The sequence below is a fragment of the Chenopodium album genome, chromosome 10 (genome assembly GCF_948465745.1).
Source record: "Chenopodium album chromosome 10, dcCheAlbu1.1, whole genome shotgun sequence".
Taxonomy (NCBI): Eukaryota; Viridiplantae; Streptophyta; class Magnoliopsida; order Caryophyllales; family Amaranthaceae; genus Chenopodium; species Chenopodium album.
This window is the reverse complement of record NC_137843.1, coordinates 7,692,267-7,834,462: the sequence shown is the minus strand read 5'-3', so window position 1 is coordinate 7,834,462 and position 142,196 is coordinate 7,692,267. Positions and strand designations below refer to the sequence as shown.

The following is a 142,196-nucleotide window of genomic DNA, read 5'->3' as shown; positions in this document are numbered from 1 at the left end:
TTGATTTATTTTTCCCTTGTGATCTTTCTTTTATTTTCAAGTGGTTTACTTTTTCTGTCTTTGATTTATTTTTCCCTTGTAATCAATACGGTAAGGTGAAGAGCTTTGCCGACCAAAACCTCTCGCGGGTTTTTCCGACATAAGGTAACGGGTTAGACACTTTAAAAGTAGGGATAGACACTTTGAATCTCACCATAAAGTGTCTCTAGTCGAATTTAATGTCACAACTGCTTTGTTGTAAGGTGTAAACTTTTTTACTAAACCTCAACAAAATACTAATATATTTGTTTAATAACGATTATGCACAATTATTTACCCATGCAAATCACATACCCATTTAGAATCTTCTTCTTGTTCTTCGCCTTGAATGCCTTAATCCCATTAGTGGAGTCTGCTACATGGACCAACATGAGGACTTTCCGGGAGGTCACCCATCCTAGTACTATTCTCAATCATTGTCCCTCATGCCAAGCGATGTAACAAAGTTTTATATTGGCTATCACTGGCCTATCGTAACTCTCCTCTTTTATCCAGGCTTGGGACTGACAGCTAAAAACCCATTGGTGGAGTTATACCCATTTAGAATACTCGGCTATAAAAAAAAATTGCGTTCTATAATAACCTGCAAATGAATTAAGGAATCCTGATATGTTTTACAGTTCGAAAATTTGGAAGGATACTGTTCTCGATTAATCAAGGCAAAATATTGTGCTGAGCGTAGAGCATGTAATTCTAAATGAAGCAGCAACAATAAAAAGACCAAAATAAACATTGGAGCCATTCTTTCCTCTCTAGTAGTTGAATAAAGCGTCCATCATTGTGTAATTGGCTATGCAAATAGTAGTACAACCCAACTATGCAAAAATTCATCATCACAACTGACCTTCACAGTTCAAACCATCCAATTAATCGAAACTAAAAATAATTGCCAGAGTCAAGAAGGTACTTTTACTAAGGTCATAATGAAGCAAAATACCAAAAGATTCAACAAATCTACCACTGATTGATGGCATTTCAGATGATATCACGGGGCTAATAAGCCAAGCTAGCAGCACATACATGAAACCCAAGTCTGACTCGTCAACACTTCAGAAGTTTAGAGCTAAACAAGACACAGAAATTGGAATAGATTAAGACTCAAAAGGAACAGCCTAATTCATAAGTCTGCAAGTTAAGAACTAGAAGGACCCTTCTTTGCGGCCTCAGCTGCTGCCTTTTCTTCTTCAATCTCTGCAACTATGGCATCAATCTCAGATTCCTCAAGCTGATGCAAACCTATTTTCGTCATCACAGCAACTTCCAAGTTCTTTCCTCCACTTTCAACCACCTGAGAAATTTTTTGAACAAAGTCAGTCGCTAATATGGTAGCAATGATACAGACCTCCAGACTCAAAAGCATTTATTCGCTATTATCACATCCACCTTCAAAACTTAAAACAGATTGTACAAGATGATAGCAAAGTAGCAATGTCGAAACAATGTACAACATCAAGGCCAGGCTTCAGAACTACCAATTTCAAAGTATGAGTATGTATTACAGTATTAACTAATTGATTCAAAACATGCTCTAAAGATTAAGAATGTAGTGATCAAACTGTAATAATCACACGTCAGTTCCCCAAATTGTAAGTCAAACCATGACATTTTGGGTAGCTTTACCAAATATTTGACAGATATATTCAAAGGGATACCTCTAAATGATGGGACACATAAATATATAGATTTTACAGCTAAAATGAAGCAAGATCTAACCGGTTGAAGTTCATAATAATGTCACTACTTCCATATAAACATAAAAATTTCAAGACAACTTACTTCAAGCAGTGCACGAATAGCCAGCTTGACAGTTTCTTGCCCAGAAGTTTCTTTATAATTCTTCTCTAGAAATTCTCTTATTGAGTTAGAGTTTCTTCCAGTTGCATTAGCCTTCCAAGCTGAAAAGGTGCCAGATGGATCTGTCTGGTACAGTGCTGGTACATTAGTGTGTGGGTCGAATCCCACAATCAAAGTTGACAGCCCAAATGGTCTAACACCACCACTTTGGGTATACTTCTGCTGAAGTCCAGCAATGTAACGAGTTATATACTCAACTGTTACTGGATCTTCCAAGGTCAGCTTGTGGCTTTGACACTCAATACGTGCCCTGTTTATTAGAACACGAGCATCTGCTTTGAGCCCAGCACAAGCTAGAGCAATATGATCATCGAGGTTTACAATTTTTCTAACCGACCTGCAAATGAGAGGAACACAGTGTTTTATATATAACACAGAAGGCGTAAATTCATGCCTCTGCACTTTCAAAACGAATAAAGAAGAAACAGAGGCCTGATGTATGATGCCAGAGCAATTACAGTAGTAAAGAAATCTAAAACACTGAAGAAGGCCAGACATGATGACATTATGAGCATGTTTGGTAAGAGTTTTTTTATAAGTTGGAAACTAATTCAATTTAACTATTACTGTAAGTCTGTTACCAAGTGTTTGGTTAGAAGGTTTGGGTACCAATTACCATGGTTTCCACATATTTGTTAACTCCGTAAAACCTAAGGTAACTATTACCCTTACCCTCCTCAAACAAAAAGAAAGGGAGTTAGGTTTAACGTTTAAGTGATACTTTTCCGTGGTTAAACCAAACAAATGAAAAGGTAAGAGTTAAATGATTCTTTTCCTCCCTCTTATTTGTTCATTTCCACTCTGTTTTCTAAATTTCATACCAAACACCCCCTAAGAGGCAATACTCTGATAAACTATTACTTTATTGCCTTTGAGGCTTTGATCACACAACAAAGAGGCAAAATGCACAAGAAAATGAAGTGAATCGGACAATATATTCAATTGAAGAGCAAGAAAGCCAATAGCTGGAGCATATTAGTCCTAATGTACGTAGTATACAAGATTAAATATTTCATGGTTCAAACTTTTTAGCCTTCTATGAGAGCCTCATTGCACGTAATACGACTTTAACCTGCTAGCTACCCCATCAAAACCTATTCAATTTCAAATGTATTCAATTGAATCACTCCACTATGGAACAAAGCTCTATAGTGACCCGATGATATCCAAGATACCAATGATTCAATTATTAGAACAAACGAAGACACAAACATACATGAAATCAAACTCATACACTCGGATCACTCCACATCCATGAAATGAAGCTCTATAATGATCTATATATGCTTGGCACCAGTGATTCCACGTTTAGACACCAATGAAGATACAAGAATACATCAATATCTGTGTCTTACCAAGTTGTTGCCTTTCTCCCTCAAACGATCCAAATTACTTTAACAAAACCCAAGGAAAGATATTCCTTACGAGTAGTTACAGTTTGCAATTGTTCATCAATTCATGTACAATCAATCGAGTTAACCTAATCAGACAGATTTTCATGGTACGATACATAGAAAAAATCCGATAACACAACAATTTTGAAATTAAACATCAAAACATTTCCCCAAAATTAAGCAATCAAAATCACACAACCTAGCAAAAACAGATAAAACTCGTAAATTCCCCAAAATTAGGTCATAAATCTGAAATCATATAAATCATAGCTTAAACCCTAAATCACCCCCTTCCCCCATAAATCTCAAACCCTAAAACAAAAAACAATCAACATAAACAGATTAGAAAAGAGAGAAATCAACGAAAACCTGGAATCTTGAAGTTTAGCAGCAGATTTCTTCTCAACCCCAAGAACAACAGTATCGGTACCACGAACACCGACAGCAGCGTTACCCTTACGGACGGCTTCAAGCGCGTATTCGACTTGAAAGAGATGACCGTCAGGTGAGAAGACTGTAATAGCTCTGTCGTATCTCGCCATTGTTGAGTTTGTTGTTCAACTGTGTTTGGCTCACTTTCTCTCTCCTCTGAAAATGGAAGTTGATCGAGTGAGTGTGTGAATTTTTGGGAGAGATGAAGGTTTTCGTCTCCGTTGTTAATCGAAATGCTTTTTCAGAACTTGGGCAACAAGACACCCTTTTGATACTCTACTTTTGCTTTTTTCCTTTTTTTTTTTTTTCCTCTTTCATTAATCACTAGTTAGTGAAATTTTTTGTTAGAATTTGCAAAAATTTATCAATGCACAACAGCACAAGTGTTAAACGATAGATATAGATATATTTGCAAAAAATTTTTGTTAGAATTTGCAAAAATTTATCAATGCACAAGTGTTAAACGATAGATATAGATATATTTGCAAAAATTTTTTGTTAGAATTTGCAAAAATTTGCAAAAATTTGTTATATATATTTTAAACGATAGATATAGATATATTTAATTGTGCATTATAAGGAAATTTTCACATTTACTACTAGCAAAAGGACTCTGCTTCACATTTACTACCGCTTTAATTTTTTATTTTACTTTGCTACCACCTAAATCAAAGTTTGTTAAAAATCACTACCACTTGTCTTACACCGCTAGTATTTCCGTTACCACCACTCCTTCTCACCCACCAGCTGCCAATCCACCGCCACTGTTCAACATCAAACCCACCGCAACCATCACTCACCGTCCAGGCGTCCAGCCACCAGTCCTTCCCCACCCACTAGCTGCCCAAGCCACCGCCACCATCGCCTGAGCCCACTCCCTGCCCGTGACTCCGACCACCCAGCTTGTCGGCGCCGACGTCGCGTTCCCAACCCCTTCGAAAACCCGATCCCAGCCTCGATCTCAACCCCCTCTCTCCCCTCGAAAACCCCCTTGATCCCAGCCCCTCCTCGTCCCCCGTTCCCTTTTCTGGCAGCGTCGAAGGAGTTCCCTGCCACCCAAAACCACCCAAAGCGATACCCTAAAACTCGTTTAGGGTGGTTTCGGGCAGGGGGTTTAGGGTTAGGGTTGTCGGTTTTGGGTGGGGAAGGGGAGGGGTTCAATTCCAACCCAAATCGCCGGCGCCGGCCGTAGCTTTGGCCGCTGGCCGCCGGCAGGGGGAGGGGGGAGGGTGGCTGACGGGGAGGGGCTAAGGTTTTTTGGGTGGCTTGTTTTTATTTTTGTTTTTAATTTTTTAATTTTTTTTTAATAAAAACGAATTCCGTTAAGTGGTAGTGATTTTTAACAAACTCTGATTTAGGTGGTAGCAAAGTAAAATAAAAAATTAAAGTTGTAGTAAATGTGAAGCAGGGTCCTTTTGCTGGTAGCAAATGTGAAAATTTCCTTATAAAAAACATATGATATTTTAGGTTGCACTAAAATGGATACGGATACGGATACGGATAAAACGGATATAATATGAGTAATGATGAATGGTAGATTATGTAACATATAAAAAAACTGAACATTTACAATCTACTAGTATGGAATACGGAATATTAGGGTTCGTTTGGCACTGTGGTTTTCTGTTTTTTGTTTTTTATTTTTTATTTTTAAAAATCATATAATATTATTTGTCATATAATGAATCAGAAATTAGTTAAACTTATTAAAATCATGATAATTTTGAAAACTGACAACAGAAAAGTGAAAGCTCCTTTTTCTTGTTTCTTGTTTTTTGTTTTCTAAAAAATAGAAAACTGAAAACAAAAAATTAATGCCAAACAAGCTCTTATTTAACAGTTATTTTAGCCTTATAAGCTGTAGCTGTACGAGTAACAAACTAACAACATTTGAATAAGTACATAAAGCTATGCTACACAAATTGAAGGCGATGGTGGCCCTTTCATTGTAAATGCTTAGGGTAGTAGTATGAGACAGAATCAGAGAGAAGTGAGGTTTTGTGGATAAGTTTAGAATCCTATTCAATAAGAAAAGAATGAAAAACAAGGCTGCATCATTTCGATTAGGCCGTATTGTAAATTTTCAATTGATCAAACCAAAATCGTCTATGTTAAAAATGGGCTTTGAAAAAGCACAATCTTGGGCGAATCAAACATTCCAACCCCAAATTACTTTGCATTGAACATTATCAAAGCACAATCTTGGGCGAATCTCTTGTTTCACTCAAAAGTTACTTCTTCTTTCATGTCTACCCTCTAATGGCTCTAATCCTTTACTATTTACTCTAACTATTCTAATAGTGTAAAAGTGTTACCAAGTACGAACATAATTTTCTACAAGACTTTAAAATTAAATTTATATCGTGACAACTGTGACACGGTTTACGATTAACACATCATATCCATTCTTGCGACGAAAATGATATTCAAACCAATAATATGATCATTGAATAACTAGTGTGAAGCCACACATTGAGACAAATAACAAAAATGATTTTTTTTTTCAATGGTTAAAAAAATACCTTTCTTATCTAAGGTACTAAACATTTTCCTTTCCTCTACAACTGGTAAGGCATCAAACAAAACAACAATAGTTCAATTTGCAACTGTAATTCAAATAATAAAATCTTTACCCTTAATAATAAAATGGGCCAATATCTAAAGGGTTGCGACCGGACCCACAACAGGTCCAATCAGGATGTTCCTCAATTAAAGGCCTACACACTTCTCATAAATGCAAACAAGGTATTGAAATGAGATTACATATGTATACAGGTCAAATGCATTATTTACATTTTAAATCAGTTAACATTCAACTGTGCTAGTAATGCATACTTACCAGTATTTCACATTAAAGTTACAAAATTTACAGGATGTATGAAGGATCAATTATGTACACCTTTTGCTTTCTACAGAACATGCTAATAAGCTCAGTCACTACTGTTATTTTACTAGTATGACTGTATAAACCTGTGCTTGCTATAGGCTAACGCGATTCATCAGAATTGATGGGGTACAAAAAAAAAGCTCAAGCCGCTTTGCGGGTTAGTGATAGAATGGTAGATACCATAAGCTTGTAGTCAATTGGCTTTGTTAGATAAGCATCCATGCCCACCTCCAAGCATTTGGCCTCATCAGACGACATTGCGTGGGCTGTCAGTGCAACAATTGGAATGTGAACACTTGTTCCTGATTCCAATCTTCGAATCTCTTTCGTTGCTTCATAGCCATCCATCTGTGGCATCTGCACAGTCACAAGACAGTGTATTGTAGGAAATCAGAAACTTATTAACTATTACTGAATTCATTGGATAACCAGTATAGTTCAATGAAGTGTATTACCTGACAGTCCATCAGAATTAAGTCAAAAGGAGGGAAGTTCCGGCTTAGAGTTGGAGTTATACTTGCTGCTCCTTCGGGTAAGGGAGATGTTGTGCAGCATCCTTCTGCGTTTAGAGAGGATTTGAGAGTGTTTACTGCCTGTAATCCATCTCCAACAGCCATCACTCTAGCTCCTACTTTTTCCAGCATTATTGTAGCCACTCTCTGAAGAACTGGTGTATCTTCTGCTAGGAGGATTTTAATTCCTACTAGTGATTTATGTTCACTCGAATTCTTTGCAAAATGCACATCCTTCCTTTCTTCAGAGCTGCTGCTGATCAAAGTGTTTCTGTTGTCGTCAAAATCTCTCTGTCTGTCACGGCTACCTTCTGGAAAGCCATCTTCATCAAACTCAAGCAGATAGTTGTTTGCTGCTGATAATTGTGAGAATGATGGTTTTACACCCCTCTCCCTCTTCGTTGCCTCATTTTGACTTGCACTTCTAGAGCTCAAATGCCCAATATCTCCTTTATCAGAATCCTCAGAGTTAGAGGCATCATAATGAATTGGATCAACCTCGAGACATTCATGCATTTCCCCTTCTGTTGAATCGGAAGCACTTTCACTTTTTAACTGTACTTCAATATCCCTTTGCTTAATGACAGCTTCCAAAATCTGAATCATTTTTGACTTGTATAACGGTTTATTAACCATCAAAAAGTGCCTCTTTCTTCGAAGCTCTTTCTTGATAGAACTAGGTGTATCATGATTTAATATCCATGCAAACTTTGCTTTGTCTGCATATCTATTGAGGCAATTCAGCTGCTCCTTCCAGATATTGGTACTCAAGTCAAGCAAACCAATATCAACGACTATAATAATCTGTGACCGTTTAACATCCTTAGCAGTGAATAGTTCTATCTGGTTTTGTATGTCAATGAAATTGTCATCAGGTGGACCTTTGTCTTTAAAAATCCTTCTAAGCATCTGTGTTAGTTCATTCCAATCAGACGCTTGCAACGTAGAAACCCCCTTTTCATCTAGCCACTGGGACATAATTAATCTTCCTGTACTGCCACTTAGTGCAAGTAGTACCTACATACAGAAAATTTCAATTGTTCATGGAAAACTACAAACAGTTTATATTAATAAACAACTTATTCGATTAAAAACACTAATGAAGCTCTACGAGTACTGACCATCAAGTTATGGTCAGCAAGTTCTACTTGAATGTGCTGTTCAGGAATATTCGAGGAAGTGCCAAGAAGCAAGGATATCTGCATCAATGTCCCAGGCCCATTCTTCTCAACTATCTTTATATCTCCTCCCATCTTACGAACCTGTCATAAGGTTATAAGTCATCAGGAGGGTGGGTGGGCACAAAAGTATAGCGAGGTTGCATTTTTAATCTTGACAGCATCTCAAAAAGTAAAACACACAGATTTGTAAAAGCCACTAATGTTCTCAGAAAGTCATTTTCTTTCTGTTATGGCTTGGCAAAATTTCGGACAGGGGGGCTGAGGGGGGAGGGGCAGGAGCACTCACCAAGGTTCGTACAATGCAAAGGCCCAAACCAGTGCCACCATGCCTAAATATATAAGAGAACAAAAAAGAAAACCAATGTTCTACGTTAGAGACTTGACCGGTTAAAATGGTGACATTAATGTTATATAGTATCATACAGATAATTACATGTCAAGAGTCAGTAGGACTGTAGGAGGATCAAGTAAAATGCTCACATTCTTGTAGTTGATGGGTCAGCTTGCTCAAAGCTTTCAAATACAGATTCCCATTTATTTGGATTGATACCTGATCAAAGGAGAGTTAAATCAACGCAGTTAGTAAGATAAAGACGAGTAACATATAGTGAAATTAGAATGATCTAAACTTTCAAGTAGATTATTGGGTACACACCGCAGCCAGTGTCCTCTACTTCAAACCAAAGTCTCACTTTGTTTTCTTTTTTGTACGGGTTTTTCATGAAAGATCCCAGTTGCTTTGACTTCATCATTGGAGAAGAGCCTTGATTGAAGCCAAGCCTTCCTGTGTTACTGCTAGTACCAGGTTTTTCGCACCATCCTCTTAAGATTATGTAGCCAGCTGCAAGGGAAATGAAAAACATTTGAGTTATATTACTGTTGCATCTGATCTGTAGAAGTATTCTCTGCTTAAAGAAATACTAATATCATCATAAAACAAAGTTGTACTTACATGTTGTGAACTTGATAGAATTACTGATAAGATTTGCGAATATTTGAACCACTCGAGCAGAATCTCCTCGAAGCAACTTAGGCATGTCATCTGAAAAGCAATAGGTAAAACAAGGTATCCTTTAGAAAAATCAGGGTGTTCTGAGTATACTGACAGTAAAATAACTGTATATGCAAGTACGCAACACATTTTACTTTAATTGCTTACATCACAAAGGGAAGATTAACTAGTTGTACATTCATACCTGAGAGATCTAAAAGAGTTTCTACATGGTGGTTGATACACTGAACTGAAAATATGTCAATAAGTCCTTCAAGTTCTCTGCCCATATTGAATTCTGCTTCTTCGAGCACCAGTTTCCCAGATTCAACCTGTTTTTTACAAAAATTATAAAATTTTCAGAATGTGGGCTCAAGCATCACGGATTATATCCTGAACAAACTTTACAAAAATTCTGTATCTTCAGAATATCTAGGATAGTTCAGTCTCTGAGACTAACACTATACATAATAGATTTCAACCATTAGATAGGCAATCTGCTTGAATGTTAGTTACCTTACTGAGGTCCAAAATGTTGTTAAGAAGACGGAGGAGTGCATTTGAACATTTTCGAATCTGAGAAACAGTTGCATGTTGCTCATTTGTGAGACAATCATCAGAAATTAGAATATCCAGCAACCCAATCACAGCAGCCATAGGGGTTCGCAGCTCATGGCTGTTACACACAGAATCAAACTTTTACTTTTCAAAATATACAATTCAACAACCACAAAGACACTTACATTTTACAGAACACTATACCAATTTAAGTCAAGTAATGGCAGCACATTTGACATTGAAACTTTGCAAGGTTTCATGTATAAGTACTAAAACTTGCCTCATGTTTGCAAGAAACTGGCTTTTGTAATTGCTTGATGCTTCTGCCCGTCTCCTTGCATCTAGTTGGTTTATCAGTTCTTCTCTAAGTTTCATTTCCTTTGATACTCCATTAGTCAATATTAATATGCAAATACATCCGATTACCAGGATACAGACAGAAGCACATATAAGTATCACCAATGTTTTATAAGCTCTGTGATCCACCTTCCCCATTATATATTCCCTAGGGATGAGAATTACACCCACCTGCATACAAAATTTTATGTTGCACTTAAATCATACTGAAACAATCAATGGCTCAAAGTCTCAATAGTTACCGAGTTCTTACCATAGGAAGTCGTTTCAAATTTAAGAAAAACGAGTCAATGTAATATTTCTTGCCTCCAAGCTTGATATCCTCTTCATGAACTCCATAGCTCGGAGGAAACTTGTTTGAATACTCCTTTTGTAACCACTGAGCACCCTGCCGTATGATATCATCTTCTGAATCAACAGCCCTTACGAGCTTAGGGCCTTTTGTTGAATTATTCAAGAGAGGGGCATTAGTAGAAGTGGCAAGCAGAAAACCCTCTTGGGAGGTAAGGTATATGTGACCACTATGAGCCTCTACAAGCTCTTTCATCAACTGTCCGACACTATACAATGCAGTCGTAACACCCACAACAGCAACTATACTCTCATTGGAAGGGTCCCATACAGGCAGTGCAGCAGAAAGCAAAGGTGAACCTGTATGCTTGCTCACTGATACATGCCACGAAGCAACTCCATCAGGTACTTGTGAAGGTCCAGCAACATTTATCAAGTCGTCAGGAGGAATTTGCTCTTGCTTTCCTATCTTCTCACCACTGACAGGATCAAGTAGCTCGCGGTACCAGATTGCAGAAAGGTTTCCTTGTATTGACTGATCATTCCAAAGCTGATGAGAAGAAACCTTGCTCACTTCATAGGAGGCAGCACTGATAGAATAATTTGCAAGATCAGAATAGATGTAGAATGTTTTGTTGTTTCTATGATCTCTATGGAAAGCCTGGATGAACCCGTTTCTATAATTTATTGTCATTGAATTGAGTGCTTTATGACTTGCAAATAGCGCCCACATTACATCCTTCATCATTTGATATAACTGCAGATTACAAGTTATTATTTGCAAAAATTAGTAGCAAGATTTAGTAAACTCAAACTTTACAAAGAGGAAGAAGAGATGAAAGTAAAAAGTTTGACAGTCAACCTCAACTTGGTTTTCTTGAACTACTGGCTTGCTGTTGTACTTTTTGAAGATAAGCTCTGAGAGATTAACCTGTGCTGTTGTTACCTCAACTGTGGAGTTAACTATATTCCACATTCGTAACAAGGGACGTTGAAGAAGCTCATAACGAAGTCCAGAAGCAAGGTTATCCAAGGATTTTGTAGTGTAGACGCGAGTAAAGTGCCATGTTAGTATTGTTAGCATCCCTATCAAAATTGCCAGAAGGGCCTGCAAGAGACAAAAACAAGAAATAAACCAATAATAACAAGATTTAATAAAATGCCTTGCAAAATCTGACAACTTTCATGAATGCGATATAAAGGTGAATATCAAGCTTTTACATACCATAATAGCAAGGCGGACCACAAACACACTATAATATGATGACAAGCAATCAGAGCTAGCATACTGAAACTCCTCCTCGACATCACCTCTAAGACGCCTTCTTAGTCTCAGAGTCGGACTTCCTTTACAAGTGCTACCAAAACATAAGAATCTACTAATGAATGCATTTTTCCTAGGAGATTCAACCGGTGGTGTCTTTGGTGAAGACGGTTCTGATGAAGCTTTGTTTGAATTTTCCGCCATTGAAATTGAAATTCTTGTACACTCACTAAGAAAAACACTCAACTCAGCCCATTAAATGTTTTAGAATTGTACTTAGAACAATTGAGTACAAAAATTTATTTCTTATCCTTTTTTCTCTGCTTGGAAGATGACATAAGCTGTTGCTTCTGAAGTGGAGAGCTAAAAATGGTGGCTATCTTACTCATCCACAATCAGAATTCCTTCCAATATAATATGACCATTGCACCATATTGTACAGAAATTTCAGTAAAACAACAAAATTCATAACACGATATAATTAAATATATAAAAATACTTTCATGATTGAATATTATAGATGAAAAAGGTCCAAAAATAAGTGGCTATAGAACTTTGTCTTAATGAAGAGACCAAACTTTTAGATAGAGACTGATTTTACATTTTTTAGAACAGACTAAAAGTAGTGAAAAGTACCCTATCTGTCAATTATTCTTCTCCAAAGCTGGTAGTAAATCATGTACTATAATATGTACTAAACACTTGGATAACTTGAATTATATATAATGGGTCCCCAAGATCGGGATTCTCTCCAGTAATTGGACGGTCTAGTAAAATTAAAGCGGGTTTTTTTTTAAAAAAATAAAATAAAATAAAATAATTTACTCCGTAGTTATTACTTATTAGATGGTCCAATATCGGGAGAAAATCCTCTTGGATGCCCTGCCCTGCTTTTATTTATTGTGAAGAGATGAAAGTGCACATATGTTTTACAATAAGGTGTAAAAAGAAACGTGCTTTAGTAAAAACAAGACAGGTAAAACTTACGTAAGAAGACCAAATCACCTTTTTCTCATTTCCTAAAGAGATAAAGACATCCCATGAAAGAACACAGAGGTAGGACAGGATTAGATGACATCCATGTTATATAATTAGGATTATAATTTAAGACTAGTGGGGCGGCTTATGGAAATCGACAGGCCAAGGCATGTAAGTGTATGACTCCATAGGCCCTGGGTATGTCACGTAACATTATCGACGCCACGACGATGACAAATCCAGTGAACCTACAGCATGAGAAACTAACCCATCAAATGTATGATTAAGTATTGCAACTGCAGAAATTGTTTACTTGTGAAGCTTCCTAAATGGGGTTCTAATAGATCTCCACAATATTTCTATACTATTACCATCTCATCAAAGAGTCAAACTTATCCTTAATATGACATAGAATATGTTCTACTTCTACAAATATTATCTACATAATAATACTCCATATATTCTAGTGAGCTTTAAACAGTTCATTTCATACTCCTTTAGAACCAATAAACAAGGTAAATCACCTTTTTATCCCAATCAAACTCGCTCAACTCAAAAGAAAAAAAAAAGATACGAAGTACTAGATTTTCTTATAAAATCCAATCATATACCATTATTGCTTTTGATACATGACAAATTTTTCCGAACATTGAAATAGTATACACGAGTATTAATTCCGTACAAGGGCGAATGCATTATTTATAATACAATCTGATTATCCGATTCTGCACTTTGTATACAAGAAAAGAGTTGTTATTGGGTGGCTCAGAAAGAGAGAGTAAAGGATTAAAGGTAGTGATGGGTAGTGGTGCAAACTGCAGAAACAAGAAACAAAATGCATGTATTTAAAATACAAAACTATACAATACGAGCCAAAGTACATACAAGAATAAATGAATAATTGATAGATTACACGTAACAAAGCAAACTTTTATGTGCCTTAGATTAAATTGGAATCTGAAATTTACTACTGTATGACCAACAAATATCATTCCTAGTGCGCCACTACATGAAAAAAAATGTTGCATTAATTATTGTAATTTATTCACTTTTAAGAACAATTATTTAATTATGTGATTATCAGCTAGCTTAACTAGTACATTACTCTGTAATATATTGCGGAGCATTCTAACGATAGAAGGTCAAATCTCGTCTATTATTGCCTTAACGATTCCTAATCACTAGATAACTAGTGTCATTATTCAAACCAATTTATGAAAGCCAAGCAACTGCACAGTAGATGTCCACAACTGAAGGTAACTGGGTGCAGCTGTCTTTGCAAAATCAATCACAGTCGTCCAATTGTCTGGGAGGAAAATGCATGATCAAATTTTATTGGTTTCTAGTAGTTCAAAAAAGAAAATAAAAATTTATTGGTTTCTACCAAACAAATCCTTAAAAGTTCCCAATTGGTTCTATAATACCAATCAAAATACACCATAATAAAAATTAATGTGGTGTGATCTTATCCCATGCTTCATGTTGGTGGGTGACATTTAATACATGTGTATGAAGCAGAGGTGCTCTTCTATGTCTGAGCCCCATATTGCCCTGTCTCTAAAACCTAACAAGAGTCACAAAAAGTTCCCCACGTACAATAAATACGAAATACTAGTACTATTTTTGGTGTAAATTAAAGAGAGCCACAAACATAGACAAGATTCGATCCCAGGCCAAGAATATAACCTCCAAGACATAACCAACTAAGATAGTTTACATCCACACAAATACAACCATATATAATCGAACTGTTGATCTCTGATGCATGTAATACCACTGCAAATATGAACCAGAGAAAATCTTAGGTACCTCATAATTCAGCAACATAAAAAACAAAACAAGTGAAATTCCTCAGTGCAGGACCTCATATACAAGAAAAATAATCAGCAAGTAAAATTTTAATTACAGGAATCACTTGCAAGCACCAATTTAATTCCTCAGCGCAGGACCTCGTATACAAGAAAAATAATCAGCAAGTAAAATTTTAATTACAGTAATCACTTGCAACAACCAATTTCAAGATGATGTTCTGTTATAAAACAAAGAAATCAAGCCATGGATACAAAGCTACAAGAATAAGCTAGTCTATAACAAAAACAGAGCTTCAAAACTCAAGGACTATATTACAGATACAAGTATACAGCTCAGTTCATACATAAGTGGATAAAGGGTCTCCCAGGCAAAGCAAGAATCATTTCGAGCCCTTTTGAGATTTCATTTCACGAGCAGCTTCTTTAACAGCAGTTTTGGCTAGAGTGGTAGGTTTAAGGACACTCTTAGGATTCAAGGCTTTCCGGATCTTGAACACAGTCCAAGCAGTACCAATGGCATGCCCAGCTGCACCGAGCCCTTCATGTGTTGCATTACCAGCTTCCTCTCCATATCTGCTTTGAAACACAAAAGGCATCATTTACAACTATTTCTCCCCCATATATATTCTAACGACCAAGAGGTGGATTATTTTTAGCTTATATAATATTTCATTGAAGTCCATAGACGAAGGACAGCTAAGAAGCTAAACTGACATTTGACCTCCCTACCTTCTTTCTTTCCCTTTAACTTTTTTAGTTGGGACCGCAGGGGGGGGGGGGGGGGGGGAGTGGTCTATGTATGGTTCTTCACAAGCAAAAGCCAAGTATGTAAATTAAATGAGTTCCCTTCTAGTCAGTCTCGCACTTTAACTCAACTCAACCAGCTACAGTTTGCTCCTTATCTCCAGGCTCCAGCAACACAAAAGAATTAGGTGATTAAGGGAAGCATTTTTAATCAGTAAGGAATGACATGCCTCCATCAGAGATGTCTAATTAGATGACACTAAGTGAATGAAACATACATGTGTTCTTTCCAACAATTAGTTCTATCAGGATTCAGCAATTAGCCTTCTCTACTTAGTACATGGCCACTCATATTCTCCGGTTAAAGAGTGTCTTGCTCCTAATAGCATGCATACTTCACAAGCAACCAGTTGTCTTGTGCATCACATTATATAGAATAAGTGAATCCTCAGAGGCTCAGAAAGTATACCAAGGTCAATTCAAACTAAGAAGATGAGAACATGACAAAGGAATCCCGAGATAAAGAGGTTTTGAAAAGCTAAAAACTGTATGAAAATTTCTCCGATTAGTCAGGGGGGAAAAAGTGAGCACTTACTTGTGTGTCACCAGTCCAGTTGTCACAGTAGATGATGTTGACATGACATTTTTTCCAGCTACTTCAACGGCATCACATATTCTATCTGTTAAGAAAACAAAATATACGACTTAATTAAATACACACTACTATCAAAACAAGCCCAAAGTCATTATATTAAGTCATCTTAACACGCAGCAAGAATGGCAAGTTCAATGGAGAAATAGTTTGCATTGACAGCTTAAAGTCTTAAACAGGCCCACCCCTCAAATAAACAAAAAGTATATCATATGTGCCAGTAAACATTCAGACCAGTAAGACTGAACAATGACCTATGTAAATAATTCTATTACTCCAGAAGAAACAGAGAAGAAAACACACCGCAATGATTGATCTAGAATTGGCATAAAACATGAATGCTTCAACTGACATAAAAAGACAACATTGAAAAAAAAAAGTATTATCACCGGAATAAATATTCATCAAGCACATAAGAGATGCAATATCAGCTAACAGAATAGAAATTGTGAGACATATTTTGAGCCATTGATGCTACATTGCTACAATGGTGTCATGGATCTAAGTAACCCACACACCAATCTGGGGTCAGACCTCCACTTCGGTCAAACCCGGCCTGGTCAACCACCTTTAGTGGTGTATACGAGGCACAAAGGGAGGAGCAAGCATGGGCAGCTTGACCATTTTAGTATAAGTATGGTAGTTTGAGTAGTGGGAAGATTAGGCAGAAATTGAGTGAACCTCTTGAGAGACTTGTAGCCTCAAGCTACTAGAGAGATTTGTAGCCTAAAGCTACTGAGAGATTCATAACCTCAATTTATGACTATCCTTAGGTAATCCAACCTTTAATCAATCAAATGTTCAAGCTTTTAGCCTTAAATTAATATTAATTGTGCTTAATTAAATCAGTAGAATCCAGTCTATAACAAATGGCTTTAATAATCATCAGGAGAACCTGCACTGCTGCAAACAGTGGAAAACTATGACTATACTGTGTTTGGATAATTAAAGGGGAAGGAAAAGAAGGGGGGGGGGGGGGGGGGGGGGGGGGGGGGGAGAGAGAGAGAGAGAGAAGAGGAGGGGAAGGAAGAATGGTGAGTTTTCCCTCCAAATCTCTCCCTTGTTGGAGGGATAAATTTCTTGCAATTTAATCCCTTCATTTCTCTCCCCTCCACTTCCCTTCCTTCCTCATTTGTTACCCAAATGAATGATACCTCATCTCTCCATTTCCCTTTCCCTTCCTATCCCTCCATTTCCTTCAATCCAAACACACAGTAAGGCTTTAAAAACAATTTCAAGAAGCACTTTCTACAGAAAAATTCGCATCAAACACAGATCATGATGTTACATTCAGTCAACAAAAATTCTGAAGAATTATACTAGAAATTTACTGAAGGAACAGAGTAATGTCAAAGAATAAAAACAGGCAAAAACTAAAACAGGCAAGGGAACTTACTGAATCCATCCAAAGAGGCCAAGACCATTTCTCCAGGCAATAGACTGAAGAATTTCTTTCCTACTTTTGAGTTTGCAACTGAACTTGTGAAAAATCCAGATACTTTAACAACCCCAGACAGCACTCCAGTTGCCACCTGCTTGGTCATTTTTGTCATCCTCTTCACCCTATAAGACAAGCAAAGCATATTCATTGACTATGTTAGATTGTCAGATACCACTAATGACCTAAAGTTGAAAAATAGGTATCAGAAATCTTCATTTAATAAAACCAAAACTTAGGTATAGCGAACTGAACAGTAACAATTAAAGCTTGCACCTTTAATTCATTTTTTGAAAAATATAACACACACACACACAAACACACAATCCATGCCAGACTTGGGTTGACTATCATGATTGCATGTTTTTCTACATAGCCCTGTTAGGTTCATTGTGGGTTGCATTTTACACATTGTTTTCTTGTGTTGAAAATGTTTTTTTGCCAAACTTCTTCTCATTTTCGGAACATACGTCACATTTCAAACCTCATTTCTTACTTTCCTCCTCTATCCCCCTCCATCTCTCTTCTTCCTTTCATTTTCTAATTTATACACAAGGAAACAAAAGTAAAGTGAAGCTTGAAAGTCAATTTCCACTGATATAATTTCCATGCAAGGTAAAACAGTATATATTATTCCGTACTCATTGTTCCATAGTGCATACACAAAACATACAAAAGTTCTTCAATTAGCAGCATCCTTAATATAAGAGGAAATAGCCCCATCACCCTTCTACATGTTAAGCTACTTTCTTCCACTGACCATCTTATAGTTAAAAAATAATTCAACATTGATAATTTTTTCGATACCTAATCCTGTAATCTAGTAAAGGCACTTTCTAACAAAACAGTTTCAAATGAAGACAATTGAACATGTCATCAACTAAACTAAGAATCAAAGATATAAAGTAATAACAGAAACTTACTTAAGATGCCAACTACAATTGTACATAAACAAATAAACAGTACATAGAACAATTCTTAGAACAGTACAAACAGGTAATATAGACAAAATTGTTAGGCATAAGAAGTTAAAAAAAAAATAGCTTAATTTAAAAAATCAAACCTTTTGATCCTCTTCAAAGTATTCTTATCAACCTCCTTCTTCTCAGCAGGATCAAGCCTCTTCTTCATCACTTCATGCCCCCATTTCAACCGATCAACAGTGATATCCCCACACCACAAAATCCCCTTGATCACATGCCCTGACCCGGCCGCAATAAACTTGGCAGCAGACCCACTATACTCCTCCACATTGGGCGCCAATGTCGTCCAATACGCCCCACAACTCCGCTCCATCGCTGCTTTCTTTTTCTCATCACACTTCAATTCCTGCGGCGAAATCTCACCAGCAACACCCACTCCCGCCAAATCTCCCCTACTCTTCTCCGAAACGCTCTGCACCGTAAAATTCCCGAAACCATCGAAAATAGCATCTAATTCCCTCAGCAAACTCTCTTGCCCCTTTGAAGCAAAACTCAATCCGTAATTCAAAACATCATCTGATTTTTCTTTGGAACCCGAATCCGAATCAGAAAGAGAGAAAAAATAATGCGAATCATCAACTTTGACAATCGCTTCTTCCTTCACCAACGGCCATTGCACCTCCTCCGAAACACAAGCGAAAACAGCGACAGTATTTACCCCTTGACGAATGCGGCGAACCGTGAAATCGCCGATTCCAAGCTCAACACTGTACTTCTTATCAATTAGATGAACAACCGCACCTGGAACAGTTATTAAGGTTTCTTCAACGGGTTCGGGTTCAAGCTCAGGTGGAGCGGATGGAGTACCAGGAACAGAATCAGGGTTAGGGTTAGGGTTAGGGTTAGGATTGGGATTAGGGTTTCGATGATAATCATCGGGAAATAGATTATCGACGAGATCTGACATATGAAGAGTTGGGTAAAGAGAATTAGAAGATTGGGAATTAGGGTTAGGGTTAGGAGTTTGATTGTACAAAAAAGGGGATGAAGAATTGGGGTTAGATTGATCAATATCAGGGTATAATGAAGATCGACGATTGGGGAGTTCTTGAGACGCCATTGTTGTTGTGATGAAGAAGAAAGTGAGAGAAAAGTGAAAGTGGGGGGTATATAAAGGTAGATGAAGGAAGAAGGAAGAAGGAAGAAGGAAGCTTAATGGCGAAGGTGCAGAGGAGAGAGAAAATACAGTTGACGTGGGGAGTCCGCGTAAGGGAGACAGTTTTTTTTGGTTTGATTTATTGTTGGGAATTGTACAGCTCCCGCGCTCGCACCGTTAAGATTTACCGTAAATCCATACCGAGTTGTTTGAGTTACCGAGCTGTCGAAGTGACAATTGGATTGTTCGAGTCGGATCGGGTTGGTAGTTCGGATATTACTACTTTCATTGATTAAAGTAGAATGTGATTGAATTTTAACTAAATTGAATAAGAAGTTCGAATCAATTTTTTTAAATAGGATTGAATTTGATTGAATTTTTATTTTATTTTAGAATTGGAACCAAATAAACTGAATTTATTGCCATTTTAAATTACTTGAATTTAATAATGTACTCCGTAGAAAGCATAATGAAATATTCCCTCCATCCCAAAATATCTAGGACATTGGATGGGCAGTTGGGCACATAGCCTAAGAAAACTTAAATTGAAATGTAAATGATTCCTTTTAAATAATTTTAAGATTCCTTTTAACAAATTGTTTCTCAAAAATCAATGGGTCATGGAAGGAAGAGGAGAGGGAAAATAGTTTTTAATTAGTGGTCCAATATTGTACTCTCTCCATCCCATAATATAATTCATGTTTTTCTATTTGGAGGACCAAAATGTTGTTTCTATTTCTATTTTTGAAAAGTATGTAAAGACCATAATATCCCCACTTTTTTAACTTTATTCATTGTACTTCTAATTTACCCTTGAATTTTGCACATACCTTGTATTTTTTTTCACTTTCTTTCTCTAACTTTTGTCTATGATTGTACTTTTTACTTTTATTAATGTACTTTATCCACTTTCTTTTCCTATTTCTTAAATACCGTGAAAAAACACAAATATGAACTATATTATGGGACGGAGGGAGTAATTAGTAATGTGTCAGTTATTTTGGGATGGACGAAAATAAAAACTATGTCAATTATTATGAGTCGGACGGAGTAACGTATCTAAACTTTTTTTAATCTACTCTAAGATATTTCAGGAATATAGACCAATGTAGGCTAGTCTGCAGATCATTTGGCTCGAAAAAAATGACAGTTCATTATAATTCAGATTTGTAATTGGATCCAGACTATCAAAATCTAGCTTAAGTTGGAACGGGTTAAATTTTGAAAAAAAAAAACAAATCTTATTGATTGTAATCAACTTTTTGAAATCGGATTTAAATTCGGATTGGATTGCATGTGATCCTATATTCAAACTAAATACAGAATAGACACTCCTATAAAAAAAACTTAGTAAATAACATTAAATTAAATAATTAACTAACAAACTTGTATGTATAAACTTTTTCTATACCAAAACATATGACCTTTGGCATTAAACTATGATCGAAAAGGTTTTTACCTGACCCTTAAATTCACCCTCACATCTAATTACGTGTATGTATATCTTTTCTTAATAACTTACACATGTAACTATTAGATCACTTTAATTAAAAGAATTACTTTATTTTCTATTTGACTAAATTGACAATGAGGATTGGAGGGAGATAATTATTTTATTTTATTTATTCTTTGAGTCTTGATATGGATAAAAACTTCCATCTTTGGAAAGACCAACCACATGTTCTGAGCAATTTAAAACTATACTTTTAACTATCCGAGTAATTGTATAAACCAGGGTCGGTGCTTACATGAATTTTGTTTAATAAAACATACAAGTACGAAGTAGTACAAATATACAAGTAATTTCTTGGTGTTAAAACTTAAAAACTTAAAACATTTATTGCTCATAATTTTAAGCCTAGTAACTTTGAAATAAGCAACTAATGAATTAGAACTTCAACAAAAAGGTACGGATTTCCATAGGACCAAGCTCAACCACAAGGGTGGAACCATCAACAGGACTTCCTCTAAGAGGGATGTGCTCTCGTGCTCCCACGTTACTCGTGTCTTCTCCTTCAACTCTCCATTTTAGCCTTTTCATCTCTGACTTCTCCTGGTTTGCTGATAAGCTCATCTCTTTTACTTCTTTTATCTGAAAACATATTGTGTGCAGCAGAATGCAAGTTGCTAAGAGTTACTAAGGTCGATGATAAGGAAGGAAAGAAATATGATTGTAATCCTAAACCATGAAGTCTTGAGTACGTAGCTAATGAATCAAACCTGTTTTCCAGAGAAAATCTTTCTTAGTTCAACGATGGCCATTCTCGAGTATTCAGCATCTTCACCAGCCTAAACACATTAGAACCATAAATAATAAGAATGGAAAGACAAAATATAGTTTACTACAACTGTAATTATAGCATACGAACATTTAGTACAAGTTATTATAGAAAACTATATGATGTAGCACAAGGACACAATAAATTAGATTATCAGCACTTCCAAACTCCTTAAGATGTTTTCTGCACCAAAGTGCAACTTCAAATAATGGTTTTCCGTATATGGTACATAATATACCAAGTTGTTCTGTATCCAATAATCCAAGGGGATCGGATATGTCGACTAGCCCAGAAATTCTATATTAACTTTTAACTCTATTTTGAGGGTGCCCTTTTCTGCAGATAAGAGCTGAATAATATACAGAAAGATTCAGTTCAGTGGGATTTAGGATGTCAATATATAACTGCTGTTTCAAAGGGAAAGTCCCAAAACAATATTGATGTGCACCATATTGCTAGCCAGTTTATGCTCTCTTGTGCAACTGAAATTTAAATTTTTCGCAATAGGTCGATTGTAGATGTCATAGTTTCCCTACCCTCAGGAGTGTATCTAATAATCTCAAGATTTTTGTGTGCAATATCGTTGCAGTAAGTGTCTGCACTTCTCTTTAGATAAGGTCCACACTAGAAGAACTCGGTATGCATTTGAGATACCTATATGTTCAGAGATATTATAGAACTAAAAAAAAAAAAAAACCTCGGTCTGATTCAAATGAAAGTAAATGAAGAATTAAGGGCAAAGGTAAACAAAGGTTTTACCTCATAAAGATGTGCTAAGCGGAGTAGTACATATTTATCTTCCAATTCCTGTAAAGTTGAGCATTGATCAGTTAGACAAGTCTTGAAAGGCAAGCATGAAAATACACATACTTTCATTGGGAGCAGCTTTTGAGAATCATTTGCAAAACAAGAAGTTGCTTAGCCAGAATCATAATGAATTAACAAGTACCTGAAGAGTTATCAAAGCAACATTAAGAGGTAAGCTGTAATTTGAATCCATAGAGGTTGCCCTTGTTGACCGAGAAGCCTTCCAACTGTCCAGGTTCTGTACGTGGTGATTGACCATATTAAAATCATGTAGATAGCAATTTGCTTTAGTTATCTGCTAATATTTAAGCCATACCTCATGCGTGAAAGCCAAAAGTAAAGGAGAGTAAACTTCTTGACCAGTGGTTCTGCGCCACTGAGCACCAGCTCCTAACTTGTGGGTGTTCACATAATAGTGTCCGCGAATCTGGCCAAGAATGACAAGCCCAATGATGCATTCCGCTAATCCGCTATTGATGCAATAAGTTGTCGTATACACATACACATGGTAAATACATGAAACAGTGAAAACATGATATAATTAGTAACAAAATGATTAGAGGAATCACTTCACTTCCCACCTTCCCCAATAGAGCTTTCAGAAGTATACAGAGGTTATGCAGGACAGCAGGAGAAATCAACTTGTTTGCATACCATGAATCCATAATATCTCACAACTAGAGTTAAAGTCACTTGATAAATCATGCACTTTGTTTTCTCAATTCAGATATATGACCTAGAAAATAAACCACTTCAACAGATTTGAGTTGGGTTACCACAGGGTTAAATTGGGTCTATTTCGAATTCTGTTCAGTTTCAAATTTAGATCAGTTCAGTTCAGGCATAATCAGGTATTTTTGTTTAGTAATAGAGTAAACAAATAGTTTAAACAAATGTAAAACATGTACATAGGCACAAGGAGAAGACGGACACAAGACTCTGAAAGACATTGCAATCTTGTAAACATAAGGGAATGAGAAAACACAATTATTAGTGCAAAGCATCATACTGTAAGTCCACTGCATGAGTCTTCGACACAAACTTCTTCATTAAGGGGCTCCTCTACTCCTCTAGAATCATCAGCTAGTAGACGCCTTAACTCACAGAAACAGAGAAGCCATAATAAAGAAGGGGAAAAGCCTCATACTGCACCAGGTTATACCTACGTGATTATAACAACTTCAATTAAGAAAAACAATATATACAAGTCAAAAGATGCCAAACCTATGGAGCATTAGTTCAATTTGACCATCTTTAATGCTGGCTCCTCCAGTGGCACAATCCACCAAAACTGAGAACTCGTAGCTGCTGTCATTAGCATATATCCCAAGATTAATCTGAAAACACATGAAGCACAGTAAGCATGAAGTTAGAGGCTTAAAGTATGGCTATGGCGCCATGGCGGTACACTTGCATTTCCAGAGAAAACAGATAAAAAGCAGCACAAGCATTTATTTTATTTAAGCTTCATCTGCAAATTTTATTCCTATCTATCATGGAACAGTATAAGCAGAATCAGGGTTTACTGCTGATTTGCTTTGCATGAAGTAAAATTCTAGAGACACAGAGGAGTAAATGATAAACACCCCATCTAATATACTGAATTACCATAAGTTCATTCTCTGCAGTAGCCAGATAGGTGAATATACTACTTTCTTGTTAAGAATAAAATTACAGGTGAGTATGTCAAAAACCAGAAAAATGATTCTTCATTTGGAATTAAAAAAGAAAGTATTTTACCGGATAGTAGTTTCCAGCCACAGGTTCATTCACTGAAAGTTTCCAGTCCTCCCTGTAATTCCGAATCTGCAGAATTATGCAACAAAAACTGTTGAATCATTATAGCACAAAGGATAGATTATCACAAGTAAGAAAATGAAAAAGCACTTTAGATGATTGCTGCCACAGGGACAATTATTGCAGTTCACTCTTTGCTGCTTGAGATTTGAGACCCGAGATTTGAAGAACATATGAAGGCTACCTAACAGAAACTGAACTTTCAAGGAGAAAGATTTGAGGACAATACTGCCACCAGGTATGGAAAACAGAAAATTAAAATGAAATAACTAGTTAAGGGGTTCCACTCTAAGGAGGAATAAGGTCATGGATATAAAAGACAACAAATAGAAAAAGACTTGCCCGTTTCAGAAAATCCCTTCCATTGGAGTCAGTGTAGAACTCTTTATTTGTGGCCAATTTTGTTTCCATCCGTGTGATCACCTCTTTGCCAATGAAATCAACAGGGATGGGACCAATCTTCAATCAAAAGCTTGTCAGAAATCACATATACAAACATGTAAAGCAGTTTCATAGTATTGTAGTTATTCATGGAAAAGTATTGCTTACAAAAAGTGTAGATATTTCTACTTTTCAATAGTTTTGTTATTTGCCATTGATGTGAAAAACTATCGTATAGTAACTCACGTAGTACTTCATTGATTGGTGTATAAATGAGAGGAAAAATGGAAATGTATAGCTGAAACTGCCTTTCATAACACATTTCTTTAGTTTTCCGCAGTTTTTTTATTAGTTTTGAAGAAAAGAAAATACAGAAAACTATATAAACCATACAAAACTAGAGAATTTACACATATTGTATTTCTACAGACTAACAGTTTCCTTAGTTTGTAGAGTTCTGCTGAGTTTTCCTCATTTAATCCAAGTTCCCAAATAAACTGTTTATTACTCTATTCCATAAAAAGTTTACAAGGAGCAGCAAAGATGAAGAGATTACCGTAAATTCAACCTCAGCATGATCCTTGTCCCTGTATAGGCGAGTCACCTAGGAGAGACATAAAATTGTGATCAAATTTTAACTGGAAGAGGAGCAATATATCATACCAAACTGCCCCAATTGATATTCTGATTGTAAAGGGTCAACATCCTTTATACTAAAGAAAATCTTTCATCATGCAAGATTCATAGAGAATGCATGATCCAATAGTTTTCTCAAGAGAGGATTTAAAAAACCAAATGCATTGTTTATTGCACATCATCACTATTTTCTCTCAATGAGACATAGTATGGGATCAGAACCTGGTAAATCCACGAGTCAAACTGTTGGTGAATTTCATCCACAAGTACTCCACGAACAACTACCATCCGCTCCTATAAGAAAAAAGGATAGAAACAAGTCAGGCATATAGCTCTCGAACAATGTCCAAATTTTAATCACCAGTGAGTAAATAAACAAACTTAGACAGCCCTATATCTTACCAACACATGCATGGTACATTTTTTACTAAGAGGATTTTAAAATATTCCAACTGTGAATATATTCTTCTTTTACAACAGGGTTATAGCAGTGCTTGCTGAAACAAGTAAAACTTGACAACAAATAACATAGAAGAACGCATAATACTTTATATCCAGAAATCAGAAGTGACATTATATCCAGATAGTAATAATAGGGATCTTTCTATATGCACATACGCAAAGCTTTTGTCTGGCCTCCACTAGTATATTGGAATTTGGAAACATAATGAAGTAAATACTTGGGCCGTGTTTTGTTTACTTTATTTCCACTCATTTCATGAAAAATAAATTGAAGTGAGGTTAATGAGTTCAAATAAGATAAGTTTGGGATAAATAAATTCTAGTAAGGGTAAATAAGGGCTACCCAAGCTCAATTTACAGCTAATATAAGTTCTGTCTAATAAGTTCAGATAAATGAAAATCAAGTGAATAGAATACACCCTCACATCAAAACATTCTCAATAAAAAACACAAATATTGCTCAAATTATAGCTCCAAAGAATCAGCAGAGCTTTGGACTGATTTTAAATAGATAAACTAAGGAAAGAAGACAATGCTCAATCTGACATCGTATCTGGAAATCAGCAATAAAATAGGATAGTTAGCCTTACAGGCATTTGAGAGGCTTGCTATCTCCCATTAGCAAAAACAAAATTATCATTACTCTCATCAATATTCAACATGAATTCCCTCTCTCTAATATGCTCTATTTATAGAGCTTTTCCTTTAAGTAACTATCTCATTTTCCAAGACACCAATAACTGAATCATAACACTACTACCTAATGTGCCCTTCCCTCTTGTATTGAATCCAATTAATAACTTTGTGGATGCCAAAGAAAAGAGAAGCGTAAAAAAATCTCAGCAAAGTTAACTTAATCAACTGTGTAGGCTTGTTGCTATACCCACTCAGGCTTATAAGATAGTAAGATACTAACAAAAGAAATGAGCATACTTTATTGTGGATGACAGTTGGATCACCAGAAGGTCGAAAAATATATGCACCAGATGCCTGCCAATAAGAATGAAACAGTGTACCTATCAGTTAATTCAGTAGTTCTAATCACTTAATTCAGTAATGAGATTCATACCTGACCATCCTCGCCACCCATACTTGTATAATAAAGAAAGCTTTGCTGTAATGGTACATCAACCTGGAAAAAATATGACAAAATCCACAATTACTTATTACTGATGGTTTGAACTAAAATGTAGATAGATGAAAGAAACTAAGCAAATGTTGATGTGGTGATGCCCAGAAACAGAATTTATTTGATGAACCTTCATAAAGTTTGGACTTCATTTCCAGTTTTAAGCGACACCATGAATGGTTATAAAACCCAATAAAATCTCAAAAATATTAATTTTCATGAGATATTAGGCAGGCTCGATCATCACGGTGACATTTCTTTAGATGTGTAAGGTTTTGATACAATGATAAATTTTAGTAACTACTCCTGAGTAGTAATTAGATTGACTTTCAGTTCATGATAGCTAAACTCAAAGCTCCCTATACTTAAAAGCCTCCATAGTCAAGAAATCAAGTCGGCTAACAATTATTCCAGTCTGCAATATAATGTACTACAGTTTAAATTTCTGATGCCTCACCCCACTTTCAGAATTGGACATCTTTAGTAGTTGACCAGATGAAGAAAATGACATCTTCACATTTCCTGGACCAATATCAACTATCTGGTCCTTTTTTCTGTCCACAACAGTTACACTGCTTCTATTGATCCGTCCTAAGATGCATACAAAACAAAAAGAGATGATTAAAAAAAAAAAAAAAAACACAGATACTGTGAGCTAAGAACCTGCTCCAAAATTTTAAAAAAACAAAAAGATGTTTACCCTTTCCTTTTCTCTCCGTAATAAAATATGTATTCCAACCCAACGGTGGCAAAGAGACTCCAAAAGCAAGCCAGAACTTGGGGACCTTTTTTGATGAATTTCCCAGGTAGGCCTTGGTATATAAGTTCCTCAAGTTTATGGTCACATTATCCATATCAAGATACTGGGATTCAATCACACTGCCCAAGGAATCTTGGACAACAAGATTAGCATTATCAACCTAGCCAAAAGACGGAAAAGATACATTTACAATTCATCAAAAGCAAAGTCATTTTTGAATACCAATGTGGGAAAGCAAGTTTGTATCAAATAATTTATGAAGCTTCATAATCATCCCTACTCCCTAGTAGTGCCTCGCATTAGCAATATCAGGCCAATGAATGTATCAGGAAAATAAAATTACCACCACTTGCTTACAACTTCCAAAAAACCCATTATGTCCTCTCATAATTAGCTGAGATAAAGTACTTCATGAAATAACCTAGTTGAGAAATTTCTCCAATTGCCAGTCACATGAATTTCAATCATCCATTGAAATATTTTGGCAAATTATATTAGTATGTAATCCATGATAAGACAAAGTTTTTTTTTTTTATTCACCAGGTTTCCTAGAAAAAAAATTACATTCCGAGTGCATCTTCTTGTTGACCCTTCCCCAGAACAGTCCTTTAGAAAGACTATTGCACCTTGACTATCAGCCAAAAACTTTTTAGAGGCTGCACAGATATAATTCTACCCTGTTCTGCAGCCTCAAACAGGCAATGTTGATGCTTGTTGTCCCTAAGTTAGGCTTTTAAATAGACAATCTATCTTATTAAGTAGCTGTTCTGCCTCTACATTCTGTTTCATTGACATGACCATATCAACTACAAAACTTTGTGTTATTTACACAAATGATAATCACCTGACAAGATTCACATTAACAAGAGCAAAACATTTTCTCCCAAAATTATCAGACCAATAAAAAACATCAGGAGGAAAATAAGGGGTCTCACTGGGATTCTGACGACATCAGTTCGATTCCATCCAAGTGGATTATATGCAACCACAACCTGAAGCAAACAGAAATAAATTAAATCTTTTTAGCAAGCAGCTACTTAATAACAGTAAGTAGAGCTAAATGATGAATTACCAAACTTTTCCCATTTGGAATCTCTTGCTCAGTTGAGGGACAATAGCTTATGTTGAGAAGTTGACACTGTTAAGAGGTTTCAGTAGAAATATAAGGGAGAAAAGACAATTAACCAATACATGCATAATCTGCATGTCAGTTAACAATGAATTAATCAGTCAGGTTTGTTAGTGGCATTTCAATTCTTCAAGTCACACCTCCTGCCGCCAAAGATAAAGTACACGAAAAGCCTAAATATTATGATGTATGAACATTGCTATCATCAAACTTTACCTGGTCAAAAGTAAATGTGGATGTATTGCAATGACCTTTTGATTTCTTATCCAGTAGGCAATCTAGTGCTGAGTTTGTAACAGCTTCTGCCTAAAATACAAATCACTATATATTAGAAGTTACATAAGGAGGTAACATGAGATGGCCCAATCTTAAAGCTTCCTTATTAGTAGAAAAGTAAAAATAAAAAGGTAAGAATCATAAGATATATATTTACCCACCTCAGAAACTCCTGCTGCTAGGCGCTTCATGTAGTCATCTGTAGTGTGTTGCTTAGCAGTACCAGTAATTGCATCATGATGCTGTGCAATTCCTAATGCTTCCCCTAAATTATATGTGTTTGGGCCAGCAGTTCTCCTTCCAGAAAGATATTCAAGTTGCCGTGCTGCCTATTACAGACACAAAGGTAGCACATTTAAACATATCACCAAAGGCTGCATGTCCAAGCAATATAAAGGAAGTCTAATTCAGACAGAAAAAAACAAATATGGAACAAAGGAAAACTTATATGTTGACTAGCTCACATTCAATAGGTTTCATAAAGCTAATTATTTCAAGAGAGAATTGTAAGAAGAAGACCCTCTTAACTTTGAATCTAGAAAGGTCTATACAACAGAAAAATCAAATGCACTACCAGATAATACCCACTGAGAGCCCGAACATATCGCTTGAAGGATGGTCGACTAGTGAAATATCCAGTCCAGTAAGCATGATCACCATCCGCATAACTGTAAGAAAATACGAAAATCAGAAATAGCACCATTGAAGAAAGTACATATTACCGCAAATTTGAGATCCAATAGCATTTGAACAGCGTGTGTGCATGCTTGTGTGACAATGTGGTTACAATGCACAGACAAAAGCAAAGGTTAAGGTGGAGATAGAGATTACAGTAGGTCAGCTATCACTTACGGGAAATAGTCATGAGATTTGAGAGGCCAAGACTCATTGGCAGCATGTTTAGCATCCGTATAGATAGAAGGAGTTGAATAGAGAGCATTCACTCGTCCATCCTACAATATGAATCAATGAGATCATAACACCCATAAAATTGTAGAAAACACCAACTCCAATAGATTGAGTACAGAAACAGGACAACCAGCGAGCATTTATAGGTATCAATCATTTGGTCTTTGACTTGTGAAACCTCCATTAACAGGAGTTAAGCAGAAGTCATTGGGACACTACCTTGTTAACATAATGGATTAATTTGTCCATTTGCTTGAACCAAGTCTCAGCATCCTGATACTGAAAGTCATCGCCCATTGTCCACATAATGTGATTTGCTTGAGTCACATTGGCCTATAGGGTAACAAGTTATCAGCTATAATTTAATTATTATGTGACTGATTAGCAGTAATCAACTTCTTCAGAAACAGAATTATCAAAGAGGGTAAAAAGTTAAAAACTTTACCTGAGTAATGGCAGCATGAACAAAATCATTGACTCGGTCAGCAACATTATAATCATAAAAATGGGGATTATCCTACAATTGCATCACGAAACAAATAAATGGAAAGAGAATAAGCAGAACAATGATTTCATGCCACATCACTCTATGGTGGAAAAAAAAAACCTGGACAGGGATGGAACGGTCATCTAGCACTTCAAAATGAAATGAATCTGGTGGACTATAGTGAACAGGAAATGCATTTGAAAATATCTGGAAGATTCAAGTGAGTAAAAAAAATAGATGCAATGAGTCAATTTTTTTTTTTTTTACAATAGTGTAGAATTCTAGATATAAAATTCAAGTCAACCTGAGATGAGCTACCAAACGTCTTTGATCCACGCCATAAAGTTTCTAGAGATTTATGATCTTTGCGTATAACCCTGTCCTGATAATCAATCCTTGCAAAATGCACTGAGTCGAAACCAAGCTACATAAATTTAATATATCACTGAGTACCATGCGAAGTTATAGTCAAATAGGAAATGTATATTCCATATACAAAGATCATGAAATATCATAGGCCGAAAAAAAGAGGATTCAGCCAGAGTAATGTCATACCTCAGCTCCAAGGAGGTAAGCCTGTACAGCAGAATGTCCAAAAGGATCAATCTGCCATCCAGCACGAGGTATGCAGTTAAACTGTTTCTTTATAGCGTAATGACCCAGTGTGGTTTGATCAATCATGTCTATATAATGGCTTGCTGCTTCATCATGCATGACCCAGCCACCATTACTATATAACAGAATGAGATGTGCCTTGATCACATAGTTTTTTTAGCACCAAAATCACAAAATAAAAGCCACAATGCTGCCACTTACTGACTTACATGAATTCCAACTGTCCAGCATCCACCAACTTTCTCACTTCCTCTTGTATTTCCCTCTCTTGGGTCACCCACCATCGCTGAAAGAAAGCCTGATACAAATATAAAGTACGTGCTTCCATTATGTTACAGAGATTCTTCCTATTACGACTGGTCTCAACTTATAGCAAAAGCTCTACTTCAGTCAACAATAGCATTGAACATATTGGCACCAAACTTAGCCACTTCCATTCATGTGAACAACTTTCAATAGGCAGCAGCAGTCAAACCCAATGTGTTAATTATGTCAGGTTACTACTGAAAAGTTCGTAAGTAGTTATTCTTACATTTATACATCATCTAGGTCCAATCATTTGCTATATTACTGAAAATTACTAGTTTTACTACATTATTTTCAATCCATTAGCTGAAAGAATTTTACAATAAATTCACACGCTTTAACACTGAGGTAGCTACACCTAACAGTCCTCTCTACATTTTGTTAATAAATGCCCCAAAACAGTGCAGATCTCTAGAAATCTTGAGCATTTAAATGAATAATTTTCTTCAATTTTTACTAAGTAACACTAGGACAATTATCACCCCAATATTGAAGGTAATAATTACACATCACGAGCCTAGTTTATCGTACAAAACCATAGAGCAGATACCCTGCAGGTAGCTTAATTAAACTGGATAAAAGTTGACAAAGCTCATTAAGGACTACAGGAGCCTAAAACCATCAGCACCTGAGTTTGTAACTGCGCGTTGCAAAGCAATTGGAATAATATGACAATAATCAAACATTCAAGCAATCTATCATCCTATACAAACATTATACCAGTAACAACTAACTAAATATTCCAAAGAATCAATTGTTCAAAACACTAACCTGTTCAGCAAAAATAAACTTCCGATTAGGATCACGCCGCAATGCTTCCACAACCGAGTCCAAAACATTTTCAACACAAGCACCCTACATAGTGAAAAACAATGTCAATTGTACTGCGACAATCCAGCAGCCAAAACAAGCTACTACACAACCCCTTCTGACCACAGTAAACAAGAAAACTAAAATCACTTTATAACCTGAATGCTATTATTTGATCCAACATAGTATTGATCAACTGTCTTTAACCACCCAACATCATCATGTGAATGTGCAACCAAATGAACATTCAATTTACCATTAACAACACCAGCACCGGTTTTGTACTTGATGCAACAGATTAACTCGAATGACCCGAAAACAGTTAATACAAAAAGAACAACAGATATACTCATAGCAGATTTCCCCATATCCAGTACACCAAAAGATTGATCAAAATTTTAGCAATCTTTTATCTGAATTGGGACATTTGACATTAGTCACTAACTCACAGACTCACAATACACTATTAGAACTAGAACTAGGACCACCTAGCCACCACTCATTTGTCTAATTTATACACATTTTTCGCCCCGCCCGCCATTAAAAGAGCTAGGCCCCTCAAAGAGACTACTTAGTTCAACCATCTAATTATAGCACTAGACAACATTGCTTTTATTTCTTCCGTGACATTAGTGGGACCAAATGTAGTGACTGTGAGAGTAAAGTGGTGGTGCTTTATAGTAATACATAGTATGGAGTGAACTCAAATGGCCGAACAGATAGGAAAGTGAGGCAAACAAAAAGGGAACATAACACATTCACAGTTCATACTCCACTTTAACATTCCAAATCAAATCTATGTCATAATTATCACATTATAAGGACCAGAATAATGATTCAAATCCTATAATTATCTTTTTTCCGAAATTGATCAATCGCGTACATGAACAACAAAACTATTAAATCAACCCCCACAGCCAAAAAAAATTTCATTATTATTTACTCTGACTCAATTATTACTTCTTGTCAGTTTAAAGATAACACTAAAAAAAAAATATTTAAAGTAAAAAAAGAAAATCAAAATATCATCCGAAACAAAGAGACAGGGCCATTCAATTATATACGAAGTACTATTCTGATTAATATTTGTTTGTATTTATATGCATCAAAATGTGCCCACTTTTGTTTCAAAATTGACTAATTCATTATCTTCCCTAATAAAAAAAATAAATCAAATGCGTTAGAATTTACACTCATGTATCGTGAATTATGCAGCAAACAGTAAAGAATCAATTGAACATTCCCATGTGATTAAAAATAGTAGCAAAAAACAAAAACAAACAAACATTTACATTTTTAGGTGAACCATCTTAAATAGATAATGTACTCCGTAATGCTTTTCGGTCTTTAAAAATTCTTGTTTTGATTAGTATTATAGTCTTTATAGACTAAGACAGTACATACATCATTTTGATTTTTGATTTCTGCTGAATTTCTCCACCGTAATTTTCTTTGCCGTTGAATCAAACGAAAACCCTAAGAAAAAAAAGGGAGAAATGAAGGATGTGGTAAGGGTAGGGGTGACGGTGACGGTGACGGGCTCCTCCATTGATGCAACCCTTGACCTCGAATTCTCCATTAAAGTTGCTGAAGCCTCCAAATTCACCGACACCTCCATTAACGCCGTTAGTCTAAGCTTAATTGTGTTAACTTTTTTTTATACTACGTACATGAAATCACATTATTGCTCATACTTAATTATGTAAATCGACTATAATACCTTTATGATAAACTTGTATTTTCTCGTTTTATTTTATTTATAACTGAAAAAATAAAACTAATGTAGATTTTAAAACTTTACATTAAACCTAAGTAATTAGGCGCCCGTGACCTCATAAGGCGTCTTACTTCTAAAGTTCTAAACAGACGATTGTGTTCGAGTTGTAATTTGACTAATTTATTCATATTTTTGCATAAATAAAATTAGAATTTGGTATTAATTTATTTTTGAAGGTACATGAATTTGCATCAGTTCATTCATTTGTAATCAGCATTGTAAAGTAACTTTTAAAATTTTGATGTTAACCTCACTTAGTCGCTTTCAAAATTAAAGAAGAAAATGGATTATCGTGGAATGCCCTCAACTCTTAACTGCCCTAACTGGGGGAAATTTTTGAACCCTTCATCTAAATTTACTCAACTAAACATACTTTTAATGATTTAGCCTTTTTTTTTTTTATGATTTTAACTAAAACTACCGAAATTGTTTAGTTCTGAATTGTTAACCATTGACATGAACTTGACATTTACAAAACAATGTATCGTTGATTACAACTATTCCAATGGAACACAAAATCATCTACTCCGTAATAAGAATATGAAAAAAAATATATATATATATTCCATAACCCTTATCATTATAGAATGATATCCATTTGGAACTAGAAGAAAAGTCTTGGAGACAACTGCATCAATTTGTGTAAAAAATGTGAAACTAAATCAACGCAATAGTAAAACAAAATAACTAACCCAAAGTTCTATTCATTTAACAATAATTTGAACAATGAAGAAATGCACATTGTCTCAGTGCTTCACAAACTTAGCATGGGACTAAAAACATTGTTGAAACTCTTCATGCTATAAGCAACTTTTGGATCATAACATGACCTTCCCTTTTTAAGTGAATAATACAAAGCCATATTACAAGCTACCAAAGCCCCTCTGATTAATTCGACTTGACAAAGAGATTGCATCATTTCTTCCCCTCTTCACTTGGTGGCTTATCCTCATCCTTCTTCTGCAAATTAACATACCAGTCACAAATATGACATTTAAATCAACATTGAAACAGCCAACATTTTTGTTTCACATCCAATGTGGCAATGATAATAAAATATTTACTATAGTAAATTAGCTCACCTCAGACTGATTGTGCATAGAAGCCAGCAAATCCTTCACCGAGGGATCATTTGGGTCAACTCCAGGAAGCTGTCAGCAAAATACATGAGATTTTTAGTCATATCTGTCTGGTGCTTCATAAAAAGAGGGAGGGGGGGAGAACGCAAACAAATTTCAGACTTGTGATTAAACAAAAAAGTGGGAGACCGAGTTACGTACCGAAGCAAGAATGGATGAAACAAAAGACTGGTCTGCCAGCAATTTAGTCATATCTGTCTGACTTGACTGACTTGTTGACTCTTTGGCACCCTCCTCTACCGAGAGCTGAAGAGCTGCATGCATAACACAAAGAGTTAACTCATAGCTCAAACATATACATATATGATGTCTCATAAGAGGGAAATCAGCTTGATAATGCTTCTGAGCAAATATATTATGCGCTAGAAAAAGGCAACACTAGATATTGCTATGGAAAGAACTTTCCAAGGGCCTCTTTGGGTAAAGGTTTCTAGAAAAAAAAAAAACCATAAAAAAGGAAAGGAATGGTAATCCCAATTCTTTGGTTAATCTGTTAGTGCTTGTTTATCTTTTTCAGTCCTTTCACTTTCCCTGAATAAGATCACTCCAAAAGCAGTCCTCTTCATCACCAACTCCCCTAGGGTTTCAATTCCCTACTTAGAACTATTGACACCTCAGCCAGCCAGCCCCAAATCACTAAAAACCCTTGTCATCTCCCATCATCCCACCATCACATCGCGCTGCTTTCAATACAAACCACCATGACACGGCCTATACTCCACTCCCCATTGGCATCGACTATCCCACCCCCTCCATGCTCAGCAACCAAATAACAGTGTCACCAAGCAGATAGACAGCTACCACAACCTCAGTGACCCAAATCCACCACTTCCATAACCTCCAACAGCCTAGCTAACCCAAAGCATTTGCATAAAAACAAATCTAAGCCAAGCATATGCATGAGGGAAATAAAAAAAGATAGGTGAGCAGCAGCAACAGCAAGGGTTATGGACAAAATTCCTCTAATAGTGGTCCATGAGTTTGCTAGAGTTTCTAAAAGTGGAAAGTCTGCTATCTGGATAAATATTGGAGATTAATAGACTCCCACAAACATGTTAGAGTTGGTTAGTAATTACTAATGTCCTGCAGTGTATCAGAAGTTAACTGTAATGGACTAACCTAAGGAGGGTAGTATGGGTATTATAGTAATATTAGTTTACTAGGTTAATAGTCCTTACTCCTTAGTATAAATAGAGAGGGAGGGGAATGAAAGAGGTAGGCAGAAATTTATTAGGGAAACCTAGAGAGACTCATGGCCTAAAGCCATTTTGGAGAGTTGTGAGCTAAACTCACTATAGAGCTTGATAGGCTAAACCACTAAACCTATCGACTGTGTAAACCGTTGGTTGTTGTTAATCAAAGCCTCAATCTTCCTCCTCTATTTTACTGTTCTATTGCTTTCTTCGCCGTAATTTGGTTGTGCTTGGTCGGTTCATAACATTAACAAACAAATTTATAAAAAAAAGGAACATTTGTCTGGAATAACAAAAACTTAGGACAGCCTACAACTAGTGACAAAGTTATAATATTCCTTAAATCTAACTGCACAACAACAATCACATACCAACTTACAAAAGATGCTTACATAGAAATATCATCTTGCATAAGAATATACTTCCTCTGTTCCTTTCGGAAGTTCCACATATATTGTGGAATACCCATTTTACATTAAAAAAAAAATGATAATTTTAAGAAAAAAAATAAGAAAATTAATAAATATATATATATGTATATGTATATATATTTAATAAAAATCTTTTAATACTTGCAAGTTTGTAATTTTAACTCTCCCCCTTTTCCCCCACCTAAAATTTGGTGCACTCCATATTGCAATACTAAAGGAGCAATGGAAATAATTCTGATAAGCATTTCCTTAAATGCCACAACCTTGACCCCACCCCCCACCCCAGTCTTCACACACAAAAAAACAACCAAAAAGAGGATGATGCTCTTCCTCACCATCCTCTCACCGCAAGAGGTGGCTAAGATGGTATCTTCTCTTACTCTCTTAGAGTTCTTCTGTTTCTTGGTTGCAAACTTGAAACTAATCAAGTGATAAAGAGCCCTAAATAATAATGAAAATTTGGATAAGAATTGTGAAGGTTAAAAAGAGGATTTAGGATGTACGATTGGGGGGGGGGGGGGTAGATGAAGAAATAGAGTTTCTATTCTTAGAAATATTGATACTTAACATACTTAACATGCTCTTTGATGTTTAAAAAAAAAAATATGAACATCCCTACAACATAGAAATCCCCATGAAATTAACAAGTCTCCTAAAAATGACATGCTATCAAAAGATTGCTTGATAGTTGCTATTGAGAAGTTTGATTCATACAGCTTTAAGATTTAGTTATTTAAAGTAACTTTCCCCAAAATAATATATCAAAGACAGGATAGTCTCTTTAAGAGAGACTATACAACATTCATGTCTCCCAAGCAAAATATAATAACAAGATAGTTATTTAATACATTAACCATTCTAAAAAGCCTAATCCTTCCAAGCAAATACCCAGCTTTTTCAGTTCATTAACTTTTTTGATTTACACCCAATTGACAAATTAGGCCTTAGTTTCATTAAGCCCTAGATATGAGAAAGATTCAAGATTTCTACCTTAGCAGAGGAATACTTAATACTGTACTTATATTCATGAAATGTGGAGCGAATTGGGTATGATGTTGCGGGCAATTTGACATGTGAACCGTGTCAAACTCGCTGATACACAAGCTGCCCAGCATTTCTATCCTTTGACTATTTTATGTGCCAGAAAAAGAATGAAACTCTAATTCTCTAGCCTGACAAAGGGTGTGTCAATTTATTTCCAATCTCATGAAACTGCTTATGTTAAAGTGTAATTCAGTAGAGTTACCAAAGACACTGAATGAATATATTTACACATTAATCATGGAAGATCTTTTTCCATGCTGGGTTATAAAAAAGATATTACCCTCAATAAGTGCAATTTATTAGAGAAAGCATAAGAAACAAACCAAGTTGCAAGTCCTGGTCATCAGCTGCATCTGACATATCAGTATCTCGCACAGCTGTAGTGGAGGCAGGGTCATCCATTGACATTGCCAGTGCCTGCTGTAGTAGGGCATTCTCATCATCCTGTAGATGTCATGGGTTAGCCATATACAAAAGCAAATGAAAAAGAAGTTTAACATTCAATGAAAATGAACATAACGAAGAAAGACATGCTAGAGACGTAGTTTCCAAAAAAAAAAAAAAAAGCCAAGAATATTCCATGATATCTCGCATTTAAAATTATCCCTCTACAATTTCTGCTGCATTCATCGAAGTTAAGTCTCAAACTTTGCAGGTGTTCTGCAATGGTTCAATCAACCAATTTGCAACCAAGTATAAGAAACCAAGAATATGAAATTTTCCTTTTAGATTTAGTTATAATATAGCTTGAAACAGAAGGAAAACAACAACAACAACAACAACAACAAAACCAAAAATTAAAAAAAAAAATAAAAATAAAATCCTTAGGCAATGCCACCACATCAACATACCTCAGTCATGTCATTTTTCTTATCAGCTTCGGAATTTGCAGCATTGCTACTTTCCCCCATAGTAGTGTCTTGGGAGCTTTGTTCCCCTCCTTTTTCTTGTCTAGTTGCTTCTTCTGCTGCCCTTTTTGCAGCTGCTTCTTGCCTTGCCCTCTCTTCTTCCATTGAAACTCTAAGGGCAAGAGCCAGCTCAGGATCCAAATTAGGATCTACACCGAAATCAAATCCAGAAACACCACCAGCTGCAGCTGCAGCTGCAGCTGCAGCAGCAGCAAAACCGCTTCCTCCTTCCCCATCTCCAGTAAATATGGGAGTACTGTCACAAGATAATTCGTGAACAAGAGAATATTCAATAACCTACAAAAGTAAGTGACATAGAGTTTTATTAATCACTAACCTTATCAGCACATCGGACAGGGCACTAGCACCTGGAGGCACGTGGACAATATGGCTGGTTTCGTTGTTATTTACTGCAGAAACTAAGGCCTCAAGTTTCTCTGACTTCCCTTCCTCATCTTCACCAAAATCAACAACATCAAGGGCCACGCTGTTCTTTTTCAACTTCCTCCCAATCATCTCCAATACTTTTTTGTCATATTTGACAGGACTGCCAGCAGATAATTAGATTAATAATATGTAAACCACTACATCAAAAGACAACAAAATATTGAAGACAAATACCAACCTTCCAGCAAAAACTATGATCCTTTGTTGCTGTTTTTTATTTTGTCTATGTTTAAGAGCCAATTGGGCCACCTGAATGCCAGCAGCCAAGTTCATTTCACCACCAACTTCCAGTCCTGTGACCAGAGAGTAGCACATAAGCAATTCAATCAGAAAGCTTCCACAAAAAGAGAATGGAAGATTACAAAATAAAAAAAAAACCCTGAGTTCACCCCATTATTGTATTAACAATCAAACTGATCAAAAGGTGATTGGAAGCTCAATTCTCCTACCCATATGGAGGCAAAGGAACAAGACATGTCCAAGAATCATGTAGCTTTTTTGGAAGTTAACATAACATCATGAACGGAAAGATTATGACACAATTGAATAAACAATATCAAAAGGTGATTGGAAGCTCAATTCAAGAAATGTCTCTCTATTCCTCTACCTCAACCAAAAGATAACATAGTCATTCACCTTGTACCAATTTCGTCGATCAACATACATTCCCTCCTCTCCACGTTGTCCAACAAGATTTGACAATACATTTAGCAGTATTCTTTCCAAAAATTAGGATCAAGTGATACATTGCATTACACTCTACTGATTCTATTCAATAGCACTGACTTTACCTAACCACCAGGCATTTTCATATTCTAATACGATCAGAAAACCAAATGCCATCCAACCCATCAATTTCTTCTAGCCCTAAAATCAACCTAACTAGACGTAATGCGATAATCCTCAAGTCAGCTAAGTTACATGCTACAAAAGTTAAAAAAAAAATCCATGCTTTCTAATCATGCATTCACAACAACATATTCAATAACATGCATAATCAAGATTTATGTTGATCAATTCACGAGATATCGATCGAAAACTAACCGTGCATACAAGCCAATATCTTTCCAAGATCACTGGTGGGAGTGACCAAAACACGAACACCTTTTCCAGCCATAGTCAGAATTCCGACAGTGTTCTCCGGATTAGACTACACGAATCAATCAATAACATCAAAACCCATCAAGTAATATCCACAATTAACTACCAAATTCATGAAACAAACACCATTGATAACAAATTCAACCCCCAAATTGTAAATTAGGGTTTAAAAGAAGTGAAGAGAGAGAAAGAAAACCTGAGTTTTAGCGCCGCAGATGAGATTAACAGCATCCGAAAGAGCTTGAAATCTGGTGGGCGAGTAATCACCATTACGCATCCACTCCGAATTATCGATGCAGATCATAGTCGCCTGAAAATTCCAATCAAAAAAAAGGGGGAAAAAAAGAATGTTAGTAAAATTGAAAACCCTAATTTGGAAATCGTTTTAGGAAATAATACAATATAAGATTGAGTAGAAGGCAAACCTCGAGCACCATGATTGAGAAGAGGAGAGAAAATCCAGGAATTGAGAGATCGAAGAAGAGGATTTCAGTGACGGAGGAGTTTTATAGATGAACAAGAACGAACATAAAATTGGGTGTTTTACTTGTGCAGGGGGCAAGGACTTATACTACGTATTATAGCTCCTCCTAAACTTAAAAAAGGGAAATTAAAATTTTACTTCCCACAATCTATAAAAAATGTTTATAACAAGACTTGACTCAAAACCAACAAGTTTAAGTTAAAGTCTTATCATCTTAGTCATTTTTTAATTGCGTTTTTTTTATCCAACTAAATTATAGTTAATTTTGATAAGTTAATTTACGCCTTATTATACTATTTGTTTCCATTATGTAATGATTGAGTTTGATGACTAAAAAATGTTTATATCTAAACTTAAACTCGAAACCAACAAGTCTTACTATCTAAACAGTCGAATTTGATCGGCAAATTAAACAAGTACAAACTAGCGACCCGGTGCATCGCCCGGGCCACACACTAATTTTAGTTTTAGAACTCGTGTAATGCCGGTTGTTATTGAATTGATTATTCGAATTACTATCATTAAATACACAATCAGAGCATCTATAATGGCTAGCAATAGCTAGCAATTGCCACATCATTATTTTCTTAGTTAAAATAAGCTACAACATCTAAGATATTACTTCACAATGGTTAGCTATTTATCTTTGTAATTGAGAATAATAATAATAACAAACCAAAAATTAAAAAAAAATAAACATAAATCAAATACATACAAATATTAAACAAATCAATATAAGTGCATTGGGTAAAGTAAAACCTTGTAGTACAAGGTTTGGCCTTAACTACAACCTTTGTAGCTCCACAATGGTGAGCATGTAGCTCCAACTATTTATAAATTGCAAGCAAGTCCTTTTATACTACCACGTGGATGCTTTCACACAAATATTTGTTCAAATTGTTTGGCTATTAAAAAATAGTTTAATGTGATTTTGGTTACAATTATATAAACGGTTGTGGGTCACGGGAGTAGACATGATGCGTTGATTGCAGGGTTGTTTTACAGTTTTTACGATGCAAATTTGATTAATTTAAGTCTAGTTAGAATCTTATAGTAGTTGACTTGTTGTACAAAATTATAATAGTTAGCGTTAATAGTATAAGATTGTAGCCATAAGTGGGGAGACTTTTCGACTCGGTTTTGAATTGGTTGTTATACTTCAAAATAAAGTGGAATTCATTTACAATAAATTCAATTTTATAAAATCTCCAAGGGCTTATCTCCAAAAATTCAGTCCATTTCAGTTTCGACTTGATTTTGAATTGGTTGTTATACATTCTAGTTCAAAATAAAGTGGAATTCATATACAGTAAATTCAATTTTATAAAATCTCCAAGGGCTTATCTTCAAAAATTGATCAATGATTCACCCAATTACATGTTTTAGTTGAAATTTTCTCCTCCATAAACTTGTTTAAATCAAGAATTGTACATACTCCACCCAACTAAGAGAGGTTGCATCAAGAAGAACAAAACAAAACAAACCCAAATAGGAAATACAAATGAACATAACCCTTGTGATCTCTTCAAAAATCTAAAAAAATTGTCTTAACAATATGCATATATTCAGCCATGTCCATACATACATGCAAGGTGATGAACATCATGGAATGCGAGAATAACGAGCACCATCTCTCACATTATAGTCCTCCTCATTATAAGAACTGTCACTACCAGTATCACTATCACAGTTGATCCCTCCTCTGTCTTCATAGCTTGGTTGTTGCGAGGTAAATATCGCTCCTACATCTCCATAATCCATCAATGACCACCTTCTAGACCCTTCATTTCTCCAGGATCTTCTGCCACTGCTAGTACTAATATCAGTGCTGCTTCTATTGCTGCTGGAACCGCATCTGTCCATATCACGAATCAAGGGCATTGATGATGAAGAGCTTAGTCGCGCACTATTAGAATTACTGTTGCTTTGTTGCCTTGCCCTCACTCTTTTCCTCCAACCATGTAGAGATTTTCTCACCCCCTCAGAGATCACTGCTCTTTTGAACCTGGATCCCATCTGTCACACCATACAAATGAAGACACCGAGTTAACAAGAGAAAAACCAATGTGCAAACTGTACAATAGCAATAGATGATGACATTTAGGCTTCGTTCTTTTCACCAGAAAAGAAACAAAACCTTATTAACAGTATGTACCTGTGTGATTATCACATATAGTGGAAATGTAATGAAGCTACACCAAACTTTGGGAAACTATCCTGCATCGATCAATATATAGTAACTTGAAATTAGTTTTTTTTTTTTGAGGTAGAAAAGGAACTTAGTTAATAATTAAGGAGGTAGTTAAGTTTACAAAAGGCGATCTCTCACTGTGAGAGAACAAAAGTACAGTCTGATCAGAAGCACGATCATCTAGAGAGATACAGTCAGAATCTAGGTAGTTTATACAATAAGGAGGGGGACTTTGTAAAACAAAAAGCTGGTTCCGTTCAGTTGCCTCCTTCCGTGCCTCCTTTGCCATGATGTCAGCAACTCTGTTCTTCCCTCTTTCTCCATAGTATAGTTGGACCTCAGGCAGTTGAAGAAGCTGCGCCCTGCATTCAAGCAATGGTGGGGTTAGGACACTATTGCTTGTGTCATTTAGATCAAGCACTATGTTCCTGCAGTCTGTTTCAATTTGGCATCTATCCCATCCATTGTTCCTGATCCATTTTAATGCAAGGGAGATTGCCTGTAGTTCTGCATCTTGTGCTGAAGGTGAGAAACCTTTCCATTTGAAACCTTCTATCCATATACCCTTGTCATCTCTAGCAACACCTGCACAGCCCACTTGTTTGGAGTGGTTGATGTATGATGCATCCACATTTATTTTAATGAAGTTTTGGGGGGGGGGGGATCCCAGGCAATAGGCTTAGGCTCTGTTCTGGCTGAACTAACACTGGAAAAGTACCATTCAGCAGCAGCCCAAGTGCATTGGGATGTAGATTTTTGAACAGGGGAATTTGAGTGTGAGAATATCCAGGAGTTTCTCCTCTTCCAGATGAACCACAAAGCAAAGGTGAAGGTGATGTGCCAAGGGATATTGTGGTGGCTTAGAAGTTTGTCTTTCAGGTTCCTAGATAGCCAATTTGGGAAGGTATCTAGCTGTGAGTCAAATGTAGAGGGAGGTGGCTTAAGCTCAGTCCAGAATTCCATAGCTCTTGGGCAGTCAATGAACAAATGGGTAAGGGTTTCAATGTTTGCAGGGCAAAAAGCACAATATGGTGTGGGTTTGCAGTGTCTATTATACAAGTTCCTTGCAGTGGGAAGTCTATCCCATAACAGTTGCCATAGGAACAGTTTGATTTTAGGCAGGGTATGCACCTCCCATACACATCTCCAATGGTACTCAATGCAAGGGGTGGTAAGATCTGAGTTTATTATCCAAGCCTTTGCAGCAGCACTATCAAACTTCCCTCTTTTTGTCCAACTTGTGAAATTAAAATCTTCACAGTCAGATAATTGAACACTGTTAATTCGAGCCCTGATATCCTCTGGAAATACAAAGCCTAGCTCACCTTCTAACTGTTCTCTATCACTAAGTATTGCACTGAGGGATTTATATTGTGAAGAGAGTGTTAAAGGTCCCACAATCAAAGTTCTTGGAGTCTCATGATGTAGCCACTTATCTTCCCAAAAAGTGATTTTCTCTCCATTCCCAGGTTCCCACATCAAACTATGTTTGAAGAGCTCCCATCCTTTTCCTATGGCAGACCAAATGTGGGAGCCTTTGTTAAAAGGGGTTGGGTTGGGTTTGTTTTTTACATACTTCTCAAAAAGGAGTTTTCCAGCCCAATTTGATCTGGTATCCACCATCCAGCACAGTCTAGCAAGGCTAATGAGATTAAGGTCTGAAAATTTCAGGAATCCCAGCCCACCCCTCTCCTTAGGTTGACAGACAAAATTCCAAGCTATCCAAGTTATCCTCTTTCTAGTGATATCCCCCCCCCAGAGAAAGTTTGAGCATATGGAGTCAAGCTTATTTAGGATGCACTTTGGTAATTTTACACAGTTCATTTGGTACCTGGGGATAGAGAACAAAGTGGACTGGAGAAGAGTGAGTCTTCCCCCCCTTGACAGTGTCTTTGCTTTCCAGGAGGCTAACTTCTTCCCAATTTTTTCAATAAGGCCATTTAGTTGCCTCCTAGTTGGCTTTTTCTCAGACAGGGGGTAACCTAGGTAAATGCCTAAGTCTGCAGATCTAGTAACATTTAGGGTTTGTTCAAAATCATCAATCATGTGGATGGGGGTGTTAGTAGAAAAATAAATTTGGCTCTTCTGTTCATTTATCTTCTGACCAGAGATGGAACAAAAATGTTTGAGGGTGTCACTCAGGGATTTTAGTGAAATTAGTTTAATCAGGTCAATTTTCTCAGTTTATAATAGTCATATGACATTTTGGTTGATGATTCGATATATTGGCCATTAGTTACCCAAATGTTAAGCGAATCACTATATAACTTGGGTTGTCCACAAAGCAAGAAGTTCCATTGATTTCCCACTGCAAAAGAAATTACTGTCAGAATTCACTAACTAGCTAGCTAGTGTAATGTTTTCATACGAATTTCTGGATCAACTTCTTACCAATGACCATAGGAACATTGCCATCTCAAATGCATTCTGTTGAAAAAATACAGTAGGTATTAGAATGTTTGAGGTAAAAAGCTTAGAAACTACTCTAATAGCATCGGCTCAATTTCTTGGATTTGCTTACTTGGAAAGATATGAATTGTATGAACCTAAGTAAAAGCCTTGGCTTCCCAAACCAGAAAAGCTCATCTCTCAGTTTAAACTCTTGGGCACATTGATATATGATTGTGAATCAATTATCTCTACTGCGAGCTTAACCACAACGTGGTGCAGCTTTGTACCAATTATAACAATTATCTTCCACAAGCAAAAACATAAAACAAGTAACTCAACCGGACCAAAAAAAACGGGTTTTATCTTAGACAAACATAGAATGAACCAAATAATTGAACAGCTTACAATAGCCGGAAGAAAGGAAAGCCAAAAGTAGACATTAGTTCCTGATAAAGAATCACATTGGTTAGTAATTTGGAGAGCACAAGCAAAACTAGCTTACAGCAAATGTCAGAGTTAATCCCAATAGAATGGGGTTGTCTGCATGAACCAAAGAAAGAACTGATGTTTAGAAAATTACCATGAAAATCAAGGAAAATGCAAACTATGGCATAGCCCCAAAGAGGCAAGCTGTAAAAGAAGAAACAAAAGTCAGTTGCATATTGCATACATAAGTTCTGTAAAATTAGTAAGCAGTGAAATATGACAGCAGATTTAAAGAAAGGATGATCAGAAATTTCAACTCCAAATAACGCAAGCTATGAAAAAGATTGACCTGATACCAACAATATCCCGGAATTCTTCGTCCATATTTCTGACCATGTAATTGAAAAAATCATAGGATAATGGAAGTTGATGAGTCTGTTGTAAAGATAATTTAGTGTCAGTAAAAATGATTTATTCTGAAAAGATATAAGATGATCTCTCTTGGAAAAACTGGAGAAACTTACAGTAAGAAACCCAAATCTGAGAGTAATATAATCAGACTTGCTAATTGAACTCCAAAATTGGCGGCTGAAACAAAGCTATACACAGATAATTCTAGCCATTGCTAGCAATAAAATGACTGCACAACAGGTGTTCAAAATAGTCAACCATGTACTTCACAATTCTAAACAATGCTCCTCTTTTACTTGGTATATTCATCAATGTAATTTTTTTTGCTAGAAAATCAGTATGCACATCAAGCAGAGTATATCGGCAGAAAAGAAAATTAAAAAGCATGAAAGGCCAATGAAAAAGAAAATAGCTACAGAATTCTTCTTACCAGCCAAACGAAAACTTTGTGTTGGCTCCATGGGTGATATGCATGGTTGACAACAAAGGAACACAGACGCTTTAGCTTTGTATCGCCTAGTTCAAAAAGTTCAATCAAACCCAAGTTATCAAATTGTTTTAAGAACAAGGTACAAAATCAAATGACAGCATGTAGTCCTGTTCAAGAGAGATAGGAAGAGATTTAGACCTTGTGAGGTTTGTGAAGCCATGGCTTTCGCTTCATCTTCCCATGCCCTCCAGCTATAGATCTTCAAACAAGTAAGATGAATACAGTTAGCCTTGTTTAAACTACTAGTAAATTACACCTAAATTTACCAATGTATAAGGAAATGAGATTATTGATCCAACCTTAATTACAGCTAGTGCAATGGCCAGAGAGCTGTAAGTAACATGAGTCATACCAAGAACAAACAACAGACGATGAAGCTGCTCCAGGCTTTCATATGAAGCAAAAGACTCATACCCCTGACGTTAATAAAAACAACTCGCACTTTATTGTTGAAAGATCATCAATTGAGTATATGACATGGGATTAATTAGTAAGTGAAGCAGTTACCTCGTCACAATATTGCCTAGCATGAATTATAGCATGATCACGGTGTTCAAGAGGAGCATACATGGAATCATTCGAATTAGTGATGTGTTTAATGATCACCACTGGTTGAGTTGATGCAGTTTCCGGTATACATGGGTAGAACCTAGTGCTAAACACCGATGATTTTACACAAATGTTGGCCACAAAAATACTGAAGTGCCCCATCAGAAGGGACAGTACCCCAAATACTACAAGCTCTACATGCATAAACCAAGTGTAAAATGCAATGCATTAGTATATAAGAATTTCATTATAGGCAATACATTGGTGCATATGCTAAAAATGTCATGAAAATGATGACACAAAGTTACAAAACATTTTATTAAGAAATGAATTACATCCCAATTGCTAAATGAAATGCATCAAATTTTCCAAGTCGGGTTTATCAAAGACGTTTATATAAGCCAAGCACAACCAGTGACAGAAATTATGTTAGGCTCCCTTAACATAACACGTTTTAGATTGTATGTACTCCGTAATACATATCAGTTTTATATAAGTTTGTTACAATTCTTTTCCTCTCCATATTCTTGATAGATAGTCACGTTGATATATATGGTACGAAACATTAATACGTGTGACAACTAAATGAAATCGAATAAAGGAAACATGACATTATAAAACATTGCAACACATTAACTAAGAAATAAATCAAAATAAGAAACGAACAAATGCATGGATCATACCTTCCTTGATTTTGTTAAGGGCAGCCAACAGAGGTTTCCTTTTTCTCTTGTCTAACCACTAACAAACATTGATAATAATAAAACATAAAGAAAAATTAAAAAAAAAAAATGTGACAAGAATATAGAGAAATAAATAAATAAACACACATTATTTTTTTTATAAATTGAAAATTACCCGGCCAAAGAATTCAATAGATTTGGTGAAGCATGTTGGAGTTTCAGTTAATGATCGTTCTTCCTCCATTGTTGTAAATTGTAATTATATCTCAAAATGTTTAGATCATAATTTCAGATTTATTGTGTATAAGGTGGAATTGAATTAAGGTGCTTAAGAATGTGTGAATTGGTACAGGGTAGTTTTGTTGCATCAATAGGAAAGAAATTAAAATTTTGCTACTTTTGATGCATTTATTTCTGTATTTTCGGTCGGGTTGTTATCAATATTTGGCACATTTTAGATGTAGGTGTACTAAATACTGAATAATCCATATGTTATATTTTTCAGGACAAGAGAATAATATAAGACGTGTAAATGTGTAATGAGATCGAATTGAGATGTATTCATGGCGCCATTAAACCATACTGTGTTCATCTTTTATGTCAGGGTGGCAATTTAAGTCAATGGGCCGGCTATGGGTTTGGGTTTAAGTTCAGGTCTGGGTTATATTGAAAATAGCATGAAATATTAAGGAGTAAAAATTAATATATGTACAAAATTTGATAAATAGGTCAAATGAAAATACTATGGAGTGAAAGTTTACTTCTGTACAAAATTTGATAAATTGGTGAAATCGAGTTGTTTTAGTTTTGTTTCAGTTTAGTTATCTCAATAACTTTAGATCGAGTTATAGGTTCAGATCCATAAATTGTCAGCTTTTAAATACTCCGTACTATGGTACCATGTATACCTACATTTTACTTATGGAGATAATATTTGAAGCCCTCTTATTTTAATTTATTTTCAGTTCAGTTCGTCATTATTATTAGTATTTTTAACTTAAATGTATAAATGCAATTTACTTCAATTCAGCTCCAAAGAACATGGCATATTAACTATACTTATACAAACAGAATACCATATTGTCACATATATTTCGTTCGATTTTTGAGTTGGTAGTGACGTAGTGTTCAAAGTGTATAGACATGGTAAATTCCGAAGCAAATAGAATATACTTTCTTGATTTCATATTACTTGCAATGTAACATTTTGACACGCGTTTTAAGGAAGAAACTGAGGATGCAATAAGTGAACAAAACAATCGAAATGTTTAAAATACGAGCAAGATGGAAATTATATGCTATCGATATTAAAACTATTTTGATTAATCTGATCGTTTACACCCTCAAAATTCTTCCTTAAAATATGTGCTATAGTGATATGTTTATATGTTTCAAGTAACATGAAATAGAGAAAATATTAGTAAATAGTTATACACTAATACTATTCTATCAATGAATATACGAAGGAAAAAAAAAACTCATGTAGTCGTATGGATCTTGTTTGATTTTGCTCGACGTGTGGTTTTTAAATTTCTATTGTGTTTTACTCTCTTCTCTTGTTACTTGATTTAAATGAAAAATCCACCTCACTCAATCTATTCAATTAATGTGATATGGTCTTCAGCTGTTCATATTAACTATTGTTCTTTAGAGCATGTGTAGATGTGTTGGTCTAGTGTTTTTAAGTGGTGGAAATGAAATCAGTTATCCATTTTATTAACAATTGTTTGAAATGAGAGCTAAGGTATGCATATAATTTCCTAAGGATTACCATTGCCATCCATTTATCACCATTCCCAAACTCGAGGTTCTGATCTCAATTTTTATTTTGATGATTCCTTAGATATATCATATACCAGTACTACTAATAATACTCCGTCCGGGTAGTAACATGTAACACTACCTTTTCCCTTCTTATTTATTTCCATTTCATTTTATTTTTTTTTTTACATAAATTCATACTTGCTATCATTCTTTACTCATGTCTCATGTGATGTGGGTCGTTTAAAGTATACTGATTAATTTGTTTTGGGTGCTTTTGATCTTCTACTAATTCTTCCATTTTTGATACGTGTGGCCTTGTCTAAGAGGTCAATAATGTAAAGGCAAAGACAATATTTTATTTTATTTTATTTTATATTAATTTTTATTTTATTTTATTTTATATTAATTACATATGCATATTTAAATGTACTAATGCTTAATGTGCTTATTATTACATATGCATATACTAATGCTTCATGTGCTTATTAGAGACAGAGAAATTGAACCATGTAAAACACTAAGAAACATAGAGAATAAAATATAATATGATATGGAGTAACTAAATTTAGATAAATAAAAAGAGAAAAAGTGATTACAAAACACAATTTTAATTTGATTTTGGCGATTTAAACACAATTACTGAAAATTTACAACTCTGCATCCGATTTCTTCACAGACAACTCATTCTCCACCCAGGAAGCATATCCACCTTCCATATTGCTTACATGTTTGTAACCCTGCATCATTTCTTTTCATCAGTTTCATTATCTCATATGAAGGTTAATAAGACATGATATTGTCAGATTTATGTTAATAAGTATTCACTAATTATCATAAAGATTAGTAATGCAAATGGAATTGAACCTAGTGTTTTACTGATGAATAAAAAACACTTAAAAAGGAAAGAGATTAGAAAATAGGATAAAAAGAAACTCACGGCCTTAAGAAGATCAGTGGTAGCATAGCCGGATCTGACTCCACTTTGACAACCCTTCAAATATAAATAACGGAACATGTTATTTACCAAAATGACAAAATAAAAATAATGCGCAAGTTAAGCAACATATCTATGGTACGCTAAAATGTCACATGTATCAAAATTATGGTCATGTGGTTAATGAAAGATGCATCATGACTCATGAGTGAAGGGGGCGGGCTCACGAACGTTAAGGAAGAAGCTAGTATACCTATACTCCTATAGTAACTTTTGTCTTTGTTTAATTAATTAATGACTAATCTCCGTTGGTACTAAATTATGTATAAACAGTGGTGAATTTAAGAATTTGCAATTGTAAATTTTAAGCTGAATTTTAGTAATAAGTATGGCGATAAAATGTACCACAACGATATGATCATCCTTGCTACAAACAGCTGAAACTTGCTCCAAAAACTTGGTGTTTTTTACTCGTCCTGGAAAATTAAAATATTCAAAATAATCGTGTCACCCATTCAATTTTCACTGATTTAATGAGATAGTAAGAGGGAAATTAAATTTGCCAACCTGCAGGGTTAAAGAAGAAGTAAGGAATGTTCACACAATTTTCTACATCAACATGTCCTCTGTTAAATTCTTCATGTGTCCTGTTACACCATATTCCCTCATAATTAAGCTACCAAAAACAAAATTACTCGTAACTTTTTTATCCAATCACATTTAAAAATCTTAATGGGAAGAAAAAAAAATAAAGGGAGTATACAAGAAGTTAATAATACGTAGTAAATAGAAATATTAATCACATACATCAACGCGTAGTTTTGATTGTAATAAGTTTCAAAATTAATATTTTTGCACTCTGTATCGAAATTGATATATTCCGTATCTAATGTTTATGTGTAACTATTAAAGCTATCTATAGCGAAAATATTAAAGGGGCCGAGATTTGAATCTTTTGCCTCTTGCTTTAAACTAGTCACTATGTTCCAATATTTTATAAGTAAAACAAGGTTATTTAAGTTTATTAACTAATTAATTACAATAATTTACCAGGGACAGGGCCCCAATGACTCCTGTAAAAGGTCCCCTCTGAGCATAACACCATAACCCATTACTCTTTTTTTTTTTTTTTTTTTTTCACCTTCAAAAATATACTCCCTAAGATTGTTCTAAATCTATACCCTTCAAATTATTTTATAAGCTTCAATTAATTTGAAAATAAACTCAGTGGGATAGAGAGAGTAATCACCTGACATCGAGATAGCGATGACCTGAACGAATGAGATCATTAGCAGCATGGACATCAACGGTGACCAATTGCAGATTATCCGATCTACAAACAGGATAGAAAAACAAAACCCAGAAAACAAATACAGATGAAATATACAATGAACTTCCCATATTGAAATTACAAAATTAGTTGTAATGAATAGTGATTTAAGAGGAAACAGATGATAAGTGTTACATAAATTAACCTTGGAAATATAGAAGCAACAGCGCCCATAATATTAATTATACCTGTTGTTCAACTCAAATCTGTGAGTATTTTTTTTAATTTTTTGGTGGGCATGTATCTAACTGATAAAAGGTCATAAACCTTGGGTTTTGAGAAGACATTGTAATTCTAATTAAACACTTGTAGCTATAAATAGCTTATAAAATATGCATAATAAAATCATATAATCACTATAAAATAGGAATTAAATTAAGCTAGAGAAAGGGGTGAATATAATTTTAAAAGTCATGATTTGCTTCTAAAAATGGGTTTTCTTATCGAGAAGAGTGGATATATGTCAACTTTTCAACAAGAACCACAACTAATCTAACAATTACTGTTATTTTGTACAACCATTATTGTATTGTTTTAAGGGGAAAAGAGATGCAAGCAACACAAAAATGAATAAAGAATATTTGCCCAAACCAATAATGTTATTATCCAAAAGATCTGGTGTCATTGACAAGAGATGTCAATTAGAACAAACACGATATTTGTGATTTGGTCATAGATTTAATATTATTATCCCACCCACCTACCTCTTATATCAGTTATAAGTCCAAATACATGTTCAAATACATAGTCTAATCTCACTCCACAATTACATGCAATATAGATGATAAAGCACAACTCTTTTTTAGAGGAAATACAAGTTTATACTCTATATAAATAAAACTTGTTTATATTAAGGGTTAGTTTGTAAATTCAGCCGTTAATGGATTAACTCGTCTCAATTTATGGGGACATCATTCGTCAAATTCTATCCAAAATACTTGGTAGCAAACCCATTAGAGAGGATTGAAAATATTTTTATAGCATGGTGGTTCATTTGGTACATTAGAAATTCATTAATATTAAATTAGCCAATCAATAATATCGATATAAGCAACGAAGATAACCCCATAAATCTTCAAAGACTAGGACAAATCAAAATTGTAATACAACTCAAACAATTTGGTCCCCTTCAATAAATTTCCACAAGTTAAACTTTAATGGTTCAAGAATAGGTGAAAATAGCTTTACTTTTGCTTTTGTAACTGGAGATCGTATTTTTGTAGGGGCAAAGGCTCTCCACCCAAACACATCAATTATCTAAGCATAAGCGATGGGCCTAAGAGAAGGCTTAAAAGGAGCTAAATTCTTAGATATTCATAATCTAATAATAGAAGGCAATCATCTTGCATTAGTAAATGCCATTAAGAGGACGTGGCAAATCCCATGGGAAACCATGAGCATCATGTGTGACATTGAAGTGGATTTGAATACTTTCGATTCTTACTCCATTTACCATAGTTGCAGGGAGACGGATATGGCGACGCACTATATGACAAAGCAAGGACACCACCATGACACTCTATTTTAGTCCTTTTATAATTTTGCGTCTCCCTTCTTCTTCATCATCCAAAAGGATGCTTTAGGTATCCCAATCAAAGGGGCTAACCGCTAACCTAGCTTTTTCTCACCCAATTAAAAAAAACCCACAATTTTAGGGCCTAATTCGATTCACTGAAAACAATTGAACTGATTGGGACTGAACTGAATTGAACTGTTTATGAGAAAAGAAAATCAAGAACTGATTGAACTTGAACTGAACTAAAATTAAGTTGTACAGAACATGCCCTTAGTCAAAGAGTTCATTGACTTTCTTCCCATATAAAACCCTAACCTTGAAGTTTAGGAATTCTGGAAAATTACTGGTTCAATCTTCCCGCTAAAAATGTTGTGAAACCCTAGTTTTCTCACCATCTCTCTTCAATTCAAACGATGAATTCAACTTCGAATTTACCACTTCCAGATGCATTCATCAAATTCCTCAATGATAATGGATTAGACCCTTCAATTTACACTTCCACCGATTCTCTCCCTCGCTACATTAGGTATTCTTCATCCAAAATTTCCCCTCTTTTGATTTTCTCTAAATTTCATTTCAATTCTGAATGATTGATCATATAATCATCGGATACTTAAATTATGATATGATTTTATCTGATCGTAACAGGTTGAAGCCAGGATGCGAGGCGAAAATTGGAGAGATTGAAGATGAGCTTCAATGCAAATTGAATGAAGTGGGTTGGTTGCCAAGCTTTTATTCTCTCCCACCTGATGTTCAGATTGCCAATTCAAAGGCTTACCAAGAAGGCAAGGTAAAATGAAGAACACCTTTTTTTTTTTTTTTTTTTTTTTTTTTTTTTAATTTTGAGCATTATGGTTGATTTATAATAGCAATTTATGTTATTTCTTAATATATTCAGCCTTTACTTGTTAGGAAATCATTTTAGTTTATAGTTTAGGGGAACTTGAATTGGATATATGGGTACTGTAGCTGTACATTTTGAGCACTTGTAGAATTATTTACTAATTGGCATCTTTGTTTGTTGTGAAGTAGTTTATTGTGGGCTTTCTGTTAACCGTTGATCATTGGAATTTGGAAACGAACAATTGTTAGCAATAAAAGTATAAGAATGGCAGCATTTGGTGTTTTCTGTATTATGCTTTGGTGTGTCCCTATTGCCTTGTCTCCTTGAGTGTTAATTGAGTGGATTATGTATTAATTGTTCCTGGCTATATACCATGTTGCCTCATTCTATCACTCATATACCAAATTGAATCTCCTATTAGATTAGGTTACAATTAGAGATATGTTCTTTTAACTTGGTACACCATGTGAAGGTAAAGAGGTTGTTTCAAAAGACAAGTTGTTTTTACTTGATTTATTTGTAAGTGAGGTACAAATATCTTACTAGTTGCTTCTCATGAGTCATGATATTTTATTCATTAAACAAATTTGTATGAAGTATATCTTATCCACCAAAGGAAGAATGGCTGTGTAAATTTGCTGGATGAGTAAAAATCAGGGCATTAACAGTGTGTAAAGCTTACGCAGAAAACTTTTTGTGCTTCTGTGGGTAGGTGAGAGAGTGAGGAAGAAATGGTTGCTATAAATCTCACTTTTGTTTATGACAATTATTGAGGTTTTGAGAAAATTTTAACGGGCAATCAATCAATGGCATTTGGCAAGTGATAATGCGATGGTTTGAATTCTGTAGAGTGTAGACGGTAAGTGACTATGTTTAGTTCGTCTCCCTCCTCTCTTCTATTATATAAAGACATTTACTTTCTTGTTCCATATATTGCACATTTCCAGACTGTGTTTCATATAACCAGCCTTTAATGCACTAGATTATACTTCCTCCGTTTTTTTTTTTTTTTCAAAATCGCACCATTTGTTATGGGCACAAGATTTTAGAAAAAAGGGTAATAAATGGAGAATGTCAAATTTGCCCGTATGATGATACAAACAGATGAGAGAGAGAAGAGGTGGGATAGTAATGGTTGTTAACTTGTTATCACATGTGAACAAGGATAATTAGGGTATTTTGTGCAAGCAAAAGGTGAATAAAGCATGCATTTAATAGACAACTTCCCAAAAATTGTACATATTTTTTTTTTTCAAAATGGAGGAATTACTCTGTACAAGTATTATTGCTACTGCAATAAATTTTCTGGTATTCTTCTCTCCTTTCATCATAGCACCAGATTGTCCTTAATTTTTAATTTGGCTATTTGTTTGTCTTGTTTATCTATGTTCAATGTGAGGCTCTATAACTTCGATTGCCCTTTATTGGCTGCTTGCACAAGCGTTTGAAAACATGATTTTGTTTGTATTTAAGGTTTATGGAATCGATGCTGCTTCAGGAGCTGCTGTCCAGGCTTTGAACATAGCTCCTGGAGACCATGTTCTTGATCTTTGTGCTGCTCCAGGTACTTACATTTTCCCTTCATAATTACAATAGTGTATCTTGTCATGTATTGTTTCAAGTTGCTAGCAGACAATGGCTTATCATCTAGTAGCACCATAGCCATAAAAATGTTCTGCTTCTAATATAAGTATCAATTATTTACAGATTTATCTAAGATAGGAGATAATATTGTATTAGTAACATAAACTGCTTCATCCTTCTAGAGTTTTAGATAAACTTTTGGGTAGTTTTGTGATGTAAGGTTTAGTATTTATTTGAAAGCACTTGTTTTTGTTTGTGTTAAATTATCAGGATTGTTTAGCTATATCATGCTAGAGTAACTTGGATGGTGATGGTTAATTTCTTTGATGTATATGGAATTACAATTTCTTGAATCTTATATTATACTTCGGTGTATGTTAGAGAGGGAAATATTGGCATTCAAAGTTGTTGATATCTTAAGAAGCCACTATTTGATATATCTCCATCTGATAGTATATCATAATCTGAGAGATACATATTTATCGTACATCTGTCAGAGTCCTGAGAGTTGCTCAAACCTGTCTATATATGACTCTTGTTGGCAGGTGCAAAACTTTGTATGATATTAGATATTCTTGGTGATTCTGGTTCTGCTACTGGTGTCGATGTTGCTAGACATCGTCTGGCAGCTTGCAGAACTATGGTGCAGAAATATGCTCTGGGTGATCGTTGTCGGCTCTTGGTTGCTGATGGCACATCATTCTCTTTGATTCCCTTCCGAGACTCTGCTGCTTCTAAATTATGTAAGTGTAGGAATATGGTGCTTGCATTCCTTGTTTAGTTGGTATTACTAGTGGAAGTTGTGTTTGAATTAGCTCTTTCTCGTGTACTCAGCTAATGGTTCTACTTTGGAAAAGAAAGTAGATGTATTTAAGGAGTGGACTTCTAAGCGGCCTTGGAAGGAAAGGAAACGTGCAGCAAAAGCAAGGGAAGTTAGCCCATTACATATCTTAGAACCAGAACTTATATTCTATGGGAAGCATTCAGGAGTCATTGGCTGTACAAGAGATGAATTATACCAGACTGTAAATGATGATGAGCTATATGCTTGCGGTTATGACAAGGTATTCTTATTTTCTTGTCTCATTCCGAGTCCCATTTGTGGTTTGTCTGGCATTTTTAACTGCTGATAAATGTTCTGTGTAAGCTTTTTAATTCTTTTTGCTAATCTCATTGCTGGTAAAATGTGATTACATCACCATTGTGGATAAAAGTTTATTTCAAGTGTTTTTGTTTTGGGTGTGCTTCATTTTTCCCATAGAACTTTGATGTTTGATGAATGTTCTTATTAGTTATTAGGGTTTAAAACTATGATCTACTGTAGTTGTCTAGACATGTTAGGAACTGTTTTGATTAGATCATAGTTTATTGTTACCATAAAATATTCTGGCTGGGATATCTTTTTACCTGTATCATTGGTCAGGTCTACAAATTGTATTTGCCTTATTCATGGTTCCTTTCTCAGTGAGTGTTCAGCATAATAGTATAGGATTCAAGAATTTCCTTAATGCCTAGAGACCAATAGTGATCACAATGCCACTCATTCAGCTTTCCCTCTCCCCTGTCTGTGTCCATATTTTCCTAATATATTTGGCTCGGTCTCCTCTGTTGCTTTATAAATTATACTCATTTTTTTGGTTTTGATGTCATTTTGTACCATATCATTATGGAATTCCTATGTTTCTAATGAGGCTTCCTCCTTGGATGGGGTAAGGGAGCAGATATATACAAGTAATACAACCATACCGCACAATTTGGATGATCAATTGATAAGACTACTTAGTATTGACTCATTTGACTGGCCTACTACTACATACTTCTATCTTAAAGTTTCTTCCCATTTGGAATCTAGACACTATTCACAACTTAAGCGAAATTTCTAAATTCTTCCAATGTATAAGGAAAAAATGGTCAAGTGGGGGTCTTGTTTGATCTGTCTTGATGAGTACTTCTAGATATTAAACTATAAATTTTTGCTAACATGTAATTAGAGATATTAACGATTTAAAATGTACATCGGCAAACGTGTTAGAGTGAAATGGGAACTACTTAAAGGATTAGAGTCTTAGAGAGAATAGCAAATTAGAGATGAAGAATAGTTAATATGAAATTTTATCTGCTGGAAACCCTGAGCTGGAAACTTGCCCATTTGAAACAATTTCAACTTTGACTCCTTTTGTTTTAAGGAAGTGTTACCTACATCAGAGACCAGATATCTATTCTTGAGGTTTTGTGCGTGTGTACGCGCGTGCGCACAGTTACGCTATTCAATCTCTATGTCGTATTTCTTGATTTTTGCTTATTTTTTAGATTTCATGAAGATTTTTTCCTTCTGGATTTCCGTTGCTTGTGTTCAACACCATCAAAATCTGTTCTGTTTTTGCCCATGCCTTGATTTTTCTTACATGTCTGATATCATCATGATTCTTATGTGTTTGGTCTTTTGGATTTGCATATTTTCCCAGATGCACGTGAAGCCACTGTTAGCTCTACTTATTTTATTATTAACGTTTTCATAATCTTCTTGGTTCTTGGCTGTACTGGTTCTTCATGCTTGCTTAAAATGTTTTAATTCTACGATACCAGGTCCTAGTAGATGCTGAATGCACTCATGATGGATCAATTAGGCATGTTCAGAAATTTGAAAATTGGGGCTGGCAAACACTTCAACGCCGTGTGCTAGATGCAGAGAGAACCGATGACCTTACAAATCTCCAGGTAATCACCATACAATTTATGCTATTATTTGCAGTTTGATATTTTTGGATGTCAGCTTATTGAAAGTTGTGTGTATTGTTGTATGTGTCAAATATGCTGATTATTGTGCTCAATATAATGGCTTTAGATTCTCATACAGTCATATACCCATATTTGCTATTTTGTAGTTTGTTTGATGAAGTATTCATGTATGTCTTTTTATTATGGCCAGGACTCGGGGCAAAAAATTATATCTATAGGTTTTTAATTTCTGTAAAAATGTTGATTTGGCCATCATGACTCTTAAAAAAGAGCTTCCTATGAAATTCAGATTCAAACCAATATTTTGGAGAATCTTTAGAGCAGTAGATAATGCTTGAACCCCAGGCCCAAGTCCCACTACGCCCAGTTGCTCACCTGCTAAAGTTTTGGTAAGAGTGGATCTAGGCCTTGTTCCTGAGTAAACTTCTTCATGGAGAGAAATTTTGTATTCCTGCCCTGAATCTGAGTGGTCTTGATGAACCTTTGGTTATTGAATTTGGGAAGTTTTATTGAGATCCCTTGATTATGGTGCTATATACAATTGTAATAGAATCTTGGCGGATTATTATTATTTTTCTTTCCTGTCTCGTGCCTCTCCTCTTGTCAGTGGATTCACGGATTGCCTCTGCTGATCTGATTAGTTATTGGCTAGGATACATAAAGTGAAGTTTTGAGTCCTGTTTTATGAAGTAGAAAACACTAGCATCCATCCGTCTTGGAGTAGTTTGATGCTATGTTGTATTGAAATAAAATTGTACTCAAGCCATGTCTTGTACTTCATAGCTTGTTCTGCAATTTTTAGCTCTCCCTTAATTTGCTGACAGCAGTTATTGTTGCTGAGAATGATGGAAGTTTTTCTTTTCTTTTCTTTTTTTCTATTTATTTTAAAAATATGTTTAGCTATATGCCTATACGTTATTTGTTGCCTGGATTTATTGTGTCGAGGTCTATTGCTACTATCCTTTGTTTAATCTTTAACGTCTCCCTTTTGGGCCTTTTCTCTATTCCCAGTTTCGACTTCTGAGTAATGGTTTCCGATTGCTTAAAGCTGGGGGCTCACTTATCTACAGCACTTGCAGGTATCTTAGTCCATCATGCTTTTGATTGATATTCCTTGGGACTATAAAAGGCTAATTGTGCATCTGTATTTGATTCTTTTTTCTTGCTGTATAGCTTGACAGTTGCCCAAAATGAAGAAGTGATTGAGAGGTTCCTGTTGGATAATTCATCAGCTGGTGAGTATATATTGCTAGTTTCTGCCATTCATATATTTGTACATTCTTGTAATGCATGCATGCTTGAGAACGCCAGGCAGGCAAGGGTGCCATGTAGTCATATATATATATATATATATATATATTTTTTTTTTCTGTTTAAGGAATTGAGAGAGATTTAAAATGGGTAAAAGAGAAGAAACATTTCTCCAAGTTACTCCAAACTGTCATTTGCACAAACCTTTTGTTTGGCATGTATGGAAGAGTCCTTTAATGCTGTGTGTTAATGTTAGTGTACTTTCGGTTCTTTTGAAATGCATGTAAATGCAAAGCTTTGTTATCATTGCAGAGCTGCAAGAAATAGATGGTTTTAACACTTGGCCATGCAAGATTGGTCGGGTAGCTAAGACGTTGAGATTTGATCCCGTAACATCCCAAACTAGCGGGTTATTTGTTGCCAAATTCACTAAGTTGCCCTTGTGACTGGTGGTTCCTGAAGGTAAATCCTGAGGCTTAAGACAGTCATAGACATGTGATTGACGTCATCAAAAGAATGTGGAAAATCCCCTGGGAAATTGGAGATATTATCATTGGTGCTGTAATATATCTCCTACTTTTACAGTTGGAATCAATCATTGTTCCAGAATAAGTTATCCAGGTCACAGATTTCACGAGCAAGGAATACATTGCGGTTTCTCTTGCTTGAAAGGAAGAGTTGTGTGTTGGCTCTCCTCTAGGATTTAATCTCAGATATTAATTTCCTTACCTCATCTGAGTCATACCCCTCCTCCAACTCAAAAGAAAGTGCCCGATGAATCAGTCTGTCTACCAGATGTCAGTTTACTCATGGGCCTTCTTGAGATTGGTGATGTATGTATTTGGCAGCATCAACAACTTTGATCAAATGTGTGGGTATAGCTGGTAGCTAGTACGGCTTGGTTGGAACGATGCTGGGGATATTGAAATGCTGATGAAGTTACCAGGCATCAAGCTTAGCTCTGCTGTGCGCTAGATGTTTTGAATGGATAACAGGATACAACCATCGTATGTTCATACAGAACATTTTCTTGCATTTTCCTCCATCCATACTAGAGACGTCATTTATGTATGAGAAACCAGAAACATGCAATATCTTCGCATTGAAGGTATAATCTCAAGTAATGAATTGTGGGCTGAGAGGCCCCTCATCAAGAAATGTACGTATTGGTTTGTGTTTTGTTGGTGCTAGATACTGGTTTTGAATTTTGATTGAGGAAATTCCTGCAAACTGATTTTTTTTACTCCTATTATTCATTGAGCAAGTTTGATGGAGTGTCCTCAAATATAACCCATATTTTTGAAATTGTATTGAATATATTGACATTTATGGAAATTAGTCTAGAGGCATAAATACCGGCGATTTCAAGTTCATCTCAAAGATCAACGTTTGGTGTTTATCTCAGATAATATTACTCCGTACATTTTTTTTTTTTTCAAAGCCACAATTTAATTACATTTGTGCAAACTTACATCACTTATACAATTGTAATCTGCTGGTATATTCGTAATTTCGATTCTTGGCTCTCCAATTTTTACCTTCTTTCCATAAATTTCCACATTACATAAAAGCAATTTAAATTCAATTTTCATAGCATGGCACACATCATGCTCCTGTAATCCTGTGTTTATAATCTAACAAATCCAAATTAAACCCTAATGGTTGATTTACAACCAACAAAGTCAAATTCGTGACACCCAAAAACACATAATCAACATAATTTGTATTTCCCTTTTTTTTTTTGAAAGATCGATTAAAATTTAAATACAGTAAATTTGTTTGCAATAACATCCCGAGCGATTTCCGTAAATAATGCTAAAATAAAAAATAATTCCGTATGTACGTTGCTTTAAAAAATATTTCCCACCATACCGTCCATGTAGGCTGGGATTTTTGGTTCGTTTTTTGGCTATTAATAAACCGCTAATCCGCTAATAAAGATTGCGGTTCTACACAAATTAGAACCGCTAATGGTATTAGAGGTTCTTTAGCGGTTCTATTTGAAAAACCTGTAATGTTTAGAGGTTCTATTCTAATGGTATTAGCGGTTCTATTTGAAGAACCTCTAATACCATTAGCGGTTCTATTTGAAGAACCTGTAATGGTTAGAGGATCTTTAAATAGAACCTCTAATGGTACCATTAGAGGTTCTATTTGAAGAGCCTGTAATGGTTAGAGGATCTTTAAATAGAACCTCTAATGGTATTAGCGGTTCTATTTGAAGAACCTCTAATACCATTAGCGGTTCCTTTTGAAGAACCTAAACATTAAGCCTAATAAGTTAAGTATTTTAAGTATAAACCGCTAATGACATTAGCGGTTTTTTTTTAAAAATCCGCTATTGTTACTAGCGGTTTATAGCCTCGGATTTTACAACCCTACACGAATCCTACGTGTACGGTATCACGGGAAATAATTTTAAAACTGACATATATACAGAATTATTTTTTATTTTAGCATTATTTACAGAAATCGCTCTAACATCCCAAATAATTTCGAGATTTTTTTCTAAAAAAAAAAATAATTCGAGATTTTTGTTAAAAAAAAAAAAAAGTAATTTTGAGGTTAAAAAAATAAAAATAAACTGGGGGTTAGTTCTAAGAAACAGAGGAGAGAGAAAACAGAAATCAAGAACAATGGAAGAATGCAATGATCAAGTTCCCAAACCTTCCACTCTCAGATGGAAAATTCTTCGCAATGCCCTTCTTTCTCGTTCTCCTTCTCAATCTGGTACTATTCTCTTTCTCTATCGCATAATTTCTGCTTGTAATAGCTGTAATTTATTCAATTTGTACTAAATTTCATTTAAAATTTGCAGATGAAAAATCTGAATCACAAGAAATAATTAATCGCATTTCGAGAAAAGGGAAAGGAAATCAAAGCTTTAATTTGATCCCATGTCATCTTCACCCAATTTCCAGCGATACTTCTGAGGTTGAGGGTTTAACAATGGATGCTTGCTATTGTTACTCTTTGCCCATTTCAAACAATATCAATCATAATCTCTTTCTTTTGTGAGTTTTTAATTTTTCCCACTTTCAATTTTTACTGTAATTAAGTATTTTTGTACCCTTTATTCTGTTTGATGCTATTATGTTGAAATGATTTGGGTTTATGTGATTGTTGATGAAGAAACATTTATGTAATGTTGATGATGAAACAGTTGGATGTGAAGCAATCATGTTTGTTTCCGAATTCGCTAATGCCCCACAAAATGGTACCCGAAACGTACGAATTGTTGTGTGTGAATTTGTACAGTGGGAGACATTTGGACTAATAACAAAATTAGGCTGCAAATTGTGTTTCATACCTGTTCTTCGTGCCATTTTATGTAAATTCTTATAATTTTGCTGAGATGACCTTGAAAAGGCATTGATTCATTCGCTACTCAGCAGAGTTAATGACACAAAATAGCGGGTGCTTTGTTAGCTAGCAGTTGCTCGTTAGGCATGATTCATGAGGCTAAATGACTATGTCATACGAAGTATCATTTTACGCTTAGAGCTGTTGTCTGAGCTCTTTGTATGATGAAGGCATTGCATTCCGTATGCAAACTTTGTGCTGTATGAGCTTGATAAATGTTAATTTCGATTTGACAGTCAAAGGAGGGACAATTGTGCTAGTATCAGTGATTTTGAGATCTGCAACAAGTATGACATTGATAACACTGGTGTTGTTTGTAAGTCATCATAATTATTAATGTCTTGTTCATTCTTTGCTCAATTGTGTTTGCTTTCTACAACTAGCTAGTGTTTGTCCGAGGCTAGGTGTTGCTCTAATTGCATGTGTCATGGATGATGAGGTGGACCCCTGTTTGTACCTATCTTATATGTTTGAAGTTGAGAGTAAAAAGAAAGCTTTGATCAGGTTAAAGTTTCATCTGAGTATAATGAGGCATTTTGTCATATAAAAAAACCTCCAGGATGAGATGGTGAATAAACCTTCTCATTATTCAATTCATTATGGTTAGGATTGTTTTAAATTTGGAAGTTGGAACTGACTTGCATAAGTAACGCCCCTATGACTCTGTAACTTAGCTAGGACTTCCATGCAACTTGTTGTAGATTGTGTGAATATCTTCTGATAAATTTCTATTTCCTTGAATAAAATGCCAGTGCTCTCCATTGTAATAAAGAGCTGGAATATTGAAAATCTTAACCAGTTACCTGGTGGAATTTGTTCAAGTTATGTGTATCCGATTCTCGTTCAGCTTGTATTTATGAAACTTGCATTTTCCATAGTTATTTCTCTAGTTGTACTTGCATGGCATTGTTTAATTTGCATTTTACAGATTATCATTTGTTTGCCTGTACTTAAATGTTTAATACTATTATTTTTCAGGTTGATTATTTATTATCCATGTTATAGTTGTATTTACATTCTTGCCAATTTTGTGTTCAGGTCCATGGCCTTCAGAGGAAGTCCTTTCATATTTTTGCTTGTCTCATGCAGACATGTTCAGGTATCTAATTTCTTCCTTCCTATCCTATATACTGTTCTGCAGAAACTTTGCTGACGAATATGCTTTATAATGGCATCTAAACTTGTTCTAAACCCCTTAATCATGCAGTAGATTATGTAATTGTGGTCTTTTATTATTTTCAGATCAAAATCAGTTATTGAATTAGGCGCAGGATATGGTTTAGCAGGTCTAGTTATTGCTGCTGCCTCTGAGGCATCTGAAGTTGTGATATCAGATGGAAATCCACAAGTAATTGATTGTATCCTTCTAATGAACTTATTTATGGCCCATGGGCATCCACTGTTACTTTCTAGTCAGTAGGTGTTTATGTAGGTTCTATATTGATCCGTCTATGTTTTGATTATTTTTTATGACTATTTTGACATTAAAATAATTGTAGGTTTCTAATGACTTGGAGGTTGTAATTACTAATAAGTAGTAACCTATATGGAGCTCTTCTGAGTTCTGACAAGCTTCATGCTATGATTTAGCAAGCTTAGGCATCATTAATGACAGAAATTAAGGAAGTAGAAGATACTTTTGATTAATGAAATGAATTACAGCAAATATGAATGAACATTCCACTCGTGCGTGGTGTATTCTCCCCTTAATTACCTTACTAAGCTTTCCCAAATTTGCTCAAATCAATATTTCACCAGCTAATTCCATCCTTATTCTCTCTTATTTGCAGTATACTCTTCTAACTCCCTTATCTTCCTCCTCAAAGCACTACTAAGTACTAACCGAATTGTATTGCACTACCTAATATGCCCCTCTACATCAGTTCATCGCATTTCAATATTTTCTTAACTCAGTTTTGGTTTTTTCATTAAACAAACAACATCTAGCTAGCTTGCTCATTAGTAGGATGGATTCACGAGGAAACCTGATCATCTTAGCATATTATCTGCTACTACTGATTCTCAAACTGATGATTTACTACTGCTGTGTGCTCTGTTTAGGGTGAACTCCTCTTTTTTTTTTTTTTTTTGTGTGTGTGTGTGTGTGTGTGTGTGTGTGTGTGTGTGTGTGAGAAGATGATTTAAGGCTTTTATGAATCCAATGCCATGTCTACCTAAGGTTCTGTTGAGTATCTTTAAATCTCGATGTCTTAACAAGCAGATATTCAGCGGAGCATAGCTGCCAATCCTGAAGATTTTGGGAGTACAAATGTGACTCCCAAATTATTGCACTGGAATCAAGATGAGGTTGAAACATTATCCCATAAATTTGACATTGTGATTGCAAGCGACTGGTATGTAATTTTTGTCTTCTGATGGATCTGTCACAATATAGGTGGATAGAATTGGATAATATTCCACATTCTTTTTTGGGAAAGTGCATATTATTCTCTTGCAAAGTTAAAGTCTTTCCATGAATGACATTTTGCAGTTCAAGCATGGTTTCTTTTTTGTTACAAGGAAAGTCATGTGATTTGATTGATACCCTAGATGTATATATTTTTTAATCTTTATCATTTTACTAGAAATATGTTTCTAAATAATGTGAAACAGCGGCTGTGATTATTTTTTCAAATGGGTTCTTATACGACTGGTAAAATTTTCCTGTATAGGTGCTCTTCGTTACCATTTAAAAAAAATCTTGACATGCTACCATAATGTGTGCTTTACATTTACAAATATACAAGGGTAATCTTTCCAATCGGTCAAATTTATTTATTTATATCTTGTTGTCTTGGCAGCACATTTTTCAAGAAATTCCATAAAGGCTTAGTTCGAACTGTGAAATTATTGTTGAAAGATTCATGTTCCTCTGAAGCTATTTTCTTCAGCCCCAAAAGGGGTGACTCATTGGACAAATTTCTGGAGGTGATGACGGAGGGTGGCTTGCGCTACAGCATATCAGATAAATATGATGATAGGGTCTGGATGCGTCATCAGGAACTTATGAAGGGTGATCAATCCTGGCCCAATTATGAGGCGAATCACTGCTACCCCTTGTTGCTCAAAATTTCACGGTGAAGCCTTAAGCTTTATTAGATCAAATTGTCTGTGCTCTTTGTTTTTTTACACTTCAGAATGTTCTGCTTCATTAATATTATAGTGATATCAGCAATCCTCTTTACCTTGGTACTTTGCTTTTGCAGCCATATTGCTAGTAAGTGATCCTTGTAAAAGTAAGCCGTCCCATTTGTGAGAGAGTTCTAGAAATTTAGTGTTAGTAGTCTGTATGTCTATTTAGCTGTGGTCCTTAAGCATCTCCCATTATATGCCATACACCACCATTAATCAAGGCTGTCCTTGAACACCATTCTTAAAGTTTGCCAATAGGTTAGGAGAGCAATCATTAGTTTTTCATCTGTCTTTCCATTTAAATATTGTGGTATCCTGAAAACTTTTGACTTCCTGGAATATTCCTTGTCTTTAACATTTTATTTTGCACACTAGAAGCCTTTGCATATGTCCGTCCATTAAGAAAAAGTGATCCTCGACTAGATATAATGTTAGAAGAATAGCAAAAAAAGAATTCAAGTGGCATCATACTGCACGAGTTATAATCTTAGGGATTTACTTTAATTTCCCAAAAAATCCTATTCTAAGCCCACCTGACCTGGTCCCTATGATTCATTTCTACTGTTGCCACGATTTTCCGCTTTTATTTAGAATTTATTACTTGTTAATCTGTGATAGTTTTCTTTAATTAAGAAGCCAAAATAAAGATAAAAAAAAAAATTAGAAAGAGAGAATCTCTTCTATCTCTTTATCTTCATAGGAAAAGTTAGTCGTTTGATTCCCTCTTTTTAGCTCTAAGTCTTGGTGGTTTCTGCACTCATTTCAAGTAGGTAAAGAACCGTTCAGTTCAGCTGGACGAGCATCTTTCTATGGAAGCTTTGGAAGCAATTTGGAGTCATTTGTTTCTATTTCCACTTTTTGTTTAATGTTTTCCCCACTCTTTTAGTGAAGATAGGTTACCTTTTTGACTCTTTTTACTCCTTTAGCTTTTTAATCATTCATCAAGACAGCTACAGAACCTATATTTTGTTAATCAGACTAAACTATTGTTTATGCATGCATCCTTCAGTACCAGTCATTATTTGTGTATCTTTTCCTGTTGACCCTTAATAATCCCAGATAGCAGCCGGGTTGTATTGAGTGCTGGTGTGCTTTTCAATTATTTTTCCTCGGAGTCTGTTTGGATACATCTGATAAAACTAACCTTTCCCTGTAAACAATCACCAATTAAATTTGAGTTGAAATGGATGCACTTAAAAGACCTTAATCAATAGCTACTCGTAGTTATAAATCTAGTTCTTTGTTTTGGACGCGTTAAGTTGTTAGTACTTAGTATCACTAATTTCAATTTCAATTCCAAGACGTGAGGCATTTTTGAGGATTCCACTAAACCCTATATATATATATATATATATATATATATATATATATATATATATATATATATATATATATATATATATATATTTTATAAAAAGTAAATAAAGATGCAGGAGCTTTGATTGAGGATTATAAAGAGAATAAAGTTCAAGCCAGCCTATAAAAGCCAAAATTAGTAATATCAGTTTACAGTTACTGGTGAAAACGATTGAAGTATGTGCATGTGCTGAATGAGTTAAGATCATTACATTACATCATTTATATGATTTCTATAGTGTTAATGTTTTCTTGACAATCTTATGGTTGTGCACCGTTGGTAGTGGAAAGGAAATGATGCTTTTTGTAGCATATCACGCGGGGGGAAAAAAAAAAAAGTTTTCTGGGCTGTGCTAATTTCAGCTGTTTTGACAGGTAATAGATGACTTGCGCTTGAAGTTTATTGGAACAATTTCAGTTGGTTAATCGGGGGACTTGAAGACTTTCCAGCAGATTAGAGCTGTCTGCTTCTAGAGAGTATTGTTCATTGGAAATTAGCAAAAGATATTTTTGCGTGTACCCTTCCCTTTAATCTTTATGATTGGAGCATTATTAATCAATTTTTAGATTTGGATTCTTTGAAAAAGAGATGAAATTGATAGCAACTTAAGCTAGTGTATACAGGAATGTAAAGATCTTGCATTTGCAGATGATGCTACGAAGAATACCTCAACCTTTAGTTTTGCAGACTGTTGAGTCGACGAGTTGTACTTCATATAGTGGTCAATTTCTTTCCTTTCCCTTCTCCCCTTTCCCATTTTGTGAGCAATAACTTGTATACACCGAGTTTATTGTACACTACATGTTTAACAAACAATATAATAGTCAGTTTTGTTACTGTGGTTGTTATCACGGAGCTGCCCGAAATCTTCCGGGTCAAATTATAGACAAGTGAGGATTCCATAGATAACTGTAATATTCTTTCTTTTTATCTTTATTTAAATTTTGTTTAAATTTTTTGGGTATCTTTCCTCATTACTGTTATTCTCTCCTTTGCTTTCTTTTATATTTCTAGCAATACACTAGCCTTTATAAACATCTGTATTTCCTATAATTGCTTATATGATTTTGTATGTCTTGACTCCCATTATTTGGGTGATTACTATAAAGTACGGAGTACTACGTATAAACATATTGTAAGGACCCCTAGGATTCCCAACCTCATTTTTCATTTGTACCTGTAGCTGGTCAAGTGCTACACCTTAAGACTTGGATCCTCGCCGGCTTGCCACCAAGTTAGTAGCTTTGACTGCTTTTGGGGAGGGTTTAAGTACTCTATTCGGATGAACGGTTACAAATTATCTTCATGATAAATACTACGGAGTACATATTTTCGAAGAAAAATAGTACTACGCATATCTAGATCTATTCGTAACTACAAATTGAAATCAGCTATACGTCCAAATTGCAAACTTTATAATGAATGGTAAAAGGGTGACACGATTAAAGATTATGAATATTGCAAAGTTTGATTTTCCATTTACACTAAAGATAGCTAGAAAAATCAAATTGACATTGAGAAAAAAGAATCAACTTCCTTTATATTATTGTTCAACTACACTTTTCATAAGTTAAAACAAACAAAGAAGAGCAATCGTACATACCTCAAAATGGATCTATCTTTTCTTTTAACATCCTCACTTTTCTTCCTCCTAAAGCATCTCATCTTGGACGAATCAATAGGCTGTAAAATGGGATCTACTAAAAATTTCTCAAATGATTAAAAAAAATAAAATTTACAATATACAATGATAGCCTAAATATTTTACAACCATCCTAAGAATAAAATTTAAATGGAATGCCATCATCTATTAGCTAAAATCGCAGTAGCTTCAATCGTTCTCTTTGCCCATTTTTGTAGTAGTGTGTCACGGGAAATCTACCATGTGTCGAGTATGCCATTATCTTTTAGGCATTAGTCCAATGCTAATCTTTTCATTTCTCAATAAATCAAAATGGGTATGGGACGAATACCAAATGAAATCCAGCCCCATACATTTTCCAAAGACTTTACTAAGTAAGTTAGCGTGTTGTCATTCGCTCAAATATTAAAAAAATAATATTTCCGTGTCGAACGCCTTTGAATGAACCAAGTATTAGATGATCTCCTCAACCTTTCTCTCTTTCTTAATTGAGAGAAACTACAAGTTAAATAGAGAGGTGGCCAAAGATGTGATGACAATGAATAGTAATGCTAATTGTAACCCAAAGTTAGGATGTCTTGTATTTGTAGAGTCTCCAGAGGCTAAGCCCGCGAACCATGACCCATCCGCCATCAATGACCCTGTACCCGTATTTGTACCCGTACCCGTGTCCGCGCCAGAACCAGTTACGGCCCCGGCCACAGGTCCAGCTTCGGTCCCGGGTGTTGCTCCCATGTTACTTGTTGGAGTGCCCATTGACGATTTTTGACTGCATCATGACAAAAAATAAAAATTGCAATTTTATTAGCTCAATAGTCCTTGTAATAATTTTTTGTGACCTCAAAATAAAGATAATAAATACGTATAAAAATGAAAAAAAAAAAAAAAAAATAAACTCCAAATAAAAGGTAGGTTTAGCTAATTTAGCCTAGTAAGATATTTTAGATAAAAAGTAAAAAACAGTAATTTTTTGTTTTGCTAACCCGATAATTAGAAAGAACCTTTGTGTTAAGATTGATTAAACATTTTCCACCTTTAATCTTTTTTTTTTTTAGGAAAACTTTTATTTAAATGATCGAATTTCGGCAAAGCTAAATTACGGTTTCACAAGAGATTTATCACTGCTTACTAAATGAGGTTGTTGTAATAATAAAAGAGAGATGGAGGCGGTACCTTGGAGAAGAGGGACAGAAGGTGATGGTATAATCCCCACCACTGCAAGTAAACGTGCTACTTGCATCATCATATGCGTAACTGTATGCTCTTGGACACGCGCTTTTAAATGCCTCTGAATACATTGATGGTTTACACTTGTCAGGCGTTCCAAACTCCCCGCTACAACAATATTCCGGTGTTCCGAACGCCTCACACGCGCTCTTACACGCGCCGCCACCTTCCGCCATAAGCTCGTTCGGGCACCGCTTGTTTAGGTCCACTAAACACCCCGTTGTTTGACACCCACCTGATCCTCCGTTTGATTCCACGATCATAGGGAGGTTGTAGCCGTCGACTAGGCTTACGTCGTAAAAGTCTTGCCCGCCGCTCCCATTTAGGGTGAATTCCGCTAGGGTGGCGGGCGGTGTAGCCCCGCTACCGTTACACTCCATGGTTCCGGACCCGCAGTCTCCTGTGGCGCAGGTGCCTTGACCTGCGCCATCGAAGTTACAGTTAGTCCGACCCCAAAATCGACCTGACCAGCCCGATGGAGCCTGAAAGGTTCGACTCTCACCGTTCTGGAGCTCGAACCCCGTACTATCTAACTTAGGACTACTAGCTCCTGCTAGTATCCCCGGCCAAACAGTATAGTCACATTTGTTTACAAATGTAAACGTAGTACCCGACACATACTCACCACTCAGTACAAATAAAACCACTATTGTGTACAAGTTGAATGAATTCATCATGTATATTACACAAAATTAATGAATTAATATCGTACGTAGTAGTATCAAAATTCAAATCAAAAACACGAATAGAATAAAATGAAATGAGAGTTTTATATATAAGTGTATAATGTAGAAGTAACGATAATAATAACAAATGAAGGCGAGAATAAAGGGAAGAAAATGTATGGAGAAGTGAAGAGAGGAATCTTAATTGTAAAGGATTGAGTAGTTAATATTTGGGGTATATATAGAGTAAGGAGAAGATTGGTGTAATAGTGTTGGACCGACTCATGTGGGGGCATCACCGCCCTATTTCAAATGTCTCATTGTTTTGTTTGTGACTTAATTTATTTTAATTAAGTTTAAAGGAATATTTATTAATTAATTTGTGATTTGGAGTAATTAATAAATCGAATGAGAAATGTCAAAGGTATAGTCAGAGACAGAGGATCGCACCAATGAAAAGGAAAAAGGAAAGAAAAGGGAAGAGTAAACAAGCCAGAGGTTTGACTTTGTTCTCTATCCCCAGGTACCAAATGAACTGTGTAAAATTACCAAAGTGCATCCTAAATAAGCTTGACTCCATATGCTCAAACTTTCTCTGGGGGGGGGATATCACTAGAAAGAGGATAACTTGGATAGCTTGGAATTTTGTCTGTCAACCTAAGGAGAGGGGTGGGCTGGGATTCCTGAAATTTTCAGACCTTAATCTCATTAGCCTTGCTAGACTGTGCTGGATGGTGGATACCAGATCAAATTGGGCTGGAAAACTCCTTTTTGAGAAGTATGTAAAAAACAAACCCAACCCAACCCCTTTTAACAAAGGCTCCCACATTTGGTCTGCCATAGGAAAAGGATGGGAGCTCTTCAAACATAGTTTGATGTGGGAACCTGGGAATGGAGAGAAAATCACTTTTTGGGAAGATAAGTGGCTACATCATGAGACTCCAAGAACTTTGATTGTGGGACCTTTAACACTCTCTTCACAATATAAATCCCTCAGTGCAATACTTAGTGATAGAGAACAGTTAGAAGGTGAGCTAGGCTTTGTATTTCCAGAGGATATCAGGGCTCGAATTAACAGTGTTCAATTATCTGACTGTGAAGATTTTAATTTCACAAGTTGGACAAAAAGAGGGAAGTTTGATAGTGCTGCTGCAAAGGCTTGGATAATAAACTCAGATCTTACCACCCCTTGCATTGAGTACCATTGGAGATGTGTATGGGAGGTGCATACCCTGCCTAAAATCAAACTGTTCCTATGGCAACTGTTATGGGATAGACTTCCCACTGCAAGGAACTTGTATAATAGACACTGCAAACCCACACCATATTGTGCTTTTTGCCCTGCAAACATTGAAACCCTTACCCATTTGTTCATTGACTGCCCAAGAGCTATGGAATTCTGGACTGAGCTTAAGCCACCTCCCTCTACATTTGACTCACAGCTAGATACCTTCCCAAATTGGCTATCTAGGAACCTGAAAGACAAACTTCTAAGCCACCACAATATCCCTTGGCACATCACCTTCACCTTTGCTTTGTGGTTCATCTGGAAGAGGAGAAACTCCTGGATATTCTCACACTCAAATTCCCCTGTTCAAAAATCTACATCCCAATGCACTTGGGCTGCTGCTGAATGGTACTTTTCCAGTGTTAGTTCAGCCAGAACAGAGCCTAAGCCTATTGCCTGGGATCCCCCCCCCCAAAACTTCATTAAAATAAATGTGGATGCATCATACATCAACCACTCCAAACAAGTGGGCTGTGCAGGTGTTGCTAGAGATGACAAGGGTATATGGATAGAAGGTTTCAAATGGAAAGGTTTCTCACCTTCAGCACAAGATGCAGAACTACAGGCAATCTCCCTTGCATTAAAATGGATCAGGAACAATGGATGGGATAGATGCCAAATTGAAACAGACTGCAGGAACATAGTGCTTGATCTAAATGACACAAGCAATAGTGTCCTAACCCCACCATTGCTTGAATGCAGGGCGCAGCTTCTTCAACTGCCTGAGGTCCAACTATACTATGGAGAAAGAGGGAAGAACAGAGTTGCTGACATCATGGCAAAGGAGGCACGGAAGGAGGCAACTGAACGGAACCAGCTTTTTGTTTTACAAAGTCCCCCTCCTTATTGTATAAACTACCTAGATTCTGACTGTATCTCTCTAGATGATCGTGCTTCTGATCAGACTGTACTTTTGTTCTCTCACAGTGAGAGATCGCCTTTTGTAAACTTAACTACCTCCTTAATTATTAACTAAGTTCCTTTTCTACCTCAACAAGCCAGAGGTTGATTCACTGATACTCGGTTTTTTTCACCTGGCCCACTAGTGATGTGGATGCACCCCAGTGGTTGAGTCGCTTTACATGCAAATTTACTCTTTATATTTCATCCGTATTTAAATAAGTGAACCGTTTTGATTTTTTTTTTTTTTTTTTGTAATATTCATCTAATTTACTTTAACTGATGTTTGTGATTTGTCTATTGCAATATTTATTCTTCGTGTTACATTGCCCATACTGCCCTTAACAATCAAATATCTATCACAATAGCTGAAATTTAGTGCTCTTAGCTTGTTCTTTGAGGAGCCTCATTCCTATAATTTTCTCAACAATTTCATGTAAAAGTGAGCATAGATGCAACTCCAATGATAGTAGAAACTTTAAATAAAACCAACAAAAATTAGATAGCAAAAGTCCAAATGGAATTGAAGAGTAGTTTTCTTAGAATATTCCCATTCATTTCCTTCCATTTTCCAATCCAATGCAAGCAGGTTGGAATTGTCAGGTAAATTTGTTAAGGGCAACAAATCTAACTTTAATTTGCATTATTTGGAAGTACAAATGCAACTAATAGATCATGTTAGTTACATACTTGCATTATTTGGTCACACTGAAACATGACAAGTCATTAATGGAGGATTAATACCTAAGATGTTTTATATGGTTAATTATTTATTAAACTCATCTCTACCTTGTCACGTTGGTAAGCTTAATATGTAACATGTATGAGCATGAAACCAATCAATTTGCATTGTCATTTTTGTTTGCCTCTCTTTTTTTCCTTCCTCGTTTTTTGTAAGGAAAATCCTCAAGTATAGTTAGCAAAAAGGGTAAGAGCATATTCAAATTTCGATTGATTTTTACGAAATTGAATAGTGATGCATATTTATATTAATCTATCATTTCTAATTCAAGATCGAATACTTTGGCCAATTGTAACAGTACGTGCGTGTTACTATTTTTTAATTGATATCTAAAGTAGAACGGAATGTTTTCTTAAATTATCCTCGATACTCACCAAATTTATTATACTGATATAATCTTTCTAAAACGATGATAACAGAATTCAAAAATCTAAAATCAAGTAGTTTTCAACATAATTGGCTATATTTTATTAATGAAATCCCTTTTCTAATTGTCAAAAAACTCAAGTAGATTCACATATTAAAAAATGATGAATATGAAGATCCCAAAATATGAACAACTGAGAAGAGTGAGAACATACATAACGCGCTTGCTTAGAAACATCGTACACCTGAGTGGGAAGTTACAAACCTACAAGTAATTATGTGATTGGCGGCAGATTATTAAGTGGATAAGCTAATTTATCAAGTGAAGCAATTATATTAATATAATAATTAATGTTTCAATCGTATAATATATAGTCTAATGCTAGTGACTAATTGTCGGTCGTTTTAATTATAACGACTAGCAACGAAATTCTCTAGTGGACTGATTTGGTGTGGGAAATCGTGAATTGCTAATTTGGTGTCCACGTGTCCTATCCAAAACATACTAATATAGCAAAATGATCAATATATAATTTGGAAGTAGCTAAGATTCAAACCCCCTAATTTAAACAATTTGATCTTTCGTTGAAACTTGAAAGTTAGTATGATCTTGTAAAAAAGGGTTTTGATACGATTTAGAAAGATGTAAATTATTCATAAATTTAGTGTTCTTCCTACGTTAGTTGGTTAGTTGTTGCATGCACACTACTAATCATTTGACTAATATTCTTTCATTCAATTCATCCAAGATAATGATAAGAATATATGCTACTTTTGTGATTTTATGCTCAAAAGTAGTTGAGGATTTTATACGTGATTGAATTATATAGTAAGTATTTGGAATAGTTACATTCTTTCTATATTGTGATTGTATGATGCGATTATTTTGGCCTCCAAGTGTAATCAGAGATAAATTTTTAAATGATTGAGTTACAAGGTGCAATCATATGATTGAACATTGATGAACTCGCCTTTTAAACATGAAAATGTGATTGATGGTTGATTAAGTGATGCTTATACTACTTGCTCATCAAGCATTAAACAATCAAGTTAGGGAGTAGTATATGTGTTTCATTGTTTGCCTTGAATTTCAATAATCCAACAATCACATCATCATTAATTCATTACATATATTAACCTGTTGTTTCCCAATTATCACAAAACATGATGTTGGCGACAATATGAAATACTATGTATATATTATAGCAAGCCACACATGAGTATAGTTGCGCTAGTTGTTAGATTAATGTCATATAAAATACATACTTAATATATAGAGTATGTACTCGTAATATGTTTTATTTTCTCTGTTACTTCGTATTCAAACAACGTACATTATTATATTAGTACCACTATTTATAAGACAAGTCAATTACTCAAGGAAGGAACAAGGGGAATATACTTGTAATCAAAGCAACACAACTTGAAAAGTTGAATTGAAAGCAAGAAATTAATGGAAATTGCATTATTGCAACATAATTAACGGTGTACGTACATTTCCTACAACTAACCACCAGCATACAAAATATTCCCGATACTATTGTTTATTAAAGAAATTGATGAAGAACTACAATCAAACAGTAAATTCAAGCTAAGCAGAACATCTTCATTGATTGAATCAATAGAACTTACAAATTTGTGATGATTATATCAGAGATCTAACAATGAATAAGATGAATTATAAGAGAGGAAAATAGAGAGAAAATAGAAGATGAAAAGTCATGAGAAAATTGTGTTTCTGTAATTATGAGAAAACAACAACAAAAAACAACTATATATTCTGTTATTACAAGAATCCTCATAACAAACTCTAGCCACGTCAGCCCGGGAAATCAGGAAGTTAGTTACAACTATCTTCTTCCAGAAACTTCTCATATTCTGCATCAGCTTCATCAAAAACTGATTTGATGAAGGCAACTAAAGCTGCTCCAGGTGTAAGCTGCTTGTCTGAGCTGGAGCTGGCTGAGCTGAAAATGGAGCAGTCACCAATACCCCCCCTCAAGCTAGAGGCTGGGTAATCAACCAGACCTAGTTTGGAACTAAGCTCAAGGTGCTGAGGTGAACAGAGTGACTTAGTAAGCAGATCAGCAAGCTGACCTGAGCTAGGAACAAAACTGAGCTCAATGAGACCTTCCATGACCTTCTCTCTAGTGAAATGACAATCTAGCTCTATATGCTTAGTGCGTTCATGAAACACTGGATTTTTGCCAATGTGAATAGCAGCCTGATTGTCACAAAAAAGCTTGACAGGCTTCAAATCTAGAACACCAAGTTCCTGTAGTAATCTGACAAGCCAAGTAATCTCAGAAGAAGCAGTTGCCATGGCTCTATATTCAGCCTCAGAAGAAGACTTAGAAATAGTGCCTTGCTTCTTAGATTTCCAAGAGATAGGGGACTGTCCAAGAAGCATAATGTAGCCAGTGACTGACCTCCTAGTGTTAGGACAGGAAGCCCAATCAGAGTCAGAATAGGCCTGTAAAGTAAGCTGATCAGTAGCATGGAGAAGAATCCCTTGACCAATAGACCCAGCAATGTATCTCAGAACATGTTGTAAGGCTTGAAAATGAGAAATTCGAGGCTGCTGTAAGAATTGACTCAGAGTTTGCACAGCAAATGCAATGTCTGGTCTTGTGTGAGTAAGGAAGTTCAACTTCCCAACTAAGCACCTGTAGAAGAGAGGATCAGAATAGTAATCTCCAGAATCACTCAAAAGCTTAAGACCAGGTGGTAAAGGAGTCTTGGCAAGTTTGGATAAATCCATGTTACAATCCTCTAGAAGCTCCTTAGTGAACTTTCTCTGAGAAAGTATAATACCCTGTCTGACATAGCTGACTTCAATCCCAAGAAAGAAATGAAGCTGACCAAGATCTTTGATGCTGAAGACCTGGTGAAGATGAGATTTTAAATCAAGAATGATAGCTGTATTTGAACCAGTGATGAGAATATCATCTACATAAACAGCAATAATAGTGATATCTGCAGCTGATTTCATCAGAAAAAGAGAATAGTCATTTTTAGACTGATAGAAACCCTTGAGCAACAATTCAGCTGTCAATCTAGCAAACCACTGCCTCGAGGCTTGCTTCAAACCATATAGAGATTTTTTGAGCTTGCAGACTAGGTTGTCAGGATTAGGAAAACCCTCAGGGACCTTCATATATACTTCCTCAGTCAAATTGCCATGCAAAAAAGCATTATTGATATCAAGCTGGTGTATGAGCCAATTTCTACTTGCAGCCAATGACAGCAGGCACCTCACAGTGGCCATCTTGATAACTGGTGAGAAAGTTTCCTCAAAATCTATGCCAAATTTCTGAGTAAACCCCTTGGCAACAAGTCTTGCCTTAACTCTCTCAACTGAACCATTAAATTTGAGTTTTACCTTGAAAACCCATTTGCATCCAATGGCTTTCTTGCCTTTAGGTAATTCAACCAATTCCCAAGTACCATTAGAAACCAATGCATTAATCTCCTTTCTCATAGCCTCAACCCAAGCTTCATTCTGAGATGCTTCTAAATAACTACTAGGTTCTGAAAACTGACTGACATGAGAGATAAGAGCTCTGAAATTAGATGGAATTTCATCATGCCTAACAATGTTGCACCAATGTTGAGAGTGAACAGCAGTCCCAACATAATTAATCATCCAAAAGGGTGGTTTATGAGGTCTGTCAGATTTTCTAATAGAAACTGGAATTTGACTGGATTTGGGATTTTGTGGAGTTTGGTTAATTTGTGGAGTTTGGTCATTTTGTGGATCTTGGTTATTTTGTGGAGCTTGGTTATTTTGTGGAGATTGTGGAGGGATTTCAGAATCAGATTGAGAATGAGAATGAGAATCAGAATCTGATTCAAGAATTAAAGGTTCAGGAACAGGACAAAAAATCATCTAAGACAAAGGGAGTTGTAGCAGGAAGAAAAATGGGAGAAGGACTGTGATTAGAGTGAACAAAGTGAAATGGAAGGTGTTTCTCATGAAAAATCACATCTCTAGAGATGATAATCTTCTTACTGATTATATCATACAGCTTATAAGCCTTCTGATCTGGGGGATATCCAATCAGAACACAAGAATTGGCTCTTGGATCAAATTTGCTTCTATTATTCTTCAAAGTAGAAGAAGCATAACAAAGGCAACCAAATACTCTAAGATGATCCATGTTAGGTTTTGAACCCAACAACTTCTCAAAAGGTGAAACAAACCCAATACTACTCAAAGGCATCCTGTTTATCAAATGTGTGGCACAAAGAAGACATTCACCCCAAAAGGAAACTGGTACTTTAGACTGGAAATATAATGCCCTAGCAGTTTCAAGCAAATGTCTATGCTTCCTCTCTACAACACCATTTTGTTGTGGTGTGTCAACACAACTCTTTTGGTGAACAATACCATGAGACAAATAGAACTCAAGCATTATCCCTTCACACAATTCTTTGGCATTATCAGTTCTTATACATTTGATACTAGTATTGAACTGATTATGAACTGAAACACTAAAATTTTGAATTATTTTCACAGCATCATTTTTGTGTTTCATTAAAAATGTCCAAGTATGCCTTGAGAAATCATCAACAATAGTTAAAAACCAACTGAAACCATCATGAGTACATGATTTATAAGGGCCCCAAGTATCAACATGAATCAACTCAAAACAGCTAGTAGTCTTTATACTACTTCTAGGAAAAGGTAACCTATTCTGTCTAGCCTTAGGACAGATCTGACATATGCTATCACAATCAATTTTAGAAGAAAAAACTTCATTGATATGATGCAATTTATTGAAAGGTATATGACCTAACCTCAGATGCCAGAGTTTAGCCTCTTCTGAGCTTGCCAAGCAAATATTGCCAATGCTTGCAGACTTCTTTATTTGACTGGTCCCTACTGAATCTGCAACTGCATAAAGTCCTGACTCCAACTTACCAAGAACTAGGGAAGTGTTCTTGGTAAGATCCTGAATGATACACTTATCATGAGTGAACCTTATATCACAGCCAAGATCTCTGCACAACTTATGTGTAGAGATGAGATTGAATTGAAAACCAGGTACATGTAAGACATTTCTAAGCTGTATTCCATTTTGAAATTTCACAACTCCAATATGTTCAACTGTAACCTGTTTTCCATCTGCTACTGTTATGGTGTTTGGGAACTTAGAATATTTGACATAAGAATCAAATAATTCAAGAGAAGAGCACATGTGGTCAGTGGCACCACTATCAACAATCCACTTGCTATTGAAACATGACAGAAGACAGGTACCTGCTACATAGGCAGAAGATGATGTAGCCTGTACTTGTCCTGCTCCTCCTGCTGCACTATTGACACTCTGATTGTCACCTTGATTCACAAGCTGCATGAACTGAGTATATTGACTCATAGAGATATGAGCAGTATCATAGTCACTTGTATCATCAGAAACATCCTCATCACCATACACAATAGCTGCAACTTTTCTGCCTCTGAACTTGTTGTTACCAAAACCAGGAGGATAACCATGAATTTTGTAGCATCTATCAACAGTGTGACCTGTCATCTTACAGTTCTCACAGAACAAGCCTGAGTTCCTTCTTGCACCTGGTGCAAAAGGAGGTCGAGAAGAATTATGTGAATGTTGAAATCTCCCTGGACTATTATAGAATTGGCTAGGTTTTCTCTTATCAGAAACAGCAAATGCCATAGAATTAGTGCCACCAGATTCAGAAAAATTGACTTGTTTTTGCTTTTCTTCCTGCATCAATAACCTATATGCCAAAGAGACATTAGGCAAGGGTTGCATCATAAGAATGTTGGTTCTAACACCAGCATACTTGTGATCCAGTTTCATCAGTAACTGAACCAATCGTTCTTCCTACTGCTGCTTGAGTATCTTCTGAGTAATTCCACAAGTGCAACCAGAACATGAGCATACAGGAATAGGATTAACACCACTGATTTCATCCCAGATAGCCTTGATTTTCGTGAAAAATTCAGCTATAGGAGTAGATCCTTGAGCCAAATCATGCAAAGATTGTTGTAATGTATACAACTGAGGACCTGAACTTTGAGAGTATCTATCCTCTAAATCCTTCCAGATTTCTCTTGCAGAAGTGAAATACAAAACACTCCTTGCTATAGTATGATCTACTGAGTGTAAAAGGTAACTAGTAATCATAGCATTGCATCTATCCCAAGCATGCATTTCAGAACCAGAATCAAGCCTAGATAAACTTCCATCAACAAAACACAGTTTATTCTTAGCTGAAAAAGCAATTATCATACTTCTCCTCCATTCATTATAATAATCGCCATTGAATTTTGCTGTAACTAATGAATTAGCAGGATTCTCAGAAGGATGTATGAAATATACAGAGGAAGGATCATTTGTAAGAACAACAGTTGATTCAGAAGCTTCAGGCATTATTGAAGCACAAAATAATTGCAGAAATCAAAATGAAAAATTCCAGAATCAATCAATAGGATGAAATCAAACGATTGAAGAACAACAATAATGAGAAATCAATCGAGTTGCTGATTCATACCCGCTCTGATACCATAAAGAAATTGATGAAGAACTACAATCAAACAGTAAATTCAAGCTAAGCAGAACATCTTCATTGATTGAATCAATAGAACTTACAAATTTGTGATGATTATATCAGAGATCTAACAATGAATAAGATGAATTATAAGAGAGGAAAATAGAGAGAAAATAGAAGATGAAAAGTCATGAGAAAATTGTGTTTCTGTAATTATGAGAAAACAGCAACAAAAAACAACTATATATTCTGTTATTACAAGAATCCTCATAACAAACTCTAGCCACGTCAGCCCGGGAAATCAGGAAGTTAGTTACAACTATCTTCTTCCAGAAACTTCTCATATTCTGCATCAGCTTCATCAAAAACTGATTTGATGAAGGCAGCTAAAGCTGCTCCAGGTGTAAGCTGCTTGTCTGAGCTGGAGCTGGCTGAGCTGGAAATGGAGCAGTGATAACACATTTATATACTCATTGTTATATGTTATATTTGAGTGTTTCTATCATATTTTCTCTATATATTTAATCTTTTAGAGCTATATTTCTTTATATTTCGATGTTGCTCTCCTCGTGCTCCCTTTCTTTATTTTGTAGGATTTACGCGTAAAAGAGCACCTTTGCAAGCTAAGTGAGCTAGGAGCGTGTAGGAGATTACGAGCCCAACATCATATGGTCATATTCCAAGCTTGAAGTTGTTTTCGAAGGAGTATTGTGTAGAAATTGCCTAGCCTTGGCCTGGTCGTGGCTTGTTGCATTAAGCTTTGGCCTGGTCGTGGCTCCTCCTTTTATGCCCAAGAGAAGCCTACCAAGATCAGTAGACACCACGGGTTGGCCGTGGCAAAGTCCTAGCAGCTTTGGGTAACCCGTGGCTATCACCTGACGAAGCATCGAAGCCAAGTTTGAGGCGGTTTGGAAGACCTATTTTAGGAAACTTCTTAACTTATTCCTAGGGATATAAATAGGCTTTGGTTAGGCATATTAGATGACTTCTTTTTGGGACTCGTTAAATTGAGTTGAAGAATTCTACAATTCCCTTCAATTTTAGATTTACTTTGTTCAAGATTCTATCTTCAATTCCACTAATTCAAGTATTTCTTCTTTCCTATATCATTATGTCTTTTGATTATTTTGTTAATTTAATTATGAGTGAGTAGATTTATATTCTAGGGTTAGGTTGAACCCTAGTTATGAGTAATGCATGATTTCCCCCAATTCCTTATTTAATTAGATTAATTGCTTTGCTTATTGAATTGTGCTAATTTATCAATGTTAGGTTAGACGTAATTTGATATTGATTGAACCAAGTATCTTATTTATCAATGGAAGTTGAGATTAGATGGTTTGATTAAATTCAATAAGGGCATGAAATTCTCCATGGAAATAGGTAGGATGAATTGCTAGGATTGTATGGATGTTGAGTTTAATGTCTCTAAATTGCATGACACCATGGAAATAGGTTTGATTGGATTTTAGAGAAACCATAAATACTCGGAAGAGGTTTATTGGTATTTTCAAGGGCACATCCTTCCTTTGAGTATTATTATTTTGATTAATTAGGGTAGGGATTTATCTTTGCATTATTCATACTAGTGGTGATACTTAACTCTGGATGTTTTTATTAATTGAATTATTTCATCTTGATTCTTCTTGTTTATTTTGTTTAGAATTAGATTAGTTGAATATCACTATTGATTGGTTACTTGCTTAGTAGTTACTTGAGTCTAATTAATTAGTTGAACCATAATCTCTTGGGATCCGACCCTTACTTGCCTGTCTACATAGTAGTAGTCTTGTTAGGTTATTTTTGTTAGGTACGCGACACGCCTATCAAGCAGTCACCAATATTTATTGTTGGTATAAAAATAAGAATAATTTATAATAATCATATAATTAATTAAATTATAATGTATGACAACTGATTATTAACGTACAAAGAGAAAAGAAGGTCGCTTTAATTATAAAATTAAGCTAGAATTAAATCATAAAAACGGAAGTGGGTTGAGATTAGTGTTGAGGTTAAGGAAAGGGACACTGTTTTCGTAGTCTTAAAACGACTGACAAAGGACAACTATTTCTTTGTATTGCCTTGTCTTGTGCAAGTGCAAGGTGCAACACATCACATGCCTCCCTTCATTTTTGACACTTCTTACTCACGTGATCTTTAAGGGTCCCACGTGCCTTGCATTTTGTACTCTATTTTCTATTTCTAAAATTGGCATGATATTTTTTTGATGTTGGGATGTACTCCGTTTATATGAAAGATTTTTTTCAAGGATTTATAATTTTAAAAGATTGAAACTTATTTTAATAATTGATGATTAAAGCTAAATTTCACTTGAAATCTATTTTTACCAATTCAATGTTGTATTGTGTGGATGGACTTGGTTGACTCCTTAGGAAATTATCTATTTAATTTATGTTCATATGAAGCTACTAATTTGTGTGATCAAAACTTATATTCATTGAATCAAATTCATTTTAATTTAATGGTTTTAAATGAGTTTTACTTTTTTTTTTTATAAAGTGAAGTGTGATAGATTATATAAAGCCAATTAAGGAGCTCTAGTGTAATTTAAGTGTGTAAGGAGATTAAACTTATGTTACATTCATACTTTAAGTTCAATTGACTCTCGATCATATTGAGGGACGTGATAGTATTTATATACAAAAACCAATCTTGAAACTCTTATCAATAGTTCAAACTTTTGGTTGAGTTAGTTCACTGATCCATAAAAAGAATATTAAGACCTAATTGTGCTATATACTATAGTGTGATGTAAAGTAATATCTATAAATGTTTTACAAAAGTGCACACTACGTGGTACAATACTCTTTATTTAAGAAAACAACTCACTTATGAATTGAAGCTAGTGTTCTCCCATTTTGAAAAGGAAGAATCACTAACATATACTACGTACTTCGTATTAGAATTGATGCATGAGCGAGCTATTCCATCCACGCCACACCCATTACCAATTGCTTTAGGTTGGAAGTCTTGGAACAATATGAGCTAGGTTAGTTTATATGTGGTAAAATTCTCTTCCAATGTGGTCTTATGTATGACGAACCCCATGAATTTAATCAGTAGTTCCTTTCGCCATACTTAAACACATTTTCGATCACTAGGCCAACAATTGCCACCGCGATTCGCGACCACACTGCAAGGTGGTTATTGTTTTTTTTACATTGGAACAAGTAGTCAAGTAGTCATCCAATGTAGCAGTACGTGCGAGAGTTCTTTTACAATGCAAGGTGGTTTTCTGCCCTAGGACATCATCCAGGTCTTGGATGTTACAATGAGGTTTTATTGACGATGCTTTAATTTACAAATACATATTTATAATACATGGTATAGTGTTGACGTACTTAAATTTACGTCCACAATTATTTGCATTAACACCGAGTTACCGACATACACTACGTACTGGTAAATTATTATCACTGGAGAATTTCTTGGAGTTTTATATCATGTGAATATTGCGTAATATCTTATTGCAGGTAACCAACAATCACACTTATATTTGACCTTTGTCGCTTACATTCAACAACATTATTGTGTATAAAACAAAGTTTTTTGAATTTTATGATAGATTTGAAATTATTTATTTGTACAATCTTTTTCCTTTCTTTTAGTCTCGGTAGTATATTTAGGCATTATGCTTATGCTTGCCTATTTTTTTAAGAACAAGTACAACAATAACCTGTAAATAAGACAACAATACATACATTCCTTAACCTTTTTTCACATATATATCTTTAATATTTTTCATTTTTGGTTCTTTGATATACTACCTCCGATTTTTTTTAATTGTAATTTTGAAATATTTTATATTTAACAAATAATACCCCAAAGTTGCAACTAATAAAAATCGAAGGTAGTATATTTTTACATTTCCAATACAAAATAAATCCATTTTTTGTTGACTTAAATAAATTATTTCTGTCGATTTGTTACCTACTTTAACGCACTTTGTTTCGTTCTTATCTTAATTTATTTATATATAGACAGTAACCGCAAAGAACATTTTTAGAAAAAGGGGTTTGTAGACATAAATGTAGTGGGCAAAATAGGCATACATCGCATTCTATTGTATGTTCTGGTGCAATCTTGAAATCCAAACAATGCGAGAAATGACCAAAGAGTTCGCTTGCGGTTAAGAAGGTAGGACCGCCATAAGCTAAGCTCCATACACAAAACATTACTACACGGCATGTGACAAATAATATAAGTCGGCCCTTTAGCTTTATTAACTTATGGGCAACCCAATTTAATTAAAGGAGTCAACAACATTGCCACATGGTATCATAATCTACTTATATCTTCTACATAATCTTCCATCATCCATTTTTTGATCCTTTCTTTTTGTTTCCTGTTTCCTAATTTTGTTAGAGAAATGACTACTCAAGAAGTTGGACCTTTGTTTTTATCTCATTTCTTCCCTTTGAAATTAGTTGTTTTAAATTTCTAAATTTGAACGAAGTGAGTGATTTAAAGGGAACAAAGTATTTCAGGAAATAATGGTATAAAAAATACATCGTTTTAATAATTTACTAAATTTCAATTCTTATGTTTTGTTGTCCCTTGCTCGATTTTAACAACAAACCATATATTAAATTTGAAAAATGCACATTTGATACTGACCTTGATTGATAAGTTCATATAAACTAAATTATGTTACAAGGAGTATGTAATTAGGCCATGTATTATTCATTTTATGTACGCATTAAAATTTTGAGATCTTCCACTCTAATATCAAATATTAAAGGAAATCTGCTGACAACTACATAACAACTAAATAATCGTGAAAATTATAATTTCAGTTGAGTATACTTATATATAGATATGTTGAAATCCATTGTACCCCACCTGTGAGTGTCTATAAGGTAGAAGATTAACTCCTATTATTGCCAATTGGTTTAGTGTAGAAGCTCCTAAGCCTTGTTTGTAGATCCAACTATCCTTTTTCTTGTTCGGGTTGTCCAGGCCCATTTCATATTGTCTCAAAATTTAACAAGATAATATATCAAAATCAAAGGTAGGGTTACAATTCTCTTGTCTTTCATAGTAGTAATATATTATATGAAAAAATTTATATAAAAAATAGAATGTTTCCTTAACAGTAACTTAAGGTGTAAATTGACAAGCATTATCAAAAAACCACATGATTGAATTTGAATGACAAGTCACCCTAAATTGGACCCCTAAAACCCTAATATAATCTTTTGTTGTTTGTGATACAAGTTTAGACAAGTTGCTCCACAAGTCTTAAGCTAATAGTAAGGCAGCCAATGCCGCACAACTTTAGGATTTTCCAACCATATAATTCCGGACACCGGACCCTCGCTATAGGAGCACACTGTTAGATTTTTATACTATTCCGTTTATGAGAATTTTACGTATTTATATACTATATATCAATGTATAATTTTAACCCTTAATATATTTAATTATGTATAACCTTGATATTCCAAAAATACATATTGTAACAAAGCTAACAAGATTTCACATGAATATATTAACCTTTTATAAAAATTACAATTATTGGTCAAATTAGAGTTATAAATGTTAAGCGTAAAGTTTTTTGAAACAGAAGTTAGAACAAATTTGATGCATGCATGTAGAATTGTTGTCTAGTGCCTGGTTAGGTACATCACACACTGCTCATTAGTCAATACTGCTATACTTTTGGGTTTAAATATTTATATAGTACAACAACAATATGATAACATTAATTCATAGAATGATGGGGTCGGCTATATAAATCAATATTTCTGACGTAAATAAAATTTAGTGATTTAATTTGGAGAGTAGCAAATATTAAGTTACTCTGGCTCTACGTACTCGTATTGGACAATCTGAGATTATTTGGAAGAAGTAGCTTAACAAGAGGCCCAAATCTTACAGATAAAAAGAAAATTTGTAAGACAAGACTTGTCTTCTCGACTAGTCAATTATAAGCTTTAGACATAATATTTCATATAAGCTTCAACTTTTAGGAGCACACTTGCATGCATGGATTAAAAAAAAAAAAAAAAAGCCGCTTGCATATATATTTTACGTTGCGCTCATATGTTATGCTTAATATATGTATTTGAAGCTACAAAGCTAAAGTGAATCAAATTAGTGGCATGCTAGCTGGATTAACTATATATTATCACAAACTACCCTTTCATGTCTATGGCTTAACTATACATACATGCATGATCCATGTCCCTTAACTTTATGAATTTCTAAATCATCCAAAACGACTTGTGTCAACAACGGACTAATAGCCGATAATAATTATTATTGGTTAAGTTACCTTAAACGTCGTCATAAATTCAGATGTACCTAAGTATACCAAGTGTATTTTAGGGTTGTATAACCAAAACATGTATCGGTGTACGTATGCATGGCATATATGTAAAAAAATGAAATAAAAACCTCACACATTCCCTTTTTTTTTCATTATATTATTGCTAATACTACAAGAGCTGGTTTTCATTAAGAAAAAAGAAATTGCATATTCTTATGAAATTAAATTAAAGTCTTAGACAAAGATGGACAATACACTGCATGGGTTGTAAATTGCGTGGTTTATCGAAGCATTGTGGCTATGTATAAGCGTACGTTTTTTGACATTTTATTGGGCATAGACAATGCAATAATCTTTGTCAAAATACATGTCATCATCCACTTATTATGTATGGGCATGTTGTGAAGAACTTTGATCAATTTAATATTAACACGGACAAAATACTGTATGAATCTGGACTTACAATGTATGATACGTATATAAATTATTTCATATACATACAAGTAGGTTTTTTTAACATATCGGCTTTTAATATTTAGGTACCCGTATAAGTTTTTGGACATTTTATATAAGCTATATATCGGCTTTACGGTTTTACTCTGTATTTGTTTGGGTAGTACACTCACTGCAAAACTGTTTCACTCAATACTTTGTGAAATGGATAACTTTAATTGACTGTTCGAATTTGGATTAATACTATTGCTAAAGGATATAGTTTGGCTTAAAGCATTTTCTATCTGGTAGTTTAATCTGTAAATATGGTGTAAACAGAAAACAAAGTGCTAGTTAGTGTTAAACGACAAACAAATCCACGCTTAAAGTACGCATTGCAACATAAATTACAAATTAAAGTTAGATTATGTCGATATTTATCCATAATCATAATCTTGGAGCGACACCTTTTATGAAAAATGGAATCAACTACTAAAAGTCAAATAAAATTGCCATTTTTATTTATAGAAATGAGGACTAATTAGTTAATTTAACAATGTGCAAATTACAAAAGTACTTTTTAAGTGATATTGTGGGCACCATGCTACATTCCCAGAAATTGCTCGATTTTGCCCATTTTTTCTTCTTCTTATTGATAAAGATAACACATTATTACTTTTTAATGGAACAATTGGAATTTAATGCTAATAATAACAACTTGAATGCTCATCTTCCCAATATGGATAAGGATTTTTGTTCAAGTGACTAGAACTTCAATTAGTTTTTGAGCCCTAAAACAAAATGTAATAAATTAAATTAAAGAGTTCTCCAATCATAAGATCAAGCATAATATAATGCGGTATCAAACATTTGATACAATAAACATCTAAACCAAGTTAGCCAAACAATTAACAATAATGAACAAAATTTATACTACTATGCTCTAATTTTGGATCCATGCACTGTCGTTTGGCTGCATGAAGATATGGTACATTTTGAAGATCACAATTTCTTAAGAATTAAGGCGTTTCTTGAATTATTTGTCCAACTAAAAGAAGTAGAGATTTTATGATAATCGATCTATCTCCAATAGATTTATAGAGATTCTATTTAATTTCTAAATCATTTTTATCGAATTTTTGGATCATTTCCCAAATGCACAAGTGTTTATATTTAGTTAACATATAAAACAATGTCATAATATTTAACTTTACAACGTGTACTATATATATTCGTATAGATTTACATATGAATTCGAAATAAACAATTGCTTAATATACACTTTTATTACGGATTATTGATCAAATTTAACAAGGTTCAAACCTCCCAACATTAAGTAATCAATCTCATAATGATGAGTTTGGCAAATAATGATGTCAAACTTTAACAAATATATACATTAAACTTTCACCTTATCAAACATTTCAAACTACATATCAATAAGGTGACTAAAAAATTGTACTTTTTTCACAAAATAAAATTATCTTTGACCCCATTGAAATTTAACAACCAATGTTTTTTGTAAGGAACTAGGCAGCCAGCTAGGATGGTGTCTAAAATGGCGTGTAAAGTGAGAGTAGATAAGATCCTGTTTGTAAATAAAGCTTTTTATGCTTTGTAGTAAGCATAGCATCATTCTCTTCCTTTTGCCATTTTTTGCATGCCCTTATCTTGCATTCTCTTAAGTCTTCAACCCTCTTTATTAAAGACTTGCGTCACTAGCATTCAAGTTGGAGTTTAAAACATTGACCTAATTATTTTGAATATAATCTAGCTTGTATGCAGTATAAATTTGTTATATATACACGAGTACAAGTATACTTAGGATCAACCAAATATACCCTGTAAATACAAACTTATAAATGTCCCATAAAGCATGTATGATCCAGCTAATCTAGCTGCACTATGATCCATCTAATAATTTATATGTGTATATAGCCACCCTTTGTATTTTTTTTTTAAGCTTGTTGAGTCAGTCGAGTGAATATAAGTAATTATTAGAATACGAAAACAATTCTTTTGTTTACTACAAAGGTCAAAATTATCTATCGAAAGGCCAGGTCATTTACTATGTTTCTTAATGATTTTGTTTTCCTACGGCCAAAAGTGGTAGTTGCATAGATTCAATCTAACTAGCGATGAGAAAGTAGGGCAACAGAATAAAGTAGTAGTAGTATTAATAAGTTGAAGTAGGTCAAAATGACAACCAATGACATAAACAGATGAGGTACTTTGGTATAATGTAAGCCGCAAATTAAATATTTATATGAAAAAAATATACTTCTTCCGTTTCTTTATAGTTGTAACACTTTATTAAAATGGAAATGTTACAATAATTGCAACACACTATAATTGAAAAGTATTTTATGTCAAAAGTTGTAATATTATCCTTATTATAATCTCATGACCCACTAAATTATACTCCTAACTATCTCTCTCCTCCATTTTAATTGTTTTAAATCACATGAGATCCACTTTTCTTAAATACCGTGAAAAAGAGTGTGTTGCAAGTATTAAAAAACGGAAGAAGTATATATTTTCATTTTTATAAAGGTAATGAATATATTTATATTTATATATTTTTAGCTAAGATGATGTATATAAATGTCCATGTAATAAAAATGCCTTTAATTTTTGCCCTTATCAAGATATTGCTAAGCATGTGGATTTACTTTTTTGTCTTCCATTTGCATGCATGCATGTGGGTTAAATTTGCTTTGCCATGCAATTTAGTTGATTATGTGAAAATTAATTATACCTAAGCATATGGTTTTTGACAAATTAGATAATAATCTACTAAGCTAGCTAATTTTAATTAGTAGGTATAACCTTTTAGCCGACATTTTGTTGCCTAGTTTATATAGAGTAACAAAGATAATACAGGTAGGTTATATATATGAATTGATTTTTAGATTACACACAAACTATTGGATGTCTTTTATCATTTTATATAATTTGGTACGTAACATGCATGATTAATTTATATACATTATCACATTTAATTTTATAATTATGAGTTAGTTTAAACTCTTTAAAGGATGGCCATGTAAATCAGATTATTATCATTAGTTTTAAATTTAACAAGTTGATGAAGTTAAAGGATGTCCATGCAAATTAGTTTATCATAAGTTTATGAACAAGTTGGTGAAGTTAATTAGGTTGGCCATGCAAATCATTTTATCGTACGACCAATAGACGATGATCTTGTTCCTAATTGATGTAATTAGGTTGGGCAATTATTTTAATTATTATATTTGGTACAACGTGATGCAAAAGCGCTAGCAAGAAGCAATAATGTATGAGTTATAGTGCATGTTTACCACCATATATATAATCCCAAACAAAAAACTTGAATCTTCTATCAAGTCAAGAAAACTACATAAATGCATGCATTCAGGATATGTCAATATGTGGGTTTGACGTCGTTATGAAATCAAATAAGAAGTTAAATTATTCTGTCTTGTAATTTGACAAATCGAAATTCACTTCTCAGATCATTCATGTTTTCTTTAAATCTATTTATTTTTTTTAAATGAAAAGCAATTTTGAAATCAATAAGGTCCTAAGACTTATCCAACAACGACTATACTATTAGGTACGATATGGTATTTACATATGGATATAGCTAGCCACCATTTAATCAACATACAATAATAACGACATGATGGCTTATAATAGTCAATAAAATCTGCTTTAATTTTGACCAAGATTAAACTTTGAAAAGAGGAATTAACATAACGTACGAACCTCGGTTGCAAATATTTGACCTCGTTGACAAACAATAAACCTATTTATCCAAATTAATAGTGACTACGTACTTACTATCTAGTAGTATAATAATTAAAAAAAAAAAAAGTGATAGATGGACTCAAGTAGCAATTAAGGATAAGGTGAACCTTGCCGTTTAAGGTCAATACCGCAACATTTAAGTGGTGAAAACCTTTAGAAAACTGCATGTTGTAACCTTCTTTATTACGTGTATCTTGCTTGTAAAAGCTAAGTCTATATCACCTTATACTTTGCCTTCCAATACCCATACAGTTAACACTTTTTTTTTTGCCTGTGCTAGTAAACATTGACCAATTATTTTTAAAAATTTAATCTTCTTAAGATCAACTAGTGATATGCGATCCATATTTGATTATCGGATCCAAATAGTATTTGGATTACATTACTCCATAATTTCATAACGTAATACTTACCAATAGAAATAACCTAAATGACATAAGGATAAATTAGTGCAGAGTATTATTTTTGATAGATAATAAACCTAAATATTTTTTTTCGATCCGAACTGATCTGACCATGTAATAAATAATTCATTTTAATATTCTATAGTTCGATATTCGATCCATTGTTTCACTTTGTTTATAAATAATTCTTCGTATATCTTATAATGTAAAGTATGAGTGCTCATTTATAGTAGTCCACTACTTTGATTTTATAGAAGTTAATTATTTGAAGTATATAATAATAGGAGATTCTACATGCCAACAAATTCAACGAGAAGTGATAGATATATATAACGGACCTTTAGTATACGATCCTAAATTTGTGGAATAAAGTGCTAATTATATTGGTATTAAATCATAAGTTACTTTCAAGCATGCAATTCACAAGAAGGAGATAATATAAAGTTGATTATGAATTTAGATCGCTTTAATGTATAAAATAATAATAAAATAAAAGAATAAAATGATAATGTATAGCACATGTGTTTTTTGTTATTTTTTGGGTGTAAATAGTCGTATGAAATATTGCAATATATATATATATATATATATATATATATATATATATATATATATATATATATATTAACCAAACAAGAATCCCTTCAAAAAAAAAAAAAAAAAAAGATGGAAATAGTCCTCAGCTCGTTAGCCGTGTCTAATTAACTAGATTCGTCATTAGATTGCTGTAATCAGTATCAAAACTATGCTTTTCTTTTAATTAATATGAACTTTTAACCAAAAGTTTAATACTGTACTAGTTTAAGCTCGTATATATGCATGTCTATTATATATAAAATTTCCATCAGATTAGTGATATTTAGTGATATACTTCGTACAAGTTTAAGCTCAAATATATGCATGTTTAACATTTTTATACAATAAATGTATATTAGTGATATATATACTAGTTTTTTTTTTTTTTTTGGAAACAATATATATACTAGTTTAAGCTCATATATATGTATTTGTTGTACTTTAGATTACCAAATTTACTTATTGACATGAAAAATAATTTACAAAGAATACAACTAATGATTTAACATTTTTATAGAAGAAAAGTTACAAGTACATGCTAAAACTTAATTTCAAGGGCTTTTTCTAGCAAAAATGAATAAACAAAATATTTCAATATTCAAAATTTTCTTTTACACAGCACAAATTAATTCGATCAATGTTACGTAGTACATTGTTTACTTCTAAATTTGCAGCTAAACTTTGGGCCTCTTCCCATTGCCATAAGCCCATAACATAAATTAATCAAAAATGCTAACCATCAATCTATTGGGCTTTCTGGACAAGTTTTGCAACCTTAATTTGAGGTTCATTTACTTATAGGCCCATAATTATTGATATAATGACAGCCAAATAATCATTGTTATTAGTCCTACAATTGATGATGGAATCAAATAGTTGCTTGATGAGTTCATGAGATAATAATCTGGTGCGATTGCTGATGGATTTGGTGACTGGGTCCCACTTGATTTACCACTGTAAAAAGAATAAAGATATTGTAAGCAAATTCAAAATTTCATGGATACCTATTCCGAATTTAATACTTTTATACTAATTCAGATTACATTGTCACGTGACTGTCTACTCCAAACCAAGATCGATCGAGAATGTATACATTGCATATTACGACAATATGAGATTAATAGTTAGGCTCATCATTAATTAGTTAGAGAATAAACAAATTAATATTAGATTAGATTAGATCCAATAATTATGCTAATTAATTAGTTGGGGTTGATACGTAGTAGTACAGCTAATCATGTTCTTGCAATATTGCTACATGCTGGAACAAAAAAATCAAAAAATAATTTGGATGCCAAGTACAAGAAACAGATATCTGACGTGTGATACTTTGATCATCATATATATTTATGTAAATGGTGAGAAAATGTTAGGATGTGGTATTCAACTCGGTTTTCATGATGTATGAAAATCATTTATATATTGGTACCATTATAATGTATCTACCATGTTGACCAACTTATTATTATACTCATCTAATTATGTTCATACAAACGTATGTACCTTATTATGCTAATTAGTTATTCATTTGCTAATAAGTTTGTAGTCTCATGTCCGTTAACTCGTTATTATACATTTATACTTTTATGGTCGAAAAATAAATATTACTCTGTAATTCTTTTAGTTTTATTGAATGTTTTATTATTTAATCCTAATTTAAGAAAATATTGTAAAAGGACCATTTTAAGGATGTAAGGAGTATAATAAAAATAATTAATTATGATTTTCATCATGTATATCCTACAATCATTTTCTACAATAATTAACGTATGCATGGATTGATAAAGGTTGTTTAATTTTGTTTGAAAATCAATATAACTTACGCGGTAGTTGTAGTAGGACAAAATGTGATGACATAGTCAGCACCATTGCAAGTAAAAGTGCTAGTCGCATCATCATATGCATAGCTATAAGCACTTGGGCAAGCTGCCTTGAAGAACTCTGAGTACTTGCTCGGCTTGCATGTATCCGGCGTTGCATTGGGTCCGCTACAACAGTATTGTGCGTCGCCAAATGCCTCACACGCACTCTTACATGCCACCTCTTCAGCATTTGACCCATATGCGCTAGTAACAACTTGGAGCTCTGTTGGGCATGACCCATTTAGGTCCACCATGCAGCCCGTGGATGAACAATTACCCAACCCACCCACGGGCCGAACCATCATGGGTAGGTTGTACCCGTTTACAAGGCTAACATCATAAAAGTCCATCCCACCCGACCCGTTCAAAGTAAACTCGGCAAGGGTGGCGGGTGGGCGGGCACCCGACCCGGAGCACTCCATCGACCCGCTCCCACAATCGGCCGTTGCACACGAAAAGTTCCCACCGGCTGAGTTCGCGGTGCAAAGGGTCCGGGCCCACATCCGACCCGACCACGATGTTGGGATATTAAGGACATTGGTGGCTCCAGGGAGAAGAGAAAAACCAGTGGCAGAAGCAGGGAGTTCAGGGGTGCCGGCGCCGGTGAGCGTGGCGGGCCATATGGTGTAGGTGCATTGGTTGACAAACGTGAACTTGGCTGCTAAACTTATTCCTGCATTTCATACAAACAAACTTGTGTCGCATTATAAACATACAATAATAAGAAAAGAAATAAAATTACTTTGACAAATAAAATTGATGATTAAATCGTTGTTAGTTATTACCTAAGAAGTGTATGAAGAGGAACAATATGGATTGATAATATTGAAACATAGTCATAATAGAAGGGTTAAAAGAGCGAAATAAAAGAAATTCGAGGAGAATGAAGAAAACTTATATACCAAAACATTATTCAACAAAATCCATTATTTTAAATATATTCATATCTTATAAATTATTATAAGTTATGGCAAATTGGCCACTTGGAAAGTTAGTTCATAAACAGAATATAAAAAACTATTTGAAAAAATAAATTAAGACTTGTATATAGGTGGTTGAGAATGGTATGACTAAACTTATATAGATGATAGAAAGTCGGCAAACTATAATTCTAATCTTATTCCTAAGAAATGGAAGAAATTAAACGTCATTGAATTTAAATGAATATTCTCCTGGTAAATTACTTTTGTTTTGTTATCTTTTTACTTTAATTTAATGTAAAATCTACGTATTTGAAATTGTTTTACAGGTGATAATGTTATTCCAGTTTTGGAAATTGGTTAATTAAAGCCTTAATTCCTTAAAGGTTAAAGTAATGATTTTTTGCCGTGTCATAAATTAGATTTTCCAATAGCTATGAGATGATATCGGAGTAGTAGGGTATGTGCGGCATTATTCTGTGTTACTCCCTTTGTTCGATTATTCCTTACAAAAAAAGTTAAATTAAAGTAGAAAAATATTAAGAGTACTTTTACTCATCGAAAAATTTTAAGAGTACTATTATTCATATAAATTTTAAATATTACCTCTGTTTCATAACAAGAAAAATACCCCCTCTTTTATAATAAATAGTTACTAAGAACATAGCTCTTATTTGGTTATCCCTACCAATTAAGGGGCAAAGCGTTTTACAAAAAAATTGTATACATGGCCAAAGGGCTAACAAATTTTCCTATTATAAAATATTAGTACTCTGTATTGGCCTTGTACATTTCTTGAAATACATAGTAAAAAGGATCAAAATTCATCAAATCAAAAATAGGTTTTAGACACCACCAGCTTTCTCCGAAGAACAATTGCTACCAAGAAAGCCAGAAGGTCCATGTTTTAAATGTATTTGATATGAAATTGCTCTCTCTGAGAAAATCATAACAAATAACAATAACCAATGGGTTTTCAAATTATTTTACTGCACAATGCATTTGGAGAGACCAAATATGCTCTCTCTTTTCTCAAATTTGGTCCATCATATAAAAAATCAAGCAGAGGCTCATGGGAATGGGATTGGCTCTGGTTGCAATGCCTTCTGCACGAGCTCGGTCTGTTCTTTGCTATGAACTGAGATAAAACCAGTAGCAGTTGCAGCAGATGGAAGGCGCCCAACATACTTAATGTCATCAGCAGTTCCTCTATTTACAGATTTCATTGCAGTACATAAACGAGGTGCAATGTAGCTGTAAGCGCCCATGTTCATTGGTTCTTCCTGACACCACACAACCTCAGCATCTGCAGTAAATATTGTAAGTTAAAACTCTGATGCAACCAAAATCTTGTTACATGCAGGATCTTGTCCACAAAGTAAATGCAGCATGAATTAGAATGTGGAACGCTTAAATGCCTGAAATTAGACATCTCCAATGCTCCAAAACAGTCACACCAACAAACCCCTCATCAGGCCATGGTGATGGCAAGTTTGAGTCGTCAAGATATATACAACCAAGCTTTCGATGATATATGGACGTTTACAAAACATTAACGAATAAAATATACCAGAGTAACCTGAGTATAATGCATGTAACCAAACCAATTTTGAAACTTACTTGGATACCGATTCAACTCTCGTTGGACAAGGTCATATGGGAAAGGGCAAAGCTGCTCCACTCTACAGATGGCAACATCACTGTTATTTTCTTTCTTCCTCCGTTCGTCAAGCTCGTAGTATACCTACAAATTTTCAGAGTGAGGAACAGTGACTTCACCAGAACACCAACATAATTGATAAACTTTAGAACACATGCCAGTGTTGCACAAATTAACACGTCTTCAGGTCAAACACTGGCCCATGACACAATGAACAAAGAGAGCAAACATATTAAACTACTCCTAATTTCTTTTACGTCAACCAATATTGTTGTCTACATATCTGGCAAAAATTGCACTAACAAAGATCCTAAATCCTGCTTGATGAAGCAAAACCAAAAAATATGATGCTATATTGTTGACCAAATTGAAAAACACTTACTTTCCCAGAGCATAGAACCAAACGCCTAATGCCCTCCTCACGATCCGAGTGCATATTCTGGTCCTTAATGAGACGCTTGAATCTGGTTCCTTGTTTATCAAAACCAGGATGACCCTGAACATCATCAAATTCAGAAAGATTTGATTTGCAATCTTTGTGACGAAGTAAATTCTTGGGTGACATGACAATCAGAGGTTTGCGGAACTCCCTGTGTATCTGAATAACAAGAAAATAATATGAGCAAACGGAAATACGAAAGATCTATTTCACAACATTTCAGATTACAGGAGCTGCTAAAATGCACTCACCTGACGACGCAAAACATGGAAGTAATTAGCAGGGGTTGTGACATTGACAACTTGCCAATTGCATTCCTGGATTTGCTTCCGTTGTGTGGGTTCCATCTCAGGTATGACATAGGGGTTGTCATCACTCATCTGAAAAGAAAAAATTTAAAGCACACTCAGTCAGGCTCATCTGACTCACCAAAAGCTCAAATCACAAAGCTAAAATCTTCCCAAGCAATCAAGTGCCATTTCATGAAACAAAGCAAATATATCTCCAAACCTACCACCCCCTGGTGAAATAGAGTAAAATGAAAATTGAGGGATGACCCATAACTACCCTTCCAAGGAGATGGTTATGCAATGACCATTCTGACTCAAAGGACCTATCATACATGAACAACAATGTAGTACATCAAACAGATAAAGGATAGTTTTTTGACATGCTTAGATCAGTCTTGGACAAAATCAAGATATGCAGTTCAGATCACAAAGCTTTGGAGCAAGATAGGTTGGGTTCAGGCTCAGCTCAACCACATGCACAACATTTAGCTCCAAATTATGCTTTTACTTGCAATTAGATTGAAGTTTCTTAAAATCTGGAATATGTTTACCAGAACCCATATTCAATTATAAGGACAAAGTCTACTAGTCAACAAACCAAGCCATTTTTTGTCAGCAAATTGAATGGCGCCCTTACTCAAAACTATACCCATGATTCATAGCACAGTGAATGAACCACTTTAAACATCGCCCTAAAACCTAACTCCCCACTCATGCCAATAACAATGAAATAAAATGACAAATTCTTCCACCACTCTGTGATACAGTGTTGAGGATCTTCAAAAAAAAATATATATATACCTGTAAGTTCATATATATGGCAAAAGCAGTTCATGAGGTCCATATAAAGCTTCTTTAAGTAGAGAGTAATACCTGTAGGAAACGTTCCAATCGTGCACTTGAATGCTCAGGTCCTTGACCATCATATCCATGAGGAAGTAGCACAACAAGACCAGTTTGCCGCAACCACTTTGCTTCCCCACTGCTCAAGAACTGATCAAAAATTACTTGTGCCCCATTAGAAAAGTCGCCAAACTGAGCTTCCCAGAGAACCAACGAATTGGGATTTTCCATGGAATATCCTAATTCAAAACCAAGAACACCAAACTCTGAAAGGGAGCTGCACCAAGAACACAAATCAAAATATTATGCAAAACCTATGAAGGGTGGGTTCAACTGAACCCACAAAATTCTTGAAAATAATATGCAAAGCTGATAATGATGTTTGGTTCAATGGTCAGGGTGTAGCATATTAATCCTTTATTCTTCTTGTTCTCCCTTTATAACTTTTCCTCTCCATATCTCTAAGTTTTTGTTTCTGTAGAATCATTCTCACTTCTAAAATTCCAGATCTTAGAAGTTTCACCAAACTTGAGACATCAATATTCAACCCCAAAATTTCGTTAATAGTATAAAAATTCAAGTCCCTACTACGAGGTACAGTATCTTCCTTTGTTTCCTGACTTTTCTCTTCCCAAATACGGGATTTTCCTATGAGCTATGACCTATGGAAAAAAAGTTATGTAAGGTATAATTGTAAAATTTTAATTTCTTCAATTAAGTCCAACTGATATGAGAATAATTTGTTGGATGTCATAATCAATTCAATTTGGTCGTCCAAACGACTTTGAACACATGTGGCTCAATTCCTATATCTTCCACCAAGGCCGGGATATAAGGGCCATGACGACAGGGGGGGGGGATTACACCAGAAAATAACAGTATTACAGAATGGTTTATATAAATGAGAACAGTCAGACCATTATGTTAAAACAGTATTTATAAACAGTACAAACAGCACCTCTGGTTCTTCACATAAAAACTTGCTTTCTTCAAGGATCATGTTCTTTCTCTAGTTTGCTATTGTGATCCTATAAACTTATCTTAACCCATCAATTGATGACTATAAAACTACAGGTTCTATAACTCTTAGGTTGGAAAGAAAATAAAAATTGGCTGTATTGGCTAAGAAATTTAAACTAAGGTTGACAGGAGAACAACATGCCACAAGATGAAAAGTTAGCAAAGGCAATTAAAGACAACTAAGGCTCCTCATAGAAAAGACAGATAAATGAAAATTTAAAATCGCCCATAGTATACCCCAGTTTTGCATGAATTTGCAAACCATTAGATCTTCTTATCTCTCGTGGAAATAAATAAATTTCTGAAAAACTTTTCAAATATGTTTACTGATTGTTTAATTTTCCAGAACCCAGAACTGTAAGATGCCATGGTTTAATCCTTAAGATTCCATCCTAAAATGTACCCTCTAGACTTCAGAGGCAAACTGAATTAAGTTTGGCAGAAGGTAAGTTAAATATTTGAGTCCTCAAAAACAAAAGGAAAGATGTCACAAGTTCAATCCAAAATAGAAATAGTTTGCATTAAGTATTGGGTGCAAAGCCATACTTATAAAGAGCTCACCTGTTACTAACAGTAAACATTTCGTCATTTTGGTTGATATTGACATGGTCCAATGGGCAGTATTTTTCTCCAGTTTCTTGATCATGGAGTACAGAATGCCTATGGCTGAATGTACCCCTCTCAACATCTTGACCGCTCAATCGTACATGATTTCCTTCAACTAGCAGAGTAGCAAAGGCTAGTGCTTCTCCAACTGCCCAATCAATGCCCTCCCCAGTTTCAATCATCTGAGCACGTTGCTCATAAATCCTTTTCACTGCTTTGTGTGGCTTAAATGTTTCGGGAAGTGTGGTGATTGCCTTGCCAACATTTTTCAAGATCTCTGGTTGAACCCTGGAAAAAAAAAAGAAAAAAAAAAAAAACATGATTTAGAATGACAATTCAAACAGTAATTAAGCACAAGTGCCACATAGACACCTAATAATTTATGTTTAGAAAGTCCATAAAAGTATAAGTACCCAGTGTTACGGATTCTAGAGAGTTGCTCGGGTGACTTGAAACCTAGCCAATAAGCAGAAAGCCACTCCCTCTTTTTAGCCACATGATCCTTGCTGGCATCAAATTCCTCATTGAGGATAGTTATAACCTTCTTTTGGATCTGATCAATAACTTCCTTTGACATTTCCCCAGCGTCCAAAACCTTCTTCTTGTACATTTCAAGAGCAGAAGGGTGACTTCGGATGACCTGTCAAAAAATTAACCAAAAGTAAGAGGACAGCCTTCTGTGATTCTTTCCCTTCTTCCACTAACTCTCTTCCAATGCAACAGTTAGGTATTTGATCGTCTATCTCTGGTAGTCTCAACTCTCAAGTACAGCAGTTCCATACAAAAAATGAATGCAAGCTAATATAGTTAACACCAAGAAATATACAACCCGGAAACGAACAAGTTTTTTAACAGACTTACCTTATACATTTTTGGTTGCGTGAAAGATGGCTCATCAATCTCATTGTGACCAAATCTACGATAGCAAACTATGTCGACCACAACATCTGAATGGAAGGTTTGACGCCACTCTGCAGCAAGCTCACAAACATGAACCACAGCCTCCAAATCATCCCCGTTTACATGAAAAATAGGAGCATTTAGAGCTTTTGCGACATCAGTACAGTATTGTGATGATCTTCCTGCCGTTGGATCAGTTGTAAAAGCAACTTGATTGTTTACCACAATGTGGATAGTACCACCAGTGGTATAATTTGGAAGAGCACTAAGATGCAGTGTCTCATAGACTACACCTTGTCCAGCAAAACTGCCATCACCATGGATTAAAACAGCCATATTTTTTGTCCTGTCAGTGTCATTTGAATAATATTGCTTAGCCCTTGTTTTCCCAACCACAACTGGATCCACAGCTTCTAAGTGACTTGGATTGGCAACCAATGAGAGATGGATCCTCTTACCACCCCTAGTAGGCCTATCATAAGAAGTTCCTAAATGGTACTTGACATCTCCCGTTCCTGTGTAAAGCCCAACCTCATCTGTAGGTTTTATGCCGCCACTAAACTCACTAAATATCTGTCGAAGTGGTTTTCTTACAACATTACCCAACACATTTAACCTACCCCTGTGAGACATTCCAATGACAATATTCTCAACCCCAAGATCCGCTGATCTATCAAACATCTCCTTCATACCAGGAATAAGAGTTTCACAACCTTCAAGACCAAACCTTTTAGCTGTAGTCCATTTAGTTGCTAAGAAACTCTCAAACTGAGTACTCCATATAAGCCTATCCAGCATCACTTGACGCCTCTCCTTGTTATATTCCATTGGTGTAGGGGTCTCAATTCTGTCTCTTAACCAGTTACACTTCTCACGATCAGCTATATGCATATACTCATAACCAATGCTTCCACAATATGCCTGCTCAAGACGGTTAAGAATATTTCTAAGAGTCTGAACAGGACGATTCTCAGACAAAAACCCGGCCATCCTCCATACTCCAAGGAAGAATTCACGATCTAGGTCAGCTTCACTGAATCCATGAACATCCAGATTCAAATCATCAGGAATCGGTCTTTGCTCCAGATCCAGCGGGTCCAACTTGGCCTTAAAGTGACCATTAACTTGGTAAGCCCTCACAAGCAATAGTAAACGCATACTTTCCTGAATAGTCTGCCCCGAAATCCCAGGTGACGAAGCTGCTTGGCCAACAAAGTTCCTAAAGAAATTATCCCAAGACTCATCAACACTGCTAGGATCAGCTTCCCAAGCTCTTTGTAACTCCTCTAGGTAAATACTACTGGTCCCATCAAGGAAACTATCAGTAAGCCGCGAAAGGGGCACAGCACGCGGAACAGGAGCTGCATTTGGTTTTGAAACTGTGCTATGGAAAAAACGGGGCTGTGAATTAACAAAATAGCGGCTTTGCGATTCAGTAGATCGCGCTCTAAACACGTAAGAACGCCCCTGAGCTACAGCCCTCCTGACAGCAAGCTTTGCTACAGAAGATCCAGCTCGGAACCAAGCCATAGCTTTGAATCACAAATTCACCAGCTTAACAAAGCATCAAACCCTAGACTCCAACATCAAACCAAAACTGTTGTTACACAACTACTAAAAATTTGAACATGACATTTACATACATAATAATCAAAAATCAACAGATATTGCATGATATTTTTTTCCAGTTAAGATTTGGTGATGAAACTAAAACAATACATTTCATAAATTAACCAAGCATTGCCAAAACGAATTATTACAAATCAAAGTTTCAAATTGTAAAAGCTAATCATATCCATAAATTGATAATTACGGTAACTAATCAAGTTCGTCAGAATCGTATTTTCATCGCCAATTGTAAGCAACGAACAAATTCTCAAAAAAAAAAAAAAAAAAAAAATGCAATTCGTTGATTAAATTGAAGAATATACGTAAGATTTGAATTTACAGAAGATGAACAACCAAAATTAAAACAAAATGAATACCTGAATAGAATTGGATTTGAGTAGAAGATAGTAGATCGATAACCCTAATTATTACTCCGTAGATTTGTAGAGAGAATTCTACGAACTGGAAATGGTTGAAAAGTGCATTGAAAATGCTTTTATTCACAGGAGAAGTTACGGAGTACTCTTTTTTTTATTTCCTTTTTTTCTTTTTTTACTGGACAGGTTAATTTTTTTGTGGCAAATATTGTTTTTGAATTTCCGGAGAATTTCCTCCGGTAAAGGTTGAAGTTTTGTACTTTTATTGGGTGCACGACTGAACGGTATATTCAAGTATTCATCTAATTTAATGTTAATTTTTGTTTTTTATTTGATGATTAAATAAATTTTTTGGTACATTTCGCAAGTGGTTATGTAAAAATCTCTCAATAGAGAGGAAGATTAAATTTTTAGAGTTTTCCATCCATTTCAAATTAAAATTTGATGCTTCTTTTTAATCAAATGGGAACTTAAATTCAAAAAAAAAAAAAAAAAACTTAAATTTGGGTCTTGTCAGTGAATATAACCTTAAAAATCTTAATTTTGCGAACTCTAAATCAAGTAGTTTCATTTTTGAAATATTGTTTCATCAAAAAAAAAAAAAAAAAAAAAAAAAAAAAAGATCATCGAAATTTTGTAATTGTTACTACTCCCTCTGTGTTTTAATAAGTGTTACACTTATCGAATCCGGTTGTATTTTAATAAGTGTTACACTTTTTTTTTTCTTTGGCAAAAAGCTACCTTTAAATATTATATCTCTATTCTTTTATGGTCCTCATTCAAACTCACTCTTACTTTTTTTATTACATATACTTCATTTCACATTCATTATTTTTCAAAAAATTATTTACTCCATTATCTTTCTTTTACAATTTTTTAAGGAAAATGTTATATATAGCTCTTAGGGCTACATATAAACATTAAATTTACATTTGAAAATCGTAAAAAGTTAAGAAATCATAAAAATATAAACACTAATTACACTGATTTACGCGTGTTTTGTCATGAATTCCTAATTTTATACAATTTTCCAAGATTGAATTCAATGCTTATATATAGCCCTTAGGGCTACATATAGCATTACCTATTTTTTAATACTTCAACTACCCTACTTACCTCTTATTTTATTTAAGTCAATTAAATTGCCTAAAACTATGTGCGATCAAATTGTAACACTTATTAAAACACGGAGGAAGCAGTAGATTTAGCATTTCAAGAAGGTATTAAGAAGTGTTACTTTGTATTTCCAAAACCAATCTTATTAGCAATCATGGAAAAAATCATTGCATGATTTTCAACATTATCGTCATTTTGAAAAAAAATGTTCTTAAATTTGTGATAATCACTTTTTCTAATGTTGTTAGGAGGCAACTAAAACGACAAATTTAATGACTAAGGCCCTGTTCTCATCAGATTATTTTCAGTTCAGTTTAGTTCTAATAAGTTTAGTTCAGTTCAGCTCCCAATTTCCTTCTCTCATAAAATATTCATTTCATTTTAGTTCAGTTCAGTTCAGCTCTAATAAGTTCAGTTCATTTCAGTCAATGAGAACAGGCCCTAATTATGGAATCATCTTTGCATACTTTATTAATTTAACCTATATATGTAATGATTTATTCTCCTGTATCATCCAAAAGAATTGAATTAGTTTTGTTTTAGATTAAAATTTGAATAGTTAAAAGTCAAATAAGTATGAATTTTATATGAGAACATTGATAAAGTCAACCATGTTTTGAGTAAGAAAATCAAATGATTAAACAAATTGAATCAAATTTGCAAAAGTGATAGCATGTATTACTGTATTAAATCTCAAAAAATTTGCAAAGTTAAGCCCTGTTCACTTCACCTTATTTTTGTTGAATTGAAATTATTTTTACTGAAATAAAATTATATCTGCTGAAATTAAATTATTTTTACTAAACTGAAATTATTTTTGCTGAATTGAAATTATTTTTACTGATTTTCTATTATAATTCTTCTTTAAGGTAACTGAATTTTACTGAACTGGACTTATTTTTACTGAACTGAAATTATTTTTACTGAACTGAAATTAATTTTACTAAACTGAATTTATTTTTACTTAATAACTTAGCAGATGCGAGATATTACAATCCACTGACTAAACTAATTTCAAACCTTAACACTAGTTTGTTAATAATGTTATGATTTTGTAAAGTGATACATTTAAAGTGATACTTGATGAAGGGGTTTTCGTGCGGATAATGTTGTTCTTTACTACTCCCTAGTGCCTTTTTATGTTTGCTCTATGACTCACTTGTTTGTTAGAGGAATAATCTTATTTCTTACTATTCCCTTAATCCGTTTTCGTTTGCTCCATGGCTCACTTGTTTGTGTGAGGAATAATCTAGTTCCGTATCAAGCATCAAGATTTCTTTCTTAATCAATACTTAACTTTTTGTCTATTCTTTTTGGTATTGACAAAGTGATCATATTATCACGAATATGCATTTTCCCACAAAATTTTGATAGTTGAAGCAATCAAGTAGGGCTGCAAACGATCCGGGTCGAGTCGAGTTTTAGTCTGTTCGAGCTAAGCTTGATAAGAACTATTCGTGTTCGAACTATCTCGAGTTTGAACGAGCTTTTAAAAATCTTATTCGAGCTAGGCTCGTTATGAATTTGGCTTGTTCGAGCTTTGTTCACGAACGTACTCGTTTGCATTTCAAGTTTAAGTTCGAGCTCGAACAGGTCTAAATCGGGCTTGATTAAATAAACGAGCCTTAATTTATTATTTAAAAAATGGTTTCTTTTAAATTTTAACACATCTATTTAATTTTATATAAGATGTTTATATTCTTTCTATAGAAAAAGGTAATGACGAAGTTTTCATACTTTTACATTATGAAATAATTAGTACTTTTTACAAATATGTATGAATATAAGATATATAAATTTTTCGAATTTTAATTGGGCGTGAAAAAACTTATAAATTGACTTAAACAAACTGTTCATGAACATTACCGAGTCGAACATGATGTTGTTCGAACTTTGTTCATTTATTTGACGAGGTTAAGATTTTTGTTCAAGCTTGTTTGTTAGTTTAACAAACGAGTTTTGACCAAGCTTTGACCAAGCTTATTCGCGAGTATTTCACAGACGTATCGGCTCATTTACACCCCTACATTCAACATATCCTATATAAAACAAATCGATAGCTTGTAATAACCCAATTTATTTCCAATTCTGGTATCTAACACATTAAAAGAATTCTCCTCAAGAAGGAAGTCCCATTTTCAACTCATATCTTTTTTCTTACCTTTTAAAACAAACAAAAAAGGAGAAAAAAACAAGAATAGGAATAGGTGTGATTGAAAAATAACGTTGACAAGCCCTCCTCTGAAACGGTAGCAAGCAACGACATAAAAAATAACGTTAAATCTTGCCAACAATTAAATTAAAATCAACCCCTCTTGTGAAACTGTAGCGGGCAACTACATAAAAAACTTATCGATGTAAATTTTTAATTGTAAATATATTTAATCTCACACTAACAAAAATTATTACAGATAGAGTAATAAAAAAAAGTAAATTAAAAAAATTAAAAATGAATTAATTGTGATCAACCCCTTCACAATTTTACATGACTAATGACAGAAGAAATTCAGCCAAGCTTTTGTATCAGCAGAAGCACATCAAACAAATATGGAGTAACTCAAGTTTTATCAAACATGAAACATTTATAGCAGCTTCGCATAGATACATTCAGAGAGATCACTGCAACATACAGCATGAATAATGAACTTTCCGTTTGTACCATATAACTTGTGGATCAACTTTGTGAGAGCTCTACATTACGGAGTAACAAATAAGCTTAAAAATAGCTTTTGCTTACACTAAAGATTCTCAATTAGACAACCCATACAAATTTAGATCTTCTCCAAAAACATTAACCAACAGAATGCAGGTCACTAATCACTACATAGGCAGGATGCTCTGTTCCTACACTCCGGAAATCAGAAATCACGCAGACTAAAAACAGCAAAATGAACTACCCACCAAAAAAACTAGAATAAGAAATCAAAATAAACCGCTGGATAAACTTCCAAAATCTTATATTGGCATCAAATAGAAAAATCTGGAAAGGGAACCTAAGATAAAAAGAGAGATTTGAATACACCTTGGAGCAAGTTGACTTACGGCAATAGAAAGCAACAATTACGTCAAAGATCAGCCATTGGTAGTAATATAATGATTCAGAAGGCGAACAAATAATCAATCAACATCAACCAACATCTGCTAATCAAAACCTGTCTAAAGGGCTATGATTCCTAGTTCCTTCCAAGGGTACGGATGAAATCAAGACAAGAAATTATATCAGACTTACTTTCAACTCTTTCACCATCCAACTGCAGCAATTCGATTAACAACGCTCATTATGTCTCTGAAAATTTAGAAAATTGCAATAGAAGACAGCCAAAAGTTAAATACATTTCCAACATCCAGCAGACCATGTATTAACTCCTTAGATACCGCAGGCACTTCTATCTCCAAAGCAAAGCCAGAACTGTAACCAACAAGATGAACAAAACCTGAAACAGAACAGGGCTACTTCGGTGCACAGGCTATAAGAACTTGAAACAAATCAAAGAGACTGTTGGAAGGAAAGAAGGCCCCATAAACATAAGCACACCTAATTAGCTCTCCTAAATGAATTAACTCCCAAGATGCTACCAGAGTGACAGAGTCTACAGATACATAGATTGAGAAGCAGAATACAGAAACACAAAATGAGTGGCAGGCCGTAGTCTGTATATAGGCCTTTAGGGCATGCCAACAGACAATTTAACCCTTTTTATTTTTTTTATTTCCAGCAATTATGACTGTCAATTCTTGACAAAACTAAAAAGATGATCAGCAAGCTATGTCCTAAAAAAAACTCCCCAATCCCGCATCCATGTCCTCCGATTAAAAAGAAGACTAAAGCTCAGAACACCAACAATACTGATGTCTACTAGCATCAAACAGATAGATGGCATCAAGTGCTTGGAAAAATTAAATATAACAGATACCGAACTTAATCAAAAATAAACCTTCACAAACTGATCATTGAAAAAAGATCAAAAAAGAGGAAGAGGTGACATTCCATGACTAAATTGGCCAAAGCCAAAGAAATAGTTCAGCAAAACTAGACATAATTTAGACTTAATCGGACTGCATTCAGAACAAGACATTACTATTTGCTCTACGTAGAAAGCAGAATTTCCTCCATCACTGGTTGCAGCATTTGGTTAAGATTCTTAGAATAAACTGTTTATAGGTCTCCAGTTCAATTATCATTGAATTCATCTTAGGAACAATCCACGATGTATTTATATCACTTGCTACTTTTCTACGCTAATCTTAGCACAAATCATTTTTGTTGGTTAGCTAGACTACATAATTTAATTAACCAGGCATGAACTCTTTGAGTTCCTACATATCAGCAGATCGATTATATCCCAGATTCTACACCTTCCCAGCTTCCTAAATCTCAGTTTAAGATCTTCAAAATATATTACAAATTTACAATCCAATTTCACAAAATTTTTAAATTAGTAATCAAATATTTCTAAAACTTTTTATCAAGGGCTTGAAAAAATTGTACAGAGCCCCATTATCATTGTCCTGTCCCTGAAAATCCCAATCTAATCTAACAAATTCATCAATTCCATGGCTACGGAGAAATCAACTTGAGATACTGATTCAATTCTACTAGCAAACTTTCAGCTAATCCTGTATTATAGCACAAATCCAACTTCATAATCCAAAGATAATACAGAGTACAATGCCAATTGCATACCCAATTCCACAATACAATGTTAAAAAATGCAATTGAAAAGAATTTCAAAACCATAACACCAAGATAATCGATTATAGAGCACATTGAAAAATTTGAATCATGAATTCATGATTAAACATAGTGTAAACCAACCATAGAAACAACACAATGAAGTAACCAAAAGATCATGTATACCATCCGCAAACAAACCGGAAAACATCAATGTCATCGAAAACTCCAGTAAATAGGATATCAACATTTTCCCACTCAAGTTATCCTATGTATAACCAACAGAAAAACAGGGGGAAAACAATACTAGCATAGCATAACAAAACAAAAAATTATGATAGTAGATATAAGTATTTTTTTTATACGAAACTAGAGACTAAATCAAGAGAAGAGATAACACTGTACGTTTCTCTAAGCCGCGTTAGTGCATTCCCTAGCAATATGCCCTGGTTTCCCACAACTATAGCAATTGCCACCGCCGCCGCCACCCGATCTCCCACCAGACCTGCCACTCTCCTGACGACAATCCCGAGCCATGTGTCCGAAAGCGCCACAATTGAAACACGCCCCATCACCACCACCACCTCCTCCTCTTCCTCCTCCACTGCCACCTCCGCCTCGGCATTCTCGGGCGAAATGCCCGGGTCGTCCGCAATTATAGCAATTCCCACCTACACCGCCGCCACCAACGCTGCCACCACCACCGTATCCACCACCGGAATTCTGTTGACAATCACGAGCAAGATGACCAGGTCGATCACAATTGTAACACCTTCCACCATCAGAATTGCTGTTCCTTTGCCAACCGCCATTGAAACCACCTCCACCACCGCCTCCCCCGCCGCCATTCGATCGGCGACCACCGGAGGAAGGAGGAACAATAGAAGCACCGTCAGGTCCAGTAACATCGACGGCTTTCGGCTTGTTATCAGAGCCAACAGCGAAGGTGAATTCGACGGTTGCACCTTCCGTTAAAGTACGATAACCTTCAGATTTGATCGAAGAATGATGAACGAAAAGCTCTTCACCTTCATCTTCAGGTGTTATGAAGCCATAACCCTTGCTATCGCTGAACCATCGTACAACACCTCGAGATCGATTATCTTGCGCCATTGTTGAAGAGAAGAAGAAAACCCTAACCCTAGAATTACGAGATTTTTCTGAGTGCGATAAGAGAGAATTGATCGGGTTTGATTTCAGTTTATATAGAGGCTAAAACCCTAGTGGAGTTTGGTTATTTTTTCTAGAAAATTCTGAAAGTTGGGTTTTATTTTTTTAATGTGGGGTAATGTAGGGTCAAAGACTGGGCCCATAGAATCGTCTATTGGAATTCTTTAAGCTTAAGTTTGACGATTTATTTGTTTTTTTATGACTTGTTCTTTTGCAATAGTAAGGGATGACAAGGATGAGCATATATGAGCTTAGCTTCATGAATCTATCATCCTACAATAAGTACAATCTTTTCCTCAAAGTTATTCATTCGCGACAACAACAATAATAACTTTTAAAATATACCGACTTTTAACCTTGATAACACTAAATCTTTTATAATTTGATCGCTCTTAAATATGAAGGACAACTTTCTTACGAGTGACTGCGGATTAAATAACATGCACATTGAAAACGACAATCTCATAGTTATCAAACTCAATTGAAGGTTATATGATCACATTGTTACGAATGTGAGTTTTACTGTCAACAAGTGTCATAGTTGGAGCATTCAACACATATACCATAAGACAAATCAAATAGGTTTGGATAGCTAATATTGATCACTTTCTTCCTGTGTTTCAAAAAAACAAAAAAACAAAAAAAAACCACCTTTATAGACTCATCACAAGCAAGTACCACCAGATGGTAAACAATTTAAATCATTTCTCATCTCATCAACTCGCAATTTGAACTTTGATTTTGAAATTTCAATTTCAACAACATACCTTGCACATAGTGCAACGCATACTAATCATGATCCACCCGTGTTCTGCAATAATTCCTAAGACCATGAGTGTTAAGGCTTCAACAATAGCCTCTGAAGATACGAAATGCTCCTTGAAGTTAATGAGGTAAGAACATTTTTGCCACCCATAAAAATCTTTCTATGATTGATTTGGAGAGGTAAAGGGAGAAAAAAGAATTCCAATTCTGCCTTATCAAAACTATACTCCAAGCTTGCCTGCTAGTTCCTAGTATCAGTAATCTGCAACATAGATTTGAATTGCAACCAATGGCATAACAATGCTCATCAACCTGCAAGCTGACTATTTTACAAGGGCTTGAGAACACAGTAAAACCTGACAAATTGCCTCATATAACCTCATATATATGCCATGCCACAAAACATATAATCAGATTATACATTATAGCATAAGTTCATTCTCATGATTTCCTCCGTGTACAAGTGTCGACAATGATTTTCATTATATTAGCTGAATACTAGTCTTCTGACAAGAGCTTTATGCTATGGCGCTAAAATGCAATGGCTTATCGTCAATACAATATAAGGAAAAAAAACTGACCTATCTACAAGGTGCAGTGAAAAATAGGTAATAAATATAGCTGCTTCACAAAAAGGAATAAGAGATGTTTGTACAAAAGTTATCAGTAGACTTCCACATTCCATTGTTCTGCCTTCTTCAATGTCCTCTTGTATTCAAGCCAATCAATGCCTGGAAAAGAAGAAAGAAAAGAGTAAATAAGTCACCAGCTCACTGTGTTAGAGTTTAGCAGAACTTTGGATTCTATATTTGCTTTCAGCTTACCTTCGGCAGCAGCTAATGAACCCATAATGTCATCGATTCCCTTTTCCATTCCCTTAAGCCCACACATGTAGACGTAAGTGTTATCTTTCTTCAACATTTCCCACAGCTCGTTGGCATATTCTGCCATACGGGTTTGAATGTACATCTTCTCCCCCTTCTCATTTGTCTGCTCTCTGCTGACAGCGAAATCTAGTCTGAAGTTGTCTGGGGCCTTCTCCTTCATCTTCTCAAATTCCTGTGAGCATTTTTCAGTGAATTGGTTAGAAATGTTGGTCTAGAAGAGTAACCATTTGAAAAACAGTTTTTACTGCCAAATTTTTAGGCTAGATGATGTAGATTTAACTCACCTCTTTGTAGAGCAGAGAACTGCTTGTGGGTACACCCAAGAAGAGCCAAGCCAAGCCGTTAAACTATAATCAGAAAATTTAAGGAAGTCATCAACTAACACATCGAGCATATATCAGTGAGAGTACTAAAAAAAACCAATCTGATTTTGAAATTGCAATAGATTTATCAAATACCACACAACTTGTAAAAATTTTACTATTCTGAGTGCAGGATTTCCACTAGAAAGATATATAAATACGTCCATGGAAGAAAGTTCGAAAGAATAATTTTTAAAAAATTCCAAGATAAGCAAGACGAAATCATCTGATTGTCAGCCATGCATGTTTCCCATGTCTAGCAACAGTTTCTAGAAGACAGTAACACAAGCATATACAACTTACCTTGTAATCATCGTGCTTTTCAAAGAACATCTTCCACAAGAATGAACGGAAAGGAGCAATTCCAGTTCCAGTTCCAAGCTACAACAATGGAGTCGATGTTCATTAGGCTTGAGTAGTGATGAGGAAAACCATGATAGATAGTAGCACATACACGTGGAAGACAACGTGACAAGCTCAGGAATAGGGCATACCATGATAATTGTGGCATTGGGGTCTTTGGGCATCAACATCTCCTTTCCAACTGGCCCTGTTAACTTCACTTCAGCACCAGGCTTCAAGTCACCTGCATAGAATATAAGAATTTTGAGTTGTTTGCGTCAAAGTGAAGTACAATGTCGATGGTAAATGGTCTCAGAAATATCAGCAGAAGCAAACACTTGTAGTTCATATAAGTATAAAAATAGGGCATACAGAGTAGTTCAGTAAGACCAACTCAGTCATCCTACTCCCATCAAAGTCACCATATACGTGATACATCCCTTTTAAAGTCACTCGTTCCCATAGATTTCATTTGTTAAACTCATCCTATAGCTCATAGAAAGTCGCCACATATTGACCACACACACTATATGCATTATTTACTCACTGTTTGAATCCAGGACCTCAACTTATAAGAGATGTGGGATTTCTTTGAGCAGTGACTATACAACTAGATTGTACTATATAAATGAAAACAAATTCGGAAAGTATGAGGATTTGGCATCCTTACACAAAAAGTTTGAGCAGACTCCCTTGACAGTTTCTCCAGCATCATTGGTGTAGATAAGTCGTTTTACACACAACGAAACCTAAAAGCACAGAGAAAACAATAATTTACCCCGCGGGAAAGATAGATATAATGTCAAACAAGACTGACAAACAAATAATGATAATAGGCTATTAGGAAGTTGAAATTATTATTATGGTATGATATGCTTCTATTGATCCTGATTTCCTGACAGAAACCAAAGCATCCTTTACTCTCTTAGCTCTATCACATTCTCACCCTTAATATTCATATAATTGTACATTCACAAGTCCTCGACTTCCAAATAAACAACATTCAGATAATGCAAGCACGCAACTCCTTACAAAATTTGAAAATACAGACAGCACAAAACAATATAATCTAATAGGGTTTGATCCTTACAGTTTTAGCATCACCAAAGTCACCAAGAGCACTGCTGGCAATCGAGTACAACCTCAACTTATGGGGCTTTCCATTCTTGTCTTCACCATCTGGAATGACCCCAACAGATTGCCCTTCTCTGTAAGGGATCTCTCCTACAAATACATGCAACCAAATTCAAAATTTGAGTTGAAAAAATACCAATTTACCAATAAGAAGATCAAGATCACATAAAGTTTCTGTAAGACCACATGATTGAGTGGCAAATCTTACAAACTCATCCTAATGTTTAACAATAGAATTTCACATACCATCTTTTAACATACAACAAGTTCATGTGATATCCACTCGCATGCTTGAAAAAATGTTCATCATTAAGGTTCACTACATTACAAATAGTTCAAAAACACTACCTTATTGTATGCCATTATATGATTATGCATATATTGAGCATATAACACAAATGTGCGCATCAGTAAGGTTCACTTACTTCACTACAATACTACATATATATCATTCAAAAACACTACTCGTAACTTACTCTATATACTATATAGTATGGTACATATATAATCATATAATTAATTAATTATGAATATACCACAAATTTTTGCATTAGACGGTAGACAAAGTATTAATACTATTAAAATAATGTACAAGTGCCTATCATGTGATCAATATGTTAGTGGTGAAAAAATATTAGAAAATTACCATCATAAACATGTTCTTAACATACAACAAGCTAGTATATTGCAACTTCTTGTATTAGACGGTCAGACCAAGTATTAATTACACAAAATCCGGAGTAATATTAAATATCATACTCGTCTATCATATGATCAAAATGATAATGGTAAAAAGTAATAGGAAATTACCCTCATGGGAAAAAACCATATGCCAGGTCTCTCCAGGTGCATCATCCCCAGTGATTTTAGTGTTAAGAAGACATCTTCCAATGTAAGGGTTCTTAGGCTTGTACTTGTTCACTACAATTCCTTCCTCCATTTTCTTTGAATGCTTCTCAACCTTAGCAGGAGGTGGTGCCTCCACGTCAGATGTGATCTGGGCCCTAATGGGTCCCACTTTCCCTGTTGCAGATACATTCCTGTAATACAGAGGAACCTGCAACACCCATATAAATCATCAAAATAAACATTATAAAACTGCAAAAACTCACACTACCCAGTAAAAAAAATGAGAAATTTGAAATACCCAGCTAGTAAAAAGTGAAAATTTACCTTTTTGTAGGAGATTTTGTCAGGGGAAATGATGGAGGAAGTTCTGGAAGATAGAGAGGATGATTTGGTGGTGGAAGGGAAAGATACGGCGGCGGTGACGGCGGCAGCCATGGCGGAAGAAAATGGGAATTGGAGGAAGAAGAAGAAGAAATGAAAGGAAAATGTGAAAATTTGAGTAGTTTTATTAGTAGTGAAGTGGGTGATGGAGGAGTGGATTATGTATTGGGTGGAGGAAATTGAATGAGCAAATGGGAGTGGTAGTTATGAAGATAAGTTTATGGAAAAATCTTGCTATGCCTTTTCTTTTTTTTCATTTCATGTGTTTTATAGTGTAGTGTTTTCATTCATGGGACCCTTTTTGGGTGTAGATGTTTTTTTGTGGCTAATTGATCTTGTTGCTTTGATTTTTATGTTTTATGATTTTGTTTTAGGGTTTTATACAATTGGATACGAGTGTTTAAGATTTTTTTATTGTAAAAGTTAATACTTTTTTTATTATATGATCGTTTGTCAATGTAAATTTATGCTACTTTTTATGTGGTGACATTTGCCTTGATACCTAACACGATAAATTTCATATGAGGTAACCTCCATAGGTCGTATGTTGCATTGGGCAAGCCACCACGAGCGAGTTTGAGTTGGCACGCTTATAAAGGATATCAGGAATGTGTTGTGTGGGGTGAGATCAAGAGTGCTCTAGTTGAGTACTCAATGTAGCATAGGTGGTGCGCTAACCATGAGAGGAGGTGAGCGAGTTCGGTGGGGAAGTGCCTCTCGACAGGATTTGAGGGATGTTTGTGTTGGGCTGTCAATTATATGGAGGAAACTAATTCAAGTGGATATGTTAAGTGATTAGGAAAGGATGAAGTGTAGAAACATGGGGAGGCAGCAACATAAGCAATGGCGATGAAAGGGAGCCTTGCTATGGTGTTAAGAAAGAGGATACGTTGGGTCAACATGTGACTTCATAGGCAAGCTAGTGCTTTAGTATTATGCTGGGTAGTGATATGGAGCTAACCTTACAGCGCCACAACGAGGGTGATCATGGCTTAGATGGGGGAGTTTGTCACTTGGTGAAAATTTCCCCGCTAGCATAAACAAGTCTCATATGGGGCAACCTTACCCATGACTCTATATTGACGCATGTGTCTTTGTCCATGTTATTATTGTTGTGTATTATTATCCTTTATAATGTTGCTTGTGCATATGAGGAAGGTTGACATGGATCAAGTCTAGGGATTCAAGTGCTACACGAGTGATCTATGCTCGTCTAGTGAATCCGTGATATATATGTTTAGACTCAACCCAAATTTGCATAGTGTATACGATATATCAACAACTTACTATAATCAAATACACACATTTCCTCTTTTACACCACCAAACTTCTTAACTTCAGTCTTTTCTATCAAGTCCACACATGTGGAATCATGGAGTTTAGTCATTTGCCCTTTCCTTGCCATTTTTAGTCTCTTTACCCAACTCAAATAGATGAATCGTAGTAACAAAATTCAAATTCAAAGTAAGACAAGTAAAACTCTATTCTGTTAACCTTATTTCCACTTAATTCAGGAAAAATAAGGGTGTGTTCTATTCACTTGATTTTCACCGATCTGAACTTATTAGACCTTATTAAAGCTTATTTTAGTTGTAATTTATACTTGGATAACCCTTATCAAAACTTATTAAACCCGATCTGAACTTAAATGAACTTATTACACCTGAAATAAGTGAAAATAAGGTGAACAGAACAGACCCTAAGTTCAGATAAGGGGTAATAAGTTCGGGAAAAATAATTTCAGATAAATTGTGATAAGGGTTAATCAGGGCTACCCAACTTCAATTTATAATTAAAATAAGCTCAAATAAGTTCAAATAAAGTATAGAATGCATCCTAAAAAGAAGAGACGAAGAGAGTAAAAAGCCGAGGATTGGGCCTCTAAGCCTTCAAATGTCAACCATCATACAAGTCCAAACACGGTCCAATCCCCTCATTTTTATTATTCAGTCCATTATTCTCTGATCCACTCTCCTCTTTAAAACTCTTCCTCTCTAACTTGGCGTCAAAGCGACGCCGGTTCATTGGCGCCAATTGCGACGGCGGAATGCTGGAAAACTACGCCAAATTCTTGGCCAGGTAATCTTCTCATTTGTAATTGAAGTTCAAATTATGCCATACTTCTCATTAATTCCTCGAATTGTGATTTCTTTTTATAGTCAATAATTATTAATTAATGTATAATTACGAATCGAAGAATTCGCTGAAATTTAATCTTATGTTCAAATATGTTATCTTAGGTTTGAAATTTGAATATTGTTGCGCCAATGATGCTCAAAGGTTGCGGAGTATTTTTATTAGGGTTTTGTTTCAATTATGTGCAGTTAGTATGGTCGTATGGAGTAGAGAGTAAACTGTACTAGTTAATCGTGGATTTCTCTGATAGTTTGATCATATATTCATATATTATACAAGTATATATGAAGTAAAATATAGTCGGTTCTTTCTGGTTATTTTAAAAGAAATTTGGGTGCATGAAGGTACTTTTGATGGTTAGTTATAAATTGCGATAATGGGAATGAATTTAAGTGTAATTTGACAAGTGAAGTAATGTCGTAGTGTCCATTTTAATGTAATTTTTTTACCAAACAATATTACTTTTCAAGTTGTGGTGGATGGTTTTCCCCGATGAATGTTTTGGAAGCAATAGAGTAAACTTAGGATAACTGATAAGTTAGCATTACTATGGGAGTGAACATTGATTTTTCTTACACATTTATCTACAAATTCATTTCCAATTCCATCATTTATTGCCGCTTATCAAATAGGTTGTGAGTGTTAGAGTAATATGCCTTGGATTTTTTGCTAGATCACTATTTTGGAATTTTGAACGATAAATAATGCTAGTAATGTGCTACCTTGTGGAAGGCATAGAGATACTTGGTGTACAAAATTATCATGTACACTACTACACCATTATTAATTTTCAGCCACCTCATAATTCCCACTAAAAAAAGGGAAGCCAGGAATTTATGGGGTTTTTTGGCCTTATGTTTCTTAAAATTGTCTTCCCTCGTTGTTTTAGTGGTACTTATGAGGTGACCAAAATTTTGGTAGTGTAAAAAATGCTTTTGTACACTAAGTGCATCTCTATCCTCTCTTATAAATTAGCATGTAACTTGCATATTCTATTATCCATGTTGGATTTCTTAACTCTACCAGCTCGTTGACTTGAGGGTAAATTGGTGTGGAGCTACTTCAAGCTCAAGCTTAGCGCTCGACTTGTTATCACCCCTACCCCCCTCTTATTTTCATATCCATATGTATATTGTAGATAGAAGGCCTAACCCTCTTCATTGATCCTTTAAGTGTGGCTATCCCTTTGGCCAACTTTCTAGTTCTAAGGTTAGATTATCTTTATTCTTTAATATTATTTTCTTCGGATTTGATGGGGAGAAAGGGAGATGTGTGGGTCTAAGGGATGGCTGAAGAAGTTATAACAAGGCCATTGTTGTTTCTAGCGTCTGTGTGCTGTACTTAGCCCGATTCTTGTATCTATTTCCAAGTATGGTCCTTAATAACTCCTTTTAGATAATGATGTACATGGCCCATATATAAGGATTCAAAAAGGAAATATTTAGTTTAATTAAGCATTGACATAACTAATTGACTTGTGATTATGTCATGCATTTAATGTAGTCTAAATGGGTCTTAATTTAGGATTGCATGATTAAATCACGCATTGATCGATATAAATAATGTTGTTGTTGTTGCTACTTCTTCTTTTGTTGTTGTTGTTGTTTTATGCTTGGCAGATTGTGCTTTCGGGTATACTTTCAATATCGCTAACTTTTAAATCATTTTACACTTATACCTCCGCCCTTTTTCAAGCTTTCATTTTGTTATCCCTACACTGCTAAGATACTTGTGATCAGCCAAAGAAGTTTTGCTTACCAAGGAAGAGTTAGGTTGAATTTACGTACTTTGACCATCTACAATTTGCAAATATAGCTACGGTGGGCATCTAGGCGCACTGAACTACTATCAAATTTCTTTTTGTTTCATCTAGGCATAGTTCGTCGTAGGATCATGAATCCAGTATAATGAGATATATTCTCTAGGAGAGAAACAGAGACGTGATTTGGGTTCTTTATCATGCAATACTTAAAAATGGCATATCATGATATCAAGCAATTTAATATGCCTATAGGCTATACCTAGATGAGTCGTCTTAGAAATTTTGGCTCTAGACGTTGCCTGTCTTGCCTTTTTTGTGTGTTAATTGTTTCGATGATTAAGTTGAAGCTTGAACCTGCAGTTTTTATTAGGGTGTGTGGGATTTAATGTGTGGTAAAGAAACCTCTCGAGCTGAAGCTGCCAATACAAGTTCAAATTATTAATCCTATATGTTAGGGAGCTCAACAAAATGACTAGGCAGAATGCAAAGAACAAGTGTGTGCTTTAAAAAGTGAACTCATCTTCCTCCGTATATTACTAACCCCATATGCAGTTTTCGTTGTCAAATATAGAAAACTCTTCAATCTTCACTGGGAAAATATACTATCTCTGATGTTGGAAAGTTGTACCCTTGTATCTGCAACTTAGGTCTTTAATGTGGTTATTGTCTAAAACTTCCTTAATATTTGATACATCAACCTTCAATAACTAAAAATTCAGAAAGCAATTGTTTCTTTTTGTGAGCTGTTAAGTGTGCCCTTCCTTGGGATTGGAAAGTTTCAGGCAGATAAGTTGAAGATAGTTCCACTAAGATCTGAATTTGGGCTATTGGATTCAGTTTATTCACATTCCAGTGTCTTCACCGATAGGTTCTGCACATGACACAGTGTAATAGAGGCGGTGAGTGATGTAAGAAGGTGACCCTGATGGTTCAAACTTCAGACTAGATAGCAGAGAAAAGTAATGATTGGTATAATAGACCACCCCCCTCCTCCTCCCCCCACCCCCCCCCCCCCCCCCCACCCAAAAAAAAAAAAAAAAGTATAAAGAAGCTATGGGGTTGAGAGATTAAATTCATCCAGGATTTTCTTCTGTCTTATGTGTGAACATGTATTCCCAACACATTGGTAAATTGTGACTTCTGTATATGATGTTATTGGTTTTTTGCAGTATCAGGTTTCTTTTTAGAAATTCTCTAATTGGATGGCGTGGGTTGTGTTTGTGTGGCCTTTCTGGCCGTCCTCCTCAATGCATATTTCCCTTGTTGGTTCTAATAGAAGATCACAGTTTCAACGTATTTGTATGCAAGTTATAAGAAAGCGAGTTTGGCATCATCATCTCTCTTTATCAAGCGTGTTAATTTTTCTGACAAATTACGGGCTTATTTCTGAAATTATATGTACATTGCTTTGTAATTATTCGAAAGATAGTAGTCACTCATCAAAATCAGACTTTCTTTAAATATGTGCATTGATCGTGTAGAGTTTCTTACTTTTTCTTTCTCCAACAGATTCTTTGGGATAAGATAGACACAGATGCATGGTATACAGAATCAAAAGAGTACGATTATCGTTCTGAGTTGATTTGCTCAACTGTTCATAAGGTGGGTTGCTCATATTATGTGATGAGTGAGGTGTTTATCTAGAATTCCATATGGCTTTCAATCTTTTGTTTAGTTAGTTTTTACCTTTCGTAATTCCGGAGTAGCTATTAGTTTTGAGGAAATAGTGCCCCATTGATCCTTTTTACTTGAACTCTTTATAATGTCAAGTACCCATGCCAGATTTTTAGCACTCCCACATGAGTATAGAATCTTGGCGCTTCATTTTGGACCAAAAGTCATGGACTTTTTTTTTTTTTTTTTTTTTTTTTTTTAAAAAAATATTAGTAGAGTCTGACACTTGTACACAACTAAATAACTTATGTCCAACACAAGTACATGGTTCTGAGTAACATAGTGTCTGATGGATTGAATGTATCTTGTAAATATTTAGTGTATAAATTCCGTGCACAACTTTATTATCCTCAAGCCTTTAACAATGGTTTATCTTTGAGTGTTTTTTAGTTGCAATACTGAAAAATACATCTCATCTTTTGTGTGACACTCAAACAATTATGACATCCAAACTTGGTATAAGAAATATAATTTAGTCATGTAATAGTAAATGATCTGAAGCTCTGAGCTATTGGTATAATTTTGTAGTCTGAACTCTGAACCATGGGATCTCTTATTCTTTGTCTGGGCATGAGGTTAAAAAGTATCGTACTTTTGTTCCAATTTTACTTCCAAGGACAGTTAAATATTTTAAGGTGGCCATATTGAATATGAAATCCTTTTTTTTTTTTTTTAAATCTTAGAGATGAATTGTGCCTTGGACAACACTCACCATTTATTGGTTCCTGATTCTTGATGACCTTGGTGAAATTCTTGTGAGTTGGTCTATCCACACCTTCTTTGTTTTTGAGGTCTGTAACCAAATTAATTTCCTGAGAGTTAGCAGACTATTAAAAATTATATGGTTGAGTTCAATATTTTCAAGTGATGACTGTTTTCTGTAGATTTCATTCCTCATAAGGTCATACTGTTTTAGGCTGTTTAATATCCGTTCCTCATAGTACTTATTTTTGTTAGCCTTATACTAGTATTACCACTGACAAGTGTGGTAATGGGGGAGGTTCTACATCCAATGGAAAAATTGGGCTTTAGACTGCAGAGCTAGCTACTATGGTGAGCTAATGTAATGCTCAAACTGTGTCTAGCTATAGTCTTATTTTTTCTAGGATGAATATTTGGATTGGAGTGTTAATAGGGTTGAGGTGCTATTCTGATAATGTTTGATGTTGTGGCTCTGCATAAGTGTTCAGTAACTGGATTAGACTGTGAATTGAACTGCTCTCCAGGCTTGAGCAGTTCTAGGTGGATTTTGCCCTTGACTGATGGTGTGTTGCTGCACTTGATAAACATTGGTTGCTTTGCAGTGCTTTGCTATTAAGCTTGATAATCCAGTACTCTGACTCAAATATTCACCCTGCCGTCAGTCTTTTGTGAAAGAATCGAAAATAGTTACTCCTTGGGCAATTTTGTCTATTTATTCAGTATTCTATAGCATAACCCATGTCATTGGCTTGGTTTTCCCTGAAGTAAGTTAATAATAATATATGTTATTCACATATGCTATGGTATATATGCTCATTTGGATAAATTTTTCAGACTTTACACTCCTGTGCAAGAGGGGAAATGGGATTTTCCTCAGCAAGACAATAATAGATGAAACCTGGTCCAACTGCAACCAATAGGGTCATAGGCTCCCATGGTCAGTCTTTTCCTTTTCTGGCATGTACTCTCCTGCGAAGACATGTTAGGCATTATATACTACTTTAAACTCTTTGGTATTTAATACGGAGTAGTAATTAATTCTATCATGTCACACCTAGCATGACCAAAGCTCCAAACTTGCTCTATTTTTTTAAAATCAAAGTTCTAAACTTTCGGAGCAATTTACCAGGGCCATAGTATAAAGAAATGAAACAAAACTAAACAATGATTGAAAACTTGTCCCGGGTGTATTTTTGTTCTTACAAAAAGCAGTTTACATACAAAAGGATGTATCGGGTTTTGTCTAGTGTAAAAGTTACTTAACCTGTCTATATTATGACTCGTCATCCAGTTGGATGGTCTATTACTCTATTATAGTTTTACTATGCACGTTTTTGGCTTGGTTTTGGGTTGTGGTTGTGGTCAAATTGTTTTTATAGTACATGAATGCCCTTTTGGGCCATAGGCATCATTTAGTGTCTAGACACCGTCCAAAGCTAAGGCAGCAAGGTCTATGCCAATAGAGGCTTCTTGCACCATCATGCTGGGCCAAGTCCTGTGCAGAAATCGTCAACCAAGGCCAAGACATACAAGGATGATTTCCTTAAAGGAAAAGAGATTTAAGTATCTCCGCATTTATTCTACCACGTGTATCGTTAGGGTAGCAATCAATTGTTGGGACTATGGATGACAATTATCTCACTTGTGATTCTCTTGTAGGTTAGTGGAAATTCTTCATGAAATTTAAAGGGAAGCTTCTTGGGGTTGCCCAAGGCCCTCCAAGGCCTATTCATAACCACAAAGGATACCTTTGCGGCTTAGCCACACTTTTATTGGAAAACGCTGTACAGCTCACAAATTATATCCTTGAGACTTATTATAAACGCAATTGTCAAGCATTCACTGGTCACAGGCAGTTCTTTCCCTCATGTCTCTTCTAAATCTTTGGCCTGGTTAGACTAGACACTAGGATGTTTTATGTGGTGTATTGGAATTTGAAGCTGCATGTTTTTGTTTTGATGCTTAAGGGAAAGCTGGATCCAAAGTGTGTGATATGATTTCCAATCTCTTTTCACCAATGGTGAGGATAGGTGGGGAAATTTGATAAAATAATGCAAGCTCTCTATTTGTTTTTTAAGCAATGCAAGCTCTCTGTTTTAATAGCGGTTGAAATTTTATTACAAAGCCTGCTGTTCCATAGGAATAAAGGAGTTCTGACTTCAAGAAATATAATTAGCCTTAGTTAGAGCGAAAGACAATTGTTTTAACCCCAAGATGCAAAAATTAGAATACATAAAGGTAGGGGATGACCGAGGAAATAATTAGGGAGAAGTTTTAACCAACCTTTTAAGTGTGGACAAGAGGTTGTTTTTGAATTACTCTTACCTTTGCTTCTGGACTCTCTATACTAAGAATTGAGAAGATTTGGTTAGACCTATGAAGGTTTCATTGATAAAATTCTGGATATTGGATTTATACTTCTATATTTATAATACAATAATCGTTAGGAATCTTTTCCTCTGATCTTAACTTCATCTGTTCTTGTGGTTCATTACCAAAGTGAATATTATTGGTATTTGATGTACTGCTTTGGAATCTAAATTGATGTGTTTGTTTCCTTGTCTAAGGGAGGGCTGGAATATTTGCAGAAGACGGTTCCACTGAGATTCGAACTCGGGCTATTGGATTTAGAGTCCAATGATTTAACCACCAGACCATGGAACTCCTTCAAGGCCAACTTTATATTAGAAGCAAAATCTGTAAGAATATCGTATAATCTGGCTACATCTGGAACAGTGAAGCTGAAGACTATAACTTTCAATGATAAGGAGAACTTAGGGTCGGGAATTTTATCTGTAGTATATGATGGTGGCCCGTGGCCCCAAAGAGATGATAGGGAGAGAGATATTGGCTGTTTGAAGACTAAGTGGTCACTGGTCTGAGTTTACCTCTGTTGCATTCATGGTGTATGCATCACTGGATACATGATCATATTTGTGGGTCAATTGAAGGTTAGTGTGTACTCATTCAGTAATTGATAATGTCAAACGATAACCTCTACTTACCTGTACCCAATGTTTTATCTAAATTTAATCCAAATTTGATTCTGAGATGATTAATTAACATTCTCAAGGCACTGTCAGATTCTCTGTGCAGCGAATGGTTTACAGTGTTGTGGATTTTTCATAGTGTAATTTGATTGATGGGTTGTTTTATCTTTCAATTTTCTATTTTTCTTCCTGTACTCGAAGTAATGTTCTGCTGCTAAATTTGCCCAGCAGGTTGAGCTTAGTTCTAAGAAGTCCCACCCTGGACACACTTACACAGGGCGATGCTAGGTGAATTGTCCCCCTTCCCTTCATCATATAAAGGTATGCACTCGCATTATAAAAGGCAAATCAGAAGAACCAAAAAAAAAAATCTTGATTTTAACATATACTTCGTATGTAGTACTCCTTGGCATTTTACTTACGATTTGTTTTGGACCTATGAATCAACTAAAAAAAAACTGAGGTAAGTAATATTCATGTATCTTCTTCCTTTTCAACATAAAAATACCTTTAAAATATAGTGCAAATATTCTTTAAGTAATTAAGATAAAACTTTGGAGCAGATTATTGAATGTTAATAGGATGTTTGTCATATGGAAGATGTTACTGATGAGGTCTTGAGCAAGCAGTCACTACATCTTCCCGAGGTCATTAATCGACGCTGTATAAGCTTCTGAAAGAGGTAATCTGGTGATTTAGATTTTCCCCTGTTAGGCAACTATCTGAAGGATTCTTTAGCTATATGAAGGAGAAAGATTGGTCTTTAAAGCCCTTTAGATCTGTCACAGTCAGAGCTGGTTCACTGCAGCTTCATGTTTTATGATTGTATTTTGATTTTATATGATAAAGTCCTAACTTCTTATGGCTCAATTGGTCTCAATGTCAGTAGAATGGTTGCTGTCGTTGTGGTGGTCCTTTCATAGCAATATCCATAGAATCATATCATGCAGAGATAACAAATTTATGGGTTAACTTCTTTGTGATACAATGAACAAGACAGCGGTAGCTCCAAATTCTCCAAAGATGTGAGAACTGAGGCTGCGACATACTACATGAATATGCTCGTGAAGGATTTACTGCTGCTTTATTTTGTAATTTTCTCCCAACACGTAGCTAGCATTTGTGTGCTTACATTTGTTGTTTGCTTTACAGGTCGTTGCTGATAAAGTTGATCGTCTGTACTTTCTCCTCAGCAAGCGAGTGTCCTGTTTCATTGATATGGTACATACTCCCTCTCTGTTGGGTACTAGTTGACGCATAATCCTACTCACATAGACAGGTAAAGATTTACAAAGTTCACTAAGATTATTAGTTTATGTTGTTTCCACTTCTCTTCACCTCTCTGTAATAGTGTAGAAAGTGTAAAAATTCTTCCCGAAGATTCTAAAATAGTATTCTGTAATCCGTACTACATATTGACTTGTTTATGGAAGAACAGGGGACACTATATCATCTGGTACCTCAAATTTTACCCATCTTTTTATATTACGTTGTTGTTTTCTCATTGTCCAGATTCAATGTGCCGTCTTGGATTACCTGGAGCTTTTAGTGGATTTAGAAAAAAAAAAAAAAAAAGAATGGTTGGAAAATATATTTTACTTCCTAAAAAAATAAAAAAACAAAACAAACAAAATAGAAAAAAGAAAAAAGAAAAAATGTTTTATCGCACTCACCGGAGTTATGGAAGACGTGTATCACGTTTGCAGTACAAAGGTCAAACAATAAAACAAATGCTCCTTTGATTAAATTCTCAAGTGTTTTTTTCTTTTTTTCCATTTTTTTTAAACCCTAATTTTATTTATTTACGTAGTATTTTATATAGATGAGAGATTTTCTTAGAAAATGCGTGAAAATAACTTTCATGATTACGCCTTTTATCAATATTCGGACATACTGTCCACATTAGCAACTGAAAGTAGTACAACTTTTTTTTTTTTTTTACTTGTTCACAAAATTAGTTGTTTTATTAAACATAAGATTGCTTAACTGAATTTTGGTATACACTAACTCCGTTCTTGAAAGTTTGACTTAGTTATTATTCATGTGGTCAAAATAAAATAACTTTTACCACATTTTATGATTTATACAATCAAAATAAATTAACAAGGTTGATCTTATTAGATTCTTTTATGATAAATTTAAAAATTTACTTATACATAGCCAAAGTTGTTTATGGTCAAAGATATTAATTGGATACCGTGCAAATGCAAAGTGGGTTGAACTTTCAAGAACAGAAGAAGTAATTTAATTGCTACTAATTGAATTAGCGATTCATTAACTTAAATTAACGGTTTTATTAACTTAAATAACTAAATTTCTAATTTACTTACAAAAATTTCCTATGAGGCAAATAGGAAATTTTTGCAAGTAATTTAGAAATTTAGTTATTTGAGCATTTTTCTATGGTAATTGGTGTATAGAGATAGAGATAGAACTATAGAAGTATTGAATTACGCCCACTAGAAAACTTATGTATTGTATTACGCCTGCAATTATTTCAAGAGCAATTTTCTATTTATTTTAAAGGTTAGTCTCAATGATGCGTATCAAATACATAGTTGTTAGGTGGGATTTATGTACCTCTAACGACCCGTATTTATTGAGGTTAGACAATAATAATTGAAATTTTTTAAAATGCAATATATGAAAGTTACGTACTCTATAAGTCTACTATACTGTTAGATTCGTATTGAAAAGTGCTACTTATATATTTTCTAAGAAAATTATGGTCAAATTTATCCTTGCATGTAAGTACATTATTAAGCAATTGAATTAAAAGTATGTGATTGGGATTATTCCAAAATTGTGAAAAATTTGATTGGAAGGTTGTAATATCATGTGAGATTGTGTGATTCTCATTAGTCTAATTCCATATATCATTATATTTTGGACAACACAACGAACTTTATGTAAACTCATAGTACTTAGTATTATGAAGTATCAAACAACAAAGGTAAGATGTTTGAACCAACCATTGTTTTTATATAGGCTAGACTAAATTTTGGTTGTGAAACCCCCACATCCTAGTTTGATAAAGTTCATTTAATTAAGGTTGGTGTTTGTCCACTTAAGAAAAAAATATGATAACATTAATGGCGGGTGGGGTTTAAGCAAAAGGTCGCCATCATTTTATTTTAGGATGGAAATGATAGGGTGTGTTTCTTTTCAATCTAATCAACAAATTTGTATCTAGTTCATCTTAGTTTAATCTATTCAACAAATTAAATGTATTTCATTTCAATATGATCATTTTAGCTAAATTAAATCTAATTCATTCAATTTACTAAAATTAAGTTCATTTCATTTCAATCATCTTAAGAAAATTAAATTAAATTATTTATACAAATCTAGTTTCGTAATATTACCATGGGATTATTTTCGCATCTATACCAAACCGTTGTTATTATTATCATTGTTATAATCAATATTACTGTGATAAATCTTGTTAGAGTTTTGTTTTGCCTATTAAACAAACAAGTTGTAGTTAAAAATAAAAAATGGGTTGTATACTTGTAGAGAAGGTTTTGCGTAGAACGGACTCCGATCCCGTGAGTCCAGTTCATAACCTTCAAACACACCACCTCCATTTTCCCTCTCCTCCATTTTTTACAATCTTTCATTCATCACCATTTTTTTTTCTTCACATTTTTTCTCTCCTCCTCTTTCGGATCCTTACCTCATTGTAGAAGCTTCCTTCTTCTTCTTCAATGGCGGATTCTGTCGAACACAAACCTCGACGACCGTTGCCTTTATTACTACATAATTGTCCCTATATCAAGACGCATCATGGGACATCCTCATCGGAAAAGCTGGGGTGTTTGAGAGATGCAGGAGAACTTATGCAATAAAAAATGGGTACGAGTCCAGTTTTCTCAGTCCAATGCCAGATCTGAGTGCTTTTTGGCTGCTAATACAGTACTGCCTCATCGAAATAGCTGAAGTCTTCTACATTGTCGGATTGCTTGAGTTCTTATACTTATTATCTAATTTCTGTCCAATATTATCTAATGCCTGACCAATATTATCTAATACCATATTATCTAATACCTAACCAGTATTATTTAATTTCTAATACTTATTATCTAATATCTGACTATTATTATCTAATTTCTAACAATTAAATTTTTTTTTTTTTTTTTGTATGATTGGACTCGTGTGATTCCGTTCTACACATTTCCATACTTGTATGATTCGTATCCACGAGTATTTATAGTGAAAGGTCAATTTAGTATGACATGCTGCTTCTAGAAGACAAAGGAGGAAGGTAATACAGTTGTAGCTGGTTGGTTGAGCTTATCTCACTCACATGGGATGAATTACAGTAATCTCGGTAAATGTATCATCATCACCTTCATTTTTACATGATTTTCACCTTGAAAATTCACAAAAAAAAAAAAAAATTGGTAAAAATATTTTGTTGGGTAAAAAAAAAAAAGTCTGATAATAATTGTGAAAGTTTGTACTAGCAAAAATGATTAGAGTAGTAAAATGATAGTAGAAAGGTACGGAGTAACATGCTTTTTATAGATGATTAAAAATGGTACAAAAGATGTGCTAACTTTAGCAAAATCCAGGTACGATACACTAGCAGTCCCTGTTTGATGGGTTAAGCTTTGTTTGGCTCTTGCTAACTACGGGAAATTACGCAACACTTCCTTTTCTTTAGCCTTTTCTGGCTGCATGAATTTCAATAAGCTTGTGGCATATTATTGTTAATCCTCATGGAACATTGTTATTTTTGTACATGTGAGAAAGAAGAAATTGATCCTTGGGGTTTAAGCCAGTCTCGGTGGCATTTTCACTGCCACCGAGGTGTTTAGGAGATAGAGGGTGGTTATGAAATAAAAACACTCGAGATTTCAAGTAATTTTGTACTTATGAGAAATCGGTCCCTGGATTTATGCCAATCCCGGTGGCATTTTCACTGCCAAGAGGTGTTTAGGAGATAGAGGGTGGTTTTGAAATAAAAACACTTGAGATTTCAAGTAATTTTCTACTTGTGAGAAATCGGTCCTGGGGTTTATGCTGGTGGCATTTTCACTGCTAAGAGGTGTTTTAGAGATAGAGGGTGGTTTTGAAATAAAAACACTCGAGATTTAAAGTATTTGTATGTAATATTTCCGTGTATACGTGTCTGATGGCAATTGGTGACTGTTCAATAAACCACCAAGTTTAAGAAATTCTCTTTGAAAAAGACCTGATCACTCAGATTTCCAATTCTTATTGATCTACAATAGTATACAATTGTCATATATTATGCCATGTCTTCTAAAATGTAACCACATCAGAGAAAATAAGTCATAAATCAGAAGCCATGTTCATGTTGGGCCACATTACATATAATATTCTACAGTATGAACAAACATCAGACAATAATCACAATATCATATCCCCACCTCCTAATTATTCTGTCAATTTTCAACAAATTTCCTACCTAACATTATTCAAGAATAAACCTCAAATGAGAATCTTTAACTGAATAAAACAAAAACCATTGCTCAAAATCGAAGGAATTTTGTCATTGTTGATGAACTTTTGCAACTAATTTGTATTTACAATACACATTAAATGATAACAAAATTACAAATTCATGCTATCATCAAAAAAATTTCGAGGTGAAAATGTAATATTTATGAGACAAATCAATTTAGATGGATACACAAACGAATGAGCTATTCACCATTTGAGGGAGTTGGGGTAGGGTGTTTAATAATTACTCTTAATTTGGAAAATGCGCAATTTTTTAGATTTTAACTCTTCACCTTGTGCCTCTTGTTTGGTAAAGTTCAAGCCTGCTCTTAGCTTCTAGCAACAAAGTCTCTCTAGATTCATCTTGCACCATGTGAGACTGTTTTGATGCCCAGTCCAAGACAGTAAGCACCTCGTTTCGAGCCAACTCCTCGCTATCGGGCACGTGCAGTGCAATGTAAGACAGCAGCTCCAATGCTGGGATTTGCACTATCTGTTGTTCTCCAAAATACACCAGCTGTATCAAATGTTTGATTCCTCCTGCAGCAAGTATGGCCTTGGAGTGATCCACACGCAGGTAATTTTCGCTGCCTGCGAATTTGGTAAGGGCAATCACAGCTGCCCTTTCCACCTCTGGCTCACGCTCGTCTAGCAGCAGTACCAATGGTCCGATCATTCGGGTTTCAGTGGCTCTAAAAGTCCTAGCAAGATTACCAATTGCACTAAGACAGGGAATAAGGAGGTCTGAATCACCCTTTTCAATGACCTTTAACAATTGATCAACCACAGCCTTACAGGCAGGAGAACTAGGCTTAAATGCCGACCTTCTAAGATCAGCATCCCTCTCAGCAACGGCGGTGATCTCCATCACCGCCATTGCAGAGTTGTATTGGATTTCAGGCGTTCCCTTCTCTAATAGAACAGCAAAACAAAGCAATGCCCGCGACTCACAGATGCTCTTGCAGATGGCAGAATTCCCTTGAGCAAGATGCCACAGGGCTTTCGCCGCCATTGCCTTCAAGTTAGCCTTGACTGCTGGATCCTCCATTTCTCTTTCCCTAATCTTACCCCCAGCAAAACTATGAGTATGATTATGATGATTGCTATTACTCCCATTTCCATTCGCATTCACATTGCTGCTGCCATTGAGTTGTGTGGTGGCAGCAGCAGCAACAGGAGGGTTTGTCTTGGCCTTAGCTTGTGCAGTAGCAGTAGCAACCAAATTATGCAGCCTACTAGGACTAGCACTCCTAGCCATCGGATGCGCAATCTGAGTCTTTTCCTCATCTTCCGGCACCTTCACTTTGATGACACTGCTCTGATTACCATTTGCAGCCGCAGCCATAGCAACCGCGGCATTGTGAATAGAAGCAGCACCAGTGATTGACTTGGTGGTCAAAACTACATACTTGCTATGCTCTTGAATTGTCTCAAATGCAAGATGCCCAACCAACAACCGCACAGCATTGTGCTGGAAGAAAATGTCCTGGCACTTTGAATAATGCTGAGCCAACTCCGAAACCGCCCACGCCACCATAGCCTGCACCTTCATAGGCCCTTCCTTAAGAATTTTGGCAAAAACTAAGCACACCCCTGATATAACCATTGCCTCAACACTCTCAGGGTCTCGGCCCAATAGCCCGAGGGCTCGAGCCGCGTTCTCTTGACCTTCCAATGTCTTTCCCTCCTTTAACAGTTTCAATAGAGGGACAACACCACCCTCCTCAATGATGAGCTTACCGTAACGATCATTGTCTCGGGCTAACGATACCAGAGAGGCGGCAGCGTCAGCCCGATCATCCACCGAGCCTATCGATAGAATAGAGATCTGCTCCCAAATGAGACAGAGGATAGGCTCGTTGGCAGCGATCGGGGGAAGACCGAGGTATCCCCCGACGCCTCCATCATCATCCCCAGCTCCTCCGGAAACACGGAGGAGCCACGAGACGTCTCCGATAGAGTTCTCCAATTGGCCGAACATCTTTCGGAAGGCGGCTGCGGGGATGATGGTGAAGGCGCGCTTGAGAAGGCCGTTGGCCCGGCACTTTTGTGCAACGGTCAAGGCCTTCTCAAGCACCTGATTCGTATCGTCGATGATCCGACGAGTAGGCCGCTCATAAAGGTCGGAACTCGACCGAGCGGCCTGACGAAGCAGGTCGGAGAGTTTGGAGGTCTTTGACTTTAACTCCAAACACTCCTGCTTAAACGAAGCAGCCTCATCTGCTGCCTTTATTATCTGGTCTGCTAATTGAATTGGCCTTGTTAAGATCTGCTTAACCAAATCCGCCATTTTTACACCTCAAATTCCCCCCTTTTTTCAACAAAATTGAACTTGAATACAAGGTGTTCGACGTTTTGCCCCAATGAACCCAGAAATTAAAAAAATCAAAAATTGTGAAGTGGGTTACAACTTACAAGTTAGCTGGCGATCTGGGTAGGATTATAAAGACGTGGGGGACCCTTTTAATCAGTCCTAATACAAATGGTTGGAAGAAAAAATTCATAATTTTTTGGAAGAAATTGGAAATTGTAGTAGTAGTGGGTTTACCTTATTAAGTTCGTTGATTTCACATTTATTTAAAACCCAGAAAAATTGAAGTTTGGGGAAGACTGAGGAGAGAGAAAATGGGAGAGAAGACTAGTCTAGAAAGGAAAGCGAGGTCAAAGAATAGTAGGAGGAGGAGCAAGAGAGCGATGACGCCGTCAAACGCGGTTGTAAGTTTGTAACTCACTGTAGTATTACTGGAGTATTTTATGATTTACATTTGCCAAAACTTTTTATTTGGCGGAGTTGTTTATGATTTCTGCCTTCCCCTCTTTTATATACACAAGGCTTCTATCCTTATGGATGCTCCAACTGCTTGTCGTGACCTCTGTTTTCTTACATGTGGTTTTTTTTACTCGCAACGTTTTGAGTTTTAATCTATTTACTATGCTCATATAATTATATTATTATGAGAATGAGCTATAACTCAAGTGGTTAAACTTTCCTTCTCGATTTCAGCGAGATTATGAGATCGATTCTCACCCCAATCTTATGGTTCTCTAAACACCCAAAACAAAAAAATTAATCATATTATTATGATGGGGATTTATACAATATGGCCATGTGGAGTTATGTTGGATTTGAAATAGTGTGTAAGTTATTGGTGTGTTTGAGTTAATTATAGCCTTACAGGTTTGCACAATTGCAATACAATTGGGAGGTTTTTAATGGCAGATTAATCTTTTTTGCTTGGTAATCTAACTTTTTATGGAATATAACTTTACTTATTAAGAATTGAATATATTATTAATTACAAGTTTTACACATTGTCAAGCGTGAAAGTCTAACCGTTATATATATAGTATATACTACCTCCTTTTCATGTTATATACAACTTTAGTGTATTATTTGTGATATATAAAAAATTCCAAAGTTGCATATAATACGAACCGGAGGTAGTAAGTAACAAAGGAATGATAACATGATTGTTGATTGATCAAAAGTAGGAGCTCTGTCACAGAGTGACATAGAAGTTATATACTTCCTCCGTTACGTATTATCTGCAACAAATGGGTTGACACGGACTCCAAGACAAAAGATGTTAAGGCTTGATTAATAAAGTTGAAGAATAAATGATTGAGTGAATGAGAGAGAGTGGTATGATTAATTATCCAGATATCACCACCAACTAACACCCCTTCACCACCAGTATGTTGTTCGTACTCCACTCGAACCACCACCCCTACCAAGCCACCACCAGCACCACAACCAGAAACCCCACCACCAGCGAAATCCCGAAACCCCACCCTACAATCACCCTCCTCGCAGCAAATCGAAAGCCACCCCACGACAGGAATTCAACCCATCTCACTCACCCTCCCCGTAGGCCGCAGCAAATCGAAATCCACCACAAAAATACCAACCCTAGCTTTAGATTTGATAAATTTCCATCGTTTTTCTAAGATCGCACATCCATTTCTCTCTCTTTCGTGTCGATCTGAGATCCTTAATTGAGACAAAGAAGAATGCGGTTGATGTTGGTGGTGGTGGCGGCGGCAATAAAGAATATGAAGAAGATTGGTGGTTGTAATGGTCCGATGTCGAAAGTGTTTATGGTGGCCTTGGTGTCGGTGGTCTACTGTTGAAGAAGTTCATGGTTATGGTGGTCTGGTGCGGTGGTTCTTATGGTGGTGGTGGTCAATGATGATGGTGGTGGTGACAATTGTAGGAGGAGAGAGAAAGTGTTTTTTAATTAGTAATGTTAAGTAATCTAATCAATATTATTATTTTAAAACAGGAAGTTGGAAGGACACTTGTCCTCTTTTTGCTTTTCCTGTTTTAAAATAATTTTTTAATTAAAAAATAACAATCATATATCTCTTCAATCCCAATCCCTTAATCATGCCTATTCAATAAAGTAATTTTTTTCAACCATCATCAACCCATAACATCTGGACTGAATCAACAACATTAACCCCATCGTCGATAATACAATCAACCATTTTCATTGGTGACTTTTGGCATCTCTCAATCTAAATATATAATGTTTCCATCTTTTTCATCTTTATCAGTATTTATTTATATGATAGTTATCAATTAAATATATTGAACTTTATCCTGTTTAGACACTCTAGGATACATTTAAAGATCAAGGTACATTCACTTTATTTTCTTTCTATATTATTTTGCTTGTCAATTAATTAGTATGGTTGACATATCAATTTTTAAAAATTTAAAATTTTAATTGCCTGTTTTGGTTCATGTTTATAGTAATTTCAAGAACTTTTCCCTATTTTCTAAATTGGAAATCACTTCATTTCCTTCTTGCCCTCTCCATTCTCTTCCACTTCCCTAATTCCGAAATTGATACATTCTAAATTATACTTCGTTGCAAAGCCCTTAAGACGATTGTTTAGTTTCGTAAATTGCTATAAACTTCTTATTCAACTTATTTGTCAAAATCAAAGTTAGTTCTTTGTTTTAATTTCGTTATTATAATGATTTAGTAGAAATGTATGGTTGAACTATGTTATTGATGTTTAAAAAATCGGATTTTTCACCAAATACCACTGAGTTAAGGCTTAATTCACCATATACCATCGAAAACTTTTTAATACATCATATACCATTCAGTTTAACAAAAATGTCACAACATGCCATTAATGACTAAGTTAACATCGTTAGTCATTAAGGTTAATAATGCCACGTGACAGCTTTTGATTTGTTCCCTTCTAAATAATTTAATTTTAAAATAATTATTTAATTAATTATGGAAAAATTAAAAAAAAAAAGAAAAAAAACCAGCCACCACCAACGTTCCCCCAGCCAGCCACCACCAACAATACCCCCTGCCAGCAAGGAAGACCAGAACCCCTTCACCAATGTGGAATCCGACGAGGACCTCCGTCGGCGCTCCTCCTCTTCCCCTGAACAATCGTTCCTGGCTACCTGCATCTCCTTCGAAAAACCCCTTACCTTAACCATCGTGCTAGAATCACCTCGAAAAACCCCTACCTCCCTCAAAAAACCCTCCCCTAAACACTGGCCGACGCCGAAACCCCCCTCCCTCGCGTCGGCGAACGAATTCGCCCTGTCCCAATGCCATCTCCACCCCATTGAACCACCACGTATGCCGAAAACCTAATACAAAATCTAGGGTTTCGATTTTGGTGTTTTGGGGTTTCGTGGTGGTGGTTTTCTGCAAGTTGGGTGGCGGCGACTTGTGAGAGAGGGTTTGGGCTGTCGACGAAGGGGTTTCTGGGTTGGGTTGGGTTTCCGGCTAAGGTGGAAAGGTGGGGAGGGGTTGAACTCGGCAAAGGTGATGTCTGGGGATTTTGGCTAAGGTAGTGGCTGAGTTTTCGGCTAAGGTGGTGGTTGGGGTCAGAGTTGTCTTCGTCGGGGGAGGAGGATGGTCGTCGGACAGCCGGAAAGTGGCTGGGTGGCGACAGTGGCAGGGGCCTTGTTGGTGTTTTATTTTATTAAAAATTTTTAAATAATTTTACTAAAGTTAACTAAATAAATAAATAAATAAATAAATAAATAAATAATAATAATAATAATAATAATAATAATAATAATAATAATAATAACCAATTGCAAGCTACCATGTGGCACAATTAACGTTAATGACTAACTGAGTTAACGAAAAGGGCATGTTGTGACATTTTCATAAAACTGAAGGTTATATGGTGTATTAGAAAGTTTTCAATGGTATATGGTGAATTAAGCTTTAACGCAGTGGTATATGGTGAAAAATCCGTTAAAAAATTGATTTTGGGGCCATCTGTAAGTATATTATTTTAATGGATGAATTTTGTTTATGTAGTATTAATTATACTTTGGATGGTATTGGTACAAGATTGTATTTGACAATAAAATAGATTCAATTTTTTCACTGCTTTGCATGAAGTTGTTGAAGGTTCCATTTTTTTTTTTTTTTTTTAGTATTTTTGGTCACTTTTCATCTAATTTAAATTGCATTCTGATGTTAATTTTCACTTATAATGCATTGTTTGATTATTTCTGATAAAGTGGATCCATTCTGATTTTCGGTTTTACTTGGTGATTGAATATTGGTGTCTTTTTTCTTGCAAAATGCTGAAAATCAATATTGAGGTTTTAGATGAATATTTTGCATGTGAGTTTTTGCACTTATTGTGAGTTTGGAGTATAAAGTTGAAATCCCATATTATTTTATCAATGTTGTGTGTCAAAAAAAAATTACTAATGTTATTTTATTGTCTATTAAAAAAAACATAATTAATAATTATTACTACGTAATAATAATATGTGTAAAATTTGTTTGTTTTTTTGAAATATATGTACAAAGTTTATTTTAAACTACAACAAAAAACAGTCGTGCATCGCACGGGTTTAAGACTAGTTAGTTTAAATTAGTAATAGTTTAGTTTTTAATTAGAGGGTATTATAGTAAATTCATGTAAAAAAATTTACCGAAAAAGGAAAGAAAAGGTATGTCGCACATATTGTGTAGTTTTTCTTTTTAGCAAATGTTACACATAATGCGTAACCGAGGAAGTAATAGACATGTAATCCAGATCAAAAGCTCGGTTTCTAATTAATTGTTAGAACGGAAAATAAATATAGGAACAAGTTCCAAATCTAGCCGTCATCAGTGAGTGACCCATAAGATTCCTTAAAGAAGACGTTGCACATTCATTGCTTATCCAAAGCAAAAGTTTAAGGTAAAGTTGTTTTAAAGCAATTTGAAAGTTCTACTTGTTTTCTATGGGTTGTTAACTTGTTAAGTATATGTATGTTCAAACATGTATCATCATATGGAGTATTAATTAGTCACATAATGATTAATCCATGTATTTTTTTTTTTTTGGAGACAAATGTTTAGTTTTGCATTGACATATTATTGGCGTATTCGAGGATAGCCTTAGATTTGATATATTGTGAAAGTTATTACCATATTATTGGCGTGTTTGAGGATAGCCTTAGAGGTATGCACCCAATTGCAATACAATTGACAGGTTTTTGATGATATATTAGTCTTTTTAGCTAGGTAATCAAACTTTTTATGGAGTATAATTTTACTTTTTAAGAATGGAATACATTACTAATTAGTAACATGCTTTATACATTGTTAGGCGTGAAAGTCTAATCGTTATAAGTTAAAAAAAAAAAAAAAAAAAGGATAATACGTGATGATGTTATTGTTGATCTGAAGTAGGAGCTTCATTATAAACATGTAATCAAGATCAAAAGATCGGTTTCTAATTAATTGTTAGAGCGGCAAATAAATATAGGAACAAATTCCAATCTAGCCATAATCAGCAACCCATAGAATTCCTTAACACTATGTTTTGATAGAGAGAAATAGAGGGAAAAGAAGAGAAGATAAATGAAAGAATGTATCATCCTTTGTTTAGATACCTAATACAAGGAGAAAATGTGAGGGAATTGGAAGGGTCTATTTTTCGTCCTCTTTTAATAAATCAAATCTCTCCATTTTGAAAAGATTGGAAGGAATTGGAAGGTGACCTTTTCCCTCCCCTCACCTCCCTTCCCTTCCCTTCCCTTCCCTATTGTTATCCAAACATAGTGTATAAAAGACAGTCGCACATTTATTGCTTTATCCAAAGCAAAAGTTTAAGGTAAAGTTGTTTTAAAGCAATTTGAAAGTTCTACTTGTTTTCCTATGGGTTGTTAAGTATATATGTTCAAACATGTATCATCATATTAATAGTCACATAATGATTAACGTATGTTTAGTTTTGCATTAACATACTCAACCTTTTGTTCATGCATACTTTGTTTGATGTATTTGTAAATGGCTTTATCCCTATGATAACCTATATTATATAGCGAGTATGTCGGTTTTCTGGCGTTGCTACTTGCTAGTGACCATATGATAAGGGTGTTTACTATTGTGTGATTTCAATAATGATATGAGTTGATTTAAACTTTTTCATTTAAAAAAAAAAAAAAAAAAAAGAATCATAATTTAGTTCCAAATAATCATAGTTCCATTAATACTTGGACTTTGCACTTTTGTACAAATCATTTTCACAAATCAATACTGCTTAAAACTCTCTAAGATTTTAGTCGGAGAATGAATAAATGTTTAGAGTGAATGATGGAGGTGGTTACATCTTCTCCCTTAAATCTTCATTATTGTGAACTTACAAAAGTTGTTACAAATTATATGGCCATGAGTTTTGTTTTTCTCCTACTTAGGGTTGGAAATGCCATTTTTAGTGTCGAATAGTTTAATTTCAAGGTATATACATATCTCCAATCATGTTATATCTCATCATGTAAGTAATAAAGTAAACACGAAATACTTTTAAAGATCAAATGAATGAAGTTTTTATGAGAAGACATCTATGGAACTTATTAATTATACTATATATGTGAAACCACATTACACTGAATCCCCTAAAATTATGTAACAAATTACTCCGTATAGAACATGTACACTATCATAAGACGGTGTTGTATCTTGTATGTACTCGTAAAAAAAAAAAGAAAAGAAAAAAAAAGCTACAGGGTCTAACCTTAATTGAATTCAAAAATACTTGTACTAAATTCCTTGGCAGAGGGTGTGCTGTGTTAAACGTGGATTACGTCTCACGTGGATACATATTTATCTGAAATAGCAGTAGGGCAGTACTACTTATGAAACATGGGTTTAGAAGTGTGCATCAGATCCATACATTTCTTCAATTTTGATATTTTGATTCCTGAAAGAGAATACTCCATTTAGTAAATTGTTCAACTTTCCAACATCATGTCTTTTTCCATTTCACTTTATACCGTACTATCTAATCTCCACCTTTAATTAAATCAATTAAATGGTTTTGACTGTCCAAAATTGTAAAGTTAACCAGAAACACATGTGTGACTAGTAGACAATAGACAACAAAGGAGAGGGTCATCTATCAAGCTAATCTATTACTCCGTAAAGGAGTAGTAAGGAATATAAAACTGTACTTTCTCCGTTTTTTTTTAGTTGTATCTTTAGTTGTATCAGTAAAATACGAAGGAAGTAGATAGTTGCAATATGATCAATCTTATTCTACGTACAACATACAATCTAATTGTATTCATACAAATTTAATGCGACGTAGCATGATGCAATTGGTTGTGCAAATGTAAGAGTAGGGGGGGGGGCTAATTTCGCAATGGTTTTTTTTTCCTGGTATTTAAAAGTCACAAGGGCAGGTGTTGAAAATCGATGTCAGGATCTCTTGAAATCGGAAGGAGAGCTCTAACCAGTTGAGCTACGTTAAATATAGTTATTTTTATTTTTTATTTTTATTTATATACTTTGTACTCCGTATTAATGAAACTAATTTACTTGTATAAACAAGCAAAAATTAAAGGGATGGTTCTAAATTAATGCCTGAAATTGGATTCAACATAGCACCTTTAATGTTGTGGATGAAATTAGATGATGTGTCACTTATTAACAAGAAATTCAGAAGCTAACTCGAATATAAAACAGACCAATGGGATATAAATCAAGTGAGAAGATATGTACGAGTACTTGGTTATTCGTATACCTCATGCATGCTGGCAACTCATGAAGTCGCGAGAATAATACTCCGTACTTCGTAGAATGCACTTAGCAAAGATGAGAAGGAAGTTGGTAAAAAGTTCGATTGGTTCAGAATTTGCATTGGCCTTTAACAAATTACGTACCCTACGGGTTGAGTCATGTACTCATATAGTCATATATGAGAGATGATCAGAAAACTTCTAGTTCCAATACGGGTCGTGTTATGTCAACTTTGGGCTAGGTATACGAGTTTTCCTCCATTTTTAAATACTTGTTCCATTTCTTTATGTATAGAGTTTTAAGAGAAATTGGATAAAGTAATAAAATATGAAGGTAGCTAGTGGGGTAGGTGAAAGAATAAATAATTGAAAAAAGCAAAAGTAGTGGAGAGAATTGGAGGAGAGAAAATATGAAAATAATAAAATATGATCATGGTGGGTCCACTAGGTGAGAGAAAATTAATTTAATATTGTAAAAGCTTTCCAAATAAGGAAATAGAGCAAGTATTTAAAAACGGCCGAAAAAATAAAGTGGAGCAAGTATTTAAAAACGGAGAGAGTATATAATATGGAGTATTTCACTTTTAGTTCTGGTTTGGGTTAGATTGATTTCAATTTAAGTCATTTAACTTTAGATTTGAGTAAGTTTTGCCAAGTCTAATCTTATCTTACTCATAACTCGCATTCACTTGAGTATGCATTTCCCTTCAATTCTTCAAATCGACATTTTAAATATCTATAGTAAGGTGTATAGTCGTATGACACATATGTTTCATGAGTGGTCGTACGTATGTACCTTGTAGCATACTCTAGCAAATCTAATGGGGCTAGAAAATTCTTGACCCATGGCTTTCAAAATGATAAGATTGATTATAACAATTTACATAATCTGTCAAAATAATATGAACGGCTTAACTTTCTCATTCACATAAGAAGAATATATATAGTTACAAAGATATTCCTAACCCTAACATAAATAGGAATAAGATAAAATATTAACATAACTAGGAAACCCAAAGATATTATACAATATTTCCCAATTATTATCTTAACATAATCGTCTCTAAATTAGCCTATTGTAACGTCGAAACATTACAAAAAAAGCGTAACCATAGTTGTGGACATAAACGTACGTGGTCCTCGACTGGCCTGGTAGCGTAACATAACAACTGGCCTTTGGAGGAGTGCAACAGCTCAACGTATCACAAGTAGAGTAGGCTGAGTAGTAGTACTAATATATACGATAGGTTGATAGTCATTTACTCGTATCATATATGGAAAGGATTTATGACAGCATTTGATGCCTAAAATAGTAGTTTACGCTAAATGACGATGCACAAATAGACACAAAAATATTGGAATTATCTTCACAAAAATTCAACTTCATTTTCCATGGAATATGTTCTATCTTCAATTGGTCTCAACTTTTGAATACATGTTATATATGAACTTCTCTGAGCTATACCCTCTTTCTTCAATCATAAAGTGTAAATTATTGTACTATAAGAAGCATCTTTTTCACCGTAAGTACTATTGGTATGGTAACTATTTTACCTAGTTATATCACATCATTCACATGCTTGATATCAATTGTTGTTCTTGGGTGAATTACGGATTTTTTTACATGCTGGATATGATCAAAATTGAGTTCGGCATGTGAGAAATTCTGGTCATAAAAAAATACAGTTAAAAAAATTGCAATATTATGATTTTCAAAGAAGGTTTTTTTTAAGAAGGTTTTTTTTTAATATAAGGTGCAAAACGTATTATGCTTTTCCATTATATTGGTGGTAGTGCACAATCTGTTATTGGTGTGAGTACCAAGCTTTGCTTGGTGGAGTTGGTGGGAAACTCATCTTGTGACTTTGAGGTCACAAGTTCGAACCCCACTAACTACAAATTGCTTGGGTGTAGGGGGATTCTCTTACCTCCCCTCAAGCACTAACCTGCGGAGTTGGGCTAACTAAATTTATGAGAGGTGTTGATTCAGTAGGGTTTTTCATCTTACATAAGTAGGGTTTTACATAAGTAAGATCTTTCATTTTACATACAAAGTACATTATATTGAGATAGAGTTTTACAATAGAGGGGAGTAAGGTACGACGCAAATACTCCCAATTGATGGCTCTTGGAACAAACAAAGATTTTAAAAGATAAAGGATGTGATGGGCGCTCTAGAATACTAGAGCTTTGGAAGGTCTTTGTGCTAAAGGAGGAGCAATGTTAAGAAATGCAATTTGTTCTTTCTTTAACTGTGATCATCAAGAATTATAATTGGTGTAGCATTCACAAGATCCACGGGCAGTACAACACATCCAACATGTGAATGTACAAGCAATTGTAACTTTGTAACGCATCCAACATGCAAATGTACTAGCAATTGTATCACCTAGTTCATCGTCCTTTTTCCACTATGTTTAGTTTTTTCTCATTTAAGCACATGTAAAAAAATAAAATTAAAAAATTAAAAAAAAAAATTCATCAATTCATCATATATGACAGTTATGACAACAAATGTCGTCCATGTAACCTAGATTCTGCTTTTCAACACTATTCGTTTGATTTAAACCCATTAATAGTATCTCGATAGTCAAGCACCAATGTAACTCAATCTATTTTAGCTATCACAATTTGTCATTAGGTCTAATTTGGATATCTCCTTAGGTGCGTCTA

General features: G+C 34.9%; 15 protein-coding genes, 1 long non-coding RNA gene and 2 pseudogenes across 22 annotated transcripts in view; 3 read left to right on the top strand and 15 right to left on the bottom strand.

The window, feature by feature from the left end:
• Window positions 1-81, bottom strand: part of LOC145563371 (uncharacterized) — a 2,011-nt gene extending 1,930 nt beyond the window's left edge. Inside the window, exon 1 of the mRNA XM_081623817.1 lies at window positions 1-81. This exon is cut by the window's left edge and continues 63 nt beyond it. The gene's annotated coding sequence lies outside the window, so the exon portion shown is untranslated.
• An 844-nt stretch (window positions 82-925) lies between these two features.
• Window positions 926-3,958, bottom strand: LOC145562133 (proteasome subunit alpha type-7-like). The gene is made up of 3 exons (XM_081622319.1): window positions 3,657-3,958; window positions 1,816-2,230; window positions 926-1,327 (listed from the first exon to the last, which is right to left on the bottom strand). The coding sequence occupies exons 1-3, from the start codon at window positions 3,827-3,829 to the stop codon at window positions 1,172-1,174; spliced, it is 744 nt and encodes a 247-aa protein (XP_081478445.1). The 5' UTR covers window positions 3,830-3,958; the 3' UTR covers window positions 926-1,171.
• A 2,401-nt stretch (window positions 3,959-6,359) lies between these two features.
• Window positions 6,360-12,273, bottom strand: LOC145563370 (histidine kinase 1-like). Its single transcript, XM_081623816.1, has 13 exons — window positions 11,722-12,273; window positions 11,359-11,604; window positions 10,459-11,253; window positions 10,129-10,376; window positions 9,807-9,966; window positions 9,496-9,622; window positions 9,252-9,341; window positions 8,955-9,140; window positions 8,780-8,849; window positions 8,586-8,628; window positions 8,240-8,380; window positions 7,062-8,135; window positions 6,360-6,963 (listed from the first exon to the last, which is right to left on the bottom strand). The coding sequence occupies exons 1-13, from the start codon at window positions 11,962-11,964 to the stop codon at window positions 6,748-6,750; spliced, it is 3,639 nt and encodes a 1,212-aa protein (XP_081479942.1). The 5' UTR covers window positions 11,965-12,273; the 3' UTR covers window positions 6,360-6,747.
• A 2,420-nt stretch (window positions 12,274-14,693) lies between these two features.
• Window positions 14,694-19,576, bottom strand: LOC145562132 (protein EARLY-RESPONSIVE TO DEHYDRATION 7, chloroplastic-like). The gene is made up of 4 exons (XM_081622318.1): window positions 18,447-19,576; window positions 17,342-17,508; window positions 15,889-15,973; window positions 14,694-15,122 (listed from the first exon to the last, which is right to left on the bottom strand). The coding sequence occupies exons 1-4, from the start codon at window positions 19,424-19,426 to the stop codon at window positions 14,930-14,932; spliced, it is 1,425 nt and encodes a 474-aa protein (XP_081478444.1). The 5' UTR covers window positions 19,427-19,576; the 3' UTR covers window positions 14,694-14,929.
• A 1,558-nt stretch (window positions 19,577-21,134) lies between these two features.
• LOC145562130 (alpha-mannosidase-like) lies at window positions 21,135-32,828 on the bottom strand. Of its 4 annotated transcripts, none has more exons than XM_081622314.1 (29): window positions 32,404-32,826; window positions 32,207-32,290; window positions 31,339-31,427; window positions 31,070-31,244; window positions 30,819-30,938; window positions 30,635-30,721; window positions 30,473-30,544; window positions 30,247-30,360; window positions 29,971-30,071; window positions 29,693-29,786; window positions 29,280-29,447; window positions 29,059-29,148; window positions 28,786-28,851; window positions 28,649-28,705; window positions 27,654-27,873; window positions 27,411-27,544; window positions 26,894-26,956; window positions 26,758-26,814; window positions 25,585-25,656; window positions 25,283-25,330; window positions 24,688-24,804; window positions 24,289-24,354; window positions 23,773-23,885; window positions 23,558-23,642; window positions 22,865-22,975; window positions 22,691-22,786; window positions 22,501-22,548; window positions 21,683-21,751; window positions 21,135-21,554 (listed from the first exon to the last, which is right to left on the bottom strand). In XM_081622314.1, the coding sequence occupies exons 1-29, from the start codon at window positions 32,611-32,613 to the stop codon at window positions 21,351-21,353; spliced, it is 3,030 nt and encodes a 1,009-aa protein (XP_081478440.1). In that variant the 5' UTR covers window positions 32,614-32,826; the 3' UTR covers window positions 21,135-21,350. The 4 variants fall into 4 exon arrangements, 2 of the variants coding, with proteins under 2 accessions (XP_081478440.1, XP_081478441.1); XM_081622315.1 differs by having other exon boundaries at window positions 31,331-31,427; window positions 32,404-32,457; XR_014094287.1 differs by lacking the exons at window positions 21,135-21,554; window positions 21,683-21,751; window positions 22,501-22,548 and having other exon boundaries at window positions 22,865-23,010; window positions 32,404-32,828.
• Window positions 32,829-34,710: 1,882 nt separating this feature from the next.
• LOC145562131 (26S proteasome non-ATPase regulatory subunit 4 homolog) lies at window positions 34,711-40,863 on the bottom strand. The gene is made up of 10 exons (XM_081622317.1): window positions 40,711-40,863; window positions 40,482-40,595; window positions 40,229-40,334; window positions 39,363-39,477; window positions 39,075-39,284; window positions 38,681-38,993; window positions 38,153-38,273; window positions 35,303-35,415; window positions 35,105-35,173; window positions 34,711-34,982 (listed from the first exon to the last, which is right to left on the bottom strand). The coding sequence occupies exons 1-10, from the start codon at window positions 40,720-40,722 to the stop codon at window positions 34,938-34,940; spliced, it is 1,218 nt and encodes a 405-aa protein (XP_081478443.1). The 5' UTR covers window positions 40,723-40,863; the 3' UTR covers window positions 34,711-34,937.
• Window positions 40,864-42,270: 1,407 nt separating this feature from the next.
• Window positions 42,271-48,154, bottom strand: LOC145564702 (MLO-like protein 4; annotated as a pseudogene).
• Window positions 48,155-50,283: 2,129 nt separating this feature from the next.
• LOC145563369 (thiosulfate sulfurtransferase 18-like) lies at window positions 50,284-52,210 on the bottom strand. 2 transcript variants are annotated; one of them, XM_081623815.1, is made up of 6 exons: window positions 52,084-52,210; window positions 51,858-51,941; window positions 51,176-51,255; window positions 51,014-51,084; window positions 50,612-50,665; window positions 50,284-50,411 (listed from the first exon to the last, which is right to left on the bottom strand). In XM_081623815.1, the coding sequence occupies exons 1-6, from the start codon at window positions 52,110-52,112 to the stop codon at window positions 50,322-50,324; spliced, it is 408 nt and encodes a 135-aa protein (XP_081479941.1). In that variant the 5' UTR covers window positions 52,113-52,210; the 3' UTR covers window positions 50,284-50,321. The 2 variants fall into 2 exon arrangements, with proteins under 2 accessions (XP_081479941.1, XP_081479940.1); XM_081623814.1 differs by lacking the exon at window positions 52,084-52,210 and having other exon boundaries at window positions 51,858-52,021.
• Window positions 52,211-53,806: 1,596 nt separating this feature from the next.
• On the top strand, window positions 53,807-61,116 carry LOC145563368 (rRNA (cytosine-C(5))-methyltransferase NOP2C-like). Its single transcript, XM_081623813.1, has 9 exons — window positions 53,807-53,980; window positions 54,103-54,247; window positions 55,775-55,865; window positions 56,431-56,628; window positions 56,720-56,949; window positions 58,472-58,603; window positions 59,636-59,703; window positions 59,798-59,859; window positions 60,188-61,116. Exons 1-9 carry the CDS (start codon window positions 53,868-53,870, stop codon window positions 60,319-60,321), a joined length of 1,173 nt encoding a protein of 390 aa, XP_081479939.1. The 5' UTR covers window positions 53,807-53,867; the 3' UTR covers window positions 60,322-61,116.
• A 1,340-nt stretch (window positions 61,117-62,456) lies between these two features.
• LOC145563367 (calmodulin-lysine N-methyltransferase-like) lies at window positions 62,457-68,626 on the top strand. The gene is made up of 8 exons (XM_081623811.1): window positions 62,457-62,605; window positions 62,694-62,889; window positions 63,475-63,554; window positions 64,277-64,337; window positions 64,481-64,596; window positions 65,460-65,592; window positions 66,040-66,315; window positions 68,102-68,626. Exons 1-8 carry the CDS (start codon window positions 62,512-62,514, stop codon window positions 68,103-68,105), a joined length of 960 nt encoding a protein of 319 aa, XP_081479937.1. The 5' UTR covers window positions 62,457-62,511; the 3' UTR covers window positions 68,106-68,626.
• Window positions 68,627-69,260: 634 nt separating this feature from the next.
• LOC145562129 (thaumatin-like protein 1) lies at window positions 69,261-71,446 on the bottom strand. The gene is made up of 2 exons (XM_081622313.1): window positions 70,543-71,446; window positions 69,261-70,138 (listed from the first exon to the last, which is right to left on the bottom strand). Exons 1-2 carry the CDS (start codon window positions 71,271-71,273, stop codon window positions 69,868-69,870), a joined length of 1,002 nt encoding a protein of 333 aa, XP_081478439.1. The 5' UTR covers window positions 71,274-71,446; the 3' UTR covers window positions 69,261-69,867.
• Window positions 71,447-80,409: 8,963 nt separating this feature from the next.
• On the bottom strand, window positions 80,410-80,958 carry LOC145564700 (uncharacterized). Its single transcript, XM_081624930.1, has one exon. The coding sequence runs from the start codon at window positions 80,956-80,958 to the stop codon at window positions 80,410-80,412; it is 549 nt and encodes a 182-aa protein (XP_081481056.1).
• A 427-nt stretch (window positions 80,959-81,385) lies between these two features.
• LOC145564699 (thaumatin-like protein 1b pseudogene) lies at window positions 81,386-95,274 on the bottom strand (annotated as a pseudogene).
• Window positions 95,275-95,943: 669 nt separating this feature from the next.
• LOC145562128 (uncharacterized) lies at window positions 95,944-103,244 on the bottom strand. Its single transcript, XM_081622312.1, has 9 exons — window positions 103,098-103,244; window positions 101,074-102,685; window positions 100,626-100,852; window positions 100,168-100,500; window positions 98,617-98,863; window positions 97,705-97,833; window positions 97,397-97,612; window positions 96,975-97,098; window positions 95,944-96,660 (listed from the first exon to the last, which is right to left on the bottom strand). Exons 2-9 carry the CDS (start codon window positions 102,640-102,642, stop codon window positions 96,425-96,427), a joined length of 3,081 nt encoding a protein of 1,026 aa, XP_081478438.1. The 5' UTR covers window positions 102,643-102,685; window positions 103,098-103,244; the 3' UTR covers window positions 95,944-96,424.
• A 5,806-nt stretch (window positions 103,245-109,050) lies between these two features.
• Window positions 109,051-110,103, bottom strand: LOC145563366 (cold shock protein 2-like). Its single transcript, XM_081623810.1, has one exon. It carries the CDS (start codon window positions 109,996-109,998, stop codon window positions 109,297-109,299), a length of 702 nt encoding a protein of 233 aa, XP_081479936.1. The 5' UTR covers window positions 109,999-110,103; the 3' UTR covers window positions 109,051-109,296.
• A 1,175-nt stretch (window positions 110,104-111,278) lies between these two features.
• LOC145562127 (ferredoxin--NADP reductase, chloroplastic-like) lies at window positions 111,279-114,996 on the bottom strand. Its single transcript, XM_081622311.1, has 9 exons — window positions 114,719-114,996; window positions 114,356-114,602; window positions 113,502-113,635; window positions 113,082-113,160; window positions 112,564-112,655; window positions 112,373-112,450; window positions 111,992-112,054; window positions 111,645-111,879; window positions 111,279-111,551 (listed from the first exon to the last, which is right to left on the bottom strand). Exons 1-9 carry the CDS (start codon window positions 114,827-114,829, stop codon window positions 111,484-111,486), a joined length of 1,107 nt encoding a protein of 368 aa, XP_081478437.1. The 5' UTR covers window positions 114,830-114,996; the 3' UTR covers window positions 111,279-111,483.
• A 1,711-nt stretch (window positions 114,997-116,707) lies between these two features.
• On the top strand, window positions 116,708-126,012 carry LOC145562126 (uncharacterized). 3 transcript variants are annotated; one of them, XR_014094286.1, is made up of 5 exons: window positions 116,708-116,854; window positions 120,183-120,275; window positions 121,884-121,986; window positions 123,617-124,000; window positions 124,271-126,012. It is a non-coding gene; the product is annotated as an uncharacterized LOC145562126 (long non-coding RNA). The 3 variants fall into 3 exon arrangements; XR_014094285.1 differs by lacking the exon at window positions 121,884-121,986 and having other exon boundaries at window positions 124,268-126,010; XR_014094284.1 differs by lacking the exon at window positions 121,884-121,986 and having other exon boundaries at window positions 124,271-126,008.
• A 3,503-nt stretch (window positions 126,013-129,515) lies between these two features.
• On the bottom strand, window positions 129,516-132,289 carry LOC145562125 (uncharacterized). Its single transcript, XM_081622310.1, has one exon. The coding sequence runs from the start codon at window positions 131,796-131,798 to the stop codon at window positions 129,798-129,800; it is 2,001 nt and encodes a 666-aa protein (XP_081478436.1). The 5' UTR covers window positions 131,799-132,289; the 3' UTR covers window positions 129,516-129,797.
• Window positions 132,290-142,196: the final 9,907 nt, after the last annotated feature.

Bases quoted from the DNA above. Each gene is read 5' to 3' on its own strand.
- LOC145562133 (XM_081622319.1), bottom strand. From the start codon at position 3,829: ATGGCGAGATACGACAGAGCTATTACAGTCTTCTCACCTGACGGTCAT. The intron at 2,231-3,656 runs GTTTTCGTTGAT...TCTCATTTGCAG, and splicing joins GCTAAACTTCAAGATTCCAG to GTCGGTTAGAAAAATTGTAA. The intron at 1,328-1,815 runs GTAAGTTGTCTT...AAAATTTCTCAG, and splicing joins CTATTCGTGCACTGCTTGAA to GTGGTTGAAAGTGGAGGAAA.
- LOC145563370 (XM_081623816.1), bottom strand. From the start codon at position 11,964: ATGGCGGAAAATTCAAACAAAGCTTCATCAGAACCGTCTTCACCAAAG. The intron at 10,377-10,458 runs GTAAGAACTCGG...TTTTGTATGCAG, and splicing joins ATTTGAAACGACTTCCTATG to GTGGGTGTAATTCTCATCCC. The intron at 8,629-8,779 runs GTGAGCATTTTA...TTATATATTTAG, and splicing joins GACCCATCAACTACAAGAAT to GCATGGTGGCACTGGTTTGG.
- LOC145562132 (XM_081622318.1), bottom strand. From the start codon at position 19,426: ATGGCGTCTCAAGAACTCCCCAATCGTCGATCTTCATTATACCCTGAT. The intron at 17,509-18,446 runs GTTTGATTTTTT...CTTGTCTTATAG, and splicing joins ACTTTGAAGAGGATCAAAAG to GGTGAAGAGGATGACAAAAA. The intron at 15,974-17,341 runs GTAAGTTCCCTT...TTTTCTTAACAG, and splicing joins GGCCTCTTTGGATGGATTCA to ATAGAATATGTGATGCCGTT.
- LOC145562130 (XM_081622314.1), bottom strand. From the start codon at position 32,613: ATGGGGAAATCTGCTATGAGTATATCTGTTGTTCTTTTTGTATTAACT. The intron at 30,545-30,634 runs GTTTTTTTTTTC...ATGCAATTGTAG, and splicing joins ACCGTTCCATCCCTGTCCAG to GATAATCCCCATTTTTATGA. The intron at 22,549-22,690 runs GTACTTGTTAAT...TCAACTTTACAG, and splicing joins TTGCTTTGATAACTCTTCAG to GAATTGGAAGATAAATATGT.
- LOC145562131 (XM_081622317.1), bottom strand. The intron at 38,994-39,074 runs GTTAGTGATTAA...ATCTTGTGACAG, and splicing joins CTGTCCGATGTGCTGATAAG to TACTCCCATATTTACTGGAG. The intron at 35,416-38,152 runs GTTTGTTTCTTA...TTATGCATGCAG, and splicing joins TGACCAGGACTTGCAACTTG to CTCTTCAGCTCTCGGTAGAG.
- LOC145563369 (XM_081623814.1), bottom strand. From the start codon at position 52,009: ATGGGAAGTTCATTGTATATTTCATCTGTATTTGTTTTCTGGGTTTTG. The intron at 51,085-51,175 runs GTTGGCAAATTT...TTAATTTTCCAG, and splicing joins CTTCTTCTTTAACCCTGCAG to GACGAGTAAAAAACACCAAG. The intron at 50,412-50,611 runs GTGAGTTTCTTT...GAAATGATGCAG, and splicing joins CCACTGATCTTCTTAAGGCC to GGTTACAAACATGTAAGCAA.
- LOC145563368 (XM_081623813.1), top strand. From the start codon at position 53,868: ATGAATTCAACTTCGAATTTACCACTTCCAGATGCATTCATCAAATTC. The intron at 53,981-54,102 runs GTATTCTTCATC...TGATCGTAACAG, and splicing joins TCTCTCCCTCGCTACATTAG to GTTGAAGCCAGGATGCGAGG. The intron at 54,248-55,774 runs GTAAAATGAAGA...TTTGTATTTAAG, and splicing joins AGGCTTACCAAGAAGGCAAG to GTTTATGGAATCGATGCTGC.
- LOC145563367 (XM_081623811.1), top strand. From the start codon at position 62,512: ATGGAAGAATGCAATGATCAAGTTCCCAAACCTTCCACTCTCAGATGG. The intron at 62,606-62,693 runs GTACTATTCTCT...TAAAATTTGCAG, and splicing joins TCGTTCTCCTTCTCAATCTG to ATGAAAAATCTGAATCACAA. The intron at 64,597-65,459 runs GTATCCTTCTAA...CTTAACAAGCAG, and splicing joins AAATCCACAAGTAATTGATT to ATATTCAGCGGAGCATAGCT.
- LOC145562129 (XM_081622313.1), bottom strand. From the start codon at position 71,273: ATGATGAATTCATTCAACTTGTACACAATAGTGGTTTTATTTGTACTG. The intron at 70,139-70,542 runs GTACCGCCTCCA...GTCATGATGCAG, and splicing joins TTCTGTCCCTCTTCTCCAAG to TCAAAAATCGTCAATGGGCA.
- LOC145564700 (XM_081624930.1), bottom strand. From the start codon at position 80,958: ATGCCTGAAGCTTCTGAATCAACTGTTGTTCTTACAAATGATCCTTCC.
- LOC145562128 (XM_081622312.1), bottom strand. From the start codon at position 102,642: ATGGCTTGGTTCCGAGCTGGATCTTCTGTAGCAAAGCTTGCTGTCAGG. The intron at 100,853-101,073 runs GTAAGTCTGTTA...ATTTTTTGACAG, and splicing joins CGCAACCAAAAATGTATAAG to GTCATCCGAAGTCACCCTTC. The intron at 97,613-97,704 runs GTGAGTGCATTT...CTTGTTATTCAG, and splicing joins TCCATGTTTTGCGTCGTCAG to ATACACAGGGAGTTCCGCAA.
- LOC145563366 (XM_081623810.1), bottom strand. From the start codon at position 109,998: ATGGCGCAAGATAATCGATCTCGAGGTGTTGTACGATGGTTCAGCGAT.
- LOC145562127 (XM_081622311.1), bottom strand. From the start codon at position 114,829: ATGGCTGCCGCCGTCACCGCCGCCGTATCTTTCCCTTCCACCACCAAA. The intron at 113,161-113,501 runs GTAAGGATCAAA...CTGTGCTTTTAG, and splicing joins ACTTTGGTGATGCTAAAACT to GTTTCGTTGTGTGTAAAACG. The intron at 112,451-112,563 runs GTATGCCCTATT...CCATTGTTGTAG, and splicing joins CCAATGCCACAATTATCATG to CTTGGAACTGGAACTGGAAT.
- LOC145562125 (XM_081622310.1), bottom strand. From the start codon at position 131,798: ATGGCGGATTTGGTTAAGCAGATCTTAACAAGGCCAATTCAATTAGCA.